We start from the raw sequence: 127,064 nt of genomic DNA, 5'->3' as shown, positions 1-127,064 counted from the left end.
GAGACCACAGCAGAGTCTGAGTTGAGTATGAGTTTATTCAGGAGAGAAAAGAGAGTTTCCTGCAGGGACTGCTCCTAACTATGATAGGCTCCTAGAGGATGGAGGCGCTGCACCAAAGCCATAGAAGATAAACCCCAAAAGCCTGACCTGTTGATCCCCAATACCAACGGTGAATGCTCAGAGTTCCTGAGAACCTACAGGTGAGCACCACAAACACCAGGTAGCGAACAAATCTCCTGTAGGGGGTGGAGGAGAGGGGGGAGCAGGTGCTACATAGTTATGCTTTTTATGCGTATTTTGTAAATGTATCGTACGTCTGGCCCAAATGAAGTACAATTAAATATACTCGGGGGCCTCATGAAATGAGTTTGACACCCCTGATCTAAAGGGCTCCAACAATTCCAAGAACCACATCTGCCAGAGGGACTGGCAAACCTTTCCATTGTAAAGTCCATCTCCTATGCTTTAGGAACAGACCTATTGAGCTTCAGAAGTAGAGTAGAGTTAGATTATCTTATTTAATATTAGTTGGGGCAGCAAAAATCTATACTGATGGCTGTAATGGCAAAGATGTGTATTTGTCATCTCATTATAGAGCTTTTCTAAGAACACAGATAGCTCTGGGGGTTTGGGGAGGAAAGTGGTTATAGCACAATTGTAGGTATTCAGTAGAATTTAGTCTACATATTCTGCATCTGTCCTGCTTTAATCAGGGCTGGAGACCCCCAGTAACATGTAATATTCCAACTGCACTGCTGAAGTACCCAAGTAACGTGACAAATAAATCAGTGGCAATGATTGCACAGTAAAGAAAGGTTATATTATTACTGTGTGCTTGATTCACGTGTCCACACTGTAGCCCATTAATAATTGGAATAGATAGAAAAGTGTGGTGTTCCAGCGATCAAGGAATGTTACAATGCAGAACGGTATAGGATATCTACAAGCCTCAACCGTGGCCTTAAACACTGACTCTAACCTTGTGCCTTACTGTAGGCTCAACACTCGCCTCATCACCTTGCATAAAGACACCGCTTGTTTAGCTTTATTTTTGGTTTTGCAGCAGCATTGGTAATTTTGACTATTACACCACTGTGGACGTTTGTGCCCTTAAACAAAACATCATACATGTGTGTGACTAGACCTCTAAGATTCGTACCTATTGTTCATTGTTTAATACACGCTTATTAAAATGTGCAAATATTTGTATTCAACTACCTTAGTGCTTTGTAAATTTGATGAAATCTTTGGGTCAAGTGTAAGATGCAAATTGGTGTGTAATGAGAGATCAGAGTTCAAGCTGCAGTTCAAGCTGCCGTTTTAATATATATATATATATATTTTTTTCCCCCATTCAATATGTGCATCAATACAATCTGCACACTGACCAGTGATTAGCGAAGTTGCAGATCGATCCGTTCTCCTGTAATCGATGGCTTATTTAATTCAGTTCTTTCACAGCATTCTGGACAATGTAGTCCTGAAATATGGTTGACTGGGCAATTACTGAATACCATTGGTTCTCTGCTAGAGAGAGGGCGGGGCTCAAGAGCCAGAGCCTATCAGAAGGGGCTGTCACTTTGGATTTTTTTTTTTAATGCTACAAGTATTTTCTCATAGTACAGAACTAATTTATTTAAAAAAACAAAAAAAAACCACACATGTAGGATATTGCTTGAACTGCTGCTTTAAGTAACCAGTATGCCAGTGTCTGTGAAGCATTATTGACGGCTATCAAATAAAGCACCTTTTTCGTTATGAAAGTTCCTGGCGCCCATCCTGCAAAGGCCAAGAGACTGAGCACTACTAATGTATATAGTCAATATGATGTGACCTCCTGTAGATCCTGGTAAGGAGGGTTAGAAAAGTTAGGTTGTGCAACGGATATACAATTCCATGTCTATAGGATTGTCATCCTCTTGCAGCATGTGAGTGGGATACTGTGACGGTGAGGGGGTAATCAGGCTCACTAATAAAGGTCAAGCCCACTTGGTTGCCCCTGATTCATGTTTTGGGGTCCTAGAGTGTCAGCTCTTGGGCCTGACTGTTGTATATGTACTGCCATGCATTGTATGTAAAATATGCGACAATAAAGAATGTATGTGTCTTTTATCTTTCCAGGAGTGCTAACCAGTGGAGATTCTCAGGCTATGAGTTTCAAGGTGGACTTTGCAGTAAAAGTGTTGTCGGATTGTGTCTAGCTAGTCGGGGTCCAGAGTTGCTGGCCACCCCAGAAATGTATCCGGAAGCTGAGTCCCGGGTACATGTAGATACAGAGCTCCAGACAAAGTCCTCCCTGGAAAGCAGTTACGCGGCTCACCGCCAGGATGCCCTGCTTCAGCACAGACCAGAAAGGTAAAAGGGGGCATAGGGATACGCGTATCCTGGGTATGGTCATTGGGGAGCCCTCCCCCCCACGCAGTATATGCCCAAACACCCGGACCCGGTATAGGGGTTCGGAGTGTCTCCAACCATCTATAAGTTTGCGAGAGTGAAATTATTTCTAAGTCCAGCCTCGGTACAATGGAAGCAACTCTGAAACTTAACCTAAGCGTTATTTGAAGCAACTGTTTAGTAAACTTCTTATAGGAAGATCTGGAGCTCTGAAAATGAACGCGCACGTCTTTTCAGTAGATCCTAGGGGACGAGGGACTTAGAAGAATTTAGTGAGATTTTTTATTAACATGGTATATAAAAGGTATATGTTTTATGCACTGTAAATGAGCTGGGGAATTTCCAAGTCCCTGGTTCCGAGAGACCAGATGGCCACGAGGCTTGGTGCCACTGAGTCTGCTCGTGTCCCGGACTTGAAAGCCTCAGAGATGCCAAGGTGTTAGGGCGGGCGGAGTACCGGAGTAATACTTGAGTACCCATGTCCTGACATGAATAAGGGCTATATGGCGACCCTTTGCCGGCCCCAGACTCGGAGGAGATTAGCCCAGCGGGTGGGTTCTATATGCTAAGTGGCAGAGGTGCCAGGTTGGCGCATGCCCCTTTGCAGAATTGAAATCCGTGCCCGCCCAACTTCAGGGTACATCGCTGATAGGCTGGTAGAAATACTCCCATGCTCTGAGTAGTGGAAGTATTCTGTGAATGGGACTGAAATCCTATAAGAAACCTAGCAGCCAATCAGGTCAGGAGATTCTAAGCGCCAAAACAGCAGCGGTAAATTCAAAGATTCTCCGTGAGAGATGTCAGTGAGCCGGCTTCGAAAATGTCAATAGTCACGTTCTCAGAATACTTTGTAGCGGTCGAATACCAGGACGTTTGTTACCCACTTCCGGTCTAGGAGTTTCAGCACCTCCAGAGTGGAAACAGCGGTGGCGTCAGGAACTGCCTGCCGATTTCGGTTCCAGGACTTTTCGGGCTTAGGCCCGGTCGTCTGCAAGACTTTGTAAGGACTTTGTTTTCTGTGCTATTTCAACTAGGAAAGGTTAGTTTTGTAGCCGACCCCCAGTAGGTGTGTTTTCTCTTGTTTATTGTAATTCAGTGTGTGTACGTCTGTTTCAATGGAATAAATGACCATTTGTTTTACTTCTTGGTTTTGCTCGGTGATATGATCCCGGTATAAAGGTGTAAATACCTGGTCTCCCGTGACAGATACCTCACTTTTTGCATATTGTTTTCATTTTTTTGGATTCTCTGCACTAGATTGAGTTTCTTTTATTTCCCCTGGTAGCCTTGCGCTTTGTAAATTCTACTCCCAGTCCTGTTTGATGCCTGAAACATCATTTGCTCTCAGAGCTGCATCTCGACCAGAGGTTACATATATTTGTTATATTTTTCACAGAGCAAAACAAAAACATAAAACAGCAGCACAGATTGCCGCTTTAAACAAGACAAGAGCTCTCTCTCTATCCAATCTTCTCTAACGCATTTAGGACTGTAAGTGTCATTTCTTAAATTGGTCTTTTGCTGATTGCAGTGTTTTTATTCAAGGTTTTTTTATTTTTTCTATTCCAGTATTTTAATCTTGAGCTTTAAAATGAACACTTTTTCACTTGCAACGATCTGAGCAAAAGTAGGGGCTCCCCCCTCAGTGTCAAATGTAAGGGGGTTTTAGGCCATCACACAAAATGGCGCCATGGACACGGGAATAATAAAGGACACATCACATTTAACAAGTTTACTGCTGTTCACTCGTTTTTACGTGTTTTTTTTTTAATCTAAAGTGTAAACCTCCAAAAATCCAAGTGCCACTATCATTCAGCCCCTAAGTTGCCACTGATACATAGTATGTATGTATGTTATGTATGTTATGTATGTATGTTATGTATGCATCAATGTTTTTATTTATAGAGTGCCACTGTGCACATGCCTTGTAGACATAATATACAAAAAACAGTACTGTGGAATATAGTACAAATTGGATAATAGTGCACCAAAGAAAACACTCAGACACGCCTCTGTACAATGTACATGGTGTGTAGGAAGATTTACAGCATATCAGGGACATATCCGAGTGCATTGACTGATTGCGAATGTTTTAATGAGGGAGTGAATTTGACCTGCGTTATATAGTTGTGAACAGACTGTTCATGCCCACAATGCACTGTTCTCATTTTAACTACAGTAATATAAATCTATATTACACAGTTGTAATAATGCTTGTAAAATGTTGAAGTACAATCATTTTAAGCCTTTTTAAAGTACCTTAAACTTAAACAATGTGTGTGGCCCTTCTGCTGGAAACTAGTTGAATAACATTAGTATAGAAAGTTTTCAGCTGAAGTCTAAAACTATGTTTATTATTAAAGGATTTGAACGGACACTTTGAAACCTTGAGTTGTACTTTCCATTTGCAACATCTGTAATTTGATTTGTAATAAATAGTTGCTCAGGTCATCCTTCTCGGCTTCATGCATAATCAATCAAATACAAACCTGTGAGTTTATATACGAATCTGTCACATACATTGAGGATACTATTGGGAGCAGGAAAAAATATAGTACTCTTCTGTAGTACAAGCTGTTATACTGGAGACCAGGCAGCCATGGTCAGCTCACCAGACACATTACTGGTGTGGACGGCTCATGTTCAGTATAATCACATACCGCATAGGGAGGGAGAGATATAGAAGTGCGGGTCTAGTGACCTGTGATGCATACGAGGGTTCTCCTTGGGTCAGTCACCATAACAATTGCAGCCATATACTGTACATCCATGTGGAATTTGCACTTGTGCCTCATTTTAACCTCTTGCGCCCCATAGATGTTGCAGAACCAGGGCCGTGTGATGATTTCTGTAGCAATCAAGTGGCGCTTACCCATAACACCCCCAATGTCAGGAATAGAAGGCCGAGTCATACATAACCATCGCAAATGCATCAGCGACTTCAGTTACCATGTGCTGTGCCCCTTGGTACAATTAACGGTGCCATCCTGGTATGGACACAAAAGTCATGTGCATGCCAGTCCTTCAGACTTTTCGTTTTTTAAACAAAAATGGGACAGTAAAGGAATTTAAAAAAACAAAAAAAAAAACACTGAAATCCCATTCCTCTCCACTCCTTTAACACCAAAATCTGGGTTGTTTTTTTTTTTTTTTTTTAATTTTTTTTTTATTAGGCAATCATATTTTTACAGAGTGTTGACAATACAGTAATGCAGAGTATGGGCCTAATACATCTTTTTTCTTTTTTTAACTGAAGGGAAAGAAGAAAGGCTCAACGTCCCCCCTGGCCTTAGTTGGTCCATCGGGGCGGCGTGAGTGTAGAAACAGAAAAAGGGGATGGGGAGGGGAGGGGAGGGGGGGGGGGAAGGGGTACGACCAAGACAGGTCTTACTCTCCTACTCCTTGTCGGCTCTTGGCTGTGTCGTGGCATTTTATCTACTTCTGGGTTATTATGGGTGAGTTCGGCGTAAAAGAGTCATATGGGTTTCCCATGGGTCCCAGATTTTATTAAATGTGAAGGAAGACCTTTTCAGGAAGGCTGACAGTCTTTCCATGTCCTTTACTGTTTGTACTCTTTGTATTATTATTTGTTTTGAGGGAGGAGACACCTTCTTCCAGGCCGCAGCCACCGCACATCTAGCCGCCGTTAGGATGAAGGAGACTAATTTTCTCGTTGGCCGGTCCAGGTAGTCTAAGGGCCTGGCCAACAAGTAGGTCAGCGGGTCAATAGGTATTGTGAGGTCTGTGACCTCCTCTATTAGTTTTTGTGTTGTTTCCCAGAATTTCTGAATTTCCGGACATGACCACCATATGTGGGCCATGTCCCCCTTTTGACCGCAGCCTCTCCAACATAGGTCGGATGCCAGTGGGTAGATTTGATTTATTCTAACTGGAGTAAGATACCAGCGGAACAGTATTTTATATATATTTTCTTTGATTGTAGTACATATGGAAGTTCCTGGAGCATTTTCCCAAATACTTTCCCAGTCCTCTCGGTCTATAACTATATCCAATTCTGCAGCCCAATGCTGCATATAATCATGAGTGGGGGGATCTGTGGCCCTTTCCAGTTCTATACAAATTTGTGTTATTAGACCTCGTTGGTGGCCTGCTTCTCTGCATAGCCGCTCAAACCCTGTGAGAGGGGGAAATTCCAACGTTGGGGACAATGTTTGGATAAAGTGCCGAATTTGTAGGTACTTAAAAACATTTAATCCTACCATTTCATATCTGGTTTGAAGATTTTGATAGCTCAGGAACTTCCCAAAGCTCAGGAGGTCGGCTACCGCCCTGATGTTTTTGGTTTTGAATTGGTCGAATTGCCTGGGCTCACATCCAGGAGGAAATTTTGGATTTTCGTGAATTTGTATTAGTTGAGATTGGGGTGTGGTGAGCTTAAATTTGAGTTTGCATTTCGCCTAGGTCTCCCAGGTGTGTCTCATCGGGCCTAATTTGAATTTGCTATTCTGCATGTCCTCTCTACTCAGTGACCAAAGGCAGGCCGGCAGTGAAGGCGTCCCGGCATATTGTGTCTCTATGTCTAGCCAGCCATATTGGTGTGGGCTCGCGTTCCAGACTACCACCTGTCGCAATTGGGCGGCTAGGTAGTACTTTGTGATGTCCGGGACACCCATTCCTCCTCTCCTCCTTGGAGCCAGGAGGACTGTTCTCGGGACTCTGGGTTTTTTACCCTGCCAAATGAATTGAAAGATTATTTTTTGGATGTTTTTCAATTCTGAGCCAGGGATGTGGACCGGGAGGGTCTGGAAATAGTATAACAATCTAGGGAGAATATTCATTTTAACTGAGATCATCCTCCCGATCCATGATATTTGGTATCCTCCCCATTTCCCTAGGTCTTGCTTTATTTTTTGGAACAACGCCGGATAGTTATGCTGGTACAATGTTTGGTAGGTCCTCGATATCTTGACTCCCAAATATTTGATACAAGAGGAGCTCCAACGGTAGTTAAAATTTAGTTTGAGGAGTTGCACCTCTGGCTCTGGCAGGCTTAGATTCAGGGCTTCTGACTTATCAGTATTTATTTTATATCCCGAGATTTTTCCAAAGTCTCGGAGTTCTTTTTGTAGATTGGGGAGGGAGATTTGAGGATTGGTAAGGGTTAGGATGACATCGTCTGCGAATAGGGATATTTTGTGCTGCCTGTCTCCAATTTCTATTCCCTGGATGTCTCTATTGAGTCTTATAGCCGAGGCCAGTGGCTCTATTGTAAGTGCAAAAAGGAGAGGAGATAGGGGGCATCCCTGTCGAGTTCCGTTGGTAATCTCGAATCTCTGGTTATTGCCCCCTGGTAATTTTATTGTTGCTGACGGGTTTTGATATAATCTACGGACCCCCTCTAGATATGCGTCTTTGAAGCCAAATTTTCGCATAGTTTGGTCCAGGAATTGCCAGTTTATTCTATCGAACGCCTTCTCTGCGTCCAGGCTTAACAGTAGTGCTTTGGTCCCTGTGAGGTGGACATGATCGATAATATCGATTATCTTCCGAGTATTGTCTGAGGCTTGTCTGCCTGCGACAAATCCTACTTGGTCTATGTTGATTAATCTCGGTAAGATGGGGTTCAATCGATTTGCTAATATTTTACTATACAATTTGAGATCACAGTTGAGTAGGGAGATTGGGCGATAGCTTCCACATTGCATCGGGTCTCTACCTTCCTTATGTATTATAGCTAGATTGGCGAGAGACATTGATTGAGGGATTTGGTTCCCTTCCATAAAGTGGTTAAAGGTGTTTAGGAGATGCGTGGAAAGAATGGGCAAGAACCTTTTGTAATAGACGTTGGTGAACCCGTCAGGGCCAGGAGACTTTGTGACCTTCAGCGTTTTGACCGCCTCTTCCAGTTCCTCTTTTGTAATCTTGGAATTGAGGACTGTGTTTTCCTCCTCTGTTAGTGTGGGGAGGTGGCATTTGTCTAGATATTGCTTAATGAGTTCTGGAGCTATTGGCTCCGGTCGCCCATTTTTGGATCTTAAGTTATAAAGAGCGGTATAATAATTTGTAAATTCTGTTGCGATTTTGTTATCGCTATACTGAATCTCACCAGACCTACTCTTGATCGCCGTTATTTGTGATCTTTTTTGTACCCCTCTTAATTTGCTGGCCAAGAGCCTGTCGGCCTTGTTACCCTTATCATAGTATTGTTGATTGGTCCATTTGAGGGCCTTTTCAACATCCTCCAGCTGAGTTTGCTTAAGTTTTGCTCTGGCTGTTAATAAAGTTTTGTATAGTTTTTTCGAGGGGTTGGTTTTGTGGGCCTGTTCTATTGTTTTAATATTGTCCGTTAGTTCCTTGATTAGGGTTTGGCGGGCTTTTTTCCTGTGGGATCCGATGGAAATGAATTTCCCTCTGATAGCTGCCTTATGGGCTTCCCACAGGATTGCTGGAGAGGAGACTGTTCCTGTGTTGAGAAGGAAATAGTCCTTAAGTGAGGTTCTTATTTCCCTCTCTATTTCGGGATGGTTTAATAGGGAATCGTTCAGTCTCCAAGAGTAATTTGTTGTTTTCTCAAAGGGTATTGAGAGCGTCAGGGTGATTGGGGCATGGTCGGACCACGTGATTGAGCCAATGTCTGATTCAATGGTTGCCGCCATCACGTTTTTGGTGACCAAGAAGTAGTCAATCCGGGAGTAGGTCTGGTGGGGTGCTGAGTAAAAGGTGTAGTCTCGCTGGCCCTGATGTTGGGATCTCCAAGTATCTACTAGGGAGAACTCGCTTAGGATATCCCTGAACCTTTTCACTGTGATTTGGGAGTGGGTTGTACGGGGGGGACCCTTTGTAGTTGATCTGTCCTCGGTGGGATTTAAGACCATGTTTAGGTCTCCTCCCACTATCATCGACGACAGATATCCTGGGTCAACGCCCTCGAGAACTGATTGTAAGAATTCCGTTTGGTTCTCGTTTGGTGCGTATACATTGATCAGAGCAATAGCCGAGCCCGCTAAAGAGCCATATACCACTAGGAATCTACCCTCTGGGTCCTCTGTCGTTTTGGTATGTTTAAATGGGGTGCCCTGCCTGATTAGGACAGCTACACCCCTCTTCTTACTACTAAATGATGCAAAAAAGCATGTTGGGAACACTTTTTTGAATAAATTTGGGGGGTCTTGTGATGTGAAGTGGGTCTCCTGCAGGAATATGATGTCTCCTCCTGATTTTTTTAAGTCCTGTAAGGCTAGTCTGCGCTTTCTATTATTTTGTAACCCTTTGACGTTCAATGACCGAACCTTAATGGGGGCCGTGGTCGTCATTGTGGGTTGTTTGTTTTTTGCTGTGTGGGGTCTTGGGACCTCCTCCTTCCCACTGGGAGGGGTCTTGCATGTGGTTGTTGGGGGTTTGTCGTAGTTAGTTTTTTGTTTTCCCTAGGGGCGGGGTGGGGGCTCTTTAGACTTCGTTTGGAGGGTGGGCAAGGCCTGTCAAGGAGGGGGGAGAGGTGAGGGGGGAGAGGGGGGGGAGGGGGATAGATCTGCTGGGACAGAGCCAGCAGATAAAGAAGAGATAGAATTTGGGCCCTGTCGGGTCCCAACATGTTGCTGCCAGGTCTCAATGTGACCGGCATTTTGGGCAATACGTGCCCTACTGGGGTGGGTCCGGTGCAACAGTGGCTTGTGCGCAACAGGGAGGTCCGGACCTTTTGTTGCTGACGTGATGCGCCTTGCCCCTCTCAACCCTTTTGTTCTAATTCTACGATCTATCCTATAAAACTTTGAGCGGGGACAGGGTTGATAGGGGAGGGAGGGGGGGGGAGTGGAAAAGTCCTCAGGGGGACTAAAGACGTGTGGGAGGGATGGGTAAACCTTGTTCAGGAACCTTGTGACATTGGTCCTCAATGTTGGGCTCTGAAATAAACAACCATACTGAACCATTTCAATACCCTTGGGTATCTTAAACACTGTAACAACCATTAATGTATAACATTTTCATTTCCCTATCATGCAGTGACGAGCTATTTTGTTCCTGCGAGCTCGCAGGACGGGGCCCTCGCCAGGGGCACTCGGTCAGTGTCGCCCTTGGGCGTTAGGTAGAGCAGGCTTTCTTGCCTCCCTCTTTAAGCTCTGTTGCCAGCCCTCGTGTTTCCTTCTCGGAGTGCTTAGGCTACCTTGTGAGTCGCGTGCGGTGGGGTGGGGGGAGGGCGGGCTTGGGGAAGGGGGGGAGGGAGGGGGGCAGGGGAGGTGGGAGGGAGGGAGGGGGGGAGGTGGTGGGAGGGAGGGACAGAATGGTGAGGGAGGGTGGGCAGTGGAGGGAGGAGGGGAGGGGGAAATGGGGAGGAGAGGTGGGTAGGGGGGGGGGGGAACGGCAATGGGGAGGGGGGAGGGGAAGTGGGGAGGGACGGGGGGAGGTCGCGCGCCACCCGTGCGGGTCAAATAGGGATGCTCCCTTCTGTTCGGTTTCATGCTCCGCCTTGGAGGCTTCTCATTGTTCACTCTCTATTGCCCCCCCAGGGGTCGTATCTATTACCCATCTCCTTCTCTGTCAACCTTGTGACCTCCTAGGTGGACACTCTATCGATGGCTTGATGTGGCTTGGGCCCTCTGGTTAGGTCGTGTTGTTTTCTTATAGGCCTTTCGTCAGGACAGGCTGGAGAAGTAGGTGAGGTGGTAAGGGGGGCCTCGGGCGGAAGGGGGAGGGAGGGTGGGGGGGGGCGGAAGGGGGAGGGAGGAGAAGGGGAAGGGTGGGGCAGGGAGGGGGGGGGAGGAGAGGGGGGGCAGGGGGTGGGGGAGAAGGGGGTGGGGGGGGGGAGAAGGGGGTGGGGGGGGAGAAGGGGGGGTGGGGGAGGGAGAAGGGGGGGGGGGTGGGGGGGAGATAAGGGGGGGGGGGAGAAAGGGGGGGGGGATTCTTTTCTCGCTGCTTTTTGGGGGCCGCGTCCCCTCTCTTAGGCTTTTGTGTCGCATGTTTACAACATTGTGTATAATCTGGACTTCGATTCAGGCCAGCTCGAGGGAGGAGTTGGTAATTGGCAGAGGTACATGCATCTTCTTCAGGTAAGGGGGGGGTGGGGGGGGGGAGGTGCCGGGGGGAAGGGGGGGGGAGGAGGGGGGAGAGGGGAGGGGGGTGGGGAGTAGGGGATAGGGGAGGGGGGGGATAGGTGGGGAGGGGGGGGGATAGGTGGGGAGGGGGTGCCTGCATCTTCTTTAATATAGCCTCTCCCTCCTTATACACTGTGAGGTAGGCAGAGCGGTATACATGCTTGTTACATTTTGATAGATCTTCCACATACAGCGAGTCTTAACCTGTCATTTTGTGTGCTTTGCCGTAAGGGGTGGGCCCCGCTGCGGCTCCCAGGCCAGCCCCGGCGTCCACCAGCCTAACACCTTAGGTAGGCTCCCTATCGAATATAGTTTCTTATTGGGTATGAGGGGAAAAAGGGGGGGGGGGGAGGAGGGGGAGGGAGTAGGGACATGGGGGGGAGCACGGGAACACAAGGGGGGGCTAGCTCCGGTAGCAGTTGTTGTGCTAGACATGTCTGTGCTCTGGTTTAGTGGCAGGTAGGCCACCAGTGTGATCAGAATAGGCCCTCAGCTCATTGGCCGTGGGGGTCTGTCAAACCATGCCAGGCGCCTGTCTCTTTAAGAGCTCTGGTTTCGGGGCTTGTGGGGCGCTGTACTCACGATTGCGGGGGGGATCAGTTCTCAGTCTCCGCCTTTCGGCCTTTTACCTCCGCGGGCAACAGCTCCGCGGCCTCCGTCCTTAGGCCTCCAGGGACTCCCCCCCCCCCCATGGGCAGGAGGGGGATCCGGGAAGTGGCAAAGTGGGGACGCAACACGGGGGGGGGGGGACAGGCGCAACCCCCTCCAGCCTCCCCCCCCCCACACGCCCACCGAAACCCCCCCGCCCCGAGGACCGGGCTCGGTAGCTGATCCGGGGAGCCGGGGGGATCCCGGCTGCGTCGGCGGCCATCTTTCATCTGCCTCTCCTCTGTTGCTCCCCCAGGAGCCGATGGATCCTTCCAAAGATGGCCGCACAGCTTGCTTCAAGGGCGTTTGGTGCTTTGGGGTCGTATGTCCATTCCGTCCATCTGGCTTCGGGTCTCCGGGGCCTCCGTCGCCCGCACTGCAGGGTAGGGTCTGATTAGGGCTGAACTTACAACTGGGAACAAGGGAACAAAGGTAAGTCCTGTGCTTTTTATCTCTGCTGCAGCCGTTGGCCTGCCAGGCGCTGCGATGCTCTCACAGTGGGACCGTCAGCGTCCCTGCTCTGGGTCTCGGATGTGTCTGAGTCCCACGCCGGGGGGGGGGGTCGAGGCCCACAGCTTTGGCTAGGCGGGTCATCTCTGTGGGGTGCCTGATTGTGAGGAACTTCCCGTTTCGGTTCACGATCAGTTTAAACGGGAAGCCCCACTTATATTTAATCCCTTGGTCCCGCATTTGTCTGGTTAGTGGTTGGAGGTCTCGTCGCTTGTCTACCGTTATCTTTGACAGGTCATTATAGACCTGGAGATGGTCGTCCCTGAATGTTATAGGCTCTTTTGCTCTGCTGGCCTGCATGATCTTTTCTTTGACCGTGTACCGGTGGAGACGTGCTATGACGTCTCTTGTCCTGTTTGGGTCGTCTGAACGCGGTCCTAAGGTGCGGTGGGCCCGGTCCATCTCCAGGTCTTTTACTTCCAGATCGGCGCAGAGAGATGTGAACAGGTCAGTGAGATATGCCTGCAGCTGGCCGGGGAGGACAGACTCAGGGATGCCTCTTAGCCTGATATTCTGCCTCCTATCACGATTTTCGTGATCCTCCAGAGTGTCTTTTAGAGTGTTTATCTCCCGTCCCAGCCTGAATATCTCGTTCTCTGCGACCGATTGTGCCTGGTGTGTTTCCCCCATTTTTACTTCCAGAGCGGTCGTGCGTTCGGTTAGGCCAGTGATTTCTTGGCGCAGTTCCGTTACCGCTGCTCGCAGATCTCTCTGGATGGACACGTGCAGGCTATCCAGCATGTTTTTCATCATGCCTTGGGTAAGGGTAGCTTCAGGGTTAGGCGAGTCCTCTCCTTGATCGCGATCCTGGGCCTGTGGCCTTGTGCCTCGTGTGTTTGAGGTGCCGGCGCCATCGTGTGATTTGCCGGCCCCCTCAGCATGTTTCTGTGAGGGGGAGAAGAACTTCGTAACCCCTTGTGCGGGTTGCGTTTTTTGTTTGGAACTCATCCCTGCTTGTTCCGGCAGCAGTTACTGGGATTTTGGGGGTCTGGGGGTTGGGGGGAAAGGCGCTTTTAGCTAGGTTTGGTTATCAGTGTCCACGGAGTTCCTGTTTTACACAGCCATTCCTGTTGGCGTCCTGGACACGCCCCCTCTTTAGAACATTTTTAATGAGGCAAAGTCATTTAACCGTGTCAGTGTCTGCTGTGTTGCTCCTCTGTATGCGAGCCACTTTATTGCATCTATGCTTGGGTTTTCAGGGGTTATACGGACATTGCCTAGTGGCCGGGGCATGTGTAACTGCTTTTGTTTTATTATTCTCCTGCCTCAGCAGCCCCTGGGCTAGGATTAGGCGGATTTTCTATGTTGTGGTGTTTATTTATTTATTTATGTTACTGGGGGGAGATGTGCCTTTAAATCCAACCTGCGGCGGCCATCTTGGATTTTGCCGACACGCAGGCTGAAACGCAAGGAGCCAGACAGCTCCGATCCAGGCAGCAGCTGTTCTCAGCCCCTCTCCTCGCAGCGACGGTGCAGGCAGGTGGAAGGCAGCACAGGGAGGCAGGGGGGGGATAGCGGGAAGGCGCGCTGTTCGGGTTTACTGCCGGCCGGGAGAGGAAAGCACGGCGTGCCGCTACAGCGCTATGGCGGCCATTTTCGTTAGCCTTCAGCCGCACTGGAGCCCCGCGCCACCACCGCAGGCCCCACCAGCAGCCTCAGTCCCCCCCCTTACAGTGTGGACGCCGGGAGGTGACCTTTTGGGATTTTTATTCGGCAGGTACCACTTTTTTACCTAGTAGTTATAGTAGTTATATAGTAGATATAAATGTCCCTCCAACTGCCTCCGGCTGCTTTGCTTCACTACTTTGAGAGGTTTTACTTGCTGTTCTTATTCAGTCACGGCAGCCATCTTAGATTTTTGGCCCTGGGTTGTTTTTTTTAAACTGAACTGTACCCTGGACCCCTCTGAACAGAACCACCTGCCAGTCATACTGGCTCAACAGATATAGAACGCCTAGATCCAAGCACTTTAGGAAGAGTAATAAAGGGGTCTCCGGTAACAGCACTGTGAGTGAGTTGATAAGTGTGGAGGACAGGACTTGGGAAACATGGCACTCTCTTTATTCACTGCCTGCTGGGTCTGTTGCCCAATTCTATGCTGAAAAGATTGGAGTATCTGATACAGTATCTGCTTAATCAGGGAGTCCCTGATAATTAGACAGGCGGGGGAAACCACAGTTCAGGAGCATTTATTTATTTTTGCTGTCCTACAGTATGGGATTGTTGGTATTCTTGGCACTGAAAGAGAAATAAATATGATTCAGAGGTTTAAAAAAAAAAAAAAAAAAAAAAATGCAAACCATTTAAAGCTGCCCAGTGACCTTGCTGTATATTAATAGAAAAACCTCAGGTGGTTCTGGCTAATTGATACAAATGTCCATTTCTAGAACATTCTGGCATTAGGGTTGCCAGGTGTCCAGTATTTGGACACTATGTCCAGCAAAAAATGAGAGGTAATACTGGACATGTATGTGTCATGGGCGGCAGTGGGAAGAGCAGGGCTGTTGCTAGGGGGCTGGGCAGCTTCCTCCATCCTGTTTGACTGCATTACCCAGCAGCAGCCAATCAGGAGATGGTGTCAGGAGGATGGGGCCAAGGAGAGGAGGAAACAGCTTGGAGCGAAGAGGTGAGAGGGTGTGTGTGCGTGTGTGTCCAGTATTTTTGGAGAAGCCACCTGGCAACCCTATCTGGCATACATATTTGTTGCGCTTCAGCAGATTAATGTTAAACTCACGTTGTTACTGTATTTACATGAGCAAACATTTGGACGTTCCAAGCAATGTCCCGTGGCTTGCCACATGTGTCACGCGTGTCAATGGTTCGCCATCCCTGCTGTAGAGGATTTATATTGTCAGCTCCTTCTAGGACCAAAGTGAACCAGTGACACGTTTACAGCATTACATCTGGGGGATTGGTACCATTTCTACCAAATCCAACACTTCTAAGTAGTTAAATATACATGTGTATTGTTTGAGGTGCCCTAAAGAAAAGGGATTTGTGCTCAAATTCCAAAGAAAGAAAAGCTGCCAGATATTTGCTATAAAATGGTTGCATTTAAATTGTTACATTATTTACAAAATAGTTATTTTTTTTGGTCAGCTACATGGGATCTCAATTTCAATGGAGCTGATTTCTTCTCCAGCACAGAAAATACATCTTCACAGTATAATAAATAGGGCCCCTGTGGATCTTATTTACTAAGCTGCAAAACAGTTAGCCCCAACCCTCGTGAATGGATCACACTTATTGTTCTGTACAATTGGAACCAAAGCACAAGACTCAAAGTAACATTCATTTTAAAACAAAAAAAAACTTTATTAAATTATACAGTGTTAAAGGTATAAAAACAGTTCTTAAAAAAAAAACCCATCATTGTTGCCCTTTAAAAACAGTTTGATTTTAGAAAATAAACATATCAGCATTCATGCATTGCAAGGTTTTTCCTGATTTTAAGTTACTGTCCAACTGTGTATCTAATATTTCACAGAACAAAACATCACGGAATACAGAAGGATAAAATATGCGTTTAAATATATTCTCACCCTTGTTCACTCCCTGACTCCTCCTGCGGCCTCAGAAAGGTCCCTACTTAATATACAGTGAAGCGGTCCTCTGCTGGCTAAGGAAGGTTTATGCTCCATTCATTTGAAAAAAGGCGGATATCTTCCTGAGCAAGGGGGAGACGCTTGACAGCATACTGGATACTAGAGGCCCGAGAGAACGGGCAGGAGGCAATAAAACCCACTGGGCCCGAAAACTAATGGACAACTAGTAATCGTTCTGTGTGACCCTTTACACCTCTGAGTAAATCTACTTCTGATTTTACACGGTTTGTCAGACTGCAAAAACACTCTTCACTAGAAAGACCTTTGTAGACACAAAAAAAAAACAACAACTCGCAATAAAGAAAATTGTAGACTTGTTCCAAATAAAAATAAAATAAAAAAAACAGAATTGCTGAACATTTTAGGATGATACATTTTAGAGCCCGTATTTATTTACACAGAAAAGTCAATCTTGTGGTACTTTAGTAAAGGCAGCACATTGTTAGCCAAGTAAGATTCAACATTTACATTGTGTTCCGTCGGCCTGCTCTATACGCTGCATGACAATAAAAGGACGCACGCACACCACCAATATCTGAGAAAACACAAATGACAAAAGGACACAAAATGTAACAGAATAGCCTCAAAAGATAATTGTACAAAGGATGTGAAAATATACCATCGTTTTACAAATTCATTTATATTTCACTCCGAATCAGAAGGCAGCAGATTCTTATGTAGTTGGGGGAAGTATGAAGCTTATGTATTGTCCTCCAAGGCCCAGGCACACAAAAGGGTGGCAAGCTTTAGCTCGCCTTTACTTCCTTCCTATGAATGGGAGCCAGGTGTGCTGAACTTTGACACCCTTTTGTGGGTCTGGCGTTGCAGGTCCCCCTGACAGTGCATGGCTTAAATGGCATTCCCTCCTAGGATAACATTGAACTAAGAACAGTGTTATGCTTAATAGGTCAAATGTAGCCGATTGTCACATTTTGTATTTTTAAAGATAGTCTTACACTCAGAATTTTCTCAAAAGCTTTTGATTGTTTTTACAAATCTTTATCTATAGCGTTTTGGGGATAAGACTATTTTTCAATCATCAAAGCCACAGGCAAATCGTTCTTTTTTGCTTTGTTCTTCGTATGTAAAGTCATTATGAAGTCATCATTCATTAAACAAATAAAACTTAAGTAGCGGATATGCCCCACTTCAGCAGACCAGGAAAAAAAAGTCAATATGAAGGTTTCAGACACAAATAAGTCAATTACTTCCAGGCTAATGACACACAAGCGTATGATTAACCTCTTCAGTACCAGCGTAGAGCAACACAATACACAGGTGTGTTACATGCCCCAAAGTTAGCACTGAACGTAGCACTAAAACTTGGATTTACAAATGTCAAAATGAAAGGTCTGCTTTTTATTCGATGTTCTCCGATATAGTGACAATGCAACATCTTATTTTTTGCTTGGGGGGGGGGGAATCTTTGGCAAATAAACATTAATTTCATTATGAAGATATGCAAGCAAAGATAGGTTGGTAATCGTGGCTGGCTTGGTACACCAAATTAAAGATGTGAAGCATGACATATGTAAATCATTGCAAATTACACCGTTACATAGTAGATGAGGTTGGAAAACAAAGACATGCGTCCATCAAGTTCAACCTATGCTACATTTAGATGACAGATACTTTATCCTGTAGCCGTACTTACAATATATTGATCCAGTACAGACTTTAAATAGAAAGGGGATTGGTTCTAGCGCACTTGTGATGACAGCCAATGTCTTTTTTTTTTTTGTACCGTCAAATAAATGCTTTTGCATGCTGACAAGTGAAATCAATATGACTATGGAGAAAAGGATTTATACATTTCTTATTTCAATTGAAACTGCTAAATAAATTCCCTGTTATGAAAAGGGCAGGTGTGCACGCAGAGGAATCATAATTGGACCGGTTGTGAAGTTTAAAGCAGAAATCCCAACCCTAAACTATTATATATATATTTATTTTAAACACATCTGTGCAGCTGAACTGCACTATTTACAGCTTTAGCTATTCCCCAGTTCATGAGATATTATGGTTTTTCTATGAATAAAAACAAACATCAAAGATGGCGGCTGGATTCACCAGATATAAGCTGCGACACCATCTCCTGAAGACTTGTCCCACATACAAAGCTATGAAACATTTCAGGATTACACATTTTAGGGTATACAGTACTTTGCATTTATTTTCGCACACAAAACTTATAAAAGCACTCAAGTAAAGGCAGTACATCCCCCAATGACGCTGCTATTTTCCAGTGGCCTCCTGAGGCGGACCTTGGCGGCCATTTTGTTTCTGCTGAATGAGCGGTAGGTAGTGTTGTTCATCTCGGCTGCAGATTATGACACTAATTTAAAAAAAGAGCGCTATGAATGGCTGCTTAAAAGTAACAGAATTCAGAATGCATTTACTATGCCTAAAGAAATGTTTTTCAACATTTGAAGAACTATAGTACCCTGACAAAATCCTTCTTACTTCTCAACGCGTACACGTCTTATAAACGTCTAAATATTAGAACTGTAGTATGCCTTATTTTGGTAAATTCCCATATTTTTATATATATATATAACTTTACAATAAAATGTTCATATATATTTTTTTCCATTTGAATAATTATTAAAATATAGCAATATAGCACAATAAAATAATGATGGCCGGAAAAAAAAGTTACATACCCATCGGTATGAATCGAGTAGAAAAAACAAAAAAATGACCTAACAAGCAGACTGCGGTTTTAATCAAAGCAAGTAAAATTTATTTATTCTAACAATTATTTGTAGGTTTGAACAGTTTTAATGAACCAGCGAGAGTTATGTAAAAATAAAAATGAGCTGATACATAAGCTGCAAGACCCGGGACCCCATGGATAGAAGATCTAGGTGGCCTCAAATCCTATTTACAACACGATCTATGTACAGTCTTATGTTGGTCCCACCATGTGTATCATTGTATGTTGCTTTAACACACAAGTTGTCAGAGAAGATGTGTTTAAAAGATGCAGGCACGGTATCAGGGATTTGTGTTGTTGTACGAGTGTTTGCACCGGACAGTTTAAAGGAAATTTGCGCTTAAAGTCTCCAGCAACATAAATGTCTTCAGAAAATAAAGACGTTTCCTCATCTTTACGGAGTTTGCCATCTCCCATATTGCATACATATATTTACACTTGCTCAGGCCATTTTTAAGTTACAGTTAAAAGCATCGCCTAACGCTTTCACTGCTGGAGAGTACAACGCATGGCGCAACTCAGAAATGCATGGTGCAGCTAAGCAACGCATGGCGCAACAACGCATGGCGCAATGAATGGCGCAGCTCAGCAACAACGCATGGCGCAGCAAAGCCTGTTGGCGAAAGGGTTAAAACCTGTATCAAATTCTACTTTTTATATATAATCACTCAGAACAGAATATATCTAATATTAATAAATGTCATATATACAATAAACTTTTTTGAGGGTTAAAAACAGGGAGATACACTCATAATATATACTTTATATTTATTTGCGCCTTAGCCTAGTATAAAGATACAAGGTTCTAGCAGCCATATCACGTTCCCCTCACCGCAGGTTGTTATACCTTTCTTTGGACTGTCCCAACAATACGATTAGAGCTACTGAGACCACTTAGTACTCTTCTTTGTGTGTCAAGACGACCTTACCCAAGGTTTAACCGATATAAAGGTGTAATAAAACAAATTATAAACAGCCCAAATTAGGGACAGGATGGAGCACATAAAGATGCAGTCCCACTTACAGACAAACAATTCACACGGTTTCATGGTTTCATTACTTTACTAAAAGTCTAGGTGGGAAAAATCACAACCATTTAGTGGCTTATATTTAGGGGTCCCAGCAAAAATGTATTTTAAACTTTTATTTCACCAAAATAGAAAACTGCGGCAGGATTTCACAATGAAGTTCCCAATCAGGGTAAAAATAGGAAAAGTTATGGCAATGCCTCTAAAAAAATAATTAAATAAAAAAAATAAACTGGGCTTTAGAAAATAATTCCCATGATGGTTGCTGGCAACCTGTGATAGCACACGATGAGCAATGTATACCCTCCAACTGTACCGATTTTGCAGGTACACCATGTTTTTGGGTCCGGTAAGTGTGGTACACTGCATGGATTATGGGACTTCCATAGGGATTGCTTGGAACTACCTGCATCCAGCACAAGTAGAGAGACTGCAGTGTTACCAATTTGTATGTGCAAAATGTTGGAGGGTCTGGCAATGGAGAACTTCCATGTCACTAACTGGAATGTATTTGTCAGTGCTTAGCATCCACGTGCATTCAAAAACCACCAGGTCCTACAGCCAGGACTGTTCTGTTTTAAAGGAGCTATCAATGCAATATCCTACATGTGTGGGGTAGTTTTTGTTTTTTTAAATAAATCAGTTCTGTAGTATTAGATACAACTTACTACATTTTTATTTATTTTTTTAATTCAACTCGTTTTTAAATGAGTTTTAACATAATGAGCATCCTTTGACTTCTATAGAGGGGTTTAGCCACCTTTCCAGCAGCAACACTTTCCTGTTTGTGAGCATTTGTTGCCAATATTCCCAGCAGTTTGAGTTGCAAACTGTAACAATAGATAAATGTTACCTTAGAATACATTGTGGATGCCGAGTTAGGCTGCGCTTATAGCGCCGTCACGCTGCGGTCGCGGGAAAAATCAAATTGACTTCTAGCAATTGCGACCAATCCGTCGCGCCGCTTCTACTATAAGCGCACGCGACGGCGGCAATACATTTGTTTTGCCACGACGTTGCGTCGCCGGCACTATAAGCGCGGCCTTACACTGACTTAAGGATTGATTGAAACTGATAGGCGGCCATTTAGTGAACCCTGGGAAGCAGGATCTTTGCTGATCGTTTACGCGAGAAAAAAAAAAAAAAAACACGATCGGCAGCTTATGTAATTCGTTTTTAATAAAAGGTAATCAAAGACTGTATATATATTAAAACAAAAAAGATATATATATTTTTTAAAGTGCCACTTGGACTGCCTTTTTAAAGATTCAGTATTTCTTTAATGTAATTTGAAAAAACAGCCTTGTTTTTTTTTTTTATATAAAAACTACCCTAAGCTCCAATAATCAGGGTAAAGTGAAGTATAAAGCAGCAATTACAAAATTACTATCGGTGGCCACTTCTATGCATCAACATAAAAGGATATAGTATATACACACACACACACACATATATATATATATATATATATATATATATATATATATATATGTGTGTGTGTGTGTGTGTATATATATATATAGTATATATTTCACTATCAGCAGGTGACCAGCATGAAAACACAATGTAATGAAAAGGTCGATTTCAAAATAAAAAAGTTGGACCAAGTGAGACTGCATCTTTAGGATCAGTTAGCAACATGCCATTTAAATGTCTGGGTTCCCATAATACATTGTTAACTACGCCAAGCTCGATATGCTACAGTTGGAAAAGGTGACAGAGCCACTGCATGGATACATTTTGTGTGACAGTCCTTTGCAAGAGTCCAACGTTTTAGGACAGAAACAGAGTTAATCAGATAGCACCATGTTTTATCAGGAAGAAGAAGTATATGAAGATTTGCAAGTTATTGTCAGCATACTGGAATAAATCTGGCTTGTTCCGGACACACCTTTAAAAAAAAACTAAAAATCAGAAATCATTATGCGTCCCTAATAACAAAAACTCTTGTTTTCTACTAGTTTTTCACCGTGTATCCGAACAATGTCTTCATAACAGATTTTGATGATCCAACAATATCGTGTCCTGCACAAAACATGGCTTTAAAAAAAGGGTTCCCAACTCACCGTCTCTCCCCCTTCTCCCTCCCCCCGCCCAAAAAAACAAGGGGAAATTAAAAACACTTTTCGAACAACATTATCACCACAAACAGTTCGCCTATTGACATGTAACAGATGAGGAAATTGTTCTTGCTCCCGCTCTTCTACACTTCGTATGATCGGTTTGGGCGGCAGAGAGGCGCTACGAGCGTCCCGAGGTAGATCACGATACACACCCAGCATGAAGCCATCTTGATCCAGAAAGTGGACCAGCTGCCAGCGAACAGGTTCTCTATTTCCGCATGACTGTAACTGTTAAAGGAGAAATACAATTATATGCAATCACAAAACACACAGGAAAGCAAAGGACTCCAAAGATATTTCGGGGCTCATTAAGTAAGTCCCGAAGCAGGAGATCCCAACGCAACCAGACCCAAACTCCCACTCACCTCAATGTACGTTTACAGCTGATTGAGGTGTGATTGGCCGCTTCAGGAATGATTGAACAAGCCCTTTAAATAGTCTGTTTTCATGCAGTTAAAATGTAGTCCCCTTAAGGCTAAACTAACTGGGAAGTTAACAAGTGCTCAGATAACACCCGAACACCCGGGCAAGGAGAAAAAACAGAGGAAACAGACCGATTGCCAGAAAAAGCCAGGAAAGATCTGTTAGTACTTACTGGAACCAGTTAGTTACAGTCATCATCACGTACAAGGAGCCCAAGAAAAATACAAAGTGGAAGTAGGCGTAGCTGTATATAGTGGTCTTTTCTTCATCGTATACGACTTCTTGCCCTCCCGTTTTGTCTACACGCTCTTCTTCGTCAGCTGAATAGAAAAAAAAAATACAATTGTGTCATTCTTGCACCAATGTTCTACCACTTTTCTTGTAAAGTAACAGATAGAGACACAGATCCATCAGCCAGACATTCATTTGTTTGTTTTTACAGCAGACTGTAGCACTTTAAGTATTTAATGCCCCCCTATAAGATATCATTTTATTTATATAGTGCCACAGTGCTTTACAAAATGATAGATTAAATAAGGTGCAAACAATGGGGAGAAGCGCCATAGATAAGTGACATCACAAGGCAAAGGGAGACCCTGATGTGTGCTTATATTGGCACATACCAAAAGGAACCATCTTCCAGTCATTAGCATGAAATATGAATATGATGCAGTGCGTTGCAATGCGTTGCTGGCTCCTGTAGCAGTGAAAGTGCTAACAAAAGATAGGGGCCTTCAGTGCATTGCAGAAAAAGGAGTTAGTATATGTAAATAGGCTACCAATTATGAAATGCCCCCTTTTTGTTTGTAATACACTGCAGTGCTATTAGCATTTGGGAAAGCCACAAGAAACTAAATCACATTACAATATAATTAGCTGTTCCTCCCACACCCCCTTTGTTTCAATGTACTACTAGAAATCAGAGGTGCTTTCTGGGGGTGGAGCAGACGTGCTGAAGCCGCTCCAGGAAGGCAAGAAGGGGGGGCCCAGCTGAACTGCTCCAGTAAGGGCCGCTGTGAGCCTGCGCGGTAACAGGGAGTTTTAGTGGTGGGCGGTCGACCTATGTGTTCTGCTCGATCGCTTTCTCCATGTATCTCCTGTCCTGGGGCCCAACTCAATATTGTCTGAAGTGTCCAATCACATTGCGATCAGCTGATAACTGCCATTCAAGTCAATATTCAAGACCGCGTCGGACAATACTGAATCAGGTGCATAGACCTAAATGTAGTGTGTGTGGGAGGAAGGAGGGGGGGGGGGGGGTGAGATGGTGCAGGGAGAACAGCAGAGGAAGTCATTAATAAATGGTCTTGGGGCTGCTTCCTGCCTTATCACATGACTTCCAGTCCTCGCCAGACCTGAGAGAGAAGTTTTAGGGAGGAGGAAGGGACAACACAAAGGATGAGGTGGTTTGTAAAGGGGAGTGGGGCAAGTTTTAAACCCAACTTTACCCCCCACCCCCCTCACAACCTTCCATCACTGTCAGCTCATATGTTAGATGCCATGTTATACACATTTAGTATTAAAAGCACGTGTGTTTTTCTAACAGAGTATCACAAACATCTGCACATCTCTTATCCTCCGCCAATGGAAAGCATCGGACTTCAAAAAGTGCTGAACCGGAATCCCGTGGGCTTTGCCCCAAGAGGATGCTGGGTAAGAAGGGAGACTGTATTTTGTTTGAGTACTTGGTCAGTGTGATCCAGCAAGGGATGGGTTAATGTTTTCAAGGATACGAGGCAAAATGAAAGAGCACAGCAGTGCACGTTATCTGTACAAACAACCTTGCCAAAGACTCTGAACGCCTCATACCACACAGACACAGATACACACACACACACACACACACACACACACACACACACACACACACACACACACACACACTGCGATCCAAGAACATTATGTTTGTTAAACGAAGAGAACAGTTGCAAAAGGTACACGAAAGAAGAAAAAGTGACAGAACTTAGCGGGGATAAGAGCGGGAGCATGTGCAGAGAGAATGCTAGAAGTAAGAATGATGTATTGTGATAGCTTTCAGAAAAGTATAAAATCAGGGGTGGCCAACCACAGTCCTCAAGGGCCACAAACAGGTCAGGGTTTCAGGATATCCCTGCTTCAGCACAGGTACGTCAGTCTTTGACTGAGCCACCAATTGAGCCACCTGTGCTGAAGCAGGGATATCCTGAAACCCTGACCTGTTTTTGGCCCTTGAGAGTTGGCCACCCCTGGTATAAATATTATTCCCTGAACGAGATACTTTTGTCTAAGAACCAGGGTGCCCGTCTCCATCACACGAGGGCCGAGCTGTACTATTTATCCTAATTACTTGCTGAGGCTTAAACACCTCTGTGTCAAACTCAACTTCCCTCAGTATGGAAACAAAAGAATGACAATTTCCCCCAGGGCAGCATGGAAGTGTAACTCTTTTACCAGATTGTGTTATCTGTGCTGCCATTTAAAGTACAATGTAAATACTTGTTGCTTTCTGATCATTTGGCCACTCTTCCAAACTGTATTTAAATCCTACCCAGTTGTGTTTTAGGTTTGTTTTTTTGTTTTTAACCAACTTTTTTTTATTTATTTTTTTAGCTGGGCTGACCTTAGACTTTCTGAGATACTGACCGGTTTCCTTCCCAGCTTTTTTCCTCCCCTTTTGCGAAATTAAAATGGCTGCCAAATCTCATGGCTCAAGATGGGATGATGTTGCTGCTTCCTATTAGACTACGTTTTAAAATGTCCATGACTGAGGGATCACCGGTAACTAAAGAGGTAAGTATCTCAGGAACCGGCAGTTCCACACAACTAAAAATAGTACAGTTTAGCCCTGAAATACCCCCCAGTTTGGGTCTGTTAAAAAAATAAATAAATAAAATCCCATAGCTATATTGGACAGGATTGCTGCCTTAAACGGCAGCCTGCTTTATAACAATTTTCTGCCACAGGGGCAACACACTGCTTTGCTCTCCAGCACCGATGAGGGTAAAACAGAGTAGTAAGTTTTGAAGGGGTTAAAGATTTAGGTATGTGTGTAAATCTGGGGTAAAATATAGTTGCAAATGCAGAGAAGACACTCAACATGCGTGGAATCAAAAAGGAAGCCAGGGTTACCTTCTTTTCTGGGTACGCAGCAAAAACAGCAGCGGGCTATCTGCAAGACAGACACAAGAAGAACTGTAAGGTCCCGATTGTACATATACATACTGCAGGCACAACCCCTTATAATCATGGCCTGGGAGTCTGGTGAAAATACTGCTGTAGGGTACGAGTGACAATACCTCACTGAAGGAAACTTGTAACCTGTGTGCTATGGATTACACAAAGCATTGCGCCTTGCAATGCTTTAAGGCCCCAGAGGGAGGACTCCTAAAAGGAGAAATTGAAAGTCTACAAAATGTCAAGTCTTCTCTCTCTCACAATACAACGGTGAAGGACGGGTGCCTGCATATTTGGCTGGATGCCTAGGACATCTGGAGACATGTCACCTACTCTATGTGTTGTATCTCAAGGAAACAGAAGAGAACGAGAGAGACGCAGTTGCCCTAATGAAGAAAATCATAGCTCATCGTTATGACATTTTCTACCCACACAGAGGCTATCGTAAAGCTCCCAGGGGAGCTGCCGCCAAGCAAATTTGGAGAAAAAATGATAACAATTGCAACATGCTCATCTTGCGTTTCTTTGCAGCAATGTATCAAGGTCTTTGTAAACTCAGGCACATAGGGGCAAAACTTGGAGCCAATTTGTATTAGTTTGTAATAGCTAAGCACATATGACTGCTGTTCGGAAAGCACCTGCAACCAAAGCATGTACATTCTGTGAAGTGATAAATACAGATTTTGCTGGCTTGTTGGATGTTGCAAGAATTAACAATCTGTACTGATATCTCAGAAGCGTCAGTGTGACTTTGGGTCAGCATTAAAACATGGTGCTACTCCATTGAAAACCTTCTAAAAACTAGTACACAACTTACATCACCATTAAAGTTAAAAGGATTTGTGACAGACGGTGTATTATGGAGTGACTCTGCATAGTATAGTATATCTGCCCAAATAGATTTTAAAACCCATCATAAAATCGGTGGATTAAAAAGGTATTACAACTTTCAACAAATCTTCCCTGCATTATATTGTATCCTTATATTGTTGCGTAAAGAAACACTGAGTGATCCAACTTGAATGTACATCCCAGCACAAAATTATAGAGTACACATTACTTGTTCCTTCACATTCATTATTTAGATCTTCTAGATATTGATATTGAGTCATATTCAGACTGATGTTTTTTGTAAGAAGAACTTGCGTAATACTTTTCTTAAGATGGACAGTGGTCACGCAAAGCCATTATTGAGGGGAATACCAAAGGATCAGTTGCTTAGACTCAGGCATAAGTGTTCTAGTTATTTATTCTTGGAACAATTCAGGGACCTTGTATAAAATAGATTTTTTAGAAAGAGTCTGACCCAACAGATAGAGAGAGGCCTTCATGAATTCCTATATGATTGATCAATCAACTTTACTGAAAAATATGAATAATAGTAATAACAAAATGAAGGTAAACATATAAAAGCATGACAAACGGTTGTATTTATTACTCAATATAGTAGACCAGCAAATCAAATAAAGTCTATAGTATCTATGGATGAATATTTTCACATTCTTTCTATGCATAGCAATAACCAGGCTTTTGTTTTCCATAACTATAAGAAGAGTCATGCTTTGTGTTTCATTTTGGGTTAAGTGAAAGTGTGTTTGTGTGTAACAATTTTTTCTCTTCGAACTTCCCTTAATGCTGAAACTGAAATTGATTTGTTTAGCTGGGCCCCTCATCTTATCTTTTAACCCCCCACCTTGTAGAGTCAGAGAAAGAGATGTCCAGCTGTCAGCCTTGAGAAAAGATGAGGTAGCTTAGCACATGAGTTTTCTTTCGCTTAATCTGCTAAAACATATTGCAACATGTATAACCAAGTAACTGCAAGAAAAACAAGATAAAGAAAAGTAAGATATCCAATGAAGTCATATGGACAGACATTGCCAAATGATTTATGCCCGCCCCTTTTTCTGGTATAAGTTACGTTTCTTAGAGTTTATTGTTCAGTGTCTTTGTGTTAAGTCAGACAGCAATGTTTTTATTTGCATTAAATGCACTCTTGCAAGCAGCTGCTTCAATAAAGTTTTTCAACAGATTGTTTTTTGCCTAAAAAGAATAACTGTGGGACCGAGTTTTACCACGACATATCTAAACATTGTAATGTTTTATCTTTAGATTCAGAGCTCAAACTGTTTATATTCAATGGTCTAAATTTTGTTTAAAAAAAAAAAAAGCAAAAACCAAAGAGACTTCTGTATCTCCAAGTTTGTATTGTTGTTCTTGTGAGTCCCCCAAAAAAAAGATACCACTAAAGGATCCTTTAGATGTGCGCATTGTAAAATGTGTCCCCTTATGACACCTACTAATGCATTTTATTCGAGAGAGAATGAATAAATGGCATAAAATACTTATCTTTAACAATTGTAATAAAAGTTACCATTTTTTGTGTGTGTGGTCATGGCAAAGGTTATGTAGGCAGAACTATACACTCTTTAAAATCAGAATAATGGAACACGAAAGCTCATCAGGAATGCCAATATCCAGCATTCGGTCTCTAAACATTTTCCAAACTGGAAACATGGAGACATTGCTAAGATTTCATTTATACGTACAGAACATATTCCTCTACCTTTACAGGGGGAGAAAATACCTTGGGGTTCAAACACAGATCGGGATCCGGGGCATTTTGGCTGATTTCTTATGATTATTTGGAGTATTTTCTGGAGGTGTGTGAATAGTTGTACTATTAAAATTGACCATTTTAGATTTATAATCTTCATGTTAGACATGCAAATATTTTGGCTGCCCATTAGGGATAGAATAAGTAATATTCTGCTATTGATGACAATTCGATTGATTCATGTATTATTTATAAATAAGGGAAATAATTGTTATCAATACGAATTAAGAATTGCTATATTAGAATTTATATTTTTATAATTTTTAGTCATTAATACTTAAAGCAATTTGGAGATTATATTTAGGCTTTTTGTTTAGACTCTATTCAGTGACATTATGATACATGTATAATACATTTATTTTGTAAGTAAGGATTTAGCATGTTAAGTATGTTCATTGTTTATTATTTTCTCATTGGTGTTGGATGTACTTGTGGATCCTGTGAGGTCCCCATTGAGATGGTGCTGGGCGTTCCAACGTTCATCTTTATGGTGCTGTCAATGTGCACCTCCGGGAAGTTAGAAATGAGTGTTGATATTCAGCATAGTAAGTAATGCATTGCATTTTGCTGCAATAAGTCAATACTAATTATCATCCTGTTCCACCACAGATATAGATAAAAGTGTATGGGTGCTACTGCCAAAGTAGCTATATTTGAAGCCAGACTGAAAGGTACTTGTCTGTGGTGCAATCTGTATGCCGAAGCGCTGCAATTAACATTAATTACAGCTTCTCTCTGTGAGGACGGCACCAGTTAAAAAACCTCAGAGCCTTGGTGGTCTTGCTACCTCCATTAGACTTATGCATCCATTGAATGAATGATTTATCTGCACTAAAGATGAAACACTGGAGCACACACACACACCAGACTGCATCTGTGCCCATTCATATACCAGATGTTTTCATCATTCAATTTAAAAACACAGACTGCAATCATCTAGCAGTTCTCCAGACAGAAGGTAAAACTGGTAACTTCTACCTCAAGTACACAGGACTGTACGTATGACATTACAATGATACTAATGCATAGGGCCATGCTCTTCAACTGGCCCACAAAGGGCTTCATCCCCAATTGCCATGCACAAGGGGCGCTGGAGCCGTTCATTAGATCTCCTATATCAGAGGTAGCCAACTCCAGTCCTCAAGAGCCACCAACACGTCAGGTTGTACGGATATCCCTCCTTCAGCCCAGGTGGCTCAATCAGTGGCTCAGTCATTGACTGAGCCACTGATTGAGCCACCTGTGGAAAAGCAGGGATATCCTTACAACCTGACCTGTTGGTGGCTCTTGAGGACTGGAGTTGGCCATCCTGTCCTATATGCTCCATGAGCTGATTCATGCAGTGGTGCTGGAGGCGCCGCGTTGTGCCACAGCATCTCCGGCACATCGCGCTCACATCATGACCACAAACAGAAGAGGAGGGAGTCTTCCTATTCCTGCTCTGACTAGATCACGCACAGGGCTCCACAGGATGTGCCAGACCCCATGACGTGATTACTACCATATGAGGCACTCAAAGGGTTATCCACTCCCTGCTTCTCTCCTCTTGATCTGAGCTAATCTGTAGCAGAGGGGAGAGGAAATGTAAGCAGCGCTCCAGCAGGAAACGGCTGGTTAAAGAGGGCAACGAGAACATCCGATCCGCGGCTCTAGTGATCCCTGCTCCCTGTGCATAGAGATTGAAGAGGTGTAGCAGTGGATATTAGGTACTTCCCATCCCTATGCCTCCCACTGCACCCTTCCCCTGTGCTTCCCAGAGCTCACATGTCACCCTCTGCTCCCCCATGCCTTCCACTGACCTCTCCCTCATGATGATACGCATTGCACTCCCCCATGCCTTCCACTGACCTCTCCCTCATGATGATACGCATTGCACTCCCCCATGTCATCCACTCATCCTCCTCATTGCGCCCACCATGCCCCTCATGCTTTCCACTCTTAATTTGCTTATCATACTTTTTTTCCCCCACCCCACCAGAGACAAACACTTTCCCCAGTAAGAAATAGTGACTATAAACAGTATGACCAAGTCTGACTATAGCAATAATTTTTTTTTCAAATTCTGCCCTCCTGATAAACTAGTTTCAGAACCTTGGCAAAAAGGTTTAGAACAGTGATAACATTACCCCATTATTGTTCCACAGTATGTTAATACAATGGTCCTGGCAGCTGTCCTTGAGATTCAACAGGAAGTTCAGTTCTAATGGGGAAAAACAGAGCTCGGGCTATGTAGCAGAATGAACGATTGTTGGGTTGTTCACACGCCAATAGGAAAATGGAGCTGGATTAGACCATAATAAGACATGTTTGTTTTGCCCTATAGTAGTACTGATTAGTACCAGAGGAACAGCAATCCTTTTGGAATATGTGCTTAGCTGAGAGGTCAATTGAGTAAAGCCATTAATGTCTCTTAACTCAACTGTATCCTCAGGGATTCTGATTAACACAATAGGCAATATGCATTTCTCTGCAGTAGTCTACATGTCCTTCATAGCAACAAGGTCGCTTAAAACAAATGCTAAAAACAAATGCCATTATAACACTCTCCCAGAAGAACAAACAACTTACTTCTGCTTCAGGTGCTGTGTATCTTCCCCTTAGTGCTTCAGAACTTGAACGTGTTGTTGAGGTCAGACTACAAAAGCATGAAGGGTTTTCAACAAATGAAATTACAGCCGTCATCACCTACAAAAACTATGCAGTCTTAGGTTGTGTTACCAATTAACCTGTTAACTCCGGTCTTGAAGACTTCTCTATGTAGGAGGTATCATTAGACTGGTCTTGTTATAGAAGAACGAGGTGCTCGTGTTTCTTAAAAGAGCAATTTAGGAATATGGCCAAGATTCACCAAGCCCCAATATATGGTCACCGTGCCATTTGGCGTTAATGGTCATTAACTTGATAGGTCTTAGTCATAATTGCTGAACTATTGGTATTGTCTGTTGAGATGTTTTAGTTCTGAGGTAACAAAATGTGGATGTGTCAAATCTGACAGAATGATCTGATGGAAAATAAAGGTATGTACTGTATAACAATTAAAAGTAGGAAAAGATTTTACCCCATAATTGCCAAGCATTCTTCTGCCATAAAGCACCTTCCGGAATTAGATAACACATTATGGCCAATTCAGGTCAATAAACTGTAAGGTGTCTTTCAACACTGAAAAAGGTGCCTGCTTAGTAAATATGGGCCTTTATGTCCCATTATTCAAAAGTCAGTGTCTAAAAATTGTGGGTAAACGCGGAAAGAATGGGGTAAAAAAAACTTCAGTGAGGTCAAGTCTGCACGTGGGGCCAACACAACAGACAAAAAATAGTGGAAAAAGATGAGTAGTGGAGAAGGCAACGTTTTAGGTCCAACACGGACCTTTCATCAGGTGATCGATCACCTGAAACGTTGCATTCTCCACTGTTCCTAAATAAATGGAAGTCACTGCAAACAGAATATTCTGTGTAGCGTTCTACTTTGTGTCTCTTATTGAGGAATTATGTTCCCATTACATATTTAATTGTTTATGCAAACACTCAAAATATAGCTTTTTTTTATTCTGGGGAAAAAAAATAATAATTCCACTTTAGATATCATTAAATATTTTAAACATATTCATAAAACTTTATAAAATATGTTTGGAATGAACCCGGCTAAGAAGTGTATATTAACTGTAAAACGCTTGTTAAAAAGATGACAAAAATGGGGTTTTGTTATGAAGTAAGTATCATTACTATCACAGCCTGCACTATTCAAAAGAAAAATATTCAAAACATTCTTACCATGAATACAAAATGCAGCAAAATAAAATGGCGGTGCCCAGCATCGAGACCAACTTTCCCTCCTGGTTAAGATCGGTACTGAAGCTGGGCGAACAAATTGTGATATTCTTTCCAGTTTCATCCAGTACTTATAAAGAAAAAGGAGAAAGTATGTGAAAATCCCATCCCTCTCTCTCTCTCTCTCATTGGAAATAGGTCTTCATTCAACATGCTGCTTACTCCCACAGATACACAGCAAAATTAATTTGGACCTTTGTAGAACTCTTTGGAAGACCGTCGCACTCACTTCTAACATCCATGCTTTTAATACAACAAAGAGAACGCTTTCTTGGCATCAGTCCCCAAAGATAGATCGAGTCGATTGAATTAGCAGGTGAACACCCTGGGTGTTACATTCTACATTAGAGCTGGTATCAGCAGGTCTTTATGGGATTTTCCTACCATATGGACTAAAAATTCAATACAAACGTTTGTATTTGTCTTCTGCATGCATGTTGGTGTCTCTAACGCGGTTTTGTTGTTGTGCTTCTGCTGTTCCAAGTGGTTAGAATAGAATTTAAGAGACTCCAATTCTTCGAGTCAATGTTTTAATCACTACAACCCACTTTTTGGTGCTCAAAGTCTAAAACTTTTGTTATTTGGGTCATTGGAAGGTATGGAATTCAGGAGTCAGACCAACAACCTATTTGCTGCTGGAAACTTGGGAAAGAATGCCGACCCGTTCTGCAGAGAAGGATCCAATGCTGCTGTAGTGTAATGAATTGGATAAATACTTCCCAATACATTATACGTCCCTGGCAATAATGAAGGACTACAGGAGAAACATGCATAAACATGGACTGAATGTGTTTTAACCAGCATTAGCTAGTTGGAGACCATTTCTGTGCACAGGGTCATAATTGAAGTTTAGAATATTTATGATTATTTCTGTGTTCTTATACTCATTTTGTAACAATTATATAAAGTTGATGAATGACTTTATTTTAGAAGGGCAAATAAATTATAATAAACATTAGGTGTGCTTGATTGTGATTTAGCAAAGACAATACATACTGGTTTCTGCTGGCTTGCTTGACAGAGATGAGAAAGTCAGATACATCGCATAGCAGCTGATAACACCAGATTGTAGTAATCCAGAGTTTGGCTGACCTTCAAAACAAAACAAAAAACATTTGGAGTAAAAACAAATATAAAATATATTAACAATACATAATCAATGCTTTTTATATGGTGCATCAGTGGATGCAACGCTGTGCATGGATTTTCCTGACAGCAATACAGAATGAATATGTATTTATTCATTTCGCTGAAGAACAAAGACAACATGGCAATAACTCAAAATGATCTCATATTACACTGGGAGTATTAAACAACTGACTCTTTCAGATCCAGACAGACATGAACCCATTTCAAGTCTGACCAGCACTGTGGATTCTGTCAATTGTAACACGCACACGCACACATTTTGTTCTTGTAAAGTGCTGCCAGTGTACATAGAATTTTTGCAAGCACGAGTCCCTGCCACGTACAGCTTACAATGTAATTGGTGGCGCCTGAGGCACAAGGAGATTAAGTGACTTGCCCAAGGTCACAAAGGTCACTCGCTGAGCCGCTACTTCAGCCCACCTTTCCGTGTCAGAGACTAATTGGAAATACAGACAGAGTACTGAGAGACTACCATCCCGAGTCACTGGGATATTCTAAGGATGGGTTGTGAAAGACATCCTAGGTAAGCTCGCTAATGAGCTAGGAGTTCCCAATAACCCCGGTTTGGCGAGTTGTACGTATGTCTGTGCATTGTTTTGCTCCTGTTGGCTCCAGACGAAATAAACCTCATTTATGTAACTACTTTGTTCTGTTTGATATCCCAGTGTAAAATCGACAGGTCTCCCATGACAGACCTTTTCCGGATATAGATCTACATAGGTTTAGAAAATGGCTGCACTCTCTGCGGTGAGCACCCTATAGGGGGTGTCCGTGCTAGATAAAAAAAAGGGAGTCCAACAGAAAAATGAAAACCTATGTATTCAAATTAACAGCACCGGACAACCAAACTGGATGAACATTTACGTCTATGTGAACATTGATTCAGGTGCCAAACGGAGGTCTTGTGAATTTGGAACCCTGGGTCTTGGTTAACCACGGACCGTCTTGGAAACCTGGTCTGGAACCATCTCTGGAATCGGGTTGATCATCGGGGTACTCTGACCACCTGGAGCATCCGCTGGGGCACACAGATCCTCTTAAACCTCCATCGGTGAGGTAGTGGTTGCATCGTTGACCGCCCAGGTTTTGGGGTCAGCCGCGTCTTTAGTAGAAAAGGCCGTAGGCTTCATCAGCGTCGGCTTCAGAAAACTAGCTCCGCATCATGGACACTTGGCAGCCCAGGTAAGATCTCCACCGGGGAAGTCACACTTGGGACACACGCTTCAAGAAGTGCTTCCCGTCTACCTCCACTACCAGGAGTCCTACTGGTAGCTGGTAGTGCAAGAAGTTACAAGCCATCGTTAATTTCGGCTGGATGCTCAAAGACAGGAGATAGCGTACTGTAGCTCCTCTCTTGCCAGGCTCTGAAGAACTGAGGGTGCGATCAGCCACATCTGGCTCCTCCCTTAGTTGAGACAGTTGTTCGGCATTGGCGGTCACAGTGCTCCCTCCCCCTGGTGGAGATTAGAGTAGGGGCATACTGGGACGGGGCGTGACTGACTCATCTCTGAGCCAATCACATTACTCGGCCGCGGTTCTGGCTTTCACGCCAGACCCTTGCAACAATTAGGCGTGCAACCCTTTTGCAGGCAGCCCATGCGGTTTCCAATCTTGGCGGGAGATGCCATCTTGAGCCGTGAACTTCACGTGGTGCATTCTCAGGCAGGAGAACCACCATTTTAAGTGCACTAACATACAGGACCACGTGTCCCACACGAATCCGGCAGGAATCCTCTTTTTGTAGGCCTCCACAGCACATGGTTTTACTGTCTACCAAGCGTAGGTGTACCCTCAAGCTAGCAAAACTCCTGATATGCTGCACTTGGTCACAGTCCATTATGAGTACTCTGTGGTTTACTGTGCGTCGATGGCTAGTGGTACTCTGGGCATTCTTCCAGCAGAAGGGCATAGGCACCTGAGGAGGAGGCGTCCCTCCCAAGACATTCCTTAGCAGCACCTTACACCACCCCGTCTGAACCTGACACCCTAGTCTCCTTCAGGTGACCCTGGCACGTGGCAAGTAGATCCCCTCCAGACATCCTATGTATCAGGTCGCAGGGTGACTCCGAACAGCAATAGCCTCTCTGTCTCAACATAGATCACCCAATTAGATCGGCGTAGGCATGTCACTGGTGGGGAAGGTGGGACCCGGTTATGGTATGCTGGAGTCCCCTGAACTCTGCACCTATCCTCCCTCTCTCTAGCGCTCACTCTGGAAGCGTACCTGTTAACTTCCAGCCTTGCGTTGCTGAAAGCCTGTCCTGTTGCTCATCTCAGCAGCGCCTCCAATTGTAACAGTGTTTCCCTCACCCATTGGGAGATTCCCGTTATCAGTTGTATGGTGCATGCTACCTGTTGGCTCACAGAAGGCAGAGTGGTCCGCCCATGGTTGTGGGGACTGCAGGACAGACTTCTGAGGTATATAACCAACATTTACTCCATGGTACACAGTGCCTCCATCTGACGCAGGCTCCAGATGTATGGAGGCAATCTCCTACGGTAGAAACGGTTACCTCTCCCCCCAGTAAGATCAAACACCAGGCAGGAGGTATATTCAACTGGAATCGGTTTTATTCTTCTTCTGCACACACACACACACACACACACACACACACACACACACACACACACACACAAACACCGTATCAAGACAGTCCCTGCCCAATACAGTCACTGGTCTGGTCTCCACACTTAGGATGGTCCCTGGACCTTCACTACGGATCAAAAGCCCCCGCAGCGCAGGACCAGGGGAAAAGGTAATCACTCACTCTCCCCAGTAGGGATGAGGACCAGGGCCTGCCAGTGCACAGCAGTCCTGTGTGATACCTTGTCTCTCTCACGGTAGAAACACACTAATGAATTTGGGGTTGTAACTCCCTTAAGTACAGTAGGGGAAAGGTACTAGGTCTGAACCCAGGACTGGGCAGAACACAGACCTAGCCCCACCTCCTCCCCTGTCACTCAAGGCAGCTGCCTGTGTGGGGAACACCCGTAATGGGTACTCTTACCATGGCTACATAAGCTAGATCAATCATTGGATCAGGTTGACCGGTCTCTACAGGATTAGTGATATCAGTACTTTTTGGTCCATTAAAGTGCCTGTGTAATGTTAATTTCCTCAGAAATGTCTGTCGTGAAAATGATCAACCCTTTTTCAGCACCTCAAAGAGTGAATGATCTCCCCCCCCCCCCCCCCCCCCTCTCTCTCTTACCTCTCCGGAAAACAATCTTTTTCTTGTCAGAGGTAGGGGCAATAAGGCCGAGGGGGGGTTGTCTAGATCCCAGCTCGATCTCCTGCATCTTTTGATCTCCGTCTTTGAAAAAAAATGACCCAAGTCAGTAACACTATATATCTCCTCTAGTGCTTGAAACCTATTGCCTAACGCAAGTTCAAGTGTACTACGTTCTGAAGGCAATAGTTCGACATCTGTAATTGGGTTGTTCCCCCTTTCGGAGTGTTTTTTTGTTAGTCTCATATCTACTTTTCCCAACTGTACTCCATCCTTCATCCCAGCTCTTCTCTTTGCCACTATAATATTTTGCTGGTTTTCCACTTTCCTGCCCATAATTTGAACTATCATTTTGATGGTATATATGGCTATATCTGGGGTTGTGGCTAGTAGAACCATTTCTGGTCTCAGATACCTGGGCGGGATTTTTAAAAAAAATATATACTTTGGGATAAGCATCCATGGTATTTTCTCTCTGTTTGTCCTTTTTGGGCCAGATAGATTTTGGGGGATGCGAATATTTACTCTTAGGAATGTTATCTCCATCCCTAATATTTCAATTATTTTTGTTTGTTGAGGATATAATCAGTTTTATCCCTTATAAAGTTCTTATTTTTAACAATCATAATCCCATTTTCATATTTTTTCATCTTGGAATATAATTCTCCACCATTTGAGGTAATGTATCCAGTGTAGGTAAACCTATTATTTTTTTCCTTAAATCTTACCAATTTTACAAATCAAAATATTTAAGCTCCTTTTTCCTTTCTCCTATTTGGAGTTTCATAAGCTCAAATGGGCATGCTTCCAAAGTGTCCTCCCAAGCAACGATGAACACAGGGGTTGTTAATACCATAAGCAGAATTTTTCATAATTCTCAACCCTCGGGGCACCCTTTTCTTTTTGATGTAGTCCTCTCGGGTGGTCATATCTCACTATGCTCTTATTTCCTGCTCCAATAATTTGGACAAGGAAAGGAGTCTGGAAGGTAGTCCACCTCTATATCTTCTAAGATGTGTTCCTCGGAGTACATGAGACCCAATTGTATACTTCTGTGGTTTCTACCTTCAAAACACGTGAGGAAGGAGGTGATGTGTGGATCAGCCACAGCTGCTGATGATTCAACAGACATATCAAACGATTGTAGCATCGCTTAAAAATAGAGAACTAGCCAACACAATTAAAGGTTACCCTAAACAGCAATAACTATAACCCAGAGAAGACAATGTGGCAGATGTGGATTAAAAAGGACTAATCCCTTTCAAATATGGGAAAAGAACAAAAATTTAAAAAAGGCAGGCGGAGCTGTGCCGCAGAAATCCTTAGAAGGGAGTACAGGAATCAGTCCATGTTGAAATAAGTTCAAGTCCGGAGAGAGTCCCGATAAATTGTGAATAGAAGTCAAGGATTCCGCGCTCGTGCTGTCTTATATGTCGTATAGATGGAACGATCCCCTTGCTGCTGGGTGCATGGAGTCACTCCCCAGAACTCCTAAATGAGAGACCCCGAAGGTATTCTCAGAAAAACAGTAAAAATATGCACACAGCGCACCGGGGGTTATACATTTACTACAGGTCCCATGAACCTAACATGTAGTAAAATAACCAACATGGGAAATAACCAGGTCACAATAAGTGACAAACTCGAACTATAAACAAACAAAATAAATTTAATTGAACACACGTGACAATAATGGAGTGAAAAAAGAACTACAAATAAATATAAATAACGGGCATAAAGTAATGCAAACATAGCAAGTCAATTGCAAGGTGGTGCAATGACTACAATGGAATTACCACAGTGGGGGGGGACCGATGGTAACCATGAGCTGAAGTATCGGAAGGCCAAGGATGGTGCCGTTTTTGTGTCCGGACTGCACCGTCGCTTGGTAGTAGTCTTCTCCGCTTGAGCTTCACGGTCTCTATCCCAGCCAATGGGTGTGCGCGCTGGAACAGCCGCACGTGACAAATCCGCCTTGATTGCGGTTTTGTCTCAATACCTTTGTCCAGTTGCTCCTGCTAATTATATCTGCATCTCTCTTCAAAGACCTGCCCGTCTCTCCTTTGACTTTGTTGCCCACAGGTTCAAGTCTGTGACCCATACCGGTTCTGCCCTTCAACATCACGGAGTGCTGTGATCGGTCCTGCACCACCTATGTCTCCTTCACCTCTGCCCTGCCTCCTACATTTTTATTTTCACCAGTTCCCTACTGGGTATCTGTAGCATTCATTAGTTGGACTGTGGACCATGTACCTTGGATCTCAGCTCTGTTCGGATCAGGTTCCTCTACTGTGGGTGCCTCAATAATGTCCCATACCATATTTTCTGCTTGCGCTGTTGAGTACATTGTATCGACGTTTGTGACTACATTAGTAGCTGTGTTTTCATTGGCTGAAGAGGATATGTAATGCACGTGGACAGCCTCTAACGTGACCCCCCCCGATGCACACCCGTTGGCTGGTACAGAGATTGGGAAGCTCAAGCGGGAATACAACTACTGAGTGACGGAGCAGTCCGGGCACAACAACGGCACCATCCTTGGTCTTCCGCTACTTCAGCTCACAATTACCATCTGTCCCCCATACTGTATAATTCCATTGTAGTCATTGCACCATCTTGCAATTGACTTCTAGTTTATAGTTCGAGTTTGTCACTTGTTCTTGGTTATTTTACTAACTGTTCGGTTCATGGGACCTGTAGTAAATGTTAATTTTGTATTGACCCCCAGTGCGCTGTGTGCATATTTTTTATTGTTGTTTTTCTGAGAATACCTTCGGGATCTTTCATTTAGGAGGTTCTTTGGAGAGACTCCAAGCGCCCAGCAGCAAGGGGATCGTTCCATCTATACGACATGTATAGTTAGGTCTGGAAATAATTGGACTCCAACACAGTTTTCATAATTTTGGATCTGTACGCCACCATAATGGTTTTGAAATGAAACAACCGAGGTATAATAGAAGTGCAGACTTTCAGCTTTAATTCAAGGGGTTGAACAAAAATATCGTATGAAATGTTAAGGAATTGCAACCATTTTCATACACAGTCCCCTTATTTCAGGGGCTCAAATGTAATTGGACAAATTAACACAATCATGAATAAAATGTTAGTTTGTAATACTTTGTCGAGAATCCTTTACATGCAATGACTGCATGAAGTCTGGAATGCATGGAAATCACCAAAAGCTGGGTTTCCACTTTTGTGATGCTTTGCCAGGCCTTTAATGCAGCCGTCTTCAGTTGTTGTTTGTTCGTGGGTCTTTCTGCCTTAAGTTTTGTCTTCAGCAAGTGAAATGCATGCTCGATCGGGTTGAGATCAGGTGATTGACTCGGCCATTGCAGAATATTCCACTTCTTTGCCTTAAAAAACTCCTGGGTTGCTTTCGCAGTATGTTTTGGGTCATTGTCCATCTATAAAGTTAAGCGCCATCCAATCAACTTCGCTGAATTTGGCTCAATCTGAGCAGACAATATATCCCTATACACGTCAGAATTCATCCAGCAGCTTCTGTCTTCTGTCACATAATCAATAAACACTAGTGAACCAGTGCCATTGTAAGCCATGCATGCCCATGCCATGACACTGCCTCCACCATGTTTTACAGATTATGTGGTATGCTTCGGATCATGAGTCGTTCCAAGCCTTCTCCATACTTTTTTCTTCCCATCATTCTGGTACAGGTTGATCTTAGTTTCATCTGTCCAAAGAATGCTGTTCGAGAAATGGGCTGGCTTTTTTAGATATTGTTTAGCACAGTCTAATCTGTCCTTTATATTCTTGAGTCTTATGAATGGTTTGAACCTTGTGGTAAACCCTCTGTATTTGCTCTTGTGAAGTCTTCTCTTTATAGTAGACTTGGATATTGATATGCCTACCTCCTGGAGAGTGTTCTCCACTTGGCTGGATGTTGTGAAGGGGTTCTCTTTACCATGGAAAGGATCCAGAGAGAAAATGGGAGAGGGGCCCCGCAATGATGCTCAAATACTAAGTGATCGAACTTGATAACTGAGTGAGTGAAAAAACAAATAAATAATATAAACCGGAATCAATTGTATAAAAAAAACGTAGCCCCTCAGTAAAGCCAAGGTATGTGCACAGTCTATGCCAAATACGCCTCACCTGCTCCCCGTGGCGAGAAACCTCCTGTCTCCAGACTGACTGTCTCCCCTGCACCCACAGGAACCGAGGGAGCCTGGCTCCCATCCCGGCACTGTGCCCGAGGGAGCAACCTCTCCCACCTCGGCGCAACAACCGAGGGAGCTGGACTCCCACCTCAGCACTGGAACCGGGGGAGTAACACTCCCACCCCGGTGCTGCAACCGAGGGAGCTAGCTCTCCCACCTCGGAGTGATCCGAGGGAGTAACCTCCCACCTCAGGTCGCGGGGGTGGCGAGAATGGCGACCTGGACAGCCCAGATGGAATGGGGGCAGGGACCTGGAGAACGGACTCCTAATGCCCCCTCAGGTGCCGCAGACTCGCCCGCCGCTGGAAACCAGAGGGTCAGGGGGTGGAGACTGGATGGTGACCTGCAATAGACCGTAACTGGATACCGGTCTCATGGGTCAGGATGTGACTCTCGCTGGAAGGGGGGGTAGAGGCTGTAGAAGGCACCGACACTGCACCGGCTAGACGAGCACCACGGCACAGCTCTGGGAGAAAATCTTCCTGCTGGAACAGCTGTAGAAACGTCCGGTGAGTAAGGCGTGCTGCTATACCAAATGGTAACGGAAAAATGGGGGGGATGGGTAGAGCACAGCGAAAAACAAAGGGCTGGAGGCAAAAGTGCAATAAAAAAACTATAAATTTATTTGGCCATTATGCCATAGAAGTGACAGACATAGTTAAAAAGAACTCTGACGCGTTTCTCGCCGTGGAGGCGCTTTATAAAGCTTGATAAAGCGCCTCCACGGCGAGAAACGCGTCAGAGTTCTTTTTAACTATGTCTGTCACTTCTATGGCATAATGGCCAAATAAATTTATAGTTTTTTTATTGCACTTTTGCCTCCAGCCCTTTGGTTTTCGCTGTGCTCTACCCATCCCCCCCATTTTTCCATGGAAAGGATCCTACGATCATCCACCACTGTTGTCTTCCGTGGACGTCCAGGCCTTTTTGTGTTGCAGAGCTCACCAGTGCATTCTTTTTTTCTCAGAATGTACCAAACTGCTGATTTGGCCACTCCTAATGTTCCTGCTATCTCTCTGGTGGATTTTCTTTTTTTTGCAGCCTAAGGATGCCCTGTTTCACTTGCATTGAGAGCTCCTTTGACCGCATGTTTTGGGTTCACAGCAACAGCTTCCAAATGCGAATGCCACACCTGGAATCAACTCCAGCACTTTTACCTGCTTAATTGATGATGACATAAAAGAATATCCCACACTTGTCCATGAAACAGCTTTTGAGTCAGCTTTTGAGTTAATTGTCAATTGTCAATTAATTTTGGTCCCTGGCTACATATTAAAGAGATGTAATTCCTAAACCCTTCCTCCAATTTGTATGTGAATACCCTCAAATTAAAGCTGATAGATAAGCCCATATTCATTATTTAACTGTAACTTGAATTTATTTTGGTACACAGCCGAAATAACAAAACTTGTATCAGTGTCCAATTATTTCCGGACCTAACTGCAAGACAGCACGAGCGCAGAATTCTTGACTTTTTTGGGACAAACCATTTGTGATTGGACACATCAGGTTTTATTTATATACAGCCTGTGGCTAATATTTGAGACTTTATAATTCTTTTGTGCAAAAGATTTTTCATATAGACGCACCGTTACCCGTATAAAAGGATCTATAGGTGTGAGGCAAGATTAGTATGGTTTTACACATATAGAAACAATCTATTTTAATATCACATTTAACTTTACTCATACAGAGTTTCACTCTTTATTTCACATCTTCTAAAAACAGCAGTCCAAGATGCCGTTTTTTTATTTATTTCCCCTTTAATATGTGCATCAATACAATTCACACCATGATACGTAATTAGCTAAGTTGTCAATCGATTGGCGAAGATTCGGCTGGGGGGTTCACTAAATGGCTTTCAGTGCAGCAGAAGAGGACCAAAGATGCAAAGTTCTGTAGGAAGATCATGTGATCAGGCAGTCACTAGACACAATTGGTGCACTGCTATAGAGGGTAGGGCTCAAAAAGGGGTGTGTCACAGCCGTTTCAGGAGAGGAAGGGGATGTGACTTTGTAAATGGTTGCTATAGAAATAAAAAATGCTTGTTCCATTATAATACATTAAAAATGTCGTTCAGAATTTTTTTTGGTTTGTTTTTTTCTAATACTACAAGTATTTTCACATAGTACAGAACTTATTTATATTTAAAAAAAACAAAAAAAAACACGTAGGATATTGCTTGGTTTGCAGGTTTAAAGGTTAATATTATTCACTGTTTACAACATTATTATTTTGCACAGTTATAGCACATTAGTTCACACAGCGCCATTATATATAACACACACACACACACGTTTCTCAGAATGGGACATTTGGTCGCGGCCGTTTCGCTGCAAACAAATGGCTTCCGGCACTTTGCCGTCACTCACTCCCCGCTGTAGGTGATCCGTCGCTGGAATCCTCGTCGCCGGATGCTTTTAAGATAAGTTTTCTTACCATTTTGGGTAGGAGGTTAATTTAAGGGTTTTATCAGTTAGAGTAGGAGCTTTTAGAGTAAGGGAGGGCTTTTAGGGTAAGGGAGAGCTTTTAGAGTAAGGGAGGGCTTTTAGGGTAAGGGAGGGCTTTTAGGGTAAGGGAGGGCTTTTAGGGTAAGGGAGGCTTTTAGGGTAAGGGAGGCTTTTAGAGAAGGGGCTTTTAGGGTAAGGGAGGGCTTTTAGAGAAGGGGCTTTTAGGGTAAGAGAGGGCTTTTAGGGAAGGGGCTTTTAGGGTAAGAGAGGGCTTTTAGGGTACGGGAGGGCTTTTAGGGTACGGGAGGGCTTTTAGGGTAAGGGAGGGCTTTTAGGGTAAGGGAGGGCTTTTAGGGTAAGGGAGGGCTTTTAGGGTAAGGGAGGGCTTTTAGGGTAAGGGAGGGCTATAAGGGTAAGGGAGGGCTATAAGGGTAAGGGAGGGCTTTTAGGGTAAGGCACTTACCATTGAAGTAGCCGGCGGCGGAAGCAAGGTGAGTCGCGGCCCAGCACCAGTGGCCATCTAGTCGCAGTGAAACACCCACGGCCAAATGTCCCAGACCGTACTTTTCTTGCCAATATTTGTAAAGATCAACAAAACTACTTACTGTCACTTACTAATTGTTTGCATACAATTAGCTATACACGTACATAATTGCACTGAGAATTACTCTCATTTTGTAAACCAAGTCCAAAATCTGCTACTATCAACAGGGAAGTGCAACAGAGGAAAACCTCATCAAAATAGCATTTGTGCTTAAGGACAAACAGGCAATTAGAGTCCAAAATCTAGTGAAGTAAGCAAGTGTACTAGTGCTGTACCAAATCCTCCAAATTTAAGGAAACGGGTAACCAGGAAAAAATAGAAATTTTGCACGGCCACGTAGCACTGAATTACCTGCAGCCGGCGGCGGAGGATGAGGAAGACCACAACGGAGGGTGAGGAGGACCACAGCGACACCGTGGGAGCAGCAGCAGACATGATGGTAGTGGTGGCAGCAGCAGAAGACGCCCTTGTTATGCCGGTGGGAGCAGCGAAACATAGCATAACTGATGCCGGCGGTTGCCAGGGAACATGTGACCGGAGCGTTACTATTGGACAGCCAGGGAGGAACTGGCTGTCCAATAGTAACGCTCCTGCTCCGGTCGCGTTACCCAGCTCCCACCGGCATCAGCTGTGATGTGTTCCGCTGCTCTAACCGGCTCAACAAGGATGTCCTCCGCTGCCAGCGCCACGATGTCTGCTGCTGCTCCCACGATCTTCCTCACCACCCTCCGCCGCCGGCTGCAGGTAAGTGTTCTGCTGCTCTGCTCCTGCCGTTCTCCAAGACAGGGACCGAGGGAGCAGAGCAGAACGGAAATTACCCGGCGCCGGTTCCAGCGCCCTGCTGCCGGGTCCGGGTAATTTTCGGGTATCGGAAAAAGTGCCGGGTAACGGGTAATTCCTGGGTACTCGGTACATTACTAATGTGTACCCTTTCAGCTGTTCTTATATTAATTAAACATTAGATGTGTTTTAATGAAAAGTGACTTTACAATCATCCAATTGTCTTGCTTAAAAAGTAATATATGTCCTATATGGTATAGATAAGCATTGGTAGACATAGGCATGGAATTTATATTGGTACTAGGTACATTTTTATTGAAGTACAACTTAAAAAAATGCCTCCACGTAGCCTAACCTCTTGGATTTGAAACTCTGACGCGGCTTGAAGCATTTTGCTTCAGGACAAAGAACAAAGGGTCGAGCAAGTTTTAATCATACTTACGGTTTTGTACACAGGGGGAAATGGCCACCATTGAAACAAGGAGGCAAAGGCTGCCATTGACACCAAGCAAGATTTTGTTGAGCAGACAGCCTTCCGAATGTGTGTAAAAGTACGCCATTAACACCAGGGCCCCGAGAGCAATAGAGTACAGTACAAGGGTGCCCAGAGCCAATGCTGCATACCACAGTCTGTTATGCGTGGTCCCAGAAGACCTGTTTAGAAGGACAATAAACAATGCTAAAACTCCATTCTATGCTTTACATTACTGTTCACGAGTTGTGTATTATTTTAATTAAAATAAAGTCAGGACATTTTACATCTGAACATTCCTCTCCTTTAGGTGCAATGTGAGGGGTTGTAATGTCCTATGTGCAAGGGGCCTGTTTATAAGTGGCATGGCGTTACTCTGGATCACATCTCAGTTGGCTGCCACTACACACCTCATACATCGACCGTGGCCTCTTGCAGACGCATTTACCAGAACACACTCCTGCTGTCTCTATGTTCTCCCTACTTACCACTTCGATTGTAAAACATACAGAACACCTACAAGCTCAAATTGAACCCCCACAGTTAAATGGTTAAAAGCTCACTCCATGGCATCTCCCACTATCAGGGGAACTTGCTTGCTTGCAGTGTGATTGTGACAAATCTATTACAGAGTGCTTTTCCTGGTAATGTACAGGTTAATAAAAGCTTCAATCAGACTTAGAACTTTTGCAACTAATATTGACAGATTTATTATAAATCATTCTTCCTGGCAATGCACAGGTTATTAAGAATCTAGATTAGTGTTAGGGACCCTTGAAATGTGGTCTGCCGTGCTGTTGGCTCAAGGGCTTACAACAATTTGGCCAAAATGTTAAACTAAAAGACCATTTTATTTATTAGTTATTTATACATGTATATTTAGGCACTGTACCGTATATAAGTTTTTCTGGATGTGCACTGAGCTTTGTCTGTGTTTTATGTTGTGTCTCTGGTTTTAAACACTTCGATTGTAAGCTCTTCGGGGCAGCAACACATTTTCCTAAATGTCTACTTTTATGTTTTAAGCACTTATTCTTTATGTGTAATGTGTATTACCGCTGTAAAGTGCCATGTACTTGGATGGTGCTCTATAAATAAAGACACACACACACAATGTATTGAAGGCAAGAGCCGTTTCAAAAACACTAGGTTTCAACTGCATCTCTTCCTAGGATTGCCTGGGGTTTGTGCTAAATGATGAAGTATTGACTTTAGGCTCTGTTATTTGCTGTCTTGCTTACAGGTTAAACTATTCTGACTGGTATGCAGATCAAGTATTCACACATAGTTAATCTGGAGGAAAGGTATAGATTGATTTAACACTGCCAATTGTAACACTTTATCAAAGTGGATCTTTTGGTTTAAAAACAAAAATGTTTTTTCCAACTACAAAACGGCTGCAGAAAACATACCAGTTTTTGTTCCATTTGTGAGCAAACTCCACTAAGAGAAGGAGTTGGATGAGCAGGAAAAGACAGCCGCCACTTGCACCCACATAGCGCCACACTGAAATACAAAAACAAACCTGTTACCCAGCAGCAGAGAGATGCCCAAAGCCGACAGTATAACCGTAAAAGTGGCAGTGTGGTGAAGTTGTTCAATCCACCCCTTGGCCACTGGTATACTGTGCGGGCCAGGAAATCCCGTGCTTACCCTGTGCTCTCCAGGATGTACTTGAAAACAAGTATATTACGTACTTGTATGTATATTTCAATACAGTACATTATATATTTTCTGGTACAATAAATACACCTTGCTCAAAGTTCATTTAACAGATCATCGTCTCTGAAATATCCATATCGTGGCTTTGAGCTGCTGTTGGAAGGCAGTGTTAAGATTTATATGACCAACACCAATATGGGAAACAAACGTTGATATGCTATTGGTGTTTAGAGGGGCTCAATATAGGAAGGTACTGCAGTTCAGAAGAAGTAACCACTGGAGATTTCCAGTAATGTGTTTTGCGTCTCTGTACTGTAAATGAATACAGTTTCGAAGTAGTTAGCATGTAGCTGTAACACCGCATGCATCGATAAGGTGGCTGTTTACATTGCAAGTGAGAGCACAGGATATATCTATAAACCCGGCAGGAATAAAAACACGCTCAGAGCGCCAGCTACACACAGAGCAGAGAGGAAACCAAGCTCTAACACCTCAAAGGTGGCTGCCCGCAAACATTACCATCAAACCTCAAAGCAGCACATGTGTCTGAAGCCCATCACAGCAAGTCTGCATTCAAACAATCCACTTGGTGATTAAATAGATTGGAAATAAATTATTTGGATTTACAACCGGTTGTGAAAATAATATTTGGAATATATATGTGGAACACATTTAAAATAGTGTGTGTGTTTTGCCGTGGAATTCACCAGGGATCTGTTCAGCGCTCCCTGAAGCTATGGGACATCACTACCATCGGAGCAGGTATGATCCCATTATGGGGTGACCCAGACTTCGCCCCGGGCATGGCGGCTTGAGATTTGAGCGCATGGAGTGCGGTGGGGATCTCCAGGGTGACACATTTATGGAAAGATAAGAAACCTCAAACATTGGATTCACCGATCCCTGACCTGGGACTACATAACAATGAGCTGTTATACTTCCAGATTAGAGGATTTGTCCAATCAAGGGCCCCTACCAAGGAGGGTCTTACCCCCTTCCAAAGCCTGTGCTTAAATAAAGTAAACCAAAGAGGCCTACTCTCCTCCCTACGTAAGGTGGTGCTAACCCCGGATGCCTCACCAAAAACTAAAGGTATGTCTAGATGGGACACGGACATAGGGGCGGTGTTAGATGTAGGGGACTGGGAGTATATTTTTGAAGGGGTGGGGATAAATTAATTATGTGTGTGAGCGCGCATGTATATATGTGGGCGCATGTGTGTATATATAGAGATGTAACAATGTGACCTAACAATGTGACCTATGTTCCCATCCCTTCCTCTTTATTTTGTAACCACTCCTATATAAAAAACTGTGTGTGTGTGTCTGTGTGTCTATATATATATATATATATATATATATATATATATTATATACGTATGTATGTATGTGTATGGGGGTGTATGGTAGTGTGCATGTGTGCGTATATCTATTTATGACTGCATGTGTGTGTGTGTGTATGTGCATGTATGTATTTATGTGCGTGCGCATGTATGTATTTATGTGCATTCGCATGTATGTGTGTGTATGTATATATAGAGTTGTAACAATGTGACCTATGGTCCCATCCCTTCCTCTTTATTTTGTACCCACTCCTATGTAAAAACTGTGTGTGTGTGTATGTGTGTGTATATACGGGTGTGCATATATGTGTGTGCGGGTGTACAGTATATATACGTGTGTGTATGCATGCATGTACGTAGGTGCGCATGTGTGCATGTACAGTATATATAGAGATGTAACAATGTGACCTATGTCCCCCTCTTTATTTTGTATCCACACCTATGAAAAAACTGTGTATATGTGTGTGTGTGTGTGTGTGTGTGTGTGTGTGTGTGTGTGTGTGTGTGTGTGTTACCGGTGTGTATACCGGTGTGTATACCGGTGTGTATACCGGTGTGTATACATGCATGTATGTATATAGGTAGGTGTGCATGTGTGCATGTATATATAGAGATGTTAGAATGTGACTTATGTCCCTCTTTATTTTGTACTCCTATGAAAAAACTCAATAAATATACAAATCTTTTATATTCTTATTATTTTTAACTATTCTGTAAACGAGGCGAGAGATTTTCCAGGGGGGGTATGGGGGGGGGCGTCGGTTACCGAGGCTCCACGCTTACCTGAAGGCATTTCAATTAAATGCTGGGGGACCGCGCAAGGCCTCTGTAACTTCACTTACCTTTGTGTCGGGCGCCACGTCGCCACGGCAACAAATGACGCAGTAGGGTCACAATGTCACATGACCCCACGGCGTCATTTGACGCCAGGGGGTGGGGGTTGCGATCAGGGGGGGGGGGGAGAACAGGCAGGGGGAATAGTTTGTGCACCCCTGCTGTAAACTACAAAAGGAGAAACAAAGGCTCAGTGTACAGTATATATAAAAAAAGAAGAAAAACGTTATACCTTCAAGGAAAGTGTCCTGGTCAGGAATGAAGAAAGCCCCAGAGCACAAGGCTAGTAAGATCACAAATTTGATCAACCAAAACCTGTAAAAATAGGACACAAACATTTGCTCGCATTGTACGCCCACTACAAAGTGTATTATGTATGAACAATTTCACTAGGTTTTCATAGCTGCTTGTGGAAAGACTTATAGAAAGAATTTTTTATTTTTATTTTTTATAATGGGGCAAAAAATTAATTTCTGATCAAATCCAAGGCAGAAATGGTTAAAAAGCCAAAAATAGTCATCTTCTTTCCTTTATACATTAATTACCTCCTTGTAGAAAACAGTATGTAAACATTTAAAGAGGCAATTCAAGCGGGCAATTAATTTATTTATTTTTTTAACATAGGATTGAAGCAGGGGGTCCCCGGAGCTGAACCCCATTAATTTCAGCTCCGGGGACACCCTGCTACCGGAGATACTTCCCTCCGTAAGGGGTGTCGGTAGCCGCACCAGCTCACTAGCTGGGGTTCGTGTAATGGAAGCTTTACAAAGCGCCACAGGCCGATAGGAAGCTGTGACATCATCCGGTGCGACTTCCTATTTCGCCCATGTCACACTGGAGCTTCAAAAAAGCAGAGATACCGGCACCCCCTGCAGAGTTAAGTATCTCTGAAAGCAGGGGGTCCCCAGAGCTGAAATTAACAGGATTCCGTTCCGGAGACCCCCTGCTTCAATCATTAAAAAAAAAAGCCTGTGGATGCTCCATTAATGTACACACACACCGTGGCTGAAATTATACACCGCATACATTGACATTTGCCCCTTGCAGACGCACGTACGAGAACACCTTCCTCTCTGTATGTTTCCCTACTTACCACTTAGATTGTAAACTCTTCGGGGCAGGGACTCCTTTTCCTAACGTTACTTGTATGTCTGAAAACACTTCTTCCCACTGTGTGTTATTTGTTATTGATTTTATTAGGTCAAGTGTATTACCGCTGTGAAGCGCTATGTACATTAATGGCACTATATAAAGATATATTCACACGCACACGCGCACGCACACGCGCACGCACACGCACAAGTATGTAGACAGCTTTATCCCAAAGAGCCGATGAGCTCGACTTACCCGTTGTGGATGTGCGCCCGGCAGCTCCTGCTATTCTTAATGCACAGAGTCAGGAAGAAGAAGATGAAGAAGAAGCAGGCCATCCCGAAGCAGACCCGGTACACAGCCGAGTACCCCACGAGCCGGCCGCACATCTCGCCCGCCTGGATGTGTGCGCACAGGTCGTTGTAGAAAGGAATCTAAAAGAAAGAATTTTGCTGGTCAATGTTGAGCGTTGGCAGGTGAAAGGTCAAAACAATAACGGTGCGGATACCTTCCCTCCTACAGATCACACTGGGTAACGGTGCGGATACCTTCCCTCCTACAGATCACACTGGGTAACGGTGCGGATACCTCTCCTCCTACAGATCACACTGGGTAACGGTGCGGATACCGCTCCTCCTACAGATCACACTGGGTAACGGTGCGGATACCGCTCCTCCTACAGATCACACTGGGTAACGGTGCGGATACCTCTCCTCCTACAGATCACACTGGGTAACGGTGCGGATACCTCTCCTCCTACAGATCACACTGGGTAACGGTGCGGATACCTTCCCTCCTACAGATCACACTGGGTAACGGTGCAGATACCTCTCCTCCTACAGATCACACTGGGTAACGGTGCGGATACCTCTCCTCCTACAGATCACACTGGGTAACGGTGCGGATACCTCTCCTCCTACAGATCACACTGGGTAACGGTGCGGATACCTTCCCTCCTACAGATCACACTGGGTAACGGTGCGGATACCTCTCCTCCTACAGATCACACTGGGTAACGGTGCGGATACCTCTCCTCCTACAGATCACACTGGGTAACGGTGCAGATACCTCTCCTCCTACAGATCACACTGGGTAACGGTGCGGATACCTTCCCTCCTACAGATCACACTGGGTAACGGTGCGGATACCTCTCCTCCTACAGATCACACTGGGTAACGGTGCGGATACCTCTCCTCCTACAGATCACACTGGGTAACGGTGCAGATACCTCTCCTCCTACAGATCACACTGGGTAACGGTGCGGATACCTCTCCTCCTACAGATCACACTGGGTAACGGTGCGGATACCTCTCCTCCTACAGATCACACTGGGTAACGGTGCGGATACCTCTCCTCCTACAGATCACACTGGGTAACGGTGCGGATACCTTCCCTCCTACAGATCACACTGGGTAACGGTGCGGATACCTTCCCTCCTACAGATCACACTGGGTAACGGTGCGGATACCTCTCCTCCTACAGATCACACTGGGTAACGGTGCAGATACCTCTCCTCCTACAGATCACACTGGGTAACGGTGCGGATACCTCTCCTCCTACAGATCACACTGGGTAACGGTGCGGATACCTTCCCTCCTACAGATCACACTGGGTAACGGTGCGGATACCTTCCCTCCTACAGATCACACTGGGTAACGGTGCGGATACCTCTCCTCCTACAGATCACACTGGGTAACGGTGCGGATAACTCTCCTCCTACAGATCACACTGGGTAACGGTGTGGATACCTCTCCTCCTACAGATCACACTGGGTAACGGTGCGGATACCTCTCCTCCTACAGATCACACTGGGTAACGGTGCGGATAACTCTCCTCCTACAGATCACACTGGGTAACGGTGTGGATACCTCTCCTCCTACAGATCACACTGGGTAACGGTGCGGATACCTCTCCTCCTACAGATCACACTGGGTAACGGTGCGGATACCTCTCCTCCTACAGATCACACTGGGTAACGGTGCGGATACCTTCCCTCCTACAGATCACACTGGGTAACGGTGCGGATACCTCTCCTCCTACAGATCACACTGGGTAACAGTGCGGATACCTTCCCTCCTACAGATCACACTGGGTAACGGTGCGGATACCTTCCCTCCTACAGATCACACTGGGTAACGGTGCGGATACCTCTCCTCCTACAGATCACACTGGGTAACGGTGCGGATACCTCTCCTCCTACAGATCACACTGGGTAACGGTGCGGATACCTTCCCTCCTACAGATCACACTGGGTAACGGTGCGGATACCTTCCCTGCTACAGATCACACTGGGTAACAGTGCGGATACCTCTCCTCCTACAGATCACACTGGGTAACGGTGCGGATACCTCTCCTCCTACAGATCACACTGGGTAACGGTGCGGATACCTCTCCTCCTACAGATCACACTGGGTAACGGTGCGGATACCTCTCCTCCTACAGATCACACTGGGTAACGGTGCGGATACCTCTCCTCCTACAGATCACACTGGGTAACGGTGCGGATACCTCTCCTCCTACAGATCACACTGGGTAACGGTGCGGATACCTTCCCTCCTACAGATCACACTGAGTAACGGTGCGGATACCTTCCCTCCTACAGATCACACTGGGTAACGGTGCGGATACCTCTCCTCCTACAGATCACACTGGGTAACGGTGCGGATACCTCTCCTCCTACAGATCACACTGGGTAACGGTGCGGATACCTTCCCTCCTACAGATCACACTGGGTAACGGTGCGGATACCTCTCCTCCTACAGATCACATTGGGTAACGGTGCGGATACCTCTCCTCCTACAGATCACACTGGGTAACGGTGCGGATACCTCTCCTCCTACAGATCACACTGGGTAACGGTGCGGATACCTCTCCTCCTACAGATCACACTGGATAACGGTGCGGATACCTTCCCTCCTACAGATCACACTGGGTAACGGTGCGGATACCTCTCCTCCTACAGATCACACTGGGTAACGGTGCGGATACCTCTCCTCCTACAGATCACACTGGGTAACGGTGCGGATACCTCTCCTCCTACAGATCACACTGGGTAACGGTGCGGATACCTTCCCTCCTACAGATCACACTGGGTAACGGTGCGGATACCTCTCCTCCTACAGATCACACTGGGTAACGGTGCGGATACCTTCCCTCCTACAGATCACACTGGGTAACGGTGCGGATACCTCTCCTCCTACAGATCACACTGGGTAACGGTGCGGATACCTTCCCTCCTACAGATCACACTGGGTAACGGTGCGGATACCTCTCCTCCTACAGATCACACTGGGTAACGGTGCGGATACCTCTCCTCCTACAGATCACACTGGGTAACGGTGCGGATACCTCTCCTCCTACAGATCACACTGGGTAACGGTGCGGATACCGCTCCTCCTACAGATCACACTGGGTAACGGTGCGGATACCTCTCCTCCTACAGATCACACTGGGTAACGGTGCGGATACCTCTCCTCCTACAGATCACACTGGGTAACGATCCGGATACCTCTCCTCCTACAGATCACACTGGGTAACGGTGCGGATACCTCCCCTCCTACAGATCACACTGGGTAACGGTGCGGATACCTCTCCTCCTACAGATCACACTGGGTAACGGTGCGGATACCTCTCCTCCTACAGATCACACTGGGTAACGGTGCGGATACCTTTCCTCCTACAGATCACACTGAGTAACGGTGCGGATACCTCTCCTCCTACAGATCACACTGGGTAACGGTGCGGATACCTCTCCTCCTACAGATCACACTGGGTAACGGTGCAGATACCTTCCCTCCTACAGATCACACTGGGTAACGGTGCGGATACCTCTCCTCCTACAGATCACACTGGGTAACGGTGCGGATACCTCTCCTCCTACAGATCACACTGGGTAACGATCCGGATACCTCTCCTCCTACAGATCACACTGGGTAACGGTGCGGATACCTTCCCTCCTACAGATCACACTGGGTAACGGTGCGGATACCTTCCCTCCTACAGATCACACTGGGTAACGGTGCGGATACCTCTCCTCCTACAGATCACACTGGGTAACGGTGCGGATACCTCTCCTCCTACAGATCACACTGGGTAACGGTGCGGATACCTTCCCTCCTACAGATCACACTGGGTAACGGTGCGGATACCTCTCCTCCTACAGATCACACTGGGTAACGGTGCGGATACCTCTCCTCCTACAGATCACACTGGATAACGGTGCGGATACCTCTCCTCCTACAGATCACACTGGGTAACGGTGCGGATACCTTCCCTCCTACAGATCACACTGGGTAACGGTGCGGATACCTCTCCTCCTACAGATCACACTGGGTAACGGTGCGGATACCTCTCCTCCTACAGATCACACTGGGTAACGGTGCGGATACCTCTCCTCCTACAGATCACACTGGGTAACGGTGCGGATACCTCTCCTCCTACAGATCACACTGGGTAACGGTGCGGATACCTCTCCTCCTACAGATCACACTGGGTAACGGTGCGGATACCTCTCCTCCTACAGATCACACTGGGTAACGGTGCGGATACCTTCCCTCCTACAGATCACACTGGGTAACGGTGCGGATACCTCTCCTCCTACAGATCACACTGGGTAACGGTGCGGATACCTCTCCTCCTACAGATCACACTGGGTAACGGTGCGGATACCTCTCCTCCTACAGATCACACTGGGTAACGGTGCGGATACCTCTCCTCCTACAGATCACACTGGGTAACGGTGCGGATACCTTCCCTCCTACAGATCACACTGGGTAACGGTGCGGATACCTCTCCTCCTACAGATCACACTGGGTAACGGTGCGGATACCTTCCCTCCTACAGATCACACTGGGTAACGGTGCGGATACCTTCCCTCCTACAGATCACACTGGGTAACGGTGCGGATACCTCTCCTCCTACAGATCACACTGAGTAACGGTGCGGATACCTCCCTCCTACAGATCACACTGGGTAACGGTGCGGATACCTTCCCTCCTACAGATCACACTGGGTAACGGTGCGGATACCTCTCCTCCTACAGATCACACTGGGTAACGGTGCGGATACCTCTCCTCCTACAGATCACACTGGGTAACGGTGCGGATACCTTCCCTCCTACAGATCACACTGGGTAACGGTGCGGATACCTCTCCTCCTACAGATCACACTGGGTAACGGTGCGGATACCTCTCCTCCTACAGATCACACTGGGTAACGGTGCGGATACCTCTCCTCCTACAGATCACACTGGGTAACGGTGCGGATACCTCTCCTCCTACAGATCACACTGGGTAACGGTGCGGAAACCTTCCCTCCTACAGATCACACTGGGTAACGGTGCGGATACCTCTCCTCCTACAGATCACACTGGGTAACGGTGCGGATACCTCTCCTCCTACAGATCACACTGGGTAACGGTGCGGATACCTTCCCTCCTACAGATCACACTGGGTAACGGTGCAGATACCTCTCCTCCTACAGATCACACTGAGTAACGGTGCGGATACCTCTCCTCCTACAGATCACACTGGGTAACGGTGCAGATACCTTCCCTCCTACAGATCCCACTGGGTAACGGTGCAGATACCTTCCCTCCTACAGATCACACTGGGTAACGGTGCGGATACCTTCCCTCCTACAGATCACACTGGGTAACGGTGCGGATACCTTCCCTCCTACAGATCACACTGGGTAACGGTGCGGATACCTCTCCTCCTACAGATCACACTGGGTAACGGTGCGGATACCTTCCCTCCTACAGATCACACTGGGTAACGGTGCAGATACCTCTCCTCCTACAGATCACACTGGGTAACGGTGCGGATACCTTCCCTCCTACAGATCACACTGGGTAACGGTGCGGATACCTCTCCTCCTACAGATCACACTGGGTAACGGTGCGGATACCTCTCCTCCTACAGATCACACTGGGTAACGGTGCGGATACCTCTCCTCCTACAGATCACACTGGGTAACGGTGCGGATACCTTCCCTCCTACAGATCACACTGGGTAACGGTGCGGATACCTCTCCTCCTACAGATCACACTGGGTAACGGTGCGGATACCTCTCCTCCTACAGATCACACTGGGTAACGGTGCGGATACCTCTCCTCCTACAGATCACACTGGGTAACGGTGCGGATACCTTCCCTCCTACAGATCACACTGGGTAACGGTGCGGATACCTCTCCTCCTACAGATCACACTGGGTAACGGTGCGGATACCTCTCCTCCTACAGATCACACTGGGTAACGGTGCGGATACCTTCCCTCCTACAGATCACACTGGGTAACGGTGCGGATACCTCTCCTCCTACAGATCACACTGGGTAACGGTGCGGAAACCTTCCCTCCTACAGATCACACTGGGTAACGGTGCGGATACCTCTCCTCCTACAGATCACACTGGGTAACGGTGCGGATACCTTCCCTCCTACAGATCACACTGGGTAACGGTGCGGATACCTCTCCTCCTACAGATCACACTGGGTAACGGTGCGGATACCTCTCCTCCTACAGATCACACTGGGTAACGGTGCGGATACCTCTCCTCCTACAGATCACACTGGGTAACGGTGCGGATACGTCTCCTCCTACAGATCACACTGGGTAACGGTGCGGATACCTCTCCTCCTACAGATCACACTGGGTAACGGTGCGGATACCTCTCCTCCTACAGATCACACTGAGTAACGGTGCGGATACCTCTCCTCCTACAGATCACACTGGGTAACGGTGCGGATACCTCTCCTCCTACAGATCACACTGAGTAACGGTGCGGATACCTTCCCTCCTACAGATCACACTGGGTAACGGTGCGGATACCTCTCCTCCTACAGATCACACTGGGTAACGGTGCGGATACCTCTCCTCCTACAGATCACACTGGGTAACGGTGCGGATACCTTCCCTCCTACAGATCACACTGGGTAACGGTGCGGATACCTCTCCTCCTACAGATCACACTGGGTAACGGTGCGGATACCTCTCCTCCTACAGATCACACTGGGTAACGGTGCGGATACCTTCCCTCCTACAGATCACACTGGGTAACGGTGCGGATACCTCTCCTCCTACAGATCACACTGGGTAACGGTGCGGAAACCTTCCCTCCTACAGATCACACTGGGTAACGGTGCGGAAACCTTCCCTCCTACAGATCACACTGGGTAACGGTGCGGATACCTTCCCTCCTACAGATCACACTGGGTAACGGTGCGGATACCTTCCCTCCTACAGATCACACTGGGTAACGGTGCGGATACCTCTCCTCCTACAGATCACACTGGGTAACGGTGCGGATACCTCTCCTCCTACAGATCACACTGGGTAACGGTGCGGATACCTTCCCTCCTACAGATCACACTGGGTAACGGTGCGGATACCTCTCCTCCTACAGATCACACTGGGTAACGGTGCGGATACCTTCCCTCCTACAGATCACACTGGGTAACGGTGCGGATACCTTCCCTCCTACAGATCACACTGGGTAACGGTGCGGATACCTTCCCTCCTACAGATCACACTGGGTAACGGTGCGGATACCTCTCCTCCTACAGATCACACTGGGTAACGGTGCGGAAACCTTCCCTCCTACAGATCACACTGGGTAACGGTGCGGATACTTCTCCTCCTACAGATCACACTGGGTAACGGTGCGGATACCTCTCCTCCTACAGATCACACTGGGTAACGGTGCGGATACCTCTCCTCCTACAGATCACACTGGGTAACGGTGCGGATACCTTCCCTCCTACAGATCACACTGGGTAACGGTGCGGATACCTCTCCTCCTACAGATCACACTGGGTAACGGTGCGGATACCTTCCCTCCTACAGATCACACTGGGTAACGGTGCGGATACCTCTCCTCCTACAGATCACACTGGGTAACGGTGCGGAAACCTTCCCTCCTACAGATCACACTGGGTAACGGTGCGGAAACCTCTCCTCCTACAGATCACACTGGGTAACGGTGCGGATACCTTCCCTCCTACAGATCACACTGGGTAACGGTGCGGATACCTCTCCTCCTACAGATCACACTGGGTAACGGTGCGGATACCTCTCCTCCTACAGATCACACTGGGTAACGGTGCGGAAACCTTCCCTCCTACAGATCACACTGGGTAACGGTGCGGATACCTTCCCTCCTACAGATCACATTGGGTAACGGTGCGGATACCTTCCCTCCTACAGATCACATTGGGTAACGGTGCGGATACCTTCCCTCCTACAGATCACACTGGGTAACGGTGCGGATACCTCTCCTCCTACAGATCACACTGGGTAACGGTGCAGATACCTCTCCTCCTACAGATCACACTGGGTAACGGTGCGGATACCTCTCCTCCTACAGATCACACTGGGTAACAGTGCGGATACCTTCCCTCCTACAGATCACACTGGGTAACGGTGCGGATACCTCTCCTCCTACAGATCACACTGAGTAACGGTGCGGATACCTCTCCTCCTACAGATCACACTGGGTAACGGTGCGGATACCTCTCCTCCTACAGATCACACTGAGTAACGGTGCGGATACCTCTCCTCCTACAGATCACACTGAGTAACGGTGCGGATACCTCTCCTCCTACAGATCACACTGAGTAACGGTGCGGATACCTTCCCTCCTACAGATCACACTGGGTAACGGTGCGGATACCTCTCCCCCTACAGATCACACTGGGTAACGGTGCGGATACCTCTCCTCCTACAGATCACACTGGGTAACGGTGCGGATACCTCTCCTCCTACAGATCACACTGGGTAACGGTGCGGATACCTCTCCTCCTACAGATCACACTGGGTAACGGTGCGGATACCTTCCCTCCTACAGATCACACTGGGTAACGGTGCGGATACCTCTCCTCCTACAGATCACACTGGGTAACGGTGCGGATACCTCTCCTCCTACAGATCACACTGGGTAACGGTGCGGATACCTTCCCTCCTACAGATCACACTGGGTAACGGTGCGGATACCTTCCCTCCTACAGATCACACTGAGTAACGGTGCGGATAACTCTCCTCCTACAGATCACACTGGGTAACGGTGCGGATACCTCTCCTCCTACAGATCACACTGGGTAACGGTGCGGATACCTCTCCTCCTACAGATCACACTGGGTAACGGTGCGGATACCTTCCCTCCTACAGATCACACTGGGTAACGGTGCGGATACCTTCCCTCCTACAGATCACACTGGGTAACGGTGCGGATACCTCCCTCCTACAGATCACACTGGGTAACGGTGCGGATACCTCTCCTCCTACAGATCACACTGGGTAACGGTGCGGATACCTCTCCTCCTACAGATCACACTGGGTAACGGTGCGGATACCTCTCCTCCTACAGATCACACTGGGTAACGGTGCGGATACCTCTCCTCCTACAGATCACACTGGGTAACGGTGCGGATACCTCTCCTCCTACAGATCACACTGGGTAACGGTGCGGATACCTTCCCTCCTACAGATCACACTGGGTAACGGTGCGGATACCTCTCCTCCTACAGATCACACTGGGTAACGGTGCGGATACCTTCCCTCCTACAGATCACACTGAGTAACGGTGCGGATACCTTCCCTCCTACAGATCACACTGGGTAACGGTGCGGATACCTCTCCTCCTACAGATCACACTGGGTAACGGTGCGGATACCTCTCCTCCTACAGATCACACTGGGTAACGGTGCGGATACCTCTCCTCCTACAGATCACACTGGGTAACGGTGCGGATACCTCCCTCCTACAGATCACACTGGGTAACGGTGCGGATACCTCTCCTCCTACAGATCACACTGGGTAACGGTGCGGATACCTCTCCTCCTACAGATCACACTGGGTAACGGTGCGGATACCTTCCCTCCTACAGATCACACTGGGTAACGGTGCAGATACCTCTCCTCCTACAGATCACACTGGGTAACGGTGCGGATACCTCTCCTCCTACAGATCACACTGGGTAACGGTGCAGATACCTTCCCTCCTACAGATCACACTGGGTAACGGTGCGGATACCTTCCCTCCTACAGATCACACTGGGTAACGGTGCGGATACCTCTCCTCCTACAGATCACACTGGGTAACGGTGCGGATACCGCTCCTCCTACAGATCACACTGGGTAACGGTGCGGATACCTTCCCTCCTACAGATCACACTGGGTAACGGTGCGGATACCTCTCCTCCTACAGATCACACTGGGAAACGGTGCGGATACCTCTCCTCCTACAGATCACACTGGGTAACGGTGCGGATACCTTCCCTCCTACAGATCACACTGGGTAACGGTGCGGATACCTTCCCTCCTACAGATCACACTGGGTAACGGTGCGGATACCTCTCCTCCTACAGATCACACTGGGTAACGGTGCGGATACCTCTCCTCCTACAGATCACACTGGGTAACGGTGCGGATACCTTCCCTCCTACAGATCACACTGGGTAACGGTGCGGATACCTCTCCTCCTACAGATCACACTGGGTAACGGTGCGGATACCTTCCCTCCTACAGATCACACTGGGTAACGGTGCGGATACCTCTCCTCCTACAGATCACACTGGGTAACGGTGCGGATACCTCTCCTCCTACAGATCACACTGGGTAACGGTGCGGATACCTCTCCTCCTACAGATCACACTGGGTAACGGTGCGGATACCTTCCCTCCTACAGATCACACTGGGTAACGGTGCGGATACCTCTCCTCCTACAGATCACACTGGGTAACGGTGCGGATACCTTCCCTCCTACAGATCACACTGGGTAACGGTGCGGATACCTCTCCTCCTACAGATCACACTGGGTAACGGTGCGGATACCTCTCCTCCTACAGATCACACTGGGTAACGGTGCGGATACCTCTCCTCCTACAGATCACACTGGGTAACGGTGCAGATACCTCTCCTCCTACAGATCACACTGGGTAACGGTGCGGATACCTTCCCTCCTACAGATCACACTGGGTAACGGTGCGGATACCTTCCCTCCTACAGATCACACTGGGTAACGGTGCGGAAACCTTCCCTCCTACAGATCACACTGGGTAACGGTGCGGATACCTTCCCTCCTACAGATCACACTGGGTAACGGTGCGGATACCTTCCCTCCTACAGATCACACTGGGTAACGGTGCGGATACCTCCCCTCCTACAGATCACACTGGGTAACGGTGCGGATACCTTCCCTCCTACAGATCACACTGAGTAACGGTGCGGATAACTCTCCTCCTACAGATCACACTGGGTAACGGTGCGGATACCTCTCCTCCTACAGATCACACTGGGTAACGGTGCGGATACCTCTCCTCCTACAGATCACACTGGGTAACGGTGCGGATACCTCTCCTCCTACAGATCACACTGGGTAACGGTGCGGATACCTTCCCTCCTACAGATCACACTGGGTAACGGTGCGGATACCTCTCCTCCTACAGATCACACTGGGAAACGGTGCGGATACCTTCCCTCCTACAGATCACACTGGGTAACGGTGCGGATACCTCTCCTCCTACAGATCACACTGGGTAACGGTGCAGATACCTCTCCTCCTACAGATCACACTGGGTAACGGTGCGGATACCTTCCCTCCTACAGATCACACTGGGTAACGGTGCGGATACCTTTCCTCCTACAGATCACACTGGGTAACGGTGCGGATACCTTCCCTCCTACAGATCACACTGGGTAACGGTGCGGATACCTCTCCTCCTACAGATCACACTGGGTAACGGTGCGGGTACCTCTCCTCCTACAGATCACACTGGGTAACGGTGCGGATACCTCTCCTCCTACAGATCACACTGGGTAACGGTGCGGATACCTCTCCTCCTACAGATCACACTGGGTAACGGTGCGGATACCTCTCCTCCTACAGATCACACTGGGTAACGGTGCGGATACCTCTCCTCCTACAGATCACACTGGGTAACGGTGCGGATACCTCTCCTCCTACAGATCACACTGGGTAACGGTGCGGATACCTTCCCTCCTACAGATCACACTGGGTAACGGTGCGGATACCTCTCCTCCTACAGATCACACTGGGTAACGGTGCGGATACCTCCCCTCCTACAGATCACACTGGGTAACGGTGCGGATACCTTCCCTCCTACAGATCACACTGGGTAACGGTGCGGAAACCTTCCCTCCTACAGATCACACTGGGTAACGGTGCGGATACCTTCCCTCCTACAGATCACACTGGGTAACGGTGCGGATACCTTCCCTCCTACAGATCACACTGGGTAACGGTGCGGATACCTCCCTCCTACAGATCACACTGGGTAACGGTGCGGATACCTCTCCTCCTACAGATCACACTGGGTAACGGTGCGGATACCTCTCCTCCTACAGATCACACTGGGTAACGGTGCGGATACCTTCCCTCCTACAGATCACACTGGGTAACGGTGCGGATACCTTCCCTCCTACAGATCACATTGGGTAACGGTGCGGATACCTCTCCTCCTACAGATCACACTGGGTAACGGTGCGGATACCTTCCCTCCTACAGATCACACTGGGTAACGGTGCGGATACCTTCCCTCCTACAGATCACACTGGGTAACGGTGCGGATACCTCCCTCCTACAGATCACACTGGGTAACGGTGCGGATACCTCTCCTCCTACAGATCACACTGGGTAACGGTGCGGATACCTCTCCTCCTACAGATCACACTGGGTAACGGTGCGGATACCTCTCCTCCTACAGATCACACTGGGTAACGGTGCGGATACCTTCCCTCCTACAGATCACACTGGGTAACGGTGCGGATACCTCCCTCCTACAGATCACACTGGGTAACGGTGCGGATACCTCTCCTCCTACAGATCACACTGGGTAACGGTGCGGATACCTTCCCTCCTACAGATCACACTGGGTAACGGTGCGGATACCTCCCTCCTACAGATCACACTGGGTAACGGTGCGGATACCTCTCCTCCTACAGATCACACTGGGTAACGGTGCGGATACCTCTCCTCCTACAGATCACACTGGGTAACGGTGCGGATACCTCTCCTCCTACAGATCACACTGGGTAACGGTGCGGATACCTTCCCTCCTACAGATCACACTGGGTAACGGTGCGGATACCTTCCCTCCTACAGATCACATTGGGTAACGGTGCGGATACCTCTCCTCCTACAGATCACACTGGGTAACGGTGCGGATACCTCTCCTCCTACAGATCACACTGGGTAACGGTGCGGATACCTTCCCTCCTACAGATCACACTGGGTAACGGTGCGGATACCTCCCTCCTACAGATCACACTGGGTAACGGTGCGGATACCTCTCCTCCTACAGATCACACTGGGTAACGGTGCGGATACCTTCCCTCCTACAGATCACACTGGGTAACGGTGCGGATACCTTCCCTCCTACAGATCACACTGGGTAACGGTGCGGATACCTCTCCTCCTACAGATCACACTGGGTAACGGTGCGGATACCTTCCCTCCTACAGATCACACTGGGTAACGGTGCGGATACCTCTCCTCCTACAGATCACACTGGGTAACGGTGCGGAAACCTTCCCTCCTACAGATCACACTGGGTAACGGTGCGGATACCTCTCCTCCTACAGATCACACTGGGTAATGGTGCGGATACCTTCCCTCCTACAGATCACACTGGGTAACGGTGCGGATACCTTCCCTCCTACAGATCACACTGGGTAACGGTGCGGATACCTTCCCTCCTACAGATCACACTGGGTAACGGCTACAACATTATCTTGCTAGATGAGAACGTTGAAATTACCAAGGGAGGCAGTCCCACGTAACATCGTTTTCTCTTATCCCTTCCCTTATCCAATTCATTTCTAGGGAATATTTAAAATCACCGTTGAAGCAAATACTCGCTCCCTGTGGAAAAATGATGGTTTCTATTTTTTGGGGATCTGGGTAGCTCTAATCTTATTTTACTGGTATTCCTACTTAACCGTGGCTAATCATGGCAGCATAATTGCTTTACACAAAACAAAGAAATAGATTGTAAACTCCTGTACCTACAGGTAAATAGTCAAACAAACAATCTCATCACAAAACATTCGGTAAAGATCAGGAAAAAAAACAAAAAAGGCAATTGTTTATATGGAGACATCATTTTTTTTTTTTTTTAAACCACAACTATAAGTACAACTCAACCCCGTTACAACGCGAATCCGCATATAGCGCGATGCAAGCGTGGCTCCCAATTATCATATGTATGAATACTTTACAACACGATTATTGGCATCTTAAATACTTTATTGTGCAATGCATACAATTGTACTTTATTTCTAACGCGATCCGCTTATAGCGCGATGTGATTCTTTGGACCCCAAGCACAGCGTTATAAGGGGGCTGAGTTGTAATTTAGAAATCCCCCCAAAAAAATTCATGTGTCAAATCGATCAGCAAACGTCCCGTTTCCCAGGGTTCACCAACTGTCTTTTCGTTTCAAATCATTCCTATAGTCAGTGTAACTCAGCAGCTACAATGTATTCTTATATTACTAAGGTAACATTATCTATTGTTACAGTTTACAGCGCCAACTGCTGGGAATATTGGCAACTAATTATCACAAACTAGAAAGTGTTACAAAGATCTTGCAGTGCTGGGGAAGTGTGCTAAAACCTGCTACAGACATCAAAGGATGCTCAGTAAATGTTAAAACACATTAAAAATGGCAATAAGAGTTGAATTAAAAAAGTAAATAAATTAAAAAAAATATGCAGTAAATATTCACTATTAAAAACTCATTTATATAAAAAAAAAAAAGAAAATAAATAAACACCCCGTGCAGGATATTACGTGGAATTCTCCTTTAATAAACAGACCTTAATAAAATCCCGCCTAGTATCACTACTTTAACCATTGCTTATTAGTAGCTGGCCATGAGGAGACAGGAGTCCTGTAGGCCGGGATGTAAGTAATTACTGTGTTGCATATTACAGAGCACGAAGTATCAGGGCTCATATAACCTGTTCCCCCTATTGCAATTTACTCTAACCCAGCGATTCCCAAACAGAGGGTTTGTCTGGTGACCTTGGGAGGTGTCTCCAAGGAGAGATTAGGGGGAGAGAGAGAGATATCCCAGGCGCACTTAGGAAACCCCCAAACTGCACCATAGCGTGGGTGGCATAGCTGTCAATTACAACAGGAGCATCCAAAGTTGCTCCCCACAATGCTTTGCATCCAAAGTAGCAAGGCATTGTGGGGCGTGACTTTGGAAGCTCCCGCAGTAATTGACAGCTATGCCACGCATGCTCTCTGCACCCGCCGAGATGCAGTTTGGGACCTTGTTAAAAAGGTCCAGATGCTCCCTCCCCCAAAAACGTTTACCTTAGGTGGGAAGCAGGGGGTCTTGCGCTGAACAGCGTTAATTCCAGCTCCAGGGGCCCAATGCTCCCTGACATACTTACCTCTGTAGGGGGTACCTGTAGCAGCTCTGCAGGTTTACATGTCCCAGTCACGCTTCCTATTGGCCCGCGTGACGCAGCCCAGCTGAGCATGCTACCGGCACCCCTTACCAAGGTAAGTATCCCGGGAAGCAGGGGGTCCCCATGGCCAAAACTAATGCAGTTCAGCTCCGGAGACCCCCAGCTCCAAACCTACAATGTTTTTTTTAAAGAAATGAAGGAAAATCGGGATTGCTACTTTAAGTGTGTTCCACTCACAAGCTAAGCACACTATACTGACAGGACCGGTCAAACCTTTGTGTTAGCAGCTGAAGGATTGCCCCTGCGTCCTCGATGTATATCATGTTCCCCACAACGGATCTGAAACCTTACAGGACTTGGATTAAAAATAGCTGCATGTGACATCTCACAAGTTTAGACAAAGCGTGAAGCAAACAGTGTAACCACAGAGAACATGCAGCTCTCAAACAAAATAAGTGACCAGAAACTGTGTGTGCCTTGGCTTATTCTACTCCTAAAACTAACAAATAGTTAGGAGGAGGTATATAATGAAATAGCAGTTATTCACCTAAACAGGTATTCAATAGGTCCAAAGTCTAATCAATAAACTGTTGACCTGAACAGCGTTTTCATGGAAGAGCCTTTGAACAAAATGTGAGATTCAAAGCATTTGTTCAATACACAGCAATAAACGTATATGCTGTGCTCCTGTGTAAGGACAAACAGCTGGATTTTAGGGTATGTAATGCCTTTTTACATACCAGTCTCAGATAGCAATACTATCGAGCATCTGCGTCCTCACCTACAAAGTTATGAATTCTTAACAAATTGGCATAGGTTGTAAGGAGCAGATAATGAGATCCACTAACAACAATTTTGAACAGAACGAGCTGTTAAATGTGTATATAGAAACACACCGTGCTCAGTCTGAATGTATGCACTGTAACTGCTCCCTCATTATTAAGCTCAGAGTGGGACCTGCAATACGCTGCAATGCCTCATCGTAACAGCTGCCTTTATACTGCCACATACACCCCTAAAAAGGGCAGTTGCTCCAACAACAAAAAAGTGAACTAAGCTGAATGTTGTTTCATCGGTTAAATGTTTTTTCATTTTTTTTAAATCGTACAAGTATTTAAAAGTCATAATAAACGTAACATTTCCATGTAAAATAAATGCTTTGGTTTTTTTTGTCTTTATCTAATATCTTTTCACAATAGGACGGTTTGTCAATTCACAAATTTACAATCAAATTGAAGTCATTAAAAATAAGTAGCTAATCTGAAAGAATTGAAAAGACCCCAAGACAAAAAAAATGTTCGGCCCGCTACCTACTAGCTTCAACTCTTGAAACTGCTCAATAACCTGTCGCCGTGGGAAGCACAAGAACGTAAGAGCCAATCAAAGAAATGAAAAATCACCATTTCTGGGAGTTTTATTTCAGTTAATTCTTTAATACCGATTTTCATTTTCATGGATCATGCTTTACCAGCTATAAACTTATAATCATAGACTTAGAAAAACAACCGTGTACAAGCTCCAAGAGTTATGGTCAATAGTGCTTGAGAAAAGCAATTATAAGTATTAAATCTTCATCCATTTTTAAAGGAGTTGACACCAGAACATGCGGGTTAAAGGGCTAACAGTCAATGTAGAATGACGGGGGCAGCAAGGAGGGCTTTAACACGATGGGGACAAAATATGTGTGATGGTAACTCACTCAGTCTCCCTAGCCCCTGCTGTGCCCGGTGTGGAGTACGCTCTACTCACGATCAGACCACCGCCTGGCTCCCCTTCTATCCAGTTGCAGCCCTGACGCTCAGAAGCGTCTCCCTGGAACATCCGGTGGTGAATGCTGATCCTCTCGCGTGACAACAGAAACAGGTAAAGATCGATATCCATCTGCTCCGTGAAAAAATGATAGGAACTCACCAGCAAAGAAGTTAAAAGCTAATTTATTAAACTACATAAAAAACAAAAAAACAAACAGTACAAAGTACTCTCCCACGCGTTTCATGCCCACTATGGCGCTTTTTCAAGGAGTCCTTGAAAAAGCGCCATAGTGGGCGTGAAACGCGTGGGAGAGTACTTTGTACTGTTGTTTTTTTTTTATGTAGTTTAATAAATTAGCTTTTAACTTCTTTGCTGGTGAGTTCCTATCATTTTTTCACGGAGCGGATGGATATCGATCTTTACCTGTTTCTATAAACTTATAATCAGTCAGAGAATAGCAATGCTTTCCATAACTTTTCGTTTAATCTTTGGGTTTATTTCAGGATAAACCGCTGTGGATTTCAGGGGCCTTTCTTTTCATTGCATCCGTGTCAGATTTTCCATCTTCTGGTCTAAGAGAAGACAGGCGCACATCACTGGGAAGAGGGAGGGTGATCGCCTCTCAGGACAGCACAATAGCAGAGTCCTTACAACCAGTCGTTTTAAATCTTATAGACTGAAAGGCAGTGCTATTATTTATTTTGCAACTGTAGTGAATAGCTGTCACATACACTACAGCCATCATTGCTTAGCTCAGTGGTTTACAACCTTTTTTTGGTTAAGGAACCCTAAGTGAAATTCTGAGGAACCCCAACCCTCTCTAATAGCGCGTCTGAGATCAGGTTCATTGTAAGGAACCCCAACCCTCTTTAATAGCGCGTCTGTGATCAGATGCATTGTAAGGAACCCCAACCCTCTCTTATAGCAACTCAGAGATCAGATGCATTGTCAATTCTTCTATATTTGATACAATTTTCAAATGACCAGAAAATTGCAGGGAACCCTTTAGGGATGTCCGGGGGGGGTCCCAAGGGTTCAAGGAACCCTGGTTGAAAAACACTGGCTTAGCTCGTCAGGTACCTCAGAAAAGGTTGTCTAGGCATTTCAGCGCAACAATTAAGAATTCATGAAAAATTGTTAATTTAAAAAAAGTTTTGTCCCCCTCTCCATGAGATACAGCTCAGCATAATGCACATAGCCTGGTGGCAGATACGGTCAGAGTCAGACAGCTATAAAGTTTAGACAGAAAGCAGACGAAGAAAGAAAGTGTGAGGAGAAAGCAAGAATGCTGGAGGAGAGAGTGGCAGAAAGAATTGATGACATGATAAGGTATTAAAAGATGGGGTGGGGAGAGAGAAGGGAGGGAAAGGGGAAAAAAAAGTCAAACCCATCATTATTTTGCAGAGGGTGAGGTTGGCTGAGCCCTAGTTCATAAAAATGTGCGTGAAAAAACAGAAAGTGAATCCCTGCGCTACTCCCATTGGGCTAACAATAAATGGGGAAATAAATATACATAGTGAAACCCAAGGCCGCGTTTATAGTGCAGGCAACGTGACCGATGACGTCACCCATCGCCACTGGCAAAAGTTGCACTTTAGTTCGGAGCGATGTTGCTGGCGACAAGGCCAGTGACGTCACAAAGGGGGCGGCCAGAGTGCAGTACGCGCTCTGTCATTGGTGTAGAGAAAGTCACATGTGGCAACTGTCTCTCCCAAAATCAACTTTCAATGGATTAAAAAAAAACGCAGCTCCATCGCGCTTACTATAAGCGCATGCGACGGATACAATGTATTTGTTTTGGTGTGATGTCGCGTCGCCGGGCACTATAAGCGCAGCCTAAACTGTAAGACAAAAGGAGACTTTTGGTTACATCCTTTGATCAAATAATGACAAGCCTGCTATTTGATCAAAGGATGTAACCAAAAGTCTCCTTTTGTCTTACAGACTTCGGTTTCACTATGCATATTTATTTCCCCATTTATTGTTAGCCCAATGGGAGAAGCGCAGGGATTTACATATTTATGGCCAATCTAGTGTGTTTGTGTGTGTGTGTGTGTATATATATACACACACTTTTTTTTAACCCTTTACTGCCCTTTAACCCCCTTAATGCAGAGATATTTAAAAAAAAAAAAAAGACGATCTATATAAAAAACTCATATTGCTGAAAAAATGAGTAAAATGGAATCTCTACAAATTAGTTCATTTGGTCACACCTACAAAAAAAAAGCTAGGGAAATCCCCCACCAGTGTATAATATGGAAATTAACCTATTGAAAAAGAGAATGTTCAGCCGCGGTGAGAAATATGGGTCAGTGGCGCGCATGACACAAAACCTGAAACGGTCTGATAATGATTGTGATGTAGCTGTCGAGGTTTGTATTAGAAGGTGCAGTCCCACACAATACCATATATAAGGAGTGCAGCGATTTGTTTCATAGGCTAAAAATAGGCTAGGGTGACTTAAAGCAGCAATCCTGCCATCCTCCCTCTGCTTATTAGTCCGTGGGACCCACAGGACTTGGAGTCCATACGGACTTCCTGAATGGGAAGGAGAACATTAATAACGTAACCGGTAGGTAACATGGAAACCAGGGGATCCATGTAGCTAAAAACAGCATGATTCTGCTTCTGGGAACCCCTTGGAAAAATAATAATTTTTCTTTTTTTAAAGCTGACCTATGCTCCCGTTACCTCCTGGAACCCCTGGTTCTTTATAGTTTATGCCAGTTCTGACAAGAAACAAACCCCTACATATATGTCCGATTCATCACGAGTAGAAAGTCGCAACATCGTCTCCCAAAGACGTTACAACATTCTTTTGGGAGCCAGACATAACCCTGACAGCACATTTGTGTGTTGACCGGGCACGTATTATTTCCTGGTAGAGAACCCTGCTCATCGGACAGTTGATCATGACCATGACCATTATTTCAAGCATTGTAAACTGAATTTTATGGCAGATATTACTGCTCTTGTCGTGGTCCTCTTTCTTAACTGGTGTCCATAAATCTGATTATTAGAGCAAACAAAATTCACAATCATTGAATTTGATGAAAGAAAAGAACCATTTGGCACACCTAGTCTGACCATTTTTCTAATCTGATGCCAAACCTCACGCCCGGTTCGATCTTTGGCTTTCTATCATATGTAGAATAGCCTTCATGTCTACTCAAAGTATTTTTTAATGCCATTATTAGATTAGTCCCTACCACCGCTGTTGGGACGCCATTCCATGAATCCACCACTCTTTATGTACTTCTTCACATTCCCCCCCACCCTCCAGCTTCAGAGCATAACTTCCTGTTGTAATACCTCTTTCTCTGAAACATACTTCATGATAAACAAATAAATAAATAGAGCCTATCTTTCTATCTATTACGGGTCAGTCATTCACCCGCCCCCCCCCACCCCTCTCCCTTCCCTCCTGCACGCTGTTCTTATTGAGGTCCTTTAATCTTTCCTGAGAAGTTTTATGATGTGGACTATTTTAACCCTCGTCACCTGATTTCCGCCTCACCATCTCTGATCAGGGTTCCTGATTTAATTGAAAACAAAAAAAGGACCACAGAGTGACTTGCTAACACTTGTATTTCTTTACAAAAACCTACCAGTGTCATTTTGTTACTGGTCATGAGTGGGGACTGCAACTTTAACAGACATCATGACATACTGAACTTCATTGATATAGGTGCTTTTGAGACATCACAAGCCTGTTCTCTCAGTGGTTTTCAACTTTTTTTTTGGTTAATGAGCCCTAGAATTATATTGTGAAGTTCTGCAGAACCCCAACTCTCTCTAATAGCACATCTGAGATCAGATGCATTGTAAGAAACCCCCAACCCTCTCTAATAGCACGTCTGAGATCTGATAGATTGTAAGGAAGCCCAACCCTCTCTAATAGCACGTCTGAGATCTGATAGATTGTAAATTCTTCTATATTTGGTACAATTTTCAAATAACCTGAAAATTATAGGGAACCCTTATGGGATGCGCACGGAACCCAAGGGTTCCTAGGAACTCTGGATGAAAAACACTGATCTAGATCTATGAAGAACTCTCATGTTGATTCATTAAGAGGTTTTATCGGTCTCAATAATAAGCAAAGACACAGAGAACACACTGTTTTTTAGGCAGAAAGGAAACGTGACAGAGCAGTTGAATAACTGTAGAAACAATCAGTGACCGTGTTGATTACCAAGATATAGAGAATGCAAAAAAGTTCTCACTGTTGGATATGGACTCTCATGAAATGGTTACATTGAAGAACCAAGTGTATCCCTTGACGGGACAAAAACTGTGGAGGGAAAAAGGATTTGATAAAATGTAAGAATATAAACTCTGTAAAGTTGGTGTGTTCCCCAGATGGCATTAGAGTCTCTTGGAAAAGCGCTGTATAAAGAAATACCAGTTCTCTTTATGCAGGTTTGTCAGCTTCTATCATTATTTTCTTCATTTGGGGATATTCTTATGATTATTTATGATCATTGTGTGTATATGGCAATTTGTGTTTGTACTATTTACAATATAGATTTCTGATTTTGACTTCATATTGAGACTTGGGATTTTTTTTTCTGCTTTCGCTTATTAAACAGGAAAATAAAAATATAGGTAGGTTGATTTTGAAGATAGGACGATTTCAAGTGTAAATAATAAAGATGCTATATTGTCTATATAGATATATATTCAGAATGCAACTACAATTATTAGCTACCTCTGCAAAGGTAAGAAGATAAAATCAGTCTGAAGACAGGCAGGTGTAGAAATGCTTTATGTGATTTAAGAAACGGTATATGTTTAATGTCTGCCGAGTTTGGAATCAAAAGGTTAGTTAAATATTTAGTAAGAAAATACAATAGAAATTGGTGGTAAAAGATAAGGAACATCGGATTAAACTAGTTATTTAGTGACAGAACAAAGAAGGGTCTTCTAAATCAAAGTAAATATTGCTAAATGAAGAAACATTGTTCTAATGTTGATAACTAAGAACATTTTGCGCGGACAGTGAGAAAAACAGGTGATTGCTATGTTTAGACAGGCTAAGGAAATGTATAAAGATTGTACAGTATTTGGATTGATAGAAGTCAGAATCATTTAACACCACCAAGCTAAGAACAACCAAGCTCAAGATTCCCCACTCTATAACTACATTCTATACGCCTGAATGATGCAACCGACTGAAATGATGCTGTAAAAGAGGTTTTCTATATTAAAAGGTGGGATATTTATTTGCACCCATCTAATGAGCAGAATGTTCAGATTTCGAGAATACATTTAATAATACAGCAGCAGTACCGGCCCTTCTAAGAAAAGGAAAGGAAAGGGAAGCTCGCTAAACAATCCGACCAGTTTCTTTGTTTTTTTTACTCTGCGGTAATAAGATTTACACCTGATCTGGCAATAGGTCAAATCACAATATCAGATAATATCAGAACCGTTGAGACTTGTCCCCATTTTTGATAACCCAGATTTTGGCCCAGGATTGTACACGCATAGATTTGACTTATGGAAGTCTAAGAATATCAAAGATATAGGGGATTTGTTATTTAAGGGTAAACTGATGAATTTTGGGGAATTCTGTCAGAAATACTCTCTCTCAAGCTCTGAGGTTTTCAGATTTCTACAAGTTTGTCATTATGTTAAGCAGATTTCTCCAAATGGGATTTCCCCCAGATAGCTCCTCAAATACTCTGAAAATACCAAAAGGGACTTATCTCTACTATAAGCTATAAATGATATAAGCCATATCACCATCCAACTCCTCTGGATACCAACATCTCCTATACCCATTGATATATGGAGCAATGGGCTCAGGATCTCCAGATAGAAATCATGATGGAGGGCTGGGAAGATATTTGGGATAATGCAATAAATACATCTGTATGTACAATAACAAAGGAGGATATTCACAATATTATCTATAGATGATATCTTACACCACCCCCCTTCCAACCTCCTGAGTGAGGCAGATTTTCCAAAGGAACACAAATTTATGTTGGAGAGGCTGTGGAGCGGTGGGTGATATGTCCCATATCTGGTGGTTCTGCCCAAAAATACAAAGGTTTTGGGTAAAAGGTGCAGAAACAGATAGGAGAAACTATTGAAATAATGATCCCTCTAGACCCGCTTACAATGGTTCTGGAGAAACCTTTAAAGAATATGAACTGAATACAAGCAAATTGCTATTACATATTCTGACCGCGGCAAAACGCTCAATGGCAGGGGCCTGGAAAAAGACTCGGCCTCCATCTAGGAAAGAGATTATACAGAGAGTAAATGAGGTTCAAACAATGGAGGGACTAACGGCATTTATAAGGCATAAATCTAGACATTTCCATAATGTATGGGGACCGTGGTATATTAGGGAGAGACAGTGATTAACATTAGGTCGAGTGTTGCTGTCTCTACAAGGGAGATGATTATGGCAAGATGTGGGTTGATGTTATTGCCTGACAATATGTTTATGGACCACGTTGTTGTATTTGGTGGTACTCCCCTTTCCCTTCCCCCGATTTTTTAATTTTCTGTATCCTTTCCGAATTTCTTTGAAAAACGAATAAAAATGTAAAAAAAAAGGAGTTATATAATGACCGGTGCACGGGAACAATAGGAGGGACCCTTAACCCTCCCAAATCTATAAGGCAACAAAGGTAATGTCCCATTCTTGAGAATAAACACTGGAATATGCCAAAAAATAGATTTTATTGTAATAGAAATGTACAATAAAGGAAATATATATATATTACATTTCTATTAAAATATAATCTATTTTTTAGCATATTCCAGTGTTTTTTTCAGTTTATTGAAAGTTTTATTGTTGACAAATAAAAAAATAAGTTTAAAAAAAACCCAGGAAAATAATTAAGATCATAATAAAGGATCCATCGACTTAACATTTGCCTTGACACAGACCCCCATAGTTTCTCAAACTGGAAAGAAAATACAATTGTATCTGATAGAGCAGGGGTGCGCAAACTTGGGGGGCACAGGGGCACTGTGACATCACATGACTCGTGGTGTCATTTGACACTTGACATAAGATAAGGGGGGGGGGGCACGAGAAGTGGGAGCAGGGCAAACAGTTTGTGCATCGCTGTACAGAGCATGCTGTGTGGACATTGCTGCTCTCTCCAGCTTTGTGGACATGTTATTGTGCAAGAGGTTGGGATGTTAACATTTCCTTGTGGTATTTTTTTTAACCCATTGTGGATTGGAAGCGGGAGTTAACCTGCAGCAATGAGTAAAGTCTGGTAAACGCTGTGAGTTAGCCTCTGTGCACAACTATGATACACGCAAGGCAAACCCATCTCTGCCTCTAATGACTATTTACCATGTATTGTGAAAACACACCACTATCTTCTGGGCCACACAAACATAGTTATTATAGGATACCTTGTGTTTTGGTAGCGTGGGTCGGGCAGAGAAATGAGAGGCGGACTGTTTCAGACCAAAATAAAACGGATCATGGTGATATGTACAAGATATTAAATGGGACTTTCTGCATTTTGCTTTCTTCTTTTTTTTTAAAGGACAATGTATTTGTATTTATTTAATCTTTTAAATTCAAGTTTTTATTATTGTAACCATATGCTTAGAAGGGTGTGGCTACCGGGAACCCTGTATGGAGCCAAGTACCTCTCCTGAATTACACAGCTTTTCAACACAGACTGGGTTAAAGAAATGCATAGCCAGTAAAACCTAGTCACAGAACGCGGTTTCAACCTTTTTGGTCTCATCGGTGCAAGGATGGTTATACAACATGAATACAACATGAATTTGGGATACAGGTTTCGATTACACCTTAGATAACTTATGGTTGGTAAGAAAAGTGACAAAACGCCTCCACTGTATAGGGCACAGCAAATAAAAATATCAACTGTGAACACATTTATATATCTCAGACAGGGTCTGCAAACCTGCTTTCCACCATTATCACCTAGCATGCAGTGCTTTCATAGCAACTGGGGATTCTGGGAAATTACATGCAAATGAGCACACAGTGGAGAGTTTGTGTCACTTTTGTTTCTACCAGAACTTATTTAATGGGTGTATATAAAGGCAAATTGTCAACACCCACTTCTTTCCTTTACTCTTTTTTTGAAAAGCCATTATGATGCTATTTGCCAAGTATCTGAAAGAGAGGGCCAGAGAGAGCCAGAGAGGGGCAGAGAGAGCCAGAGAGGGGCAGAGAGGGCCAGAGAGGGCCAGAGAGGGGCAGAGAGTAAAGACATTCGCTGTATCTACTGAAAAAAGACACCATCCTGTCTCAAAGGACACAAATAAGTATAAACTTCACTTTAGAAATGTGCGTAGGAAATAAATTACACGGTTACATTGTTTCTAAAATACATATTTTCTTCTCCTATGTGGGACTAACCCACGAAGGGCACGGCAAATGCTGCAAAACAGACACACGGGGCGTGTATTTGAAACTTACGTTTTTGTTCATGAAATCGGCCACGGTTGGGGACATCATGACGCAGCAGACGATGGACACCAGAATGAAGTAAAAGGCGTACATGACGCGGGTACTCGTAGACTGCTTGATTTTGGGGCAGCAGCTGCAACAAAGCACACACGCTGCGGTCCCGCAGCAGCAGGCCACCTGCAGGAGGAGAAACACGTCTCGTTACTCATATCAGAGACAGAATCCTCGGTCCCCTGTTGGGGTTCTCTCACTGTAATCCGCTCTGGGAGGTGGCCTGTGTGTCATCATTTCCAAATGATTTGCTTCCCACTTGTGGTTTATCATTAAAAAGGAGCACGCAATATCCTACATGTATTTTTTTTTAAATAAATTAGTTCTGTATAATTAGATAATACTGACGTTTATTTATTGCTTTAATTCAACTCATAATGACATTTTTAATTGGAATTTTAATATAATGAGCATCCTTTGATTTCTATGGCAGGTTTTAGCCTACCTCTCCAGCAGCAACACTTTCCTGTTTGTGATTATTTGTTTCCAATATTCCCAGCAGTTTGAGCTGCAAACTGTTACAGTAGATAATGTTACCGCAGTAATATAAGAATACATTGTAGCTGCTGAGTTACACAGACTAAAAGGATTGATTTCAACTGAAAGGCAGCCATTTAGTGAACCCCGGGAAGCAGGATCTTTGCTGATCGATTGCAGGAGAATAAATCGATCGGCAGTGTAGGTAATTTGTTTTCAATTAAAAAGGTCATCAAAAGGCTGCATATATTTAAAAAAACAAAAAACTATTTTTTGTTTTAAGTGCTGCCTGGATTGCCTCTTTAAAACAAAAAGGTTGAAATTAATGGACTTTTTTTTTTTCTCTCAACCTAATTTACACTTTGTTACAAAAATCACACGGATTTAGAGAAGCCCCAGATAGAATAAATCTTTTGCGTTCCATTTTAGATTTAATTGGTGCCACACACATCCACGAGCGATTTGAAGCTCAGTGGAAGTAGGATTATGGGTAGTCTGTCACATTTTAAATTGACCTATTGCACGCTTCACTCGTTTTTGTTTTTTTCCCATGTAATGAACTAAATTATTGGTTTTAAATATCACGTCAATTACATATTTTATACATTTGAAAATCCATGTTCATAACATTTAACAAAGATTGTTGCCCAGAAATGTTTAGGCGAACAACCAACGGAATTCTTGACACTAAATAATATTGTAAAGAGATTTAACATTCTGCAATTTGCTCTTGTTTAAAAGCAGGAGATCTCAGACTCTTCCCTCAGCGTGGACATTGTTCTCCCTTTTATATGAAGGAGCAATAGGTTTACTTACACACTCCCTTCTCCCTGGGCTCAAGGAGTCGTTTAGTGATAACATAGGCCCTTATTCTGCCAAATGCAAATAGTGCCGATCCGGCATGAACGTGAATGGGGATTTCCGTGAGAGAGTCTCCAGGTCGTCGCTGTTTGCACTTTGCAGAAGAAGAGCCGTAGTCTTGGAAGCGAGCGAGCCCAGTTCAAATCCCGGTGTCGGCTCTCGGTGAGACCATTGCCAAGTCACTTTATTTTTAATATACAATTCTATGTACAGCACTGCGTACCTTGTCAGCATCACAAAAAAAACATATATTATATAAACATATTTTGACATTTGTTTAGGTTCCTTCTGCAGTAATGGGAGTTAAAAATTCAATTACATTTTCAAGCAGGAGCAGATAATGCCCTTAATTGCTAGGAAAGGAGGTGCTGTAACCTGCACATTTGCAGCCTTGTCACAGTACTTGCATACACTCTGTACACATTTCCTGCCATTTTGCCCTCAGCCCTAACATTTCTCAAAAGATCAGCTACGCGTTCCTTTTATGCTATTCGGGTATGTTTTGTTTTAATCCCAGAAGGAAAAGCAGAGTTAGTTTTATAGAAAAAAGTTAAAACACATATATGCCTCAAGAGTGGATGGACTCATAGCGACACATTATACAGAATTACCCAGTCTGTTAGATAAGGGTTTGATTGCAAAAAGAGCAAATAGAAATAGTCACGTGTCTGAGAGGTCCACAAACCTGCCTTTCCACATTATGTCCAAGGCTGAGGACCCGCTGCGGTGGGCGGCGTGCGTCACTCACCAGCTCCTGAGTTCCTCCCGAGCCGGCCCCAGTCCCTACTTGCTGCAAGGCTCGCTGCGCACTGACGCGTCAGCCAGCAGGGGATCCACGAGGATCGTGACCCCGAGCGGCGATGCATCACGTGGTGTGGCAGGGAGCCAATGAGGAGGGGAGAACGCCGGCAGGGGGGTGGATTCTTGTGGATGGCGGCTGTGTGTGTGAACGTTGTATTGAGAGGGCTAAAACAATATCAGCCAGGTCCCCTTATGGTACATACACACAGACACACACACACACACACACACACACACACACACACACACACACACAAAAGCCATGGCCACGCCCTCCCGTGCCGAAAAAAGTTAACTGCAGACCGCAGATCACGGTGCAGAAGCTTGCATACAATGCTTCCACTGCAGCCAGGGATTCTGGGTAATGACATGCAAATGAACACTTAAGTGTCTAAAAAGCAACGACTGCTCAACTGCTCTTACCTAGACTTATCTGCACATCTCATTACAGAAGTGGGTGCAGTTGTACACATTTTGTAGCACCCGGAACCCTCTCCCACCTCTGGAAATGTAAAATGTTTCATTCTAATTAGGCCCGGGCCATAGAGCACTCAGGCGTGCTGAGGCGTGCTGAGCCGCTCTGAACAGATGCAGAACGCCCCTGCATCTGCTATCAGCGCGGCTATAGTTTCTCCCTGCTCATGCGCGCTGATGCGCGCTGAGGAGGAGAAACTATTCCCCGAGCGCCAAATTGAAATTTGGTGCTCGGGGAAGCGGAGGAGCGGTCACGTGACCGCTCCCATCCAATGGGGCTGCAGTCGGTTCCCTACAGAGCCGCCATTACCAGACAGAAGGTGTTGTGTGTGTGGTGTGTGTGTAGGAGGGGGGGGGGGAGAGGGTGATGCCCCGATTGCTGTCTCCATTCTGCTCCGGTCCCTGCCCCCCTTCCGTGCCCCCCTTCTGCTCCGGTCCCTGCCCCCCTTCTGCTCCGGTCCCTGCCCCCCTTCTGCTCCGGTCCCTGTCTCCTGTGTGTGTGTTGTGTGTGTCTGTGTGTGCATTGTGTGCCTTGTGTGTGTGTGTGTGTGTGTGTTTGCATTGTGTGCATTGTGTGTGTATGTGTATGCATGTGTATGCATGTGTGTGTGTGTATTGTGTATGTGTGTGCATGTGTGTGCATGTGCATGTGTATGCATGTGTGCGTGTGTGTGTGTGTGTGTGTGTGTGTGTGCGTGTATGTGTATGCATGTGTGTGTATGTGTGCATGTGTATGTGTGCATGTGTGTGTATTTATATATAATGTGTATTTGTGTGTGTGTGTATGTGTGTGTGTGTGTATATATATATATATATATATATATATATATATATATATATTATGTGTGCATGTGTGTGTGTATATATAATGTGTGTGTGTATATAATGTGTGTGTGTGTGTGTGTGTGTGTGTGTGTGTGTGTGTGTGTGTGTGTATATATATATATATATATATATATATATAAAATATGTGTATGCATGTGTGTGTGTGTATGTGTGTGTTTGTGTTTGCGTGCGTGCGTGAATATATTTATCAAAGTTGCACAATGTTAATAAATAATTTATTCTCACCACGTCTTTTTTTTTTAATTTTTAAAATATTATATAATATACACACACACACACACGTTCCCCAGTGACACACAAACACACAGAACACTTCAAAGTGACACACACACACACACACACACTGACAGCTACCAAGTGACACACACACACACACAGTGATACCCGCCTCCCAAGCGCGCTTGCTGTCTCCTCTGTCAGGACAGCAAAAAGCTCCTGGTAGCGCGAGCGTCGGCAAGCGAGAGCACTGCTCAGCGACGCTCAGTGCACTATGTCCGAGGCCTAAAGACGTATGCAAGCTTTTGTTATGGTTATATACTCCTAAAGCTTTTCCTATTTGTGGAACACATACCTACAAGTACCATTACCTAATAATTATGGCGCAGATACCGGCTACTAGTCCACTGTTTCCTTCAAACTCCCCCCCCATACACCAAATGTGAAAGCAATGTGACAAGCAGGAGTCTTCCTACAGTGCATTAGGCTGCGTCCACAGACAGCAGCCGTGCGGAGGCTGAGGGAAAGTGGGTGCTTTCCCTGGCCTTTGTTCGCGCGCCGTCCGGGGTGTCTATGGGCGGGCCAGTGTCGTCACGAAGCCGATTCGCACTCATCAGTTGACTGATTTCACGCGCATCACGTGCCCTCTCCCGCACGCTGTATAGACGCGATCACTGCCTTTAGGCAACCAAAAATAGAGCAGAGAGGCGGTGCACTGCTGCCGTCAGGTATTGGAAGATAGAAGATCTACACGCAATGGAGTACAATAAAAGGGTTGTAGTTTATTTGTGCATAAACACTAGAAAAAATATGCTACAGAGCGAACTCTATATGTTTATGCATCACTTATTTTTCAAAGGGACTCTGAACGGAAGTTGGCTTAATTACTACACAGTATACATTATTCTTTCTGGACATTTGATAGTAGCTTCTGCATACGATTTGTAGCATCAGTACTCCTTGGAGCAATTCTAGGATTTCTTTTAACTGCCTTTAGGCAGTCTGATCGTGCAGCGTGCGGACGCGTCAGCGCGGTCTGCCCTTCTATGGACGCAGCTTTAGTCATTAGTGCCCCAAGTGCTCAGGGAAGATATTTACACACGGGTTTTAGGATATCATAAACCGTCTAATGGAATGAAGTCCTGGAGACTAGTGACAGCTCACCAGGTGATTTCCAGGATTTTTTTGAGCTGTGATTAAAGATCATCTTGGGGGTGATTTTTAAATAAATCGAAAATATAATCCATGACAATTTGTGGGCAGTGAATTATGTGATAAATTACTTTTTTTTCTTCTTCTTTCTTGTAACAAAGTCTGTTAAATCTCTGGTGATCCCAAAAACCACAGACAGTTACATCCACTGCTTTTCTGCTAACCCTTCATTAGTCGTAAAGGGGCAGTCGCACAACTAATGAGTGTGACGTGTAATGCAATCCCACGGAGATGGCCAACAAACTTTTGTAAACTATTAAACAATCTAATTGGCCTTGTGTAACCCTTTGGGTGCCGGAAGACAGGTTGCACTCATCCGCATGTCAAATCCGTGATCGCTTGGTGCAACGATAACGTGATCGGGGGCAATACCCACCTCTCCCTCCCCCCCCCCCCATGTCAACGGAAGTGGTGGATATACACTGGCGACACACTTTATTCGAGCTCGGCTAGTCCCACGAATTCGGGTATACCCGGGTGTATTGAGGTTTGTGACTGTTTTCTGCCCGAGTGCATTGAGTTATTTTCCGGCAGGGATTGAAGCATTTTATTCCCGTTGGCTGCAATACTGCACAGTATATATATATATACTGCATTATAATTCATGAATTTATGCCATCTGGTAGACACGCGAAGCATTGCAGCCTATTAAATCCTAATCATTATCATTTAACAGATCAGCCGCCCATCAGCCAGGCATGAACCCAGGCTGGGAAGGCAAACGCAACGGGGCTTGTCAGAGGTGAGGAGCGGCGCATTCCAGGTATCTGCCAGGTACATACTGGGTATTTGCTCGAATAAAGTGTGTCGGTGCAGTACACAATTTGCAATCCGATGGAGCAAATTAAAAACTGAAAGGGTTAAACCAATAGAACCACGCTAAAACCAAAGATGTGACTTCTTTTGTTTTCCTGTAAATCACACGTTGCATATCATAGAGACCTCTGAATGGTAGAGTGTTTGTCAAATCAAGTGTTTTCTTTAACCCTTACCCCACCCTGTGCTCATCTGAGACCCAATAGGGATAAGGGGTGAGAAAAAGGGGGGCTTTGCCTGTGCAAACGCTTGTTGAACACAGCGAGATCAGACAAAAAGGAAGAAGCCAGAGGAAACCAAACCCATCCCACGTCTCAGCTCATTGTGTTTACAAACTAAACTCTAAAAAAATAATGTAAAAATACTTCTCAGATTTTGGTGATAAAGGCGCCAATCACCCAGATGTAACCCCTTAAAAACACATCACTGGCATTAGCACACTTTGGTCCTATGATAGATTGCCCCTTTTAATAATGCTAATTGATGTCATTAGACAAAGTCACGCAAATTCATGTAGCTTGAAATCATTTGTAAAAGTCTGGGAAGTTTTCATGGTTTCCCCTTACAATGGGGGCTCTGATTAGAGGTGATTAGCAATCCTGTGTGCTCCACCTCAGCGTTAACCAAGCACAATGTGTGGCAGCTAAAGGATTAGAGGCACTTGCCAAAAGGTCACACAAGGTCAGTGGCAGGACATGCAGCTTTGCAATTCCTACTTGTAATTTCACACAAAGCAACAATGCCTCACCAACATAAATAACACTTGTCACCTCAGACCACAGCCTGATTCGTATAGGAAACTAGTATGATCAGACAATGGCTACTAGTGTGAAAGCATGTTGCATTTTATGACTATTTAATTTTGGATTAACCGTGTATAAAAAAAAATTAAATTGCACTTTCCTTTGAAATTACTCTGAAATTAGATGCAAAGCCTCAGAATACTCCCATTAATGAAAGAACATGGTAACCCCTCCCCCCCCAAAATGGTATTGTTCCTTACTACTTTAATGAAACATGGTTCTTGGACAACTGCAAATATAAAAGGTGTGAACAGGCAAGCAGTCTATGAGGGAACGTGAACATATGCATTTTTATTTTATTGCACTGCATGTAGGCTATAGCTGCAAACTAATCATGTATTACATTCACTACATATCGGCTACATTTTGCATCCTAATCACTTTTTGTACGTCTCAGTCAAGTACTTTTAAATTAGGCTGAATCATCTAAAATAAGACACATAATTTAGCCAACGTGACTTGAACATTTAAGTATGTTTCTGTAAACCCCTAATCAAGCATTCCATGAATGACAAATTGTTAAACAACTTTAGGCTGCGTCCATAGAGGGGGAGCCGCGCTCCTCCGCGCTGACGCCGAGGCTCGTCTGCGCAATCAGGAGCGATTGCATGAACTAGCAGACGAGCCAGCGTGCGCGATCGGGAGGCAGGGCACTGACGTCACAGGGCCAATAGCCCGCGAAGCGCCGACAACGTCACAGCGCCGTGACGTTGACGCTGCTTCGCTCTGATTGGAGGTTTTCAGCCGACAGCGCGCTCAGAAACAGGTTCTGCTGTCGGCTGAAAATCCCTGCGCCTCAGCGGACGCTCGCGGGAGCCCCCTCTCAAGCCATCCTCATTGAAGAGGACGAGGCTCATCACGGAGCGTCCGCACGGCTCAGCGCTGACTGTCCTATAGACTCAGTCTTAGGATGCGCTTATAGTGCCGGCGACGCCGTGTCAAAACAAATGTATTGCCGCCGTTGCATGCGCGACACAACGGCTTGGTCACGATCGCTGGAAGTCATCTCAATTTCATTTTTCCAGCGACCGCAGATGGACGTCACCGTCGTCGGCACTATAAGTGCAGCCTAAGGTGCAATATGCTTTAATGCTTCTACTTTATTGATAATTCACACTCTCTCCAATATATATGTATATGATAAATAATACTGGGGCTTAGAAATAGTAATTCGCCTAATTGTTTGTTTTCGTACACTGTTTTATTCTAAATGTATCTGACCCAGCTGGTGATATGTCTTTTTTTGACCTGTCATTATGGCAGATAGACTGGCTTATCTGCAATGATGGTGCTAGCGGCCATTTTAATTTCTTTACAATGCTGGGACCAGGTGTGGTAAACGTTTCAGAAGGCACCTCAGCAATTCGGAGACAGTCAAATGATGAAGAGATACAGACCTTCCGGTACATAACATATTCGTTTGTATCATCACTGCAAAGGCACTTCCCACCTGCTGAATCTGAAAACCATCTGTATCCTTTGCCTCCAGATGGGGCTAGGGGGGGAGGGCTGCAATGCATTGCAAAACAGTCCCGTATCGTGGATATGTAGAACATAATACTTTAATTTTTGCCTTAAGTGATTTGATATAGTGGAGGTCTCCACGGCTCTACCCCCATGCTAAACTTTTGGAGAGGCTATTGGGTTAATTGAGCTCTCTTATAGGTTAATTCTTCCTATAGGGATGTCATCCATTCCGGGAAGCTCCCTTAGCCCAGGCTGTCTGACAGTGTGCTCTACACTCCTGTGCCGTGTTATATGATCAGAAAACTAACGCACAAAAGACTTCTCAAAGCTACGCTGCTCGCGAGAAGTGTAATAAGTCCTGCGTCCACGCTGCTGCTGACCGCAATCAATTTTAAATGTGTCCGGCCACGCTCACACAGCGCGCGCTCATGAGCGAGAGCATGTACGCTCACGGGCGCTGGCCGAGACAAATTAAATGGACTTTCAGGCGCGCTGAGGGGTCACATGACCTCCTCAACCAATCAGCGCCAGTGTTTTGGCCACGCCCCCCTCCCCTCCCCTCCCGCTCGCACTGACAATGTTGCCGGACACCTGAACGCTCATGCTTGTAGAGTTGATGGCGTCACCACTCTCAAGCATGAGCGCGGTCCGCAGCCTTACACAGTGCGGTCATGCGTATTCATTGCTGATGAAGTAGATTCTGGGGGTTTTTTTGTGCACATTTATGCTTAACGTAAGATTTCCATTTCAATGTCACCGTGAGACATCCCAACAATGGACTGCTGCTTTAAGACTGTACATTTAATTTTCCTTAGGAAAAACAATCACCGCAAGAATTTCTTCCTTAACAACAGCTGTTTTCCCGAACAAGAGGCCAACTTGAGCCCTGCGAGGAGTAACTGGGGGAGGGAAGGAAAGAGCCAAGAATAAGATAAAGTTCCTCCATGTAACTGGAGGAGTTAAGCAGGAATAAATTCCATCTCACTATCACAGGCTGCTCACTGATACATTCTGTTGGACATAAATTGCATGCAAGCAAGGGAGGGAAAGCACACAGAATATGCTTTGTTTGTAAAACTGTTACACTACAACACTGGGATTGATCGCCAAAAACACATAATATGTAGACATACAATTCATGCGCTGTACAAGAAAACAAAAATCACATATTTCACATCCAAGAAATGGAATATTGCCACATTCTCGCTCTTGTACAAAGCAACATTTTTTTTTAAATATAATATACATTTAGAGGTTCTGTAAATTGAATGGGATGTTTTCAGCATTTATGAGACTTAATGCAGCAATCCCGAGTCTATATAAAAGTGTTATTCAGATTATTTTAGTATCTTGCCTCCCTGCTCTTTTTTCCTTATAATGTTTTTCTACGGTTAAAAACATGGCAGCTTCTAAAGGTTACCATGGCAACATTTACACTGCAATGGCTTCTGTGGAGAGCTTCAGTATAACCTCACAGACACAAAGGCTGCGGCCAAGCAGGGAGCGAGTGCGCTGGCGTTCATGCGCGCCAGAGGGGGGGGCACGACCATGATGTCACGGAGCTGGTTTGCCCTCATTGGGCGAACCCACTCACGTGACTTGCTTGCAGACGACAAATTCAAATTTGCTTGCTGCAATCTGCAAGCAGCTAAGAGCCGAGCAGGCACTTGCTCATGCTGGTCACACACATTGCCTCAATGTGTTTCATAGCGGCCAGCGTGAGCGCGCCTACACTCTCAGCGCCACCCTGGCCGGCCTTAGTGTTTCAAAACATTCAGAACTGCCGAATTCCTTTCATTCTGGCTCCTAAGTCATTTACATTTTTGTCCACAACTGGTTATAATACTGTAAATTACAGCACTGTTCAAAATATACTTTTGTGTTGCCAGATGTTATTAAAAATAAATGATAAAATCACATAGTCCCCTTTCCTTTCATTTCTGTAAGGCGGCCAATATAACAATTGTCAGAATTCGGTGTGAATGTGAAAGCAGATATTACCAGAATCCTCCTGCAGCATGAAAACGAAAGCTTTTGGTCACTACAGAAAGCATGAAACCGCCAGTGGTTAAAAAGCCTTCATAAAGTAGTGTTCCTGATCTCATCCAACTAGGTTACAAAAATAAGAAGAAAAGAAAAAAAAAAGTTTGGGACTGGGAGGACTGCACATTTGAACAAAGATGGCACCAAACAACAACATCTGGTTAGCAGCTGCTTGCAGCGGTGCGAAGAAAGGTTCCCGAGAGGATATATAAAACTGGTGTGCATGGCTGCTCACACATTACTCTGTCTTCAGTTGGTGGTGGTAGTATGCAGTGTGTTACCAGGCTGAAACCACATGGGAAGTGTGTGGGGTAGAGTTGCATCAAATACACAAGCTCCTAAGGATTTCAGTTATATAGCCCTAAATGCATACGCAGTGCTTCACAGAAATTAATAATAATTAGATATCGATATATCGGGCCACACATTTAACTAGTATAAAACCAGAACACTGGAGAGGATGCTGCAATCAGAGTACCTATAAAAAAGGTACTACAGGCATACCCCGCATTAACGTACGCAATGGGACCGGAGCATGTATGTAAAGCGAAAATGTACTTAAAGTGAAGCACTAACTTTTTCCCACTTATCGATGCATGTACTGTACTGCAATCATCATATACGTGCATAACTGATGTAATAAACGCATGTGTAACAGGCTCTATAGTCTCCCCGCTTGCGCACAGCTTCAGTACAGGTAGGGAGCCGGTATTGCTGTTCAGGACGTGCTGACAGGCGCATGCGTGAGCTGCCGTTTGCCTATTGAGCAATATGTACTTACTCGCGAGTGTACTTAAAGTGAGTGTCCTTAAACCGGGGTATGCCTGTATACAAAACATAAGAAAGGTAGGGCACACCATAAAATATACAACATTTATTTTATTGGTCCAAAGGTTTCGGCTACCCACTGGAGCTTTGATAAAGGCTGCAGTGGGTAGCTGAAATGTTGGGTCAATAAAATGCATTGTTTTGCATATTAAAAATGTGTGCCTAATAAAATATCTATCTATCGTGTGTTACCAAGAACAGTGGTAGGACTATCAGAGGGGTCTAATATATAATCAGTATGTGTATGGTGATCCCATGTCTGAACATGCCTAAATAGTAGGTGTATGCATATACCGGAGGGCCCTGTTTTGGGGAGTTTTTTTTCCCCCTTTTGCATAAATTATAATATAGAAAATAACGTAACACCACGTCTTGCGTTGTAAGGCCTGCTTAATGGAGTAACACAATGTGATTTGACAACACCTACGGGAGCTTGTTTATGTCAAATGTGGATAGTTCATTTAGAAAGGTATCACAAGCAATGGATTTCTGTACCGAAGAAAATATGTCAGCAAAGACATCAGAATACTGCAGAGTGAAGTGGAATGTGGAATGTGGAAGTGGAATGCTCCATGGGACACTGGGGATTCCAAATACAGGACATTTACAATATCACATGACAAAGGTGTGTTTGTGAGAGATCTAATACCAGTGTGTGTACAGTACTTTAACCTTGTCCAACCGGTTTGGCAATATAATATTCCCATGTCCTGCCAGCCGGAGATCTGGGGTTTGGTCGTTGCTTGGAACGGCAGTTTGCCTCTGCCGGCTGAAAACATCCAATCAGCGCGAAGCAGCGTCAACGTCATGGCGCCGTGACGTTGACGTAGGTGCGTCGCGGGCGATTGGCCCAGCGACGTCACTGCCCCACCTCCCGATCGCGGACGCTGGCTCGTCTGCATGGGCATGAAATCGCTCATGCTTGATCAGGTGAGCATCAGCGTCCGCGCGGCTCAGCGCTGCTCCACGTTCTATGGACGCAGCCTTATACTTAATACGAGGCTCACAAAAGAGATCACTAAAGTGATTAACAACTAGCTTTATTATAAAACATGAGCGGTCCGGAAAATCTTACCATCTACAGGGCTTGTTAATTAAACTGCAGTAGTGGCAATTAGGGTGTTATCGCATCTAAACGCTCAGAGTCTTCACTGAATTATCGCAATTTAATGAATAACCCGGTTTACATTTTGGATTCTGTCATAGGAAACAGGTTAAAAAAAAAATCATTCAAATCCCTGCGAGAGGTTTTTATGGTTCATTAGATTTTATTAATTCCCATTTAAAGCATCAATTCACCCCAGAAACCTATAAACACAAGGGTGTGGAGACTTTTCTGCCTGCGCCCCCTTCCCCGGCTTCTTCTTACGTCACATTGCCATGACGACCCGTCGCCAGAAGCCGCTGGAGACCAGGTAGTTGATTTACGGAGGCCTCGTGCGCTCCCCTGGCATTTAAATGCTTTGGGGAAGAGCTTGGGGCCTCTGCAAGTGCCACATGCCCCCCAGAAAATGATGTGCCTCCCAGTTTGCGCACCCCTGCTAAAATGTGTGGCCCCTGAGCATGTACTGCTCCTTTGTGTAAAAAAAAAAAGTAGAGTTAAAAAATGATGTCTTCATCTAGCGTTTGAGGTAACCTGTAGGCTGCACTGGGCTCTGGAATAGCAGCTCCATTTTAGCCTCCTGGACACTTAATATTTCAAACGCTTATATCTCAAATGGGGCATGATATTTGAAAAATAAAACCAGTGTTTGAAAGGGCAAGAAGAGATACTGTGGATACAATTAAAACAAAAATAATAAAAATCGGCGCGTCCTACTGCGTTAATGCACTGAAAGCCGCCATGCGGACCAGGTAGCCACCTGAATGGCTCAGCGGTACCAATGTCACCAGCAACGGGAATTTGAATGCCTTTGTGGATAGAAGTTATTAGGATAAATGCATCTCCAATCTAAAAAGCTTACTGTACAATCCATTTCTGTGTGACTGGGGCAGAGAGAGATGAAGTTATATGTTACTTAAAAGCAATGCTAGGTATAGTGCAGTATATACACATGCCAAAAAGCAGAGATCATAATACAGGCAGAACAATCCCCTGCACCAAAGCTGAGGGAGGTGGAGTCAAATGCAAAAGGTCACAGGAAACTAGTACAAATGACAAATATTACAATTATGGTCACCCGCTTCAAAGGTCAGTCTTAATCCCTTCCCTGCTAAAGGGACCTTATGGCACTGAAGGGGTTAATCCGATCTGTGCATGCCAGCCTTTCAGGCACTGAGTGCCTTAAACTGCTGTCCTTGGAGAGTTCACACATCCTCTTGCATGTCCTCCTAAAATATATTGTGCCGACACAGCGTCTACTGAACATGGTACAGACTATTTTTGGGGAAGCCTGTGTGTGGAAGATGAGGAACAAGGACAGATATTGTTCAACTACAAGCAGCACGAGAAGGATTTGTAAACACTTTATTTTTATATCTGTCAAAATAATTCTTTGTATTAGATTGTTGCATAGATTTATTATAGCAGTGTTAGTCCCAAATACCTCATTTACAGGCACACTGTAAAAATGCAAAAAGTTAGAGGTAGCACCCGCTGGTACAATAGCACCTTTTTCACACGCGGATAATCCATTTGGAATGGCGACAGCTCCGGTTGGCGCGTTGTGCGTGTCCCACTGCAACGCACCAGCGGCAGCAATGGCTGCTGCACCTGTAGTTCTGACCATGAGCTTCTGAGTTAGGAGTGAGTGGCCAACTCCAGTCATCAAGGGCCTCCAATAGGTCAGCTTTTAAGAATATCCAAGGCAACAACTGATTGAGACATCTGTGCTGAAGCAGGGATAGCCTTAAAACCAGGCCTTGGAAGACTGGAGTTGGCCGATTCAGATATTAATAATATAAATCTTGTAATTTACAGAGAAATCAGAAGTGGTAAATGATGGGATATTTTTCTTGCTTCAGAACCATATTGGATTACCAAATTATTCTCTCAAACTTTAAGAAAAAGAAAAAAAAAATATTGAGTCCCCTGGAGTAGGACCCCTCTGTCTGCCCACAGAGAGCATCTTGGGACAGGACATGTAGTCACGAAGCCTAGGTATTATTTATTCATCAAATGTTTTACCAGGAAGTAATACATTGAGTTAACTACCGTTTTCAAGTATGTCCTGGGCATAGGGTTATGATGACAAATAATACATGGTCACAAATTCATAGTTACATAAGCGAACAGGGTATACATTATATACAAGACATTGCATGCAAAGTAAGAGATCATTTATTATAGGCGTATGTTACAGTTACAGACCAGATTAAAATGTGAGATAGCTTTAGTTTTGAAAGAACTTAGACTGGTGGTGGCTGTGAGAGTCTCCAGTAGATTATTCCAGTTTTGGGGTGCACGGTAAGAGAAGGAGGCGCGGCCGGATACTTTGCTGAACCTTGGGACCATGAACAGTCTTTTGGAGTCAGATCTCAGATGATTAGTGCTGCGTGTGGTGGGTGTGATGAGCTTGTTCACATAGACGGGTAGCATTCACAGAAAGTACTTGAAGGCAAGACAGGAAAGATGAACTTTGCGCCTAGACTCGAGTGATGACAAATCTAGTTCTTTGAGCATTTCTCAGTGATGTGTGTTATAGTTGCATTGGAGAACTAAACAGCAAATTGAATTGTAGAGGGTGTCAAGTTTGCTAAGGTTCGTTTGAGGTGCCGAGCCATATACTATGTCCCCGTAGTCGGTAATTGGCATTAGCATCTGCTGTGATACGCTTTCTGACCAGCAGACTTAGGGAGGATTTGTTCCTATTTGGCATAGGTTTTGGATGTCAGGGTATCAATGTACATCCTGAATGTTAAATGGGAGTCAAACCATATGCCCAAGTATTTAAAATTAGTAACAGAAGGGGGGGGGGGGTGCTTTTAGTGTTGGTTCTGGCCTGGAGCTCAGTCATTGGAAGCTTTCAAAATGTAGCCTTGGTCCCAAATACCATTGTTACAGTCTTGTCAGTGTTTAAAATGAGTTTGTTTTGGGAGATCCCATTTTTAAGTCTAAAACAGTCAGATTGAAGTATGTGTTCAAGGTCGGAGAGGCTAGGTCTGTGTGCATATAGGATTATGTCATCTGCATACATGTGTATTGAAGCTCCCTTAGAAGATGTAGGAAGATAATTGATGAACACTGAGAAGAGTAGGGGCCCCAGAACAGAGCCTTGCGGAACACCACAGGTGATATCCAAGGGGTTGGAGTTAGAGCCTGAGATAGACACGTTAGGATCTACCTGATAGTTATTACAGCATAGGCACCGTTCATGACCGTTGGTGAATAGTTGGATTGCCACATGTTATCACTGGGTCATCAGCAATAATGCTACAGAAGTAATTCCTTATTTTGGGAAAAATCAGGCATAATTAGGTCATTTGGGAGGTACAAAAGTGATAAAAACCCTCCACACCAATAATAGAATACTAATGAATGAATCTTCAGGTTTTCCTCAGTTTTGGCTGTCATGGGAGAACAAGACAAATACACCAGGAATCTATTCGCCAAACAGAACTACCGAGTTAATACAAATGTATTTATTGGAAAATGGAATCCACAACTGTCCAACACACAAAACACACACTCCCGCAACTGGATAACACCCTACAGGCCTGGGTGTGGGGACCTCCGTTAGGAAGTTTTCCCCGTTCTGCTCCCACACAGTGTCCAACAGGAACTGCTATCAGAACCCCTTAACAAGCACAACAGGAATCTAATGCACTCATAGCTGGAACTAACAGGGCCCACCTCACCAGCTTTTATAAACCACTAGCTGAGAGACCCGGCGTTGCCCGGGATGTAAATGCGTAATAGGTAGTATTATTTCTAAATGGTGGAACAATAGGTGACTGTTGTAAAGTTTGGATAATAATATTGAAAAGAAAGATGGAAGAAAATGTAATACGATGTTGTTTAAAAATGGTTTATTGTAAACACACCACAGTACAATGTATATTTTGGTGACATAAGTGATGTAAAAATGTGAGGCGTGTGTCCTGCTAGGGTGTGAGCGTGTGTGTGGCGGCGGGTGGGTGTTCAGTACGGGTGGCACGTGGGTAGTGAGTGCTGGCTGTGGGTCGGGGTCCTGCTAGGGTGTGAGGCGGCGGGTGTGTGGCGAGTGCGGGTGACAGCTGGTCAGTGATATTGTTGCGTAGGGGCAGGATGCGGCAGGTGTGTGTCGAGTGTGTGGGGTGGGTGAGAGGCGGCGGGTGTTTGTCGAGTGTGGCGGGTGTCTGTTGAGTGCGTGCGGCGGCTGTGTGGCGCAGGGGTGTGAGCGGTGGGCGGGTGAAAGGCAGAAGTGCGGGTGGGAGAAAGGCGTTGAAGGAGGGGAGGTGAGGTCGGAGGGGTGGTGGGGGGTGGTGAGAGGAGGTGAAGGGGGGCGGAGGGGAGGTCGGAGGGGAGGTGAGGATGGGTGGTGAGGGGGGGGTGGTGGGGGATGGTGAGGGGAGGTGAAGGGGAGGTGAAGGGGGGGTGGAGGGGAGGTGAAGGGGGAGAGGTGAAGGGGGGGTGACGGGAGGTGGAGGGGGTTGCCGGGAGGTGAAGGGAGGGGGTTGCCGGGAGGTGAAGGGAGGGGGGGGGTGACAGGAGGTGAAGGGAGGGGGGGGTGACAGGAGGCGAAGGGGGGGTGGTGACAGGAGGTGAAGGGAGGAAGGGAAGGGGGAGGTGGAGGAGAGGAAGGGGGAAGAGGGAGGTGGGGGAGGAGGGGGAAGAGGGAGGTGGGGGAGGAGGGGGGAGGGGGGGAGGTGGGGGAAAGGGTGAAGGGGGGGAGGTAAGGGTGAAGGGGGGAGGGGTGAAGGGGGAAAGGGGGTAAAGGTGGGGGAGGGGAAAAGGGGGGGAAAGGTGGGGGAGGAGGGAAAGGGGGGAAAGAGGGGGGAAGGGGGAAAAGAGGGGGGAAGAGGGGTGGAGGGGGGAAGGGGGTGGAGGGGGGGAAGAGGGGAGAGGGGGGATGGGGAAAGGGGAGGTGGAGGAGTGGAAGTGATGAGGGTAAGGGGGGAGGTGAGGAGGGTAAGGGGGGAGGTGGAGGAGGGGAAGGGGGGGGGAGGTGGAGGAGGGGAAGGGGGGGGAGGTAGAGGAGGGGAAGGGGGAAGATGGAGGAGGGGAAGGGGGGAGATGGAGGAGGGGAAGGGGGGAGATGGAGGAGGGGAAGTGGTGGGAAGAGGGGGGAGGTGGTGGGAAGGGGGGAAGAGGGGGGAGGTGGTGGGAAGGGGGGGGAGGTGGTGGTAAGGGGGGGAGGTGGTGGGAAGGGGGGGGAGGTGGTGGGAAGGGGGGGGAGGTGGTGGGAAGGGGGGAGGGGTGAAGGGGGAAAGGGGGTAAAGGTGGGGGAGGGGAAAAGGGGGGAAAGGTGGGGGAGGAGGGAAAGGGGGGAAAGAGGGGGGAAGGGGGGAAAGAGGGGTGGAGGGGGGAAAGAGGGGTGGAGGGGGGAAGGGGGTGGAGGGGGGGAAGAGGGGAGAGGGGGGATGGGGAAAGGGGAGGTGGAGGAGGGGAAGTGAGGAGGGTAAGGGGGGAGGTGAGGAGGGTAAGGGGGGAGGTGGAGGAGGGTAAGGGGGGGGAGGTGGAGGAGGGTAAGGTGGGGGAGGTGGAGGAGGGGAAGGGGGGGGAGGTGGAGGAGGGGAAGGGGGGAGATGGAGGAGGGGAAGGGAGGAGATGGAGGAGGGGAAGGGGGGGGGGGTGGAGGGGAGGTGAAGGTGGGATGTGAAGGGGGGGAGGTGAAGGGGGGGGGGTGGAGGGGAGGTGAAGGGGGGGGGTGGAGGGGAGGTGAAGGGGGGGGGTGGAGGGGAGGTGAAGGGGGGGGTGGAGGGGAGGTGAAGGGGGGTGGAGGGGAGGTTAAGGGGGGGTGGAGGGGAGGTTAAGGGGGGGGGGGGTGGAGGGGAGGTGAAGGGGGGGGGGTGGAGGGGAGGTGAAGGGGGGGGGTGGAGGGGAGGTGAAGGGGGGGGGTGGAGGGGAGGTGAAGGGGGGGGTGGAGGGGAGGTGAAGGGGGGTGGAGGGGAGGTTAAGGGGGGGTGGAGGGGAGGTTAAGGGGAGGTGAAGTGGAGGGGATGTGGAAGGGAGGGGAAGTGTAGTGAGGGGTGGGTGAGGGGAGGTGGAAGGGAGGGGAAGTGTAGTGAGGGGTGGGTGAGGGGAGGTGAAGGCCGCTCACTCACCCGTCCGGCAGCTCCCACGTGGATCTGAGGCGGGAGGCAGCGTGTTGTGGCCGCTCCCCCGCTGACTGTAGCGGCGCCGGGGGGGGGGGGGTGGAGGGGAAGTGAGTGAGGGGAGGTGATCACTCCGCTCCCCCGCTGAGTGTAGCGGCGCCGGGGGGGGGTGGAGGGGAAGTGAGTGAGGGGAGGTGATCACTCCGCTCCCCCGCTGAGTGTAGCGGCGCCGGGGGGGGGGGTGGAGGGGAAGTGAGTGAGGGGAGGTGATCACTCCGCTCCCCCGCTGACTGTAGCGGCGCCGGGGGGGGTGGAGGGGAAGTGAGTGGGGGGAGGTGAAGGGGGGTGAGGGGACGTGAAGGCCGCTCACTCACCCGTCCGGCAGCTCCCTCACCCGTCCGGCAGCTCCCTCACCCGTCCGGCAGCTCCCACGTTGAGGGGGGGGGTGAAAGCGCGGGAAACAGGGAGAGGCGGAGGAAGAGGCGGAGCCTCCGGGACCGGTGGGGAAGAGAGCGGGAGATGTGCTGCTAACACTGTGAGCCCCGCTAATTGTAACACCGTGTGTGTGTGTGTGTGTGTGTGTGTGTGTGTGTTTTTATTTAATTTTTTTTGGACCTTTGGCCCGTCACTCCGCCTCAGGCCAATGAGAGGTGTGGGGGACGGGCCAAGGGGGTGGTGTGAGTGTGTGAGCCCAATGAGAGGTGTGCGGGGGCGGGCGGCCCAAGCGACCAATGAGATTGCCGCTAGGGACACCGGACATCCAGGCAGGCAGGCAAACATACAGTGCTTTCACTAATATAGTATACTAGCTGAGAGACCCGGCGTTGCCCGGGATGTAAATGCGTAATAGGTAGTATTATTTCTAAATGGTGGAACAATAGGTGACTGTTTGTTGTAAAGTTTGGATAATAATATTGAAAAGAAAGATGGAAGAAAATGTAATACGATGTTGTTTAAAAATGGTTTATTGTAAACACACCACAGTACAATGTATATTTTGGTGACATAAGTGATGTAAAAATGTGAGGCGTGTGTCCTGCTAGGGTGTGAGCGTGTGTGTGGCGGCGGGTGGGTGTTCAGTACGGGTGGCACGTGGGTAGTGAGTGCTGGCTGTGGGTCGGGGTCCTGCTAGGGTGTGAGGCGGCGGGTGTGTGGCGAGTGCGGGTGACAGCTGGTCAGTGATATTGTTGCGTAGGGGCAGGATGCGGCAGGTGTGTGTCGAGTGTGTGGGGTGGGTGAGAGGCGGCGGGTGTTTGTCGAGTGTGGCGGGTGTCTGTTGAGTGCGTGCGGCGGCTGTGTGGCGCAGGGGTGTGAGCGGTGGGCGGGTGAAAGGCAGAAGTGCGGGTGGGAGAAAGGCGTTGAAGGAGGGGAGGTGAGGTCGGAGGGGTGGTGGGGGGTGGTGAGAGGAGGTGAAGGGGGGCGGAGGGGAGGTCGGAGGGGAGGTGAGGATGGGTGGTGAGGGGGGGGTGGTGGGGGATGGTGAGGGGAGGTGAAGGGGAGGTGAAGGGGAGGTGAAGGGGGGGTGGAGGGGAGGTGAAGGGGGAGAGGTGAAGGGGGGGTGACGGGAGGTGGAGGGGGTTGCCGGGAGGTGAAGGGAGGGGGTTGCCGGGAGGTGAAGGGAGGGGGGGGGGTGACAGGAGGTGAAGGGAGGGGGGGGTGATAGGAGGCGAAGGGGGGGTGGTGACAGGAGGTGAAGGGAGGAAGGGAAGGGGGAGGTGGAGGAGAGGAAGGGGGAAGAGGGAGGTGGGGGAGGAGGAAAGGGGGGGAAAGGTGGGGGAGGAGGGAAAGGGGGGAAAGAGGGGGGAAGGGGGAAAAGAGGGGGGAAGAGGGGTGGAGGGGGGAAGGGGGTGGAGGGGGGGGGAAGAGGGGAGAGGGGGGATGGGGTAAGGGGAGGTGGAGGAGTGGAAGTGATGAGGGTAAGGGGGGAGGTGAGGAGGGTAAGGGGGGAGGTGGAGGAGGGGAAGGGGGGGGGAGGTGGAGGAGGGGAAGGGGGGGGAGGTAGAGGAGGGGAAGGGGGAAGATGGAGGAGGGGAAGGGGGGAGATGGAGGAGGGGAAGGGGGGAGATGGAGGAGGGGAAGTGGTGGGAGGTGGTGGGAAGGGGGGAAGAGGGGGGAGGTGGTGGGAAGGGGGGGGAGGTGGTGGTAAGGGGGGGAGGTGGTGGGAAGGGGGGGGAGGTGGTGGGAAGGGGGGAGGGGTGAAGGGGGAAAGGGGGTAAAGGTGGGGGAGGGGAAAAGGGGGGAAAGGTGGGGGAGGAGGGAAAGGGGGGAAAGAGGGGGGAAGGGGGGAAAGAGGGGGGAAAGAGGGGTGGAGGGGGGAAAGAGGGGTGGAGGGGGGAAGGGGGTGGAGGGGGGGAAGAGGGGAGAGGGGGGATGGGGAAAGGGGAGGTGGAGGAGGGGAAGTGAGGAGGGTAAGGGGGGAGGTGAGGAGGGTAAGGGGGGAGGTGGAGGAGGGTAAGGGGGGGAGGTGGAGGAGGGGAAGGGGGGGGAGGTGGAGGAGGGGAAGGGGGGGGAAGTGGAGGAGGGGAAGGGGGGAGATGGAGGAGGGGAAGGGAGGAGATGGAGGAGGGGAAGGGGGGGGGTGGAGGGGAGGTGAAGGGGGGGGTGGAGGGGAGGTGAAGGGGGGGAGGTGAAGGGGGGGTGGAGGGGAGGTGAAGGGGGGGGTGGAGGGGAGGTGAAGGGGGGGGGTGGAGGGGAGGTGAAGGGGGGGGTGGAGGGGAGGTGAAGGGGGGGGGTGGAGGGGAGGTGAAGGGGGGGGTGGAGGGGAGGTGAAGGGGGGTGGAGGGGAGGTTAAGGGGGGGTGGAGGGGAGGTTAAGGGGAGGTGAAGTGGAGGGGATGTGGAAGGGAGGGGAAGTGTAGTGAGGGGTGGGTGAGGGGAGGTGGAGGGGATGTGGAAGGGAGGGGAAGTGTAGTGAGGGGTGGGTGAGGGGAGGTGAAGGCCGCTCACTCACCCGTCCGGCAGCTCCCACGTGGATCTGAGGCGGGAGGCAGCGTGTTGTGGCCGCTCCCCCGCTGACTGTAGCGGCGCCGGGGGGGGGGGGGGGGTGGAGGGGAAGTGAGTGAGGGGAGGTGATCACTCCGCTCCCCCGCTGAGTGTAGCGGCGCCGGGGGGGGGTGGAGGGGAAGTGAGTGAGGGGAGGTGATCACTCCGCTCCCCCGCTGAGTGTAGCGGCGCCGGGGGGGGGGGTGGAGGGGAAGTGAGTGAGGGGAGGTGATCACTCCGCTCCCCCGCTGACTGTAGCGGCGCCGGGGGGGGTGGAGGGGAAGTGAGTGGGGGGAGGTGAAGGGGGGTGAGGGGACGTGAAGGCCGCTCACTCACCCGTCCGGCAGCTCCCTCACCCGTCCGGCAGCTCCCTCACCCGTCCGGCAGCTCCCTCACCCGTCCGGCAGCTCCCACGTTGAGGGGGGGGGTGAAAGCGCGGGAAACAGGGAGAGGCGGAGGAAGAGGCGGAGCCTCCGGGACCGGTGGGGAAGAGAGCGGGAGATGTGCTGCTAACACTGTGAGCCCCGCTAATTGTAACACCGTGTGTGTGTGTGTGTGTGTGTGTGTGTGTGTGTTTTTATTTTATTTTTTTTGGACCTTTGGCCCGTCACTCCGCCTCAGGCCAATGAGAGGTGTGGGGGACGGGCCAAGGGGGTGGTGTGAGTGTGTGAGCCCAATGAGAGGTGTGCGGGGGCGGGCGGCCCAAGCGACCAATGAGATTGCCGCTAGGGACACCGGACATCCAGGCAGGCAGGCAAACATACAGTGCTTTCACTAATATAGTATAAAAAGAAAAGATGGTGACATCATGGATACACAGGGAGTCAATGGCAGGTGCCTCCACTGTTACTTGGCCCCCTGATTGGTGGGTTAAATGCAACATAGGTTCTGTTACATGAAACTTGCAACATTTCATCCTGAACACAAACTTAACCCCTGGTCCCTGAAGTGCTGGAACCAGGCTACACATATCAGCCCAATGTGGGCACAATATACATAACTACACATTGACAGGTAGGGGAGATAGTGGGCTTAACCTTTATTCCAAGCAGCCAAATCTACGCCTACCGTGACAATACCACAGTCACAGGTCAGAATGTAGTTAAGGGTGGACAAGGATTCTAGGCAGTAACCTGGAACTAAGCACAGTGGGCGTGTCATTTCCAATTTTTACATGTAGTTCTTAAGGCAACGCTCTTCAACTGGAGGCCACTGAAGGGCCTTGATGTGGTCCTTGGACTCCTTGATCCTGCTAATCTCATACTAGTTGCTTAAAAGCGACAGGGGGTGCCCAATGCTACATCCAATTGACAAAACATATATAATGAAAGGTATAAAGTAAAATACTTCAATAATAATAATATTAAATACTTGGTTATTTAGTTAACCCTTTGCCCAAAGGCGTCATAAGCCTGCATACCAACGTCAAGGTATAACCAAAATAATGCAGGTCCTACACTACACTGTGAACCCTCCCTTTTACCTCTGTGAGAGGGGAAGAACCATTATGGGTCTTGTTCCTGCAGCAAGTGAAATGACCTTCCAAGTTAAAAAGGTGAAGGAGGAGGAGTGAGCTCTGGGGGGAGGGGTGCCACAGCCTCCAATTGACTGCTATTATATATGTTTTGTCAATTGGATGTAGCATTGGGCACCCCCTGTCTCTTGTTGTATACCATTGCCACGCTCAGTAGCTCTCTGGTTGACATAAATATATATTCATTATGTGGTGGGTGTGGGAGTTTGAGCTAGCTGGGAATGTGTGTTAACCTAGTTGCTTAAAAGCAGATGAACAAGCTAATATATATATATATATATATTGGATCTCTGCAGCCAGAGAAACTGTGTCTAACAATGTCGGCTTTAAATGTCCCGCGTCACACGGGTCAATAGGAAGCCGTGACGTCGACCGTTGGGGCTTCCTATTGGCCAGCATGACCGGGACATTTAAACTTCCTACGGAGGTAAGTATCTCTGGCAGCAGAGTCCACAGAGATTAAAGTAAAGGAGCAATGCAAGTATTTTTATTTTTTCATTTTATAATACAGCATTGAAGCAGGGGGGAGTGGGGGGGGGGGGGGTCTTTGGCGCGGCACTAGTGAGGCCCCACGCTCTTCCCCACAAAATTTAAATAAAATGCCAGGGGAGCATACAAGGCCTCTGTATGTCTCTTACCTACGCTCTGGCGGTTTCTGTCGATGTGTTGCCATGACAACGCGGTCAAATGACGTGACGTCACATGACATCGCTGATGCCAGCGGAAAGGTAAGGGGTGGGGGGGGGGGGGGAGGGGCGCAGAGCAGGCAGGGAGGCGCAAACAAAAAAAAGTTTGCGCGCCCCTGAGTAAAGGTAATGCAAATGCAGACGGTACAGATGTTTATAAAAGTTGGCACATGTTGAAATATAGTAATTTTCAGGTCTTTTAAATGTATATAAAATGACAGTATAACAACTTGTGTCTTTCTGATCTGGCCCCTTTGGAGAACTAGTTGAAGAGCCCAGCCTCAGGGCCTCGAGTGTTTACAAGCTGCATTCCCGGCAGAACAGCACGGCTTGGGATAAGGAACATGGAAACAATGGATCCCTTACGACAGTGGTACCGAGCCTGATCTAGATTTATGAACAAAAACAATCACGATCAGAGAAAGAATCAAAAAGGCACTGTATGAATGAAGGCACATGTTAAAAGCTGCGAGTACGGCCCCCCCACACACACACAAAACCGTTTGTCTGCTCTTGGTTCCTGGGAAGAAAAGAAAAAAAAGTTCTAACATAGCTGTGGGCAGTGGGGGCATTGTATGGAATACAATGCTCAGATATTAACAAGGATCAGAAAAATGTATCACTAGGTTTCTCATGTCCTGTCACATATCACAGAAATAAGATTTAAACCAGTTCCTGCTTTGAGAATTATCATGTCTCGTGACTTATTACATTCCCTGAACTTTGTTTGTTTCCCGGAGTGCTGCAGCTACGACTAGAAATTCCAGCAGTAAAACTTGTTATATACAATAAAACAGAATATGGCATTCTACACTGCTGTGTGTTACAACTATAGCCACGTCCCCCTCTGGGTCCTTCTTGGCTCCCCCTTACCTCCAGATGTGGAGACAGGGGTGCACGGGCGCATCCGATGAGTGCCGGGGAGGTGCAGATAGCGCAGCGGCAGGCGGGCTGGCAATATGTTCGCCAGAGCTCTGCTGAGGGTGCCGCCATCTTGAATAGGCGCATGCATGCGCAGGGATGTATTGCGCATGCGCAGGGATGTATTGCGCATGCGCAGAGTGGTCCCAGGTCCGGCGGCCATCTTCGTACACCTCGCGCATGCGTAGTAGCAAGCGCATGCGGCGGCCATTACAGATGGGGAACTACAACCCCCAGCAGCCCGAGGGGCTGCAGTCACATGCTGCGTAACAGCCAGGGTGGGGGAAACAGCGCTACACAACATTTGCTGAAGGAGCTCAGCGAGTAAAGGCACTGCCTCTGTAAACAATGACACCAAGTTTGAAGCAGGGGAACCTGGTTCAGTTCCCGGTGTCGGCTCCTTGTGACCTTGGACAAGTTACTTTATTTCCCTGTGCCTCAGGCACCATTATGAGATTGTAAGACTTCTGCCTGTATTACATCCCTATGTACAGTGCTGCGCAGCGTGCGCTATACTTTAATTGTGAAACACTGTCGCATTGGGAGAAAAGTGTTATATGAAATAAAAGTTATTATTATTACAGATTACTGGAAAAAATAATAATAATATATGTTTAAAGTGTATTAATGACAGGGACATATCCATGGGGTGAGTGATTTGTTTTAACAAAAATCTGACCCCTTTAAATATTTGTAATCTTTGTGAGTGATATGATATGAGGGTTCCATTATCATTCTGTATGATGTACTCCACAAGCGTTTGCTCACAGAAAGCAGTCTCTGCACTCTCCCCTTATGTATATTGGCTTTCTGGTAAGGACAGGGTGGAGCACGGGTAAAGAAAACAGCCGATTGCTAAACACTCCTTCATTCATTCATTCATTTATAAAAAATATCGTACCACAAAGTAACACATTGAGAGTTACCTCCTTCGGGAGGCTCCTAACAGATATATTTTGTAATTCAACGGCAGAAACAGAAGACCCCAAATCTTTGAATTGTGCATGGTTAGATTTGTTTAAGGAAGCCAATTACATTACTTAAAAGTTTACAAAAGGGTTGTTTTTTTACCAGCTACCTGGTTTTGCTACTTTAAAGAGGCAGTCTCACTCCGGCCCAGAGGGAAATAAGGGTTGTGATATGTTGGATAGGGCAAGATTTGGCGTTTATAAACATTATAAAAACCTGATCTGCGTTTTTAAGATCCCGATGGAGTCTCTGAAAGGATCTGCATTATTCCCAACGTAAAGGGGATGCGGGGTGGGGGGGGGGGGCAGCTTCAGTCCCGAGAGAAGAGTGAAAGCTGAAGCCGTCAATGAAATAACTGACGTGTTAGGGAAATAATTACACAATATCTTGTATCCAGCAATCTGCAAGATCAAAGGCTGCGTGGGATCAGCGGTGACAGATCCCGTCAAACAAATCGCACAGATTTCCTAAGCCAAGTGATCTGGAACAGGAGATGAAGCAGTGGATGCGGCTTATTAGATTTGTAACACAGCCTGGGATGCAGGGCCCCATGGGACATTTGTGAACAGGCTGGGCAGACATGAAGCGGGTCCTTTAAAAGAGAGAGTCTGACGTAACAGGTCCTTTCTTCTTACATTCGGATAACCAGCTCCCCCTTTGAAAGATTCAAAAATGACCCTTGAAGGAACCGTTTCAATTATTTGCATCTTGTTCAGCATGGATAGGTTTCCCCTCTCTCTGGATCCACTGAATTGAAGCAGATCAGCTATTTGTGGCTCAATCAGTGGCTAAGGCCTGGGACATAGTGAATTAATGCGGGCGGAGGCGCGCGGAGGCTCAGGGAAAGCGGTGCTTTCCCTGGCCTTACACAGCGCGCCGTCCGTGGGCGTGTCTGGGGGCGGGCCAGTGACATCACCGAGCTGGTTCGCCCTCATTGGGCGAACCGCTCACGTATCCGGCCCTGCGCTCCGGCGAGCGCCAAATTTGAAACCTCCGTCAGACACACGCTTCCCCAAGCGTGCGGACGCGTGCGCGAGCCCCTGCTAAAGCCGCTCTCATTGCGGCTGCAGGGGCTCAGTGCCGAACAGCAGCGCGCCTCAGCACGGGTTAGCGCTTCATGCCCGAGGCCTTAGTCAAAGACGGAGCCACCTGTGCTGAAGCTGGGGATAGCCTTAAAACCTGACCTCTTGGGGGGTTAATGAGGACTGGAATTAAACCCCCCCCCCCCCCCCCGTGGTAAACTACAGTTGACAATTAACAATGGCACAAATAAGGAAACCTATAGGTGGTGGGAAGTTTAAGAAAAGGGTCATAGATGGTGTTTCGGAAGAATATCATTTGGAAGCAGTAGGGAATATGAGCAAACTAGGTTGGCTAAACGGCCCTGACCTGCGGTGGATTTGTATGTAAGTTTCAGCGAATATAAATAGCCGGTGTGTGGAGAGAGTGTCACCTCAGTGATAAGGTAATTAGATTTATGAATGCCCACTCCATGTTAACTCGGAAAGGGGATAAGATAAGGGCAGTAAAACCTAAGCATTGCCATAATAAACTTTCAAGAATGTTTACATATACACTTTGCCATTCTGCTCTACACCATGTGTCTATTAAACAGATCACTGCCACTAAAAGATGTTCCTCTGAGGAATGACTGAGCCACCTCTGTTAGAGCAGGGTTATCCTTAAAACCTGACCTGTTGACAGCCCTGGAGGACTCGTGTTGACCCACCCCTGCAATAGTGTCTTTGGTTTGTTTAGAAACCCGCATTACTCATCATGGGATCCCAGTGCTTCCAGAAAATACTTAACGGTAACAGTACTTCCCTCATTTTAGATCTTCGGTGTCATGTGGGCCAACTGACGTTGCAGCTTCCTATTGGCCCAGATGACACAGGAGATTTAAACCGCCATTTTGTTTCTCTTCGAGGGGACAAACACGCTTCAACCGGTAAGTACGTATCTCAGGAGCCAGGGGTCCCTGGGAGCCGACAATTGCACGGTTTAGCCCCGGGAGCCCCCCGGCATATAATTTTAAAAAAGGGCTGCTTTAGGATTGTGGAGATTTATTACATAATAAATGAGGTTGAATCTAATTTAGATAGATATGTATCCTATATTTGTATTTACAGCATATTGATCAGGAGAAAGGCAAACATTACTTCATTCCTTTAACATTTTGTTCTTCAGAAACACTCCAATTACCCAATTTATCGAGATCTCACTTTACCAAAACCTATACGTGTTGCCAGCATTTAGATGAACACAGGAGGTATCATCCACAGATCTTTGGAAGGCATTTTCCCAAGTGTTGTCACTACTAAACAGTTTGCTCTCGGTGGGAAGAATAAAATCCAAAAAGGGACGGGAGAATATTTGCCTAAGTTATGAGCAACACAGATTTCCACAGGAAGTCTGAGAATTCTTTCCCATACATATGAGACAGAGAGAAGCAGGGGAAGTTCAGCGCGGCAGACAAGGTAAATATTTATTGTTATCGTTGGACTTTCTCTCCAGGGGATGGCATTGGCTACGGGCAGGTTGGCTTGTTTTGGAAGTAATATAAAAGAATACATTATATGGTAGGTTTCATGCAGCATGTTTAATGGAATATATTTTATTATATATGTATTGCAGAGTTTTAAGCAGCATCAAGTCTCAGAAAACTGGCAATGTAGAGAAATGTGTTTGGACTTTTTTTCTTTTAACTTCTGTGCTTATTGAGGAGATAGAATCTATAAGGTTTGGTATTACAGAGTACTGGGTGTGCTTGCCAAATTATGGATTCTCAAGTCACCCATATCCACACTTATTGCTGAAAATTGGACCAATGTGAACTAATCCAGTGACATGTTTAAAGGTTACATCTGTATGATTGATGCCTTTTTAACATCATCTGACACCTACAAGTATTTTACCATCATTTCTTAAAGTTAGTGTGTAAGACATGGCAGGGGTTTGATTTCACAAGGCTACTCCCTTTGTCTGATGTCCCGTAGAGCTCAGTAAGCGATTGTATACACAAAGCCCCCTGTTCCCCCCACACCCCTTTACTTCATTGACTCTCTGAGAACAAGAAAACGCTTGATTGACAAACACTTCCCCATTCAGAGGCTCCTAATAAATGACATTTCTAATTAATAAAAGTAAGCCAACTAGGATTGTTACAATGTTTAGAAAGGTTGTTTTTGGCCATCTATATGCGATTTCCCAATTCAAAAGGCAGGCCCGCCTAATAGATAAGTCAACTTATAGCAGTAGCATGTTCTATACCAGGGGAGCGCAATCTTTTTCCTTGCGTCCCCCTGCCATCGCGCCCCCCCTGCTTACCTTGCTTCAGACGTCCTGGCGTCATGACGGCACCACGGCAATGCGACGTCACATGACGCCGCGTTGCCATGGCGACGCGTGCCCAGGAGCGTCTGAAACAAGGTAAGTATAAGTTTACAGAGGCCCTGCAGCTCCCCCGGCATTAATTTAAATGTATTCGGGAAGCGCGCAGGGCCTCTGTAAACCCCGCGCCCGCCTCGTCGCCCCCCACTTTGCGCACCGCTGTTCTATACATTCAATGAAGGTGACAGACACTGATGTAATACAAATCAAAAAGTATAAGTATTTAATATTTTATTTTTTACTTTGAATGTCCCCATAGTAACCAAATGCATTGGAGTATTTCTATAATCTTCACTTAATCCGTTTTGTGATGACACGGTTTGCAAACAGTAGTGTGAGCAGGGAGATTGTTCATCCAAATTAGTGTTCGTTTAGTTTTTTTTTTTTTTTTTTAAGGGTGGGGCACAGAATGATCGCAGCAGCAGCAGCAGCAGCATTTTTGAGAGCGAACGCGGGGAAAGGACAATGATTAAAACATTCAAATGAAATGTTCTCAGAGAAAATGCAAACTTCAGGGTTAAGTTAATTTTACTAAGGAAGCAAATAAAATGTATATGTTGTTACATAAAAATTGGATTGTCTGGTTATTTGGGACTGTCCCTTTAAAGTCTGATTTCTCTCGTTACATAGTTGATGATGGACATATGTATTTTTTCAGCCACAAGTTGCACCTACAGCATGTTAAATTTAGATGACAAATTATCCCAGGGGTGTGCAAACTTCCTGCGCTGTGCCGCCTGCCTACTCTCCCTGGGTCACGCACCCCCTCTTACCTTTAATGTGGTGTCAAATGACGCAGCAGGGTCATGTGACATCACCCTGCGGCGTCATTTGATGCTGTGTTGCCATGGCGACACGTGGTCCAAAGCCAGCTCAATTCTGGTGAGTTACAGAGGCCTCACGCTGAAGAGCGCGGGCCTCTGTAACTACCGCGCCACCCAAAATTAATCTCGCGCCCTCCAGGTTTGTGCACCCCTCCCTGCTTTATCCTATATTTGTATTTACAGTATATTGATCCAGAGGAAGGTAAACAAAAAACCCCAGTGAAACATCATCCAATATCTCATAAGGGGGGAAATAAATTCCTTCCTGACTCCAGTTACCTCCATTTAGACAATGGGTTATACACCCGAATGCCCCTCCTTAGGATTTTGGGACAATGGGAATAAGACATAAAAACACTAAAATTCACAGCAACAAAAAAAAAAAGGAGGACCACACGACCCAAATAGTAGATCATGTTTACCATCTGCTATATTATTTATTTATAAAATATTTTACCAGGAAGTAATACATTGAGAGTTACCTCTCGTTTTCAAGTATGTCCTGGGCACAGAGTTAAGACAAATAATACATGGTTACAAATACAGTTACATAAATGAACAGGGTATACATTATATACAAGGCATTGCATGCAGAGTTAAAGAAAATATATATTATGGGCGAATGAAACAGTTACAGACCAGATTAAAATGTGAGACAGCCTTAGATTTGAAAGAACATAAACTGCTATAAAACCACAGGCCCTATTTGATCTCAATGTCTTTGTCCCAGAACAGGGTGGAGTAGAGTTAAAGTGTATCTGATGGTAAAATCAGACATGACACAAAACGACAAAACAAATATATTTAAGAGTCTGGTTCTTTTAGCAGCTGTTCCAGGCTCAGGTTACTGCATCACTGACATTCCTTCCCAGGTCAGTGTTACCCTGCCCTTAAAAAAAAAAAAAAGAAGGAAATTCTATTCCCAATAAAGAAGTATAATCTATTTGTGTTTGTGTAAATCTCCCAATTGAACTAAACATGCTACCATATTCAATATGTCAAATGACAATCAGGAGAGGCTGAATCCTCATGCATTCCTCGTGGGGGGGCGGAGGTTCAAAGATGGAATCCAAGAACGTTATTAGCATGAAATGATCTTATACCCACTGTGCTTTGCGCTCGTGGTGTGCTTCAAACCATGGAGCCCCAGGCATCTTAAACAATTCAAGAATCTGGGATCTGGATTTTAACTTTTTCCAAGAGACACCATTCTACACTCGTCACCACTAAAACACTGTTTGTTCATGGTCCCAAGGTTCAACAAAGTATCCGGCCGCTACTCCTCTTACCGTGCACCTCACAACTGGAACAATCTACCGGAGACTCTCACAGCCGCCATCAGTCTAATTTCTTTAAAAACTAAAAGCGGTCTCATATTTTAATCTGGTCTGTAACATACGCCTATAACATATCTTTAACTGTGCATGCAATGTCTTGTATATAATGTATAACCCTGTTCACTTAATGTAACTATGTATTTGTCATCATAACTCTATGCACAGGACATACTTGGAAACGATAGGTATCTCTCAATGTATTACTTCCTGGTAAAACATTTGATAAATAATATGAAATCTTTTTAATGTTAACTTGGGATGCCCTATCCTGTTACATACAAGTCGAAGCTCCAGTCTTGCATCTGTAACTTGAAAGATTAATCCAAATCACCGACTCCTTTCCCACCCATTTACAGCTCCATTTGCACATCTTACACTTAGAGACTGCAGCCGGGAAGCAGGAGATGATTTCACTTGCACGGAGACCACACCGCTAAACATTGCTTGGAAAGCAACGGTGACCTCAATGCAAAAGGAAATATTCTGTGAGTGGGTTTAGCGCAGCCTATTGATTTCAATGTAAAAACAAAAATGGCACTTATCCAAAAGAAAGGCGGGAGTGTGAGTCATAATCTTCTTATTACTAGGCAACAATTCAGAGTGAATGTGGACAACACCTTTGTTGCTCTGAGCTAATATGCCAGCAAAGGAAACTTCGTTATACCAGAATTATTATTTTTCTTCATATTTGCATGTGGGAAGTACCAGATTTACCAACTAACCGTTATAGGACTTTTCGCTCCTATCTAGTGTTGGTGAACGCCTGAAGAAAAACTGTGATATCTGAACCTCCTGTTCTCTATAAAAACAGCAGAATGTGATATCACCTGGGTTTATTACAGCCTGGGCTCGTATGGTTTATGACTGGACGGAGACTGTAGAAGTTTGAGCGTGTCCTACTGGGCATGAAGGTCCTCCCCATACTGCTGTGCAGATTTGTACAACTGCAATGTAGACCTCTTGAAACCGCACCAGCATATCTTCAGCAGCAATGGCCTGGCCCAATAGTACCAAACTAGGGTGCGTGGAGAAGCAGTGGTCATCAAAAACTCAGACATTCATTTCAAGAAGCAGTCTCCTACAGACTAAAATCCTGTGTCTGCCATGGGCAGTGCTAAAGGTTGGTTTGTAACATGTTGATTTTCAGATAATGATCCATTATTTTTGTGATACATTATATTGGTGACCTATGGTAGTCCTTCACATTATTATTAATATTAAAGAGGTCCATTTTGAAGGGAAAGTTTGAGAACCCATTACAAGGGCCATTTCAAGGATATCCTGTACTGAACCATAACACCAACTGTGCATTGCCAAACAAATATACTGTAACACTTCAAAAACAAATGACCTCTATAGTTTAACAGCAGTTCCATCAGCATGTTACAGACTAGCAGCTCCAGACAATACTGAAGCAGATTTCAGCATACACCAAGCCTTAAATTATACCTTACAGATCAAATGTTTTGCTTAGTGTGGCATGTTTTATTATATGTCAATATAATTCTTGGGTCAAACATCTTTCTCATCATCAATTGTGAATGATGTAATATAGCTTCATTTGATACTTCTACAAAAAAATTAACCGACCTTAGGCACACACATTGTGAAGTGTGTGTGTGTGTGTATTTTACTGGGACGAGGGCATTGTCACATTATAATAATGCAAAATATCAACCTGAGTGATCTTTTCAAATACAAACACTAAATTTGAGTCTGAGTACACAATGGCTAATTATATGCATATATATAATACAGTTATGGAAGCTATGAGGCATTATAGTGATAAGAAGCTGAAAATAATGGGACTACCTCTACTACTATTAACACTATACAAGTGTTGTACAAGCTGTCTTCACAGAAAAATCCCATGCAAACACCAGTACAGCCTCTTGAATTCCATACACTATCATTTCAATGTATGAGCATTATAGTAGCCTACTTATGCAGTTTTCTGGGCAACTGTAATTCACAAAATTAATAAAGAAAGCCCTACACAGGAGCTACATAAAAGTATGACTATATAGTGTACATACTATCCCAAGACCCCATAACCCCAGAAATTACACGTGAGCAAAGACGATACCTAGGTGTAATGTCAAAGGCTCATATATACCTGATGTTACAGGCACAATGAATCCCTAAGCGTTTACCATGTAAACATGATTATGACACTCAGGAATGTAAAGTTACAAAGAGCTGGTATTGGGTGTCAAACAGGGTTCTGCTTTCACCCTTCTCTCTTCCACATTACAGCTTTACCCTGATATATATATATATATCAGAATAAACCACACATAGAGTGAACACCGAAGATCCATCCCCGGAATAATAGATGGATGAATGTGAATACAGAAATAGGTCTCACCTGCCGGCAGCAGCACAGAGCAGACATTGTCTCCGCAGACAATAGGAGGATTCCAAAAGGAGAATTCTCCCAACAATGGTGGGTCTGAGCTCTGCAAACAATGCTGTGTGTCTCTCAGAGGGGGGATCCTGCGAAATGCTGAGCTGCTTCAGGATATACGATCAGTGTGTATCAGTGGATCCATACACAGTGCCAAGCGTTCCAGCCGCTGGCTTCCTTGTGTGTGTGTCAGATGATCTCCCTCTGCACAGGGCTCCCTGAGACCCGTCTCCTTCACTCCTATCCCACCAGCCTCTCAGACCACATGCAAAGTTCCCCTGCTTGTTTCCTTTCCGGAGACGCAGCAAAACAAACACACAACCTCCAGACAGCCCGTACTCGGCCCAATCCCCTTGGCCTCGCGGGACTCCTCTCGGATCTGTGGCAGATGTGGTGTAGTTCCTGTTGTAAGCACATTAAAACAACCCCCAATTGCCAAGCTGAGCCCCAGGCTCTGTCCAGTCCCCTCTTTGGTTTCGGGAAGCAGGCGCTTCCGCTGTCGTCACTTGCAGTGCGGGAGGATCCTCAGTGTGGGGTGTTTGGTTTCAGGCTTCTCCCTCCCCGGGATTCACCTGACTGAGCTGTGAGCGTCTCTCATTCTTGTGTGATTTGTATGTGAACGTGTTTTGGTGGTTGTACATGGCTTGTAGTGAAGGGAGCCGGACAGGGCACTTATTGTGCAAGCACACTTTGTATTGGTGCTCTCTGCCACTTTTACCTGCTGACCCCTATACCAGAATCTGATGCTCTTTAATTACACGCACAAAGTTACTAACACACTGATGAACACCAGTACACACATTGAGATATATATAGAGAGAGAGAGAGAGATTAACCCTAGCAAGAGAAGACAAACGACAGCACTCAAGGATAAATGGCAACAAAAAAACCTGAATTCAGATGGTACAGCACAAACAAGACCAACGTTTCGGTCCTTGTAGGACCTTCCTCAGGGTAGTGCAATGACCGAAACGTTGGTCTTGTTTGTGCTGTACCATCTGAATACAGGTTTTTTTTGTTGCCATTTATCCTTGAGTGCTGTCCTTTGTCTTCTCTTGCTAGGGTTGACTGCTTTCTCTGTTTATTTCTACAGGACAGGCACCATACCATTTCACTTTGATGGGAGTGCCAGCTGCCCCCCTGTTCTATTATATATATATGTATGTATGTAGTGGGGTCCCCCCTGACTACTATTCTGCCCAATGGGCTGGCAGTAAATCCTGGTACTATCAGGTTGGCAGTAGTTGGTATGGGGATTTCCCCTCACCTTTGGTGATGCACTCGAGTGACAGCAGGGGGGGTGGTACATCCTGTTGTAGCTGTGACAACGGGGTGCCCACCTTCTGGCTGTACTTAAGGGCAGGATCGCCCTAAAGTTAGTAGTTCCTTCCCCCACTTGAAGGCAGGTCACACATTGGAGAGGCTGCATATTGGGCCTTCTCTATTCCTCTTCCCCTTGGGGGAATATATATATTGGTGGCTGGTCCAGCTATCTCTCTACCTTTCCCTGTCACGTATGTTCTATTAAGATACAGACAGTGACAGGCTATCCTCTGGGGTTTTCCCCCTCCTCATGCTGATTTCCTGAGTGACAGGAGTGGAGATGACACCGGGATCTGTGCTAGCCAATGGTGGTACAAATACTGGGCCCTCCCTCTTTGAGCTTCAGGAAGGAAGTGCCTATTCTATTATAAGGAATCCCCTTAGGGGTGAGACCTTCAGTGTTTGAGTTTGGTTCCAGACTATCCCTTCATGGGGTAGGAGCTATCCTTGTCTCCTCCCCGCTGGGAGAGAGCCATGAGCTCAGCCCCTCATGGGCTGAGGCACTAATCTAATCCAGCTAGGCCTCACCATTAGGGTACACTTATAGTGCCGGGGATGCGACGGGGACGTCAGGCTACGGTCGCTGGAAAAATCAAATTGAGATGACTCAGATAAATATGAAAATGATTCATATAAATAACAAATAATACAAATAACAGATCATGGGAAGAAGTGCTTCAGACATTAAAGTAACATTTAGGAAGGGGAGTCCCTGTTCCGAAGAGCTTACAATCTAATTGGTAGGTAGGAAGAACGTACAGAGACAGTAGGAGGGAGTTCTGGTAAGCGCTTCTGCAGGGGGCCAAGCATTATGTATGAGGTTTATAGTATCAGCCACGTAGCTACTCATATGCTTCGTTAAGCAGGTGTGTTTTAAGGTGGGTCTTAAAGGTGGATAGAGAGGGTGTAAGTCGGGTACTGAGGGGAAGGGCATTCCAGAGGTGTGGGGCAGTCAGTGAGAAAGGTTTAAGGCGGGAGAGGGCTTTAGATACAAAGGGGGTAGAGAGACGACATCCTTGAGCGGAACACAAGAGTCTGGATGGTGCATAGTGAGAAATTAGGGCGGAGATCTAAGGAGGGGCAGAAGAGTGTAAAGCTTTAAAAGTGAGGAGGAGAATTGTGTGCGTGATGCGAGATTTGATAGGAAGCCAGGAGGATTTCAGGAGGGGAGATGCTGAGACAGATTTAGGAAAGAATAGAGTGATTCTGGCAGCAGCGTTTAGGATAGATTGTAGGGGAGACAGGTGAGAGGCAGGAAGGCCGGACAGCAGGAGGTTACAGTAATCGAGACGGGAGAGAATGAGGGCCTGAGTCAGAGTTTTAGCAGTCAAGCAACAGAGGAAATGGTGAATCTTTGTAATATTGTGGAGGAAAAAGCGACAGGTTTTAGATGCCTTTTAATGTGAGAGTCCAGTGTGACCCCTAGGCAGCGTGCTTGTGCTACTGGGTGTATTTAAAACCAGAGACAGAACATGAAACACAGACAGAGGGGGGTACATTCCGGGCAACGCCGGGTATGTCAGCTAGTATATATATATATATATATAGATAGATATATAGACCATACGATACCGGTTGCAACATGACATCAAGGGACAGCACGCAGGTAAGTAAATCATGCATTTTCTATATTTGATAGAAGACACAAAAACCGACGTTTCGGTCCCCCAGTGGGACCTTTCTCAAGGTGGTGAAAGGTCCCACTGGGGGACCGAAACGTCGGTTTTTGTGTCTTCTATCAAATATAGAAAATTCATGATTTACTTACCTGCGTGCTGTCCCTTGATGTCGTGTTGCAACCGGTATCGTATGGTCTGTTATTGCTTTATGGGATAAGCACCAAAACTTATTTACTTGCATATGGTGTGCCGGCTGTGCATTGGATTCTAGATATATATATATATATAGATATCTTTTGAATAAAATGGTCTTTTAGTTTAACTCTTTGGCCAAAGTGTCGTAAGCCCTTGAGCCCCTCCAAGGCAGACCATGTCTCAAGGGTCCTAACACTAATATAAATTCTTAATAACCTGTACATTACCAGGAAGAATGATTTATAATAAATCTGTCAAAATTAGTTGCATAGTTCTAAGTCTGGTTGAAGCTCTTATTAACCTGTATAATACCAGGAAAAGCACTCTGTATTAGATTTGTCGCAATCAAACTGCATGCAAGTTCCCATGAGTGTGAATGGTGAAATTGAGTGAGCTTTAACCATTTAAAAGTGGGAGGGGGTGAGCTTCAAACCTGGGAAGGAGGAGCCACCCTCCAAATCAGCTGGGAACAGCTGAACAGAATTGCAAAACATACAGAACCCCTATAAGCTCATACTGAACCCCCAAAATACCCACAACATATATATTTGCATATAAGTGTCAAAGAGGAGTGCTACTGAGCATGGCAATATATATTTAAAACCAGAGACAGAACATGAAACACAGACAGAGCCCAGTGCTACATCCATTGACACAAATACACAGGGGTTCAATATGAGCTTATAGGGGTTCTGTATGTTTTGCTACTGGGTGTATGACAGTACTTCCAACAGTAATGTGGAAAGGTAGTAGGGCCAGGTTTGGGATGAAAGATGAGCTCTGTTTTTGATATGTTAAGTTTAAGTCGGCGGAGGGCCATCCAGGATGATATAGCAGAGACATTCAGAAACTTTGGTCTGTACAGCAGGAGTAAGGTCAGGGGTTTAAAAGTAAATTTGTGTGTCATCAGCACAGATGTGATATTTGAACCCAAGAGATGTGATAGGTGTTGAGAAAATGGAGCAAGTGAGAGAATATAAGACGTTCAATGAGTTTAGAGGCAAAAGGCAGGAGGGAGACAGGTCGATAATTAGAAAGATAGGTAGGGTCACACTTGCTGTTTTTGAGTAATGGTATAACTGTTGCATGTTTGAAGGAGGAGGGAAAGGTACCAGAGTAGAGGGAGGAGTTAAAAATGTGTGTGAGCATAGGGATTATAATAGGAGCAAGAGGTTTTAGGAGATGGGAGGGAAAGGGGTCCAGAGGGCAAGAGGTAGAGGGAGAAGAGGAGATCAGCAATGACACATCCTCTGTGACAGCGGAAAGAGAGTCAAGGAGGGCAGGAGGTGAGTTAGGAAGCGGTGTGGGATGGGAGGAAGAAACAGAGGGTATGTCCTGATGTATGGATTCCACATTTTCCTTGAAAAAGTCAGCAAAGTCCTGAGGTGAGATGGGGGAAGAACAACAGGCAGCCGAGGGTGGTTTGAGTAGGGAGTAAAAGACAGAGAAGTCGGCATGGGTTAGACTTGTGCATGTTGATTAGTGAAGAAAAGTAGGTTTGTTTAGCTTGAGAGAGGGCAGAGTTGAAACAGGATAGCATGCATTTGTAGTGAAGGAAGTCTGCGAGAGTGTGAGATTTCCTCCAGAGGCGTTCACAAGAATGAGAGCAGGAACGCAGAATGCGTGTGTGGCAATTTAGCCAGGGTCTGGGGTTAGTAGGGTGAGACCGGCAGAGAGAATGCGGGGCATGTAGATCTAGAGAGGAGGATAAAGCAAACTTGTAGTTCCTGAGCAGGTTGTCAGGGTTTGGAGCAGGGCTGAGAGAGGAGAGGGAGGAGCATAAAGTGGAATCAAAAGCTGGTAAATTGAGAGTGCAGGTCCCTGCAGAAACGAGGGGTAGATGGAGATGGAGAAGGGAAGAAGCGAGAGAGAGAAAATGAGATGATGGTCAGAGAGAGGAAGGGGGTTAATGGAGAAATCAGAGAAAGTTTTTAGTAAAAACCAGGTCTAGATAGTGGCCATCCTTATGGGTGCTGGCTGCAGTCCACTGTTGAAGACATCACAAGAGAGGGCAGCTACCAGTGCGTAGCAGTCAGTGAGTTAGCCAACTCTCAAGAGAAGCAGAGAGTGAGAGAAAAAGAAGTCATGCACAGAGAGGAACTTATTAGAAAGGGAGCGTGTATTCCAAAGGGCACAGGAGAGAGGAGGGAGGCTGACAGGGGATGGGTATGAGGTTAGAGGGGTTGACACCAGAAGGAGTGGAAGCTGCATGTGGGAGGGAAGGACGAAAACATGTAGAAATAAGTCAGGGACCAGGATTGTGAGAGATATCCCCAGAAGCAAGGAGAAGCATGGAAAGAAAGAGAATGTGTGAGGATGATTTGTAGGGGTGTGTTTTGGTGCAGAGGATATATCTGTGGTGTCAGAGGGCGCAGGTAAAAAAAAAAGGCGTTCATGAGGCTGGTAGAAAGAAGTGCGTATTTTGAGAAGTGAGGTCACAGCAAATATAAATAGTAGAGGCGGCATGGCAGCAATAATTTAGTGCTGAAATGTTCAGTCTGGGACACATTTATCCTCCTTTTCAGAATAGTTCAAATCCAGGATTCATGGCCAGTAAGTGTTGTGTTGTCATCTTCTTGTTTCACTCCTGTTGAACTAACTCCCTGTTAATCTATAGACTGAATGCTACTTTTAAGATGGGCTGCTTTACATGTAGGATGATCTCTTCACTCCCTTTTTGAGTGCCTCTTCCCCGTTAGAAATCCATAATTTCATGGTCTCTGGTGACGGTCATTATTGCTATCGCTAGTCTGCAGGATACTCCTGCCGCCATGAACAATTTCCTAAGGGAAGTCTCTACCCTTCTAAAACCTGGCTTCCTGGTAAATCTGGAGATCTCTAAACCTACCTTGAGCAGACATACATCCTTTTCTTCAAAGGGGTACATCTTTGAAAATGTTCTTGATGTTGGAACCTTCTTGTCCAGTTGAGACTATTCTGATTTAATGGACTAGAAAAGTTCTAGGTTTCCTTGCGTTCCCAAAACATTTGATTTTTCGATTCTGTGTGAGGAATGGAATCTTTAATTTCCAAGACTTTGCAGATTGCTTTGAGAGGATATACCAAATCTACATCAAAAGTAGATGGCTATTAATTTTTCCTCTCCCAACCTCAGCTTGGTAGGACAGTATAAAATAAATAATAATAAAAATAAAATAGGATTACCTGTGAGGTGGGTCCATATACAGGGCCTCCTAGAGGTGCAAGTCTTTAATCTGTCCTAGCCCATCTGGAAGGTGAGACTTAACCCTTTAGTATCCACTGCCATGGATAGTCTAAGACAGGGGTCAGCAAACTTATGCCGAGCCCCCCTTTTCATCCATGAAATTTCTCGCCCCCCCCCCCCCCCCTGCCTGATGTAATCAAAATCACACGACGTCAGCGCATGTGAGCTGGTTCACCAATGAGGGCGAACCAGCTTTGTGACACGTCCGCCACGCGTCTACAATCTCCTGCAGCCAAGTTCACAAATCGCTTGGGCTGCAGGCAGTATACTAGTATTGGATCACTGCTTATTTTATTGTTTGCTGGCATCTGGTAATATGTTTTTTTCTGGTGCACAAAGACAATCCATTTTTAAATGTTGCCCTGGGATCCGGGACCCCCATAACCACACTCAAGGGGGGTACTGATGAATCTCCCCTGCTGATCAATACTCCCAAGTGACCCCCCTGACCCAAAGAATAACCCTCAGACCCCAAAAACATATCCATCTCCCAAGCCGCTCAATTCTGCCATCTCTGCCTGACCTTCATCCCTCTGTTTAGCCATTGTCTCTCCCTCCACCCAGTGTCTCTCTCTTACCTTCCACCCAGTGTCTCTCTCTCACCTTCCCCCCAGTGTCCCTCTCACCTTCCCCCAGTGTCTCTCTCTCACCTTACTCCAGTGTCATTTTCTCTCACCTCCCCCCGGTGTCTTTTTCTCTCACCTCCCCCCAGTGTCTTTTTCTCTCACCTCCCCCCAATGTCTTTTTCTCTCACCTCCCCCCAATGTCTTTTCCTCTCACCTCCCCCCAGTGTCTTTTTCTCTATCATCTTCCCCCAGTGTCTCTCTCACCTTCCCCCAGTGTCTCTCTCACCTTCCCCCAGTGTCATTTTCTCTCACCTCCCCCTAGTGTCTTTTTCTCTCACCTTCCCCCAGTGTCTCTTACTCCCCCCCAGTATCTCTCTCACCCCCCCCCAGTATCTCTCTCACCCCCCCCAGTATCTCTCTCTCAACTTCCACGTGTCTCTCACCTTCCCCCAGTGTCTCTCACCTTCCCCCAGTGTCTCTCTCACCTCCCCTCAATGTCTCTCTTCACCTCCCCCCGTGTCTCTCACCTCCCCCCAGTGTCTCTCTCACCTTCCCCCAGTGTCTCTCTCACCTTCCCCCAGTGTCTCTCTCACCTTCCCCCAGTCTCTCTCATCTTCCCCCAGTGTCTCTCTCTCTCACACCTTCTCCCTATGTCTCTCTCTCTCACCTTCCCCCAGTGTCTCTCTCTCACCTTCCCCGTCTCTCACCTTCCCCCAGTGTCTCTCTCTCACCTTCCCCCAGTGTCTCTCTCTCACCTTCCCCCAGTGTCTCTCTCTCTCACCTTCCCCCGGTGTCTCTCTCTCACCTTCCCCCAGTGTCTCTCTCACCTTCCCCCCGTGTCTCTCACCTTCTCCCATTGTCTCTCTCTCACCTTCCCCCAGTGTCTCTCTCTCACATTCCCCCAGTGTCTCTCTCTCACCTTCCCCCAGTGTCTCTCACCTTCCCCCAGTGTCTCTCACCTTCCCCCAGTCTCTCTCACCTTCCCCCAGTATCTCACCCGTGTCTCTCTCACCTTCCCCCAGTCTCTCTCTCACCTTCCCCCAGTGTCTCTCTCTCACCTTCCCCCAGTGTCTCTCACCTTCTCCCATTGTCTCTCTCACCTTCCCCCAGTGTCTCTCTCTCACCTTCCCCCAGTGTCTCTCACCTTCCCCCAGTGTCTCTCACCTTCCCCCAGTATCTCACCCGTGTCTCTCTCTCACCTTCCCCCAGTCTCTCTCTCACCTTCCCACAGTGTCTCTCTCTCACCTTCCCCCAGTGTCTCTCTCACCTTCCCCCAGTCTCTCTCTCACCTTCCCCCAGTGTCTGTCTCTCACCTTCCCCGTGTCTCTCTCATCTTCCACCAGTGTCTCACCTGCCCCCAGTGTCTCACCTCCCCCCAATGTCTCTCTCTCTCACATTCCCCGTGTCTCTCACATTCCCCGTGTCTCTCTCACCTTCCCCGTGTTTCTCTCTCACCTTTCCCCCAGTGTCTCTCTCTCACCTTCCCCCCAGTGTCTCTCTCTCACCTTCCCCCCAGTGTCTCTCTCTCACCTTCCCCCCAGTGTCTCTCTCACCTTCCCCCCAGTGTGTCTCCCTCACCTTCCCCCAGTGTCTCTCTCTCACCTTCCCGTGTCTCACCTTCCCCAGTGTCTCTTTCTTCCTCCCCCCAATGTCTCCATGTCCACCTCTCCATGTCTCTCTTTCTCTCCCCTTCATGTCTCCCGCCTCTCCCCCTCCCCCCAATGTCTCCCGCCTCTCCATGTCTTTCTCTCCCCCTCCCCCCAAATGTCTCCCGCCTCACCCCCTCCCCCCACTGTCTCCCGTCTCTCTTCCCCTCCCCCACTGTCTCCCGTCTCTCTCCCCCCTCCCCCACTATGTCTCCCACCTTTCTCTCCCCCTCCCCCCAATGTCTCCCGCCTTTCTCTCCCCCTCCCCCCAATGTCTCCCGCCTTTCTCTCCCCCTCCCCAATGTCTCTCTCACCTTCCCCCCAGTGTTTCTCTCACATTCCCCGTGTCTCTCTCTCACATTCCCAGTGTCTCTCTCACCTTCCCCCCAGTGTCTCTCTCTCACCTTCCCCCCAGTGTCTCTCACCTTCCCCCCAGTGTCTTTCTCCCAGCTTTCCCCCAGTGCCTGTGACGATAGCCTACACAGGTCTATTAATATTACACAAAAATAACTGGGTTTGAACTGAACGAGGCTTAAGATATAATAAAGTGATTTTATTCCTTTGGATAGGTGAACACACGAATAATACAGTAACAGACAAGAAGTACACTTACTTAGGGGTTGGGGAATGAGAAGTTTGATGTATCATTTCTCTCAGCAATCAGGTAATACTTCAGGTGATATCAGGTAACCATATCAGCAAACGAAGACAAAGGATATAGGGTGGACAGCAGTTTATAAACCTTTTGTCCCTCTATCCTTAACACTAAGTACCTGTGATTGGTTTTCAATTAACTCTAGCCACTCACTAACGTGGGAAGACATTTTGATCCATGCCCCCCTGCTAGCTGCACAGGCGCAGTAGCACTCTGGGGTCTCATTTCTGAAGCCCCACATTTACATCTGGAATGCCAGCCAGTCTATCCATTTGGAGTTCTGGCAGGAAAACCTTTGTTGGAAGGTGTTAAATGGGACACTTAAATACTGCTCTGGTTTGAGCCTTCTCCGCCCTCAAATAAACAGTGAGGGTGACAAAACCCTTTGAACAATACTTAAGTCCTAGACATTGGGTCGCCTCTAGGGCCATCTGCTCCCCTGGTATGCAAAGGAATTTCCTCTGGGTCTTTGTCCATACCTTGGGACACAGTATTAAACATAAAACATAAACGTATTAAAATATCCGGTTCTGTTGGGTCTAGCAGAACCAAACTTCCCAGTTCTTACTGCCGGAACTGGGACACCATATGGTCCAAAAAGCGACTTGCTACGACCTACGGAACCGGAGATACACAAATGCACATTAAATCATTTTTCACTTTAATACAAAAATCTCCGCCAAATTTTTTTTTTCAGCTTTTCACTAAATCCTCATTGAAAACAACGGGCTTCTCCGCCATAGACTTTCAATGGTAAATCGCCACCATTGAAGTCAATGGGGTTTCTCCGCCATTGAAGTCTATGGGAAAAGTCCCGAACTTTCAAGGGGGTCCATACTCCGTCGGGTTGGTCCAGGAGGGTCAAGGATGGTTCTGCAGTGATGCCGGAGCAGTGACTGCAGATACCCCAAACCTTGATCTGCTGGGCCCTCTGGAACCGGAGATATGGAGTACCAAAATACAGCATTTCACACTTAGTCATTTTTCTGAGCCGTTTCTGCCGCCGCCGGCAAAGCCTATGGCGCGACCCGCTCTTCTCGGTTCGACCCTTATCGGGGGTCCAGGATTCGGGGACCCGGTTGTGGTCGAGTGGGGGGAAGCCTACGAACTAGGGGCAAAAAGAATTTTATTCCTAGGTGCCCTAGAACTGTTTATTCCCACGCCACTTGACGTTGACCTTGACTTGTAAGTGATCAAAGCTCTCCTATTGAAAATGTATCCGCTTTGCGGTTTGCGGTCTGGACGGCAGCCAACTTGTTCTTCGAAATTTACCTCGAGGAATCTCCATTGAAGTCAATGGGCCCATTGACTTTCAATGGGAAACCGCCGCTCTCCCTCTCGGACGCCACCTGCTGGTCTTTACAGGAAACAGGACTAAAACAACAAGATTCTCCATTAGAATGCATTGAGCCCTAATGGCGGCCAATGGGGACCTGCAAAATGGTGCCTGAAAAGGCGGGAAAATTACACAGCTTTATCATCAAAGGACTATTAACTATTACAGAGCTATAATCATTAAAGGACTATTAACCCTTGTGCTCCCGGATGGATTCTAGTGTGTGTGTGATGCAGACACTGATTAAACCAGACATTACAATGGAACAGGGGAACAGGGGAAAATACATTTACAGGTTATAACAAGGGTTTAATCACTGTTCTGGGTCTTAGCCCAGTTAACCCTTTGACTCCCGGGTGAGGTCAGGGGATGGCCAAATGGGGTGTAACCCCTTTAATCCCGGGCCACCCCCTTTCTCCCTCTACACCTCCCCTTCTTAATGGGTGACCTGTGGCCCACTGGCCCTAATGGGGAGTGGGGCACTGCTGGCACCATTAATGAACTCAGTCTCAGAGGGATAGTCCTGGCGTGAAAGTCCGTCAGCATTGCTGTTTTCACTGCCCTTCTTGTGTTGAATGGTAAATTCAAATTCTTGCAAAGCCAAGCTCCATCTCAGCAGTTTGGCATTTTCCCCTGATACACTCTGTAGCCAACTCAGGGGGTTGTGGTCTGTGATGACCGTGAAAGCCCTCCCATAGACATAGGGCTGGAGCTTTTTGAGCGCCCACACAATGGCCAAGCACTCCTTCTCAATGGTGGCATATGCCACTTCCCTGGGGAGCAGTTTGCGACTTAGATACACCACAGGGTGCTCTTTGCCGTCGTCCCCCACCTGGCTCAACACAGCCCCCACACCAAAGTCTGAGGCATCAGTTTGTATAAGAAAATGCTTGGTATAGTATGGAGCAGCCAGTATAGGGGCTCCAGCAAGCGCAGTTTTCAGGGCCTGGAAAGCAGTTTCACAGGCAGGAGACCAGGTAATAAGCACAGGCAGTTGCTTCTTGGTCAGATCAGTCAGGGGTTTGGCCAGGGCGCTGTAATGTGGGACAAATTTCCTATAGTACCCTGCGGTGCCCAAAAATGCCATGACCTGTTTCTTGGTTTTTGGAACAGGCCACTCAACTATGGCTTCTACCTTGGCTGGCTCTGGTTTGAGATGCCCTCCACCCACCCTGTGCCCTAAGTACAGGACTTCTGCCATCCCTACCATACACTTAGTGGGTTTTAAGGTAAGCCCAGCCTCCCTAATCCTATCCAGCACCGCAGCTACATGTCCTATGTGGGATTCCCAGGAATTACTAAAGACAGCAATGTCATCTAAGTAAGCCCTGGCATAGCTCTGCATCCCTTCCAGTAACCTATTGACCAGGCGTTGGAAGGTAGCCGGGGCATTCTTCATCCCAAATGGCATTACCAAAAACTCATAGAGGCCACTTGGAGTGATGAATGCTGACTTCTCCCTAGCCTCCAGGGTCAGGGGGATTTGCCAGTAACCTTTACTCAAATCCATGGTGGTCAGATACTTTGCCCCCGCGAGTTCATCTAGTAACACATCCATGCGGGGCATGGGGTAAGCATCTGACACCGTCCCAGCGTTGAGCAACCGGTAGTCCACACAAAACCTGGTGGTCTTGTCCTTCTTAGGCACTAGGACTACTGTACTTGCCCAAGGGCTCTGGGACGGAGTAATTACCCCTAGGGTCAGCATCTCCTCAATCTCTCTCTCCATACTTGTCTTGACCTCTGCTGACACTCTATAAGCGTGCTTATGCAGAGGTTGCAGGTCCCCTGTGTGTACTGGGTGTTTGGTGAGATGGGTGGTCCCTGGCATGTCAGTGAAGAGGGCGCTGAACTGAGCTAGCATGTCCCTGGCTTCTACCTTCTGCCTAGCACTCAACTGTGCCCCTATCTCTACCTGCTCTACAGTGTTTCCTTGCTTTGCCTCCCCTAGGAGATCAGGCAGAGCATTGCTCGCCGGATCCTCCAGCAGTGGGCTACAAACGGCCAGCACTGCTCCCATACTCGGTGCTCTGTACTCTTTCAACATGTTGATGTGGTATGTCTTGTGCCTCTCAGGCGCTACCTGTACAACATAGTTGCACTCATTCACCTTTCGGATAACCGAGTACGGTCCCGACCAGGCAGCCATCAGCTTGTTCTCCCGAGTGGGTTTGAGAACAAGTACCTGCTGTCTTGGGATGAATTCTCTGCTACGGGCCTGCTGGTCATACCATTGCTTTTGCTTGGTCTGAGCAGCCCTGAGGTGGTCCTGGGCCACCCCCATGAATCTCTAACCGGTCTCTGAGATCTACCACATACTGGATCACTGAAGCATCAGTAGCGGTAGTCTCCCCTTCCCATCCCTCACGGAATAGGTCCAGAGGTCCACGTACCCTGCGGCCATATAGTAGCTCGAAGGGGGAGAAGCCTGTAGATTCTTGCGGTACCTCTCGGTAGGCAAACAGCAAGTGCTGCAGGTGAATCTCCCAGTCTTTCCCCTCCGCCTCTATAAAGGTCCGAAGCATCTGCTTCAGGGTCCCGTTAAACCTCTCACATAATCCGTTTGTCTGGGGATGGTAAGGGGTAGTGCGCCGGTGCTGTACACCGCACGCATCCCAGAGACAATGTAACAGTTCACTCATGAACTGCGACCCTTGATCAGTTAGGATCTCACTAGGGAAACCTACCCTAGCAAAAATGTTCAGCAAAGCTGCTGCGACTGTCTTGGCACTTATGGTGCCAAGCGCTACTGCTTCAGGGTACCGGGTGGCAAAATCCACCACCGTGAGGATGTAGCGCTTCCCTGACCTGCTAGGAATCATGAGGGGTCCTATCAGGTCCATCGCTACCTTCTGGAAGGGTTCCCCTATTATCGGTAGGGGTCTCAGGGGTGCCTTCACACGGTCGCCCGCCTTACCTACTCGCTGGCAGGCATCACAAGAGTCGCAGAAATTGCTCGCATCTCGGGATGCCCCCGGCCAGTAGTAACGCTGCAATAACCGGGCTCGCGTCCTGGTGACCCCCTGATGTCCCGCTAACGGAATAGAGTGAGCTACCCATAACAATTGCTGTCGGTACCCATGGGGCACTACTAACTGTCGCTTACCGGTCAATCCCTCCTCTATCCCCGGGTTCCCTTCTTCTCTGTATAGGAGTCCCTTATACCACAGGCAGCGTTCAGTGCCTTCCCCTGCCTGAGATTCGGACGCCCGAAGTCTCACGCCGGCCAGGGTAGGGTCTGCCTTCACTGCCTCCCTAAACTGGGCTCCTAAGTCTGGCCACCCCCCAGTCATGTCATTGTCAGGGGACAAGGTAAGGGGGAACAGTAAGTCAGCCTGTGGTTGCAACTGATCCTGTCTTACCTCCCCGGGCTCCTCTGTGCCCTCCGCTAACGTTGGTCCCAAAGGCTGGGGAACTGGAGCGGCCGCCGCCGACATGGCCGCGGTCTGGCTCCGGGTAACCGCCGCCACTGCAGCGGGCTGGGGCACACGGTCGTAGGTGCAGGTCATCGGTCCCAGGTCGTTGCCCAAAAGAATTTCAGCATCCAAACCGGGTAAAACCCCCACCTCCCGCACACCCTGGCCCACCCCCCAATCCAAAAAGATGCGGGCCACCTGCAGGAAACGTGGCTCTCCGTCGGCCACAGTGATCTGCATGCCAGGGCCTGGGAGCAATTCCTCTGGCCGAACCATATCAGGTCAGACCAGGGTCACTGCAGCTCCTGAATCAAGCAAGCCGACTGCTTGCCGGTCACCGACTGTGACCGGGGTGAGATGTTTGCTTCGGCCGTCCGTCTGCTGCAGGTCTGCGCTGTGATGTCCTCCGCTCCTGGCTGTGGGCACCGATGAAACCGGGATAGGGGTGACATGGGACGTCTCGCTGGGAGTTGTTTCCATGACCGGTCCTGGTTATTTGGTGGAAGCCACCCGCACGCGGGCTACCGGCTTCGCAGCTGGGGTGCGTTGCCCTCGATAGGGTCCGTTGGAACGCAGGGGTTCCGGGCAATCTGGTCTGAGGTGACCAGTGCTGTTGCAATTGTAGCACCGGCGCTCATGCCGGAGCTCTCCCGCCTTCTGTGACCCGCTGCCCGCAGGCGGCTTTTGGGCCCACTGGGGGGTACTCACAGCTTTCTTGGCTGGCACCGGCGCGATCGCCGCTTTGGCTGGCGCCTTGGTGGTCATCTGGGAATGGCTGACCACATAGTCATCTGCCATCCTCGCTGCCTCGGTGTAGGTCTTGGGCTTTTTATCATACACAAAAGCCCTCACCGCCGACGGGCACTGCTGCATGAGCTGCTCCTGAAATATGAGGTCCAGCAGGCGTTGGTAGGTCCTGGCCTCAGCGCCCTCCACCCAGTGTAACCCGTACAAAGCCATGCGGGTCACATAAGTGACATAGGTCTCCTGAGGGTGCCTCTCCTCCAGCCGGAACTTACCCCGGTAAGCTTCAGGGGTAAAACCGTGCTGAAACAGCAAAAGTTCTTTCAGGTGGTCATAGTCATCAGCATACTCCTCTGTAAGCGCCATCAAAGTCTGTTTAGCCAAGCCGGAGAGTAGCGGGTCCAGGCATGCAACCCTATGCTGGGGGAGCACCTTGTACCGCCGGCACTGCGTTTCAAAGTTCCTTAAAAACATGTCAATCCGATCAGTGCCCTCCACATACTTGGTGAGACTGTGCTTGTCCAGTTGGAGGTCATCTTTGGGGGGTCGGACCGGGGGGCAATAAGCGGGTCTGTTCACTGCCTTAGAGATAAACTGTAGCCGCTCCTCCGGTGTCCCTCGGTCTCCCCATGCTGTAATCAGTGCCAAAATTTCAGGGGTAAATGGACTGGTAGCCGCAGCTGTCAGTACCCCTCCTGCTGCACTCCTCCTGGGAGGTGCACTTGTTCCCTCCCGGGATTCTGCCGCTCCGGCACTGGGTTCAGTCCCTGATCTCCGGGCGGTGGTATAAGGGCAAGTTGAGCTGTCTTCAGAGCCTCTGGATGCTCGGCTTCATAGGCTGTGATTGCGGCAACCATGTCCTCAACCTCCTGGTCTGCATATTCCAGTCCATAGTCACGGCACTTTTCTTTTAGCTGAGTTCTAGTTCTCAGGTAATAGATGCTCTCCTCTTCACTCATGGTTCTGGGTCGCAGCAGTGAAGTGGTGTGACAACTTGCGTTACTTGTTGCACTGCTGTGTGTTCAATATCTTTAGTCCCAGGAACTTGCAATTACCATCAAGTTCCCACTGGATCACAGTACCCCGCAGAATACTGTAATCCAGGTCCAGTTCAGTCCCGCCAGCTGCCACCAGTTTTATTAATATGCCTGTGACAATAGCCTACACAGGTCTATTAATATTACACAAAAATAACTGGGTTTGAACTGAACGAGGCTTAAGATATAATAAAGTGATTTTATTCCTTTGGATAGATGAACAAACGAATAATACAGTAACAGACAAGAAGTACACTTACTTAGGGGTTGGGGAATGAGAAGTTTGATGTATCATTTCTCTCAGCAATCAGGTAATACTTCAGGTGATATCAGGTAACCATATCAGCAAACGAAGACAAAGGATATAGGGTGGACAGCAGTTTATAAACCTTTTGTCCCTCTATCCTTAACACCAAGTACCTGTGATTGGTTTTCAATTAACTCTAGCCACTCACTAACGTGGGAAGACATTTTGATCCATGCCCCCCTGCTAGCTGCACAGGCGCAGTAGCACTCTGGGGTCTCATTTCTGAAGCCCCACATTTACATCTGGAATGCCAGCCAGTCTATCCATTTGGAGTTCTGGCAGGAAAACCTTTGTTGGAAGGTGTTCAATGGGACACTTAAATACTGCTCTGGTTTGAGCCTTCTCCGCCCTCAAATAAACAGTGAGGGTGACAAAACCCTTTGAACAATACTTAAGTCCTAGACATTGGGTCGCCTCTAGGGCCATCTGCTCCCCTGGTATGCAAAGGAATTTCCTCTGGGTCTTTGTCCATACCTTGGGACACAGTATTAAACATAAACGTATTAAAATATCCGGTTCTGTTGGGTCTAGCAGAACCAAACTTCCCAGTTCTCATTGCCGGAACTGGGACACCATATGGTCCAAAAAGCGACTTGCTACGACCTACGGAACCGGAGATACACAAATGCACATTAAATCATTTTTCACTTTAATACAAAAATCTCCGCCAAATTTTTTTTTTCAGCTTTTCACTAAATCCTCATTGAAAACAACGGGCTTCTCCGCCATAGACTTTCAATGGTAAATCACCACCATTGAAATCAATGGGGTTTCTCCGCCATTGAAGTCTATGGGAAAAGTCCCGAACTTTCAAGGGGGTCCATACTCCGTCGGGTTGGTCCAGGAGGGTCAAGGATGGTTCTGCAGTGATGCCGGAGCAGTGACTGCAGATACCCCAAACCTTGATCTGCTGGGCCCTCCGGAACCGGAGATATGGAGTACCAAAATACAGCATTTCACACTTAGTCATTTTTCTGAGCCGTTTCTGCCGCCGCCGGCAAAGCCTATGGCGCGACCCGCTCTTCTCGGTTCGACCCTTATCGGGGGTCCAGGATTCGGGGACCCGGTTGTGGTCGAGTGGGGGGAAGCCTACGAACTAGGGGCAAAAAGAATTTTATTCCTAGGGGCCCTAGAACTGTTTATTCCCACGCCACTTGACGTTGACCTTGACTTGTAAGTGATCAAAGCTCTCCTATTGAAAATGTATCCGCTTTGCGGTTTGCGGTCTGGACGGCAGCCAACTTGTTCTTCGAAATTTACCTCGAGGAATCTCCATTGAAGTCAATGGGCCCATTGACTTTCAATGGGAAACCGCCGCTCTCCCTCTCGGACACCACCTGCTGGTCTTTACAGGAAACAGGACTAAAACAACAAGATTCTCCATTAGAATGCATTGAGCCCTAATGGCGGCCAATGGGGACCTGCAAAATGGTGCCTGAAAAGGCGGGAAAATTACACAAAGAGCTATAATCATTAAAGGACTATTAACCCTTGTGCTCACGGATGGATTCTAGTGTGTGTGTGATGCAGACACTGATTAAACCAGACATTACAATGGAACAGGGGAAAATACATTTACAGGTTATAACAAAGGTTAAATCACTGTTCTGGGTCTTAGCCCAGTTAACCCTTTGACTCCCGGGTGAGGTCAGGGGATGGCCAAATGGGGTGTAACCCCTTTAATCCCGGGCCACCCCCTTTCTCCCTCTACAGTGTCTCTCACCTTTCACCAGTGTCTCTCTCTCACCTTCCCCCCGTGTGTCTCTCTCTCACCTTCCCCCAGTGTGTTTCTCTTACCTTCCCCCAGTGTCTCACCTTCCCCAGTGTCCTTCCCCCTCCCCCAATGTCTTCCACCTCTCCATGTCTCTTTCTCTCCCCCTCATGCCTCCCGCCTCTCCCCCTCCCCCCAATGTCTCCCTCTTCACCCCCTCCCCCCACTGTCTCCCGTCTCTCTTCCCCTCCCCCCACTGTTTCCCGTCTTTCTCCCCCTCCCCCCACTATGTCTCCCGCCTTTCTCTCCCCCTCCCCCCAATGTCTCCCGCCTTTCTCTCCCCCTCCCCCCAATGTCTCCCACCTTTCTCTCCTTCTCCCCCAATGTCTCCCGCCTCTCTCCCCCTCCCCCCCAATATGTCTCCCGCCTTGCTCTCCCCCTCCCCCCAATGTCTCCCACCTTTCTCTCCCCCTCCCCCCAATATGTCTCCAGCCTTTCTCTCCCACTCCCCCCAATGTCTCCCGCCTCTCTCCCCCTCCCAATGGCTCCCGTCTCTCTCCCCCTTCCCCCAATGTCTCCCGCCTCTCCCCCTCATCCCAATGTCTCCCGCCTCTCCCCCCCTCCCCCCAATATGTCTCCCGCCTCTCTCCCCCCAATATGTCTCCCGCCTCTCTCTCCCCCTCCCCCCAATATGTCTCCCGCCTCTCTCCCCCTCCCCCCAAT

At 46.5% G+C, this 127,064-nt stretch overlaps 1 protein-coding gene across 3 annotated transcripts; it reads right to left on the bottom strand.

Annotated features, from left to right (window-relative positions):
• Positions 1–16,428: 16,428 nt before the first annotated feature.
• SERINC5 (serine incorporator 5) lies at positions 16,429–109,150 on the bottom strand. 3 transcript variants are annotated; one of them, XM_075590678.1, is made up of 13 exons: positions 108,522–109,145; positions 75,450–75,617; positions 50,083–50,261; positions 48,968–49,050; positions 46,310–46,403; positions 44,868–45,079; positions 36,453–36,554; positions 33,088–33,183; positions 32,035–32,161; positions 30,833–30,899; positions 25,606–25,645; positions 22,670–22,817; positions 16,429–22,302 (listed from the first exon to the last, which is right to left on the bottom strand). In XM_075590678.1, exons 1-13 carry the CDS (start codon positions 108,546–108,548, stop codon positions 22,155–22,157), a joined length of 1,491 nt encoding a protein of 496 aa, XP_075446793.1. In that variant the 5' UTR covers positions 108,549–109,145; the 3' UTR covers positions 16,429–22,154. The 3 variants fall into 3 exon arrangements, 2 of the variants coding, with proteins under 2 accessions (XP_075446793.1, XP_075446803.1); XR_012799896.1 differs by lacking the exon at positions 16,429–22,302 and adding an exon at positions 27,344–27,465 and having other exon boundaries at positions 22,756–22,817; positions 108,522–109,150; XM_075590688.1 differs by lacking the exon at positions 36,453–36,554 and having other exon boundaries at positions 108,522–109,142.
• Positions 109,151–127,064: the final 17,914 nt, after the last annotated feature.

The sequence above is a fragment of the Ascaphus truei genome, chromosome 1 (genome assembly GCF_040206685.1).
Source record: "Ascaphus truei isolate aAscTru1 chromosome 1, aAscTru1.hap1, whole genome shotgun sequence".
Taxonomy (NCBI): Eukaryota; Metazoa; Chordata; class Amphibia; order Anura; family Ascaphidae; genus Ascaphus; species Ascaphus truei.
This window is presented reverse-complemented; position numbering and strand designations above follow the sequence as displayed.

Excerpts from the sequence above, each read along its gene's own strand:
- SERINC5 (XM_075590678.1), bottom strand. The coding sequence starts at position 108,548 with ATGTCTGCTCTGTGCTGCTGCCGGCAG. Across the intron at positions 32,162-33,087 it reads AAGCAAGCCAGCAGAAACCA|TACTGGATGAAACTGGAAAG; the intron begins GTATGTATTGTC and ends TTTCTTTATAAG. Across the intron at positions 22,818-25,605 it reads CTGCGTACCCAGAAAAGAAG|CTGACGAAGAAGAGCGTGTA; the intron begins GTAACCCTGGCT and ends TTTTCTATTCAG.